Genomic DNA, 140,749 nt, shown 5'->3' on the forward strand with positions numbered 1-140,749 from the left:
ACCAGACAGTTGTTGACTTGACAATTTTTTCTTTGGAAAGTGAATAGTTTTATCACTTTTTGATTGGCTTAAGTCTTGTATTTTAGTAAGAAATGCCAGCCCATCTGTTTTACTGGAATGCACGTTGTTTTGGATTAGCGGGCCATTTTCAATAGCACTAATTATTTTAAGAGCAGATCAAGGGACATTGAAACTATGTGTCTTGAAATGTAATATCCTAGGAAGAATATTTGGTCTTGCTAAATAGTTCTGCTCATCTTACTCTCTGTTTCTTTAGGTCGGATAAGAATTGGAGAGTCTAAATCCTTCTCCTCATCTAAGAGTGTATCACAGTGTAGAAAATGTTAAAAACAAACACTGTGGACAAATGCAGTTGATATGAGTACAGAAGAAAATAAATCAGGTGTGTAAACCACTTGTTATGATAATTTTGTTCTTTTTAAAAAGGGGTGATGTAGAAAGCCTGACTTCTGACCCGAACTGGTAGATGCAGTCAACAGGTGGTACATTGCTGTTAGCTGCTTTCTTCATATTGTACTTGAGCTTTGGTTGCACCAAGTGTAAAAGATGAGAAACAAGAGGGAAGTTCCTCTGAGCTTTTGACTTGCTAAGCATCGGCTGCAGCAGCAAGTGATTACAGGCTGTAACCTTAGCCATGTGAAACTCCGGTTACCTTCTGAACGCAACCTTCATTACAAGTAAACAGCACCTTAGGGCAGGCTCTAAGTGAGAAGCAAGAGATAAGTGTGATAAAATTCCTGGTTGGTCCCAGTTCTGTTCATTCTGCATAGCAGTGAAAAAGTCAGTACGTGTGCCTTTACTGTTTTGACCATCTTCTAATTTTGTATAATTTGTAAAAATGAAAGAAGTGTGAGAAGACCTGGCAGCACTGGGACTAGAGGGAGAGGCTCAGCCTGGTGGATATGGAAGTGCATGGTCACATAGCACTGGAACTAGTAAAACCAGATTTCTGTTTTCTGTTTGCTTCTGGATTTTTCTGTTATCTAGTAATGTACAAGTGACAACTGAAGCTTTTCTCACAATTAGGGCATTAATATTTCTCTACCATTCCCATGTGAATCCTGTAATGTCAAAAAAAAAAAGTTTTAAACTTATGTTGCACCCTCTTTTCACAGAGGCTGCTAGTGGTAAAACATCATGAAGCTTGTGGGAATTTAGTTTCTTTGCAGTTATTTCTGTTAAATTAGGTTGGCAGTGGTTGGTGGGCTCAAAACGAATGAAGGGAAGAAGGATGGACATATACCTTGGAAACCAGACTAAATGCATCAAATTAAATTTGGTATGAGGACTGTGCCTCCCACTTCTTGCATTAAGCGTTTCTGCTCCTTTTAGAATTGATTTCCACATTCCACCGGTATGCCTGTCATCCCGCTTTCACATGGGGTACCAAGGAGCTGCAGGGACATAACAGCTTTTGGCTCCAGTCTCATCTGTTACCCTCATTAGCAAGGTCTGTGTTCGCGCGAGGAGGCTCTGTACTGAGTGTGGGCTGATCCTGTAAGCCTTCAGCGTCAGGGCTTTGGTCACTGCCACCCCCAGGCCTGATCTGAAATGGATTTTAAAAGGTAAAGCCTTCTATGTGTAGAACATAAAAATCCTTCAGAATCCTATGGATCTCTTCTCAAATAGTACTAGGAGTACTCTTTGACATGTCCTCTGTTAGAGTTCCAAAAAGGTAGTTCTGGTACTACCAAAAGAGCCAAAGGAAAACCAAGCTGATAACTTTTTAATTTTTCCAAAGTTAAAATGTGAAGAGATACAGCAGCCATTACCCTGAAAAGCAGAAATGCTTTTGTATTAATTTGTGAAATGATATAAGGAAAAAAGTTATAAGTAGGCTCTGTACCTGTCAAAAATTTAATAGATGCGCTCATAGGAATATGTTGTTGACTGTTCTGGAAAAATTATTGGGCATGTTACCAAATATATGAAGTGTTGTAGTCTAGCACTTACAATTTTAAAATAAATCTAAATTATTTTGTATTTCCCTTAAATAAGTTATTAACCTAAACTTCATAGATAGGTTTATATGGAATTAACTGTGTGTGATTATAGTTCAGGGCTCAAATTTAATGCTTAGGATGTGAATTATGTTTCTCATAGAGAATAAACTTGAAGCGCTTGAAGCTGTCAGGGTCGTAGGAAGGAAGCTGAATGCACAGCACACGCTGTGCTCAGGCTCCTTCTCCCGGACATCTCTGACCCCTGCTCCCTGGTTAGACAGCCTGTGTTACTCTGTCCCAGGCCACTCTTTTAGTGCCACCTTCCCAACAACTGTTAATTTGTGGTGGCACAACAAAGCGTGCAACAGAGCATATATACTAAATACCTCTCGTTCTGTTTACCTTTCCAAGTGCCTTTCAGTTGTTTGATGGAGTATGTAGGCAGCACGTATGACAGGGAAATTAAGGCTAAATGTCAGGAAATAGTGCTTTAATTTATCCTGTCAGCAAATCTGTAAAAGCTAAATTTTCACTAATGCTAGTGTTAGCATTAGTGCTGTAGTGTGGGGCGAGCTGCATTTTCAAAATTATCTTGCTTGATGTCATTTGACATCTCAAATTGTTGCAGTACTTCTTTGTAGAAGAGGTGATCAGGACTCTCATCTGAAAAAACAAAGGCAGGACATTCTGATTGACATGTCTTGGGTATGTCCGCGGTACTTGAAAGCATCTCCTCGCATGCGGTAGAGAGATAATCCTTGATATTAATTCCTTTGACAAGCTCTTCGAAATACTGTCGCACTGAAATTTTGTGCTTTGCTGGGTCCTGATGTGAGGCTTTTCCTTCTAGCGCTTCTTCTATCTTTTCCTTCAGTTTTCTGTCCTCCTGTAGAAATTGTACAGAATTCTCGTGCTGTTCCAGGAGGGTTTCCATTTGCTGGTAAAGCTGTCCAGAAGCTTCAGCCTTGTCTGAGATTACCTGCAGTTTCTCCAGTTTTGTAGAATACTCAAGGTGTAACTTGGATTGCAGTTCAGCCATTCGGTACCATATGCCCTTCAGCAAACCCATTCCAACTGTGTCAATCATCACCTTGGTGTCTGTAGCGCCAGCTGTTAGCTCATTAATCAGCTTTTCAGCTTCCTGTGTGGAGTACATTAACAAAAAGTTATGTATTGCATCATAGTCATGTCTCCGAGTAGTGCTCAGAATGGGGAAGTGCACTTTTCACTTTGAAAAAACATGATATGTAGATTGTCCTGGTTCTGGCAAGGACAGAGTTAATTTCACAAAGAGCCAGGACAGGTGAGCCAAGCTGGCCGGGGGCTATTCCATACCGTGTGACCTCATGCTCACCATAAAAGGGGGCCAGTCGGGCAGGGGCGGGTGCGGTGTGGCTCCGGGACAGGCTGAGCGTCCGGTTGGTCGGTCGTCGGATCGGTAAATTGTTCTTTGTTATCACCCATTGTGAATATCTGTTATCAGTACTGTTGTTGATTGTTTCCCTCTCTAAGTGTTTTTCTTCTTAAATATGTTATCACAGAGGCGCTGATTGGCTTGGCCTTGGCCAGGGGCGGATCCATCGTGGAGCCGGCTGGCATTGGCTCTGTCAGACACAGGGGGAGCTTCTAGCAGCTTCTCACAGAAGCCACCCCTGTAGCCCCCCCGCCATCAAAACCCTGCCACGCAAACCCAACACAAGATATACATTGTAGGCTCTGTACTCTTTACAGTTTTGGCAGTCGTTGGCGCTCAACGCCAAATGAAAATCTCAATAATTATAAATGCATTTTGAGACGTTTTGCTCTTTTATCTCTAAGTTAGCAAGTGACCTGAACTGCAGGCTGCTTTTCAAAATGGGTCTCTCAAAATGTCTTTCCTTGGGAATGTGATGTGTTTTCTGTAGGAAGCTGTGGAAACTGTCTGCCATGCTCAAGCCTTCGTTGCGAAGGTAGCCTCGAGGCGAGCAGAATGCCTCCTTGCAAGCCTGCTTACCTAGGAACGACATTGGCTGTGAGGTATTCTGCAGGAATAGCTGTGCTCTGCACATCTTACTATGAGCATTTGGGATGGCAGGTTGCATGTACTGCGTGTTCTTTGCAGAGACCGGCGGTTAGAATTGGCAAGCCCGCATCCAGTAATATCTTTCTTCATCTACTTAATGAACTTACTTAACAAACTTTGAAGATGATGTGGGAAAAGCTTTGGTATTCAAAACTCATACCTAGGTGAACAAGAACCAAAGAGCCAGTTTGGCTGGGGCTGTAATACAGTCTAAGTAAGGATTAAAATATGTTCTTATCCTCTTCCTGCTAAGCCATTTTGTCTTGTATATCCTAACCCTTGTTTGAAAAATCTACAAATTGACTGCCTCCTATCGGAATCAAACCACAGCATGCTCATGTTCTGTCCAACATCCAGGAATCATGCGATTTTTGTTTGTACCATCTTGAATGAGTCACTTGTACCTTCCTAGCTTCTTCAGATTTCGTATGAACTAAGTGTAATTTTTTTATAAATGCTTTTTTCCTTGCACTGTAAGCTTCTGAGACTTTTGCAACATTGTGGTCCTCGTGTTTTCCAAAGAGTTTACAGACAGCACATATTGGCTCATCGTCAGTCAGGCACATCTGAGAGAGAAGAAACACACCAGGAGAGTTAATATCTATGTATAAGCAAAATAATCTAAAAGTGACTTGTTGGTCTGTCTGTTATTAGAAGTGCCAAAATGGAGTATTGCTGGTGACTAGTGCAGTAGCGTTTGTCTTCCAAACCCAGATTGCTGTTACGCCGTGGTTGGTCTGTTGGCATTTGCAGTACGCGATACAAATTTTTGCCGAACCACGTGCCTTTTAGTTGCTGAGTAAAAAAAAAAAAAGCGTACTCCCTTCCTGTATGTCATGTGAATTTTGGTATCGGGTGGTATAGGGAAGTTTCACATTCGGTCAGCCGCATTACTGGGGCTTACAGCACACACGGTATTAGGTATTTTGCATCTCGGTGATGGGGGATAGTGGAAACTGATGCATAACTGCAGGTGAAGATCCAGCCCTTCCTGAGAAACTTAAGAATGATGGAGATAAGTGATATCTGCAGGAAAAATAAATACATATTTTCTGCTATATTTTTAATTTTGTTTCCGTGTGATTAGTCACACACAAACCGAGGTGTTTTATAGGAGGGAGAGAGCTCTGATTTATGGCTTAGTTCAGGAAGTGCTTTTCATGCCTGAGTGATGAAAGCACGCATCTGTGTGGGACGCAGTGAGCAATGGCTTCACTGGTGGAACGGGAGGAGATACCGCAGTGGCATTGTGAGACTGAAAAGCAGACCAGAAGGCAGATGAAGTTTTGTTAAAAAAAAAAAAGAAAAAAGAAAAAGAAAAAAAACTTTCGGAGTGTGTGACTGAGGGGCTTGAGTGAGGTGCAGGGAAGTCAGTGGGAGACTACAAAGAGGAGATGCAGTTTCTAAAGACAAAAGGACAATCTGCACCCACGATGTATCTAAAAAGTGATGACTAATCACCATCTGTGGTGCTGAGTCTTCCAGGCCATGGAGTGAATGAAGGGTTTTTGTGTCTTTGAGCTATTTATGATTATGGTGTGGCTTTCTCTCGTAAGTGCTGGGGTGGTAGGAATGGCAGTAGAATGATTGAACTCCTTGAGGACTGAGAGCTTGGACCTCTCGGAGGACTGATTTCAATGGGGCTGCTCATGTGCTTACCTCTAGCCAGGCTGCTTTGGCTTTTGCAGCTGACTTCGTCAGTGGGTTATTGGGAAATGGAGTATTTGGGATGAATAAGGGAAGGACACGCTGGTCCTTTCTAGTCATGATAGCGCGGTGCTTAGAAAAGGCCAAGATGGTAACTGATCTGACACCACTTGGTCAGGTTCAATAAGAATAGTTTCAGTTCTGCTGTTACTATGTCTAAAAGGTTGTGCTTGACTTTTAAAAACATTACAGTGCTTTGGAAGTTTATGAAGCTGCTTGCCAGTGGCTGCAATAATTTCCCTGTTTGTTAGTGGGATGGATAAAAATATTCTGGGTAAGAAGTCCTTATCAATAGTCAGTATTATCTCTTTTTTTCTGTTATAATTTTGGAAGAAATTTCTGTATCTTAATATAATATAATTTGTTAGTATCATAACTTTGCTGTATGTAAGGACTTTATGAAGTATTGATCATCCACTAGGACTTCCAATAGATAAATTCTGGACTTAGTAGGGACTTAGCACTCGTAGGACAGAAAGCGTGCAAATTACTAAAATGAAAAGGGATAGATTAAAATTCATACCAAATTCATGTTTTCTCCATGTTCTTCACAGATTTGGGACAACTGTCTTTTCTCCTGAGTACAGATTTTTTCAAGCTCATATTTATATTTTTCCAGTATGCTTTCAACTAGACTATTTCATAGCAGGTTGACAATTCCTCTGCCCCTCAAATAAATGATCTACAAAGGAAAAAAAATAGTAAAAGAGTTTGAGTGATGGAGGAACACTTTGTTTTTCTGATAATTCAGTATAATGTAGAAAAAAATACATCCTTTTTATTTTGTTGCTATTTACATTAATAGGATTTGAACTGTGGTGAAATATTGCAGAAGTACCTAGACAGCCAGTTCGTTCAAACATATGTTTTGTACCTTGAAGGCTCATGAGTATCACTTGCCCATACTCTGCCTCCGAGTATAGGGATTTTACTCTAAACCAACGGGAATTGCATTGTTTAGTCTGAAATATGGAATTTAGCAAATCAAGCAGAGAAATCTTAGAGTTTCTGTTAACAGGGAAAAGGTATTTATTAAGTATTCCGAGGCATGTCCTGAAGGCATCGTGAGAGTCCAGTCCTGAACCTTTTACTCCCTGGAGTCAGTAGATTTACTTGCGTGCTAGACGGAGAATAGAGATGTCTTCAGTTCTTACTGAATTAAGGGTTTGCCTCCCTAAAGACTATGAGAAGGCTTTAAAATGCATTTGCTGGCAGAGTCTGTACCTAAGAAAAGCCTTCACAGTGGTCTTAGCACTGACAGAAGTCCATAAAATAGGGATATTAAAATAAGTATGTTCCAAATTTCAAGAAAACCTTCTGATTCTCTTATGTAATAAATCTGCAACCTGTGGAACTGGGAAACAGTGGTAAGCAAATAGCTTGTTTAGTCAGAATCCCAGAAAATGCCTAATTTAAAGAAGATAGCTTTTGGCACTTGCACATTTTCCCTCCGGTAGGAGCGCAAGGATCGTGAGGCTAGGCTCCGGTGCGGCAGCAGTGAGTTCAGGGACCAGAAATGCAGGTGCCACACTATTAAAAACGTGGGAGCGATTGCAAAGACCCTGTGCCGTTCGTTACAAATACGACATGGCGTGTTCCTCCTTGTGAGAACTGTTGTCCTCCAGCGAAGAGAAGGGAAGTACCTGCCACTTCAAACTAAAACGAAGGTCTCCTGACGCTGAGACAGGGCATCTGCCCAGCTTCCCCAGAGAACGTAGGATCACCCCTCCTTACCTGCCTGCACAGGGGGCAGTGGAAAAACCCGTTGACATGGTGACGGTTTTGGTGTAGCAGGATCTTCTCCAGGCATTGCTTGCAGAAGTTGTGTGTGCAGGACAGGACCAGGATGGGGAGTGTGAACAGCTCCAGGCACAGGGGACAGAAGAGCGTCTGTCTCAAGGTTTCCATGGTGGCTCAGCACACGAGGAAGACCCTTTTCTGACAGCTGCCAGAGCAGCCCCTCTCCCTGGCACCGGGCTTCTAGAACCGGCCCCAGTCTCTGTCATAACATCTCCACGGCAGCGGCAGTTCCCTGCTCTGAGATGCCGACAGTTTAATTGGATCTCTTGCATCTCGGAGCCCACCCAGCAGGTGTGAGAAATCCCTGTATTGCACCGGGACGTTCTCCCTTCTGCTGGAATACCTCGGGCTCGATTTAAGTACGCTTTTAGGTGGTTCATGCTCAGAGATGTTCAAGCAATCCAGCGTCTGTTACTCTAATTAGAAGAGTTTTGCATCTCAATGTAAGGGAAGTTCCTTGTGGTGGTTAATGATTTTATTACCTGTAGTTTTTCATTGAGAATTGCATCTTTTGGGTTTGTCCACTCATTTCAATTCATGTTTTCACTCCCTTGTGCTGAAAGCTGCTTCAAAAAGTCAGACTGCACCTTGTTAGCAATATTCCTTTTGTTATCATTAACATCTTTAAAATGCATTTTTTAGAGAATGGAATAACTCAATGACATCGAAAGCTAACGTGGCAGCTGTTTGAGGAACCTGCTTTCTGCCAGGTACTGAAATACATTCAAGGCTTCTGTGTCCAGTGTTGAAAGTCAGTAAGGCTTGCGTATTTATCAAGACAGTAGCATTTGGCTTGCTGCTTGTAGACAGGGATACAGAAACCACGCAGGGCATACCTCAGCTACTGTTAAATATATCGTGTGTTATACAGGAGCTAGGGAATTAGAGTTAATATAGATTAATGACTGAAAGAAAGCCAGGAAACTGGACAAGTATACTCCTGAACAGGTGGATAAGGGTGCATGTGCACACACACTGATCGGTCGTTGCCCTTTGGGAATGTTAATAGTGGTTGTCATAGCAATTACATTCCGTCTTTTGTTATCTCCAGCTCACCACAGCTCTCCGTGGACACGATTGCAAGTTTGGTTGGGGCAGAGCTGGTTGGTTCTGTGCTCTGCTTACTTGGAATATTCCTACTCCATGGGAATGAAGATTTGGCCTTCAGGTCTCAGACATACATACATTTTCTTACATGTAGCAAACCTCTGTCAATGAGCTAGAAATGAGGAGCAAAGCCTGCAGGCTTCAGACCAGTAGTTAAGGAGAGTTGTTTCTCCCCCATCTTTCTGATTCAAGAGCTTTCCCAGAGAAAGCAAGAGGAATAAATGGGCGACACTACGCTGGGAATTGAAGCCAAACGTCTGCTTGAACGTTGAGTCTGATTGTGGCGTAGGAAGAGTTTTCTAGTCACTGGTACCTTCAGAAAACAATTTGTAATCCCTATTGTTTCACCAGCAGCCTCTCCTTCTCCTTTTTCCGTAACTTTTGGGTCCTGCGAGTTGTGCTGTGTGCTGCAGAGTAGCAGAGGACGCTGGAAGGAGGTGTGCTCTGTAACTGAGATAGGATGTGCAGGTGTGAAAATAGGAGTATCTATAGGAGCACGTGGAAACCCTGCGTGGGAAGTACGGTGTTATTTTCAGCGTGTGTTGCAGTCAGCCAGTGTCACTGCCAGCGCGGAATGCTTTTGGAGTTTCGTGTTAGTGTAGAACATTCCCTTTGAATTCTTTGCACGCTACATTGGTATCTCGATACAGAGGAAGTTTGTTTCCTCTCAGCAGAGCCCTTTTCTTGGTGCTCGGTGGGGCTGCAGCGCAGCCAGGGTCGAAGGAGGATCTCCGGCTGCGTAGGCCACAGGGACAGGACACCTCGGTCCATCCTCCTTTTGTTGTGATTTGCTGTGGTTGTCATACGGACATCTTACATTAACTGGCCTCAGCTCGAGAGCAAATGTGATAATGTACTGAAAAGTGGGTTTCGTAGTACTTCAACTGTTGTAGTATTTGAGGTATTTGGATACGCGTCGTAATCCAACTATTTTGATCAAAAGATGTCTGAAGTCAGCAAAAAGATAGTGAATGTCGTTCGGATCCAAAGTGCAGAGACTACAGAAATAGAAGGTGCACCCAGAAGTAAAAAGTTATGTAGTCACTGTTTTGGATTTAGTACATTATCTTTCTGGAAGCAGAGCTATTTATCTGTTTCCAAGCATGGTATTTCTTCATTTATTGTCTTTACCATGTCACTCGTTGGAAGCCAGTTCCTACCTGCATGCGAATGCTATTACAATTATCAGTGAAACTGGTAGCATGAATTGCAATATAAGGACACCCACCATTTTCTTCTTTAATCTTACGGAAGCCCAGTATGCAATTTATTAATTCTCAGGTGGCATTGGCTAACCTTTACGGTGGTACAAAGGTCACATCGCTTGGATGGAGCAGGCAGGGACGGATAACGCTCCCATGGATTTTGAGTAACATGGGTCAAATTCTCCTTAGTGGATGTATAAGAGAAAATTTTATTTATTTATTTATTTTTGCAAATTAAGTAAAGCCCTGGAAAAAATCTTTATATGCTGTGACAAAATATCCATTGAAATACTTAAACTGAGACTTTGGCTTTCAAGACATATATATATATATACACACACACACACATATATATACACACATATATATATATGTATGCCAGTCAAGTGAGTATTATTTTCACATCCGCTCATTTTTAATAGCTTGCCACCTACTAATTTCTGAGACGTGAAACCCTTCCTAGCAATGGAATATTTCAACCCAGCTTATTTGCCAGCAGGGTGGATTTTTCCTTTGGAGACTCCGGAGTCAGGCTGTTTAGATCCGTATCTGTCTCTGCCTGACCATTGAAGTAGGCACAATCAGAGCATCTCTTTGAGAACTCGAGGACGAGGTCAGCAAAGGTGCTTTGAGACCTCAGGGCAATACTCTGTATGTTATTTGGCTTTCTGGTGTGTAAGGTACATCAAATAAAAGCTTTGGCCAAAACCACGTTCTGGCTGACAAAGGAGTAGTTCGATGTGGCTTTTTATTTCAAGTCTGTTAACAGTTGGGGAATATGAGGATATGGGGAGATGCAGGATCTCGGCTCTCCTGGTAAATGTTCGTATGTCATCTTAAGAGACAGCACTGACTTTATCGAGGCAGGGGAGGAAAATGGACGAACGGTCGTTTGGCTGAGAAATGTGGCCATATTAGTGCCCACCCTCATAGAGCAAGTCCAGAAGTACCGGATGGGGTCCTGCTAGTGATGTTCATATTCTTCTCTTTTTTGGTTTGGGTTTGGGTTTTTTTGGTTGGGTTTTTTGGCGGTGGCTTGTTTGGTTTTTAGATTGTCATTCTGAGCCAGTTTAAAGGGTAAATGGGCAAAGTTCACATGCATTTTCTGGAGCCTGACTTACTGGAAGCAAATAGATCCCCTGCAAGTCAGATACAGACATTGGATTTCTCAGTTTCGGTTCAACGTGGAATACTTTTATTACTAAAAGTGTACTTGTAAAATAGCTATGTTGGTGTAGACCCTTTCAAGGATTAGCCCAGAGCCCGAGGCTACATTGGAAACTGGTTTTCATAATTCAGCAGTGCGCTGCTGCTGGCACGTGTCCCTAACTGGCAGAGAGAGCATAGAAGCTGTGGGTTTAAGGTAAGAAAAAAAGAAACAAATGGGTTGGTTTATTGCCTCCCATGAAGAAATCTGTTCCTACCGCTGTTTGCAGTAGGTCAGTCCCAATTTATTCTCCTCTAGAAGATGCTGGGAAAGAGGGTTGGTGTCTTCCCCGCTCTCTCCTGCATCACCAGCATGTTGCCCGTGACAGTTCAGAGGATCTTCTGTGCTCTTGTAGTAAAGCTCTAGGAAATGCAGAAGTGGGGGTAGGAACTCCTCCAAGGCAACAAACCGGGAGTAGGGTGGACTCCCCTCCCCACTGTCATCCTCTGCTGTACTTCGTCAGGCCTGGGATGCTTCCAGTGCCCTGGTGTTGTGTCCTGACAGTACGAACTGCTGATGCTCGGCAGCATTCAGCGCGTTCCAACCTGCCGTGGCAGCCTGTCCCTGGTTCGCTGCAGGGTTTTAGGAGGATGGTGTTTGCCGCGGTGTGCATGGTGCGGTATTTCCAGCGGAGGCCGGAGGCTGCCATGAAGGTTTGCAGTGATACCCTTTCTCACGTTTCTAAGTCCTAGCGGCACAGAAAGAGACACCTGTAGTATTGCGTCTGTCTTAGATGCAAAACTGCTGTCATGGTGAATTTCCTCACTGGTAGGTGCAGTGACTAAGAAAAACTCTGGATGATTTTTTGTTTTACCAGTTCACAGGTAAAGAAATACCTGTTTTATGAAATTCCCTCTCAACCCGTGCCCAACTGTTGGGTCTATCTTCTACCTAAGCTTTCAGCTTCACATACCCAACTAGTCTCACGTGTCTCCTTCAGAATGGTAGGGTCTTTTTTTCTTTTTTTTTTTTTTTTTGGTACTTTCATATTTTAGTATCTTGTGCTGTGGCTGAGAGAATGACTCTTTACAGGCACTCACTGAAGATCATGAAGCCTGAAGCAGGGAACTTAGATGGCTTTCTAAAGTTCTGCGTTGGCTTAGAAGGGAATATTCATCCGACTGAAAACAAGCGTCTCAGGACATCAGATCTCCAGTCCCCTCTCTGGGGAGCAACTTGTCATTTGGCCAACATGGGAAACACCTCTTGCTAGCTTATTTGGTTGACAGCATGTCCTACAAAATTTTTGGTAACTTGCTACCCCACCACCTGACATAGCTCCCAAGTAAATGGACTGTACAATCATCTGTGGAAAATAGATACGCAGAGCAGGGAGTGCTGCTGAACCTCTTACCCCGTGTCACTAAACCAAAAAGCATTCCTCATTTTAACTCATTTCGTTAGTGAGACCGTGCCATGCTTCGTGTTCATATGGGAGCTGCTGTCTCTCGTTGCCCATTGTCTCCCTTCTGCACTGTGTAGCATTGCAGGAGAGCAGCACAAGTTGAAACAGCACTAAATCTTAATTTGTTTTTTTTCTAGGTGGGCTTTTACCGATTGAGCGGCGGCCCTAAAGAACGAGAACAAAGCAAATACTGCACCATAAAGTCATTGGCCATCAGAGAATTAAGATCATGTTCTCTTCTCGGAATGCTTTAGAAGGTAACTAGATGTGTGTCAGTTATTTACTCATCGAAATGCACAGAATAACAGAGGAGAATTCGTTATCAGCAGAATCAGCTATGCACAGATGACATGCTGACAGGCCCAGGCCTCAAATAAATCAGTTTTGATCCAAGAGGCACAGGAAAATCTCAGCTCCTTTTTCCTGCACTATTCTGTGTGGGTGGAGAGAGAAAAATGCAAGCATTTGCCTGAGAGCAGCACTCTGTTCTCAAGAGACAAGGGGAGCTGAGTAAAAGAAGGGGCAAGAGGAATTAAAGAATTTTTTTTTTCTTCATCCAGGAGTCAAAATGAAGGACAGAGCTCTCTGTTTTTCACAGGAGAGGACTATTGAGTGTTTAGGCCAAGATGTAGTGTGAATATTTAGAAATGAAAATACTTCCTGAAATGTACATCTTACCCAAAGTAAACGAATGCTGTTTCTCTGTGGAAGACTCAGAGCTAAAAATAAAACTTTTTGTTGCGTGTTCCATACTGGCTTAGCATGTAACGCTTAAAAACGGTCTGTAGTTAAGAGGACGCCAGTGTCTGTTCAGGACCTTGTGATGAATTTCCAGGGTTGCTTGCTTGGGGCGGGACACTCCAGCCCTCACTGGCAACTGGCACGCTGTTTTTCAGATGATTTCCATTCTCCCTGTGGATGGCTGAAGAACAGAGAAAAAACCAAACCTCCCCAGCAGGCCAGGACTCAACCAAAGCCTGTGCAGAAGGTAGCACCACCACTCAGCCAGCTTCCTGCAAGGAGAATATGACGAGTGGGGGCGTAACCAGGCAAACCCTGCATTTTGATATAATTTGTGGTAGCGGAGGCACCAGGCTCTCTCAGACCCTAAAGTGAACGTAACTTCTGCTCCACTCCAACCAAAGCCGCTCAGACCAATTCTTCCTCTGCCACCTGCTTTCAGGGGCAAAGGCCATTTGACTTCCCCTAACATGTTTCATGTTCAGATTGACTCGCTGAGGGTGCACGCGATCCCCCGGTCTGTGTCCCTGGTGAAATATTAAACAGGCCTGGTCCCAGGACGGAGCCCTGAGGGACACCACTTGTCACTGATCTCCACCTGGACATTGAGCTGTTGACCGCTACCCCCCGGATGCCACCATCCCGCCCGTTCCTTATCCACCAAACAGTCCGTCCATCAGACCCGCCTCTCTCCAATTTAGAGAGAAGGATGTCACGGGGGGACCGCGTCAAAGGCCTTACGGAAGACCAGAGAGCTGCGATCCGTCGCTCTCCCCTTGCGTGCTGATGCAGGCACTCCGTCATCGAAGGCCACGAGGTTGGTCAGGCAGCGTCTACCCACCGCGGGCTCTCTCGAGGTGTCCTTTTGCATGTCAACTAACATGAGAGACGATTATTTCTTCTGTTTTATTGATTGACTTTGCTCTCTGAGGTTCCTGACCAAAAGTATCGCCTTCAATTTCAGACGGAGAAGACGCGGAAAAGTGAAGGCTTCATCTTGCCCGTAAAGCCAAAGTGACTCGTTAGCCCGGGGGTCCCCCAAGGCCCCAAACTGGGCTCCAGCCAGGAAGCTGCCTACAGGACGGGATCTTGGCCTTGTCTCAAGACTGAGGTCACTGGCTTCTCAGCCCCACGAGCTGTTGGTAACAGCACCCGGGGAGCCAGAAATCCCGTGGCTGTGGCTCCCTGTTGTTCTGGGGCACTGTGAGCTCCTCGCTGCCCCTGTGTCAGCGCCCGGAAAACAGGGCAGAGCTGCGGGCTCGGCCCCGTGTGGGACTGTGTCCCAGCCCTCGGACGGAGCTGCCCCGACAGGACGTGCTCCCCTCCCCGCGAGGGCAGCTCCCCCAGCTGTGCTCCAGCGGCTCTCCACGAGCGCCCTGAGACCCGTCCCCACGCAGCCTCGCCCCGCCTGTGAGGTCACAGCAGGGCTGTGAGGTCACAGATCCCCACGCTGCCGCATCAGCCATAAAGACCGACCCCTCAGACCCCGGCTCTGACTGCACCAGCAGCAGCAGCGGCGATAGCAGCAGCAGCAGCAGCAGAATGGTGCAAGTGCAGAGAGCCATGGCTCTTGTCTGCCGTCTCCTCCTCCTCCTCCTCTTCCTCCTGGTGGCCCTGCATGCCAGGGCTGCCCGGGCTGCTCCGTATCGAGCACGGGGAGCAGGTAAGCAGGTGGAGCTGGTGCAGCCTTTCACGGGCCAGCGGGCCCTTCTCCCCAAGAAGCGTGGAGGATGGTTTTTCCCTCCAGTGCTTTAGCGAGGGCTTCCTCTGGGTGCGCGAGAGCTCTCCCGGCAAGAAAGCCCCGCGGGGCTGTGTGTTGGTCCGTCCGCTCCTCGAGGGGTGTTGCACGTGGCCTGGAAAGCGTTTGGGGAGCTGCAAGGAGCCAGCCAAGAGGTCCCCAGGCCCCTCGGCAGCTGCGGCCATCTCCACCCGCGCCTGGCTGCCACGTTGCTAGCTGACCCCCTTCCAGGGCCCGCAGGTCACTGAGGCACAAGTGGATCCCAACATGCAATGGAAACGCTTCTCCTCTGTGCTTGCTTCTAGACGAGGACGGTGGCGACGGTTATCCAGCTTCTGAGCTGGATGTTGGCTTGGAGCCCTCGGGGCATCCTGGAGGTAAGTTCTCCACGTCCCTTTCCTTGACAGAACCCACACCAGCCATGTGGCAGGAGCTTACTCGCGTGCAATTTTCCCTAAGATCCTCTCGTGGTTGGCGGCTTCCCGACTTCTTGGCCTGTTCCCGTCCTGGAGCCCGAGCGCAGTCCCACAGGTAAGTCGGTGGCAGGAAGGAGCATTTACCTTTGCATCTCCTTTCCGAGTGAAATGCAAGTTGCTCCTTCCCTGGCCGATGCGCAGGGATGCAGAAGAGCAGAGAGGGAGCGGGTCGGCCTCAGCGATGTGCCCTGGGGCGCTTTGCCTCGCGGAGCTCTTTGCTGGCCCCTCGGAGCCTGAGCTGCTCCCGGTGCCGGCTGCCAAGCCGGCGCGCTTGCTGGGCTTGAGTTTAGAGCCGCTGTGGGCTCCAGGGGTCCTTTCGCTGCCACTCCGATCTGAAGAAGCACCACCTTGAACTGTGTCACGGCAGCTTTCTGTCCTGCGCTTCTTTGCAGCCCTGCCTGTAGGCGAAGGTGATCCAGTGTCCCGGCTGGGTTCCAGGACCGAGCCTCCGGCAGTTCGCGTGGGTACGTCCTGGCGCTTTCCTGCCTTTGCGAGCTGCCAGCTCAAAGCCCAGAGGTCAGCCAGCCGGGCGCCTCCGCGGCCGTGAGGACAGAGACCGGCACGTGTGTGCGCTCTCCTCGCGCGATCCCCTCGGCGCTGCTGCGGTTCGGTTCTGCCAATGTCGATGGCAGGAGATGACGGAGGCTTCTCTGGGTCTTTAGTTAGGGGGGTGCCCGCAGGGAGGGCTCTGCCAGCTCCTCGGCTGGATGCTGGGCTACAGCCCGGCTGGCATCACAGGGATGAGTGGTCTGTCTCTGCTGACCTCACAGGCTGTGCGGGGGCTTTCCGTAATTTAGTCCTGTCAAATTGAACCCAATACTTTCTGTTAAGGTCGTCCAAGGGCAAAGAACCATGCTGAAGGAGGAAAAAAGTCCCTGGAGTCGTTGGAAGTGCTAAAGCAAGCGCTGGAGGAACTGGAGAAAAGGCACGGTGGGTGTATTTCACTCCGCATCAGCCGTGAGACTCGACAGCCAGAGGTTTCAGCTGCGCGTCTGGACAGGCTGTAGCCCGCACAGCGGGAGGGGGTCGATCAGAGCCTCGCCGCAGCAGCGCCGGGTTTCAGGCCTCGCAGGTGCTGGCGAGCCCCAGAGATGGTGGAGAGACTCTGCTGCCGGTTGTGGCTCAGGCCGAGCGCCAGGGGCAGCCGCTGCCCCAGTTTTACCATTGCGGCTCAGAGCTGGGTCGTGCAGACGTCAGGTGTGAGGCCTGGCGTGTGCTGAGCTCCTGTTGAAGGAGGAGGAGCCCTTCTCAGCAGGGCTGTTTCCCCGGCTGGCCTGGCTGCAGCTTCTCCCCGTCCTCTCGGCAGGAAGGCATTTAGCGTTATCTTGCAGTTTGCCGAAAACGCGCCACGGGCAATGCAACCCAGGAGATGGCTGGTCTCCCGGCAGGTCAGGCGTGGCTGCTGTTTGGAGTAGGGACTGGGCGCAGCCCCGAAGCCCAGGCGTTTGCTCTCAACTTGTCCGGGTCTTTGAGCAGTATTGCCTCCTGAGGAAGCCATCTCCCTGACGGGGAACGGTTCCATCTGAGCCAACTGTCCCGCTTCCTTTCTCCAGAGACAGACCAAGAGGCTGGGCAGGAGCAGGCGTTTCCAGAAGGAAGCAGTGGCTTGCTGCCACCCTTTGTCAAAGAGACGGAGGCGATGCAAGGCACCGGCATGCCAGGTAACCGCTGTCCCGTGGTCAGCTGGGGTCACCCATCAGGATCGCTGTGTGGCGGCAGGCTCTCGCCCCGGTGCCCGCTCTTGCACTTCACGTCAGCCACCAAAGCTGAAGGAGTTTGGGGACCACATTGCGCAGCTGATGGGAAACGTGACTCTTGCACGACTGTACCTCCCGCTGTAGCTGCGTCCCAGAGCTTGCCGGGAGGCCCGGGAGGCCTGAGGCGCAAGAGCAGCACAGAGCGGGATCCCTGCCGCCAGCTGAGGTCCAGATCGGGCAGGGGCTTAGGGGGAACCTCCCCGTCCTCCTGCATCCCCTGTCGCTGAGCCACGCTGAGGCTTTACCTGTCGTCTCTGCTTCTTGGCAGCGCTGCCAAAGCCCCCAGGAGACTCCCACGACGGTGCGCATGAATTCTTCCAGGTGGACTCAGGTACTGAGCCGTCTTGCTGGGGTCCCTACGTGGGAGACGCGTCCCGAGACCGGGCAGTGGCCGCAAGCAGTGCCCACGCTGGGGAAGAGGCAGAAGGGGAGGGCAAGGCGCAAGTGTCTTGAGAAGGCCTGACTCCGTCCCCTGGGGCTGTGGGCGCTGGCCCGTGGGGAGGGAGGGTTGGGGGTGGCAGTCCCCGCCGCAGGGACGGTTTCTCTCCGTGGCCCTCAAAGGAGCGACTGGTCCAGCAGCTGCGCTCCCCCCGTGCTCTGCTTCGGGCCCCCCGAGTTTTGGTTGGAGGAACAACCTGTCCCAAAGGGTGGGAGCATGCCCCCAGGCACCCGCGCTGGCGGGAAACAGAGAACTTCCTGGCCACATCAAACGTGCCACAAGCTCACCAGTGGTGCGCAGGACGGACTGACGTCCCGAATTGCTCCTCCAGGTGTGGTCGGCGAGAGAACCACAACTGCCTACAGTCCCCAGAGCACCAGGAGTTTTCCGCGTCTGCAAGACATTGGCTGGCACTGGGTGACAGACACGACAGCAGGCGTGGTTTCCCTGGTGCTGGCCGTACTGGTGTGCTGTCTCCTGATCCGGTGGCGGAGGAAGAGAAAAGAGTGAGTCGTTGACTTCCCCCCCTGCTGCTGCCTGCGATGGCTGCTCCTGGCCACGAAGCATTTCTAGTTGGGCCGCTGCGGAGCGGGGAGGTAGCGGTTGGCCAGAAAGCTCTGCCGAGTTTGCTGCTGCTGTCAGAGGCTTGAACTGGCCTCTTCGCTCCGGGGCCTGCCCGGAGGAACATCCCTGCGCCTGGTGCCGCGGGTGCAGGTGTCCACCTCGGCCAAGGCGTGCCAGCAGCTCAGCCCGCGGGGGTGAGCCTCGCCGGCTCTGGGCCGTGCCGCGGAGGAGAGTCCCTCTGTGCCAGCTCAGCCGAGGGCCTCAGCAGCCTCCTCTCTCCACAGGCGCATCGCCACAGCTTTACAAAACCAAGCGGAAGCCGGTGACCACCCCTCGCGCCTGCACAGCCAGACCAGGCCCGAAAGCCTGCCGCGCCTGCCCTCCACATGGACCCTAAACTCGCGCCCCTCGAGTCCGCTGCTCTGGCCCTATTCCACGGGCTGAAGGCGGGCACCAGGGTAGGGGTGCGCTGACAGAACCCCCACCAACAGCTTTGGGGATCAGCCCTGTCTCTCCAAATAAAGCGAGAGCTGTCGCACAAGTGTCCGTGTGGTACCAACAGCAAACCCCACCAGGCACCGGCCCTGCCCAAGGTTGCTCACGACGTGGTTAGAGAAGGGGCTCTCTCCGAGGCCTTTAAAGGGGCTGCCAGCTCCCGTTTTATGGCAGTTGGCCGGGAACGTTGATTGCAGCGGGATCTTCTGGCTGTGGATCTGATCAAGTGGGATACCCTGGAAAAGGGGGAAGCCATTGAGCACCTCCCGAGACATGAGCCTAACAAGCAAACGTACCAGAGGCAAAACAAAGCTCCTTGTTAATTAATGGGCCCGAACTGATGAGCCGTTACCGACTAGGGGTGCTGCAAACTACCTCCCCATCCAAGGGCAGGATGAACATTACCATTAACATCACTGTGATGCAGTAACTATGGCAAAAGGCGTGACACCCAGTGTCGCTGCGGCAAGTCTCTGATCCGTCCCTTCCTGCTGTGCAGGCTACAGCGTGTCTGGACGTGCACCTAAAACATCCGGTTACCTAGTCTCACAACGAAGGTGGAGTGAAATATAGAATCATAGAATGGGTTGGAAGGGACCTCTGAAGGCCATCTAGTCCAACCCCCTGCCATAGGCAGGGACTTCTGCAACTCAATCACGTTGCTCAGAGCCCCGTCCAACCTGACCTTGAACGTTTCCAGGGATGGGGCATCTACCACCTCTCTGGGCAACCTGTGCCAGTGTTTCAGCACCCTCAGCATAAATAACGTCTTCCTTGTATCTACTCTGAATCTCCCCTCTGTGAGGTTAAAACCGTTACCCTTATCCTATCGCTACAGGCCCTACTAAAAACTCAGTCCCCACCTTTCTTAAAAGCCCCCTCTAAGTACTGAAAGGCCGCAATGAGATCTCCCCAAAGCCGCCTCTTCTCCAGGCTGAACAACCCCAGCTCTCAGCCTGTCTCCATAGCAGAGGTGCTCCAGCCCTCGGATCATCTCTGTGGCCTCCTCTGGACTCGCTCCAACAGCTCCACTTCTGTTTTGGATGGGGGACCCCCGAGCTGGATGCAGTATTGCAGGGGGGTCTCACCACAGCAGAGGGGCAGAATCCCCTACCTTGACCTGCTGGTCACGCTGCGGGTGATGCAGCCCAGCACACGGTTGGCTTTCTGGGCTGCCAGTGCACATCGATGGGTCGTGTTGAGCTCCTCATCCACCAGTACCCCAAGTCCTCCTGGGCAGGGCTGCTCTCAATCCCTTCATCCCCCAGCCTGCATTGACACTGGGGGCTGTCCCAACCCCGGTGCAGGACCTTACACTTGGCCTTGTTGAACCTCCTAGGGTTCACATGGGCCCACTTCGCCAGCTTGTCCAGGTCCCTCTGGGGGACATCCCATCCCTCGGGAGGGTCAACCGCACCGCTCAGCTTGGTGTTGCCTGCCAACTCGCTGAGGGTGCACGCGATCATAGAATCCTTAAGGTTGGAAAAGACCTCTAAGATCGAGTCCAACCGTCAACCCAACACCATCATGTCTACTAAACCATGCCCCAAAGTGCCACGTCTACATGTTTTTTGAACACCTCCAGGGATGGTGACTGCACCGCCTCTCTGGGCAGCCTGGTCCAATGCTTGACCACTCTTTTGGTGAAGAAATTCTCTCTCATATCCAATCTAAACCTCCCCTGACGCAACTTGAAGCGATCCCCCGGTCTGTGTCCCTGGTGAAATATTAAACAGGCCTGGTCCCAGGACGGAGCCCTGAGGGACACCACTTGTCACTGATCTCCACCTGGACATTGAGCTGTTGACCACTACCCCCCGGATGCCACCATCCCGCCCGTTCCTTATCCACCAAACAGTCCGTCCATCAGACCCGCCTCTCTCCAATTTAGAGAGAAGGATGTCACGGGGGGACCGCGTCAAAGGCCTTACGGAAGACCAGAGAGCTGCGATCCGTCGCTCTCCCCTTGCGTGCTGATGCAGGCACTTCGTCATCGAAGGCCACGAGGTTGGTCAGGCAGCGTCTACCCACCGCGGGCTCTCTCGAGGTGTCCTTTTGCATGTCAACTAACATGAGAGACGATTATTTCTTCTGTTTTATTGATTGACTTTGCTCTCTGAGGTTCCTGACCAAAAGTATCGCCTTCAATTTCAGACGGAGAAGACGCGGAAAAGTGAAGGCTTCATCTTGCCCGTAAAGCCAAAGTGACTCGTTAGCCCGGGGGTCCCCCAAGGCCCCAAACTGGGCTCCAGCCAGGAAGCTGCCTACAGGACGGGATCTTGGCCTTGTCTCAAGACTGAGGTCACTGGCTTCTCAGCCCCACGAGCTGTTGGTAACAGCACCCGGGGAGCCAGAAATCCCGTGGCTGTGGCTCCCTGTTGTTCTGGGGCACTGTGAGCTCCTCGCTGCCCCTGTGTCAGCGCCCGGAAAACAGGGCAGAGCTGCGGGCTCGGCCCCGTGTGGGACTGTGTCCCAGCCCTCGGACGGAGCTGCCCCGACAGGACGTGCTCCCCTCCCCGCGAGGGCAGCTCCCCCAGCTGTGCTCCAGCGGCTCTCCACGAGCGCCCTGAGACCCGTCCCCACGCAGCCTCGCCCCGCCTGTGAGGTCACAGCAGGGCTGTGAGGTCACAGATCCCCACGCTGCCGCATCAGCCATAAAGACCGACCCCTCAGACCCCGGCTCTGACTGCACCAGCAGCAGCAGCGGCGATAGCAGCAGCAGCAGCAGCAGAATGGTGCAAGTGCAGAGAGCCATGGCTCTTGTCTGCCGTCTCCTCCTCCTCCTCCTCTTCCTCCTGGTGGCCCTGCATGCCAGGGCTGCCCGGGCTGCTCCGTATCGAGCACGGGGAGCAGGTAAGCAGGTGGAGCTGGTGCAGCCTTTCACGGGCCAGCGGGCCCTTCTCCCCAAGAAGCGTGGAGGATGGTTTTTCCCTCCAGTGCTTTAGCGAGGGCTTCCTCTGGGTGCGCGAGAGCTCTCCCGGCAAGAAAGCCCCGCGGGGCTGTGTGTTGGTCCGTCCGCTCCTCGAGGGGTGTTGCACGTGGCCTGGAAAGCGTTTGGGGAGCTGCAAGGAGCCAGCCAAGAGGTCCCCAGGCCCCTCGGCAGCTGCGGCCATCTCCACCCGCGCCTGGCTGCCACGTTGCTAGCTGACCCCCTTCCAGGGCCCGCAGGTCACTGAGGCACAAGTGGATCCCAACATGCAATGGAAACGCTTCTCCTCTGTGCTTGCTTCTAGACGAGGACGGTGGCGACGGTTATCCAGCTTCTGAGCTGGATGTTGGCTTGGAGCCCTCGGGGCATCCTGGAGGTAAGTTCTCCACGTCCCTTTCCTTGACAGAACCCACACCAGCCATGTGGCAGGAGCTTACTCGCGTGCAATTTTCCCTAAGATCCTCTCGTGGTTGGCGGCTTCCCGACTTCTTGGCCTGTTCCCGTCCTGGAGCCCGAGCGCAGTCCCACAGGTAAGTCGGTGGCAGGAAGGAGCATTTACCTTTGCATCTCCTTTCCGAGTGAAATGCAAGTTGCTCCTTCCCTGGCCGATGCGCAGGGATGCAGAAGAGCAGAGAGGGAGCGGGTCGGCCTCAGCGATGTGCCCTGGGGCGCTTTGCCTCGCGGAGCTCTTTGCTGGCCCCTCGGAGCCTGAGCTGCTCCCGGTGCCGGCTGCCAAGCCGGCGCGCTTGCTGGGCTTGAGTTTAGAGCCGCTGTGGGCTCCAGGGGTCCTTTCGCTGCCACTCCGATCTGAAGAAGCACCACCTTGAACTGTGTCACGGCAGCTTTCTGTCCTGCGCTTCTTTGCAGCCCTGCCTGTAGGCGAAGGTGATCCAGTGTCCCGGCTGGGTTCCAGGACCGAGCCTCCGGCAGTTCGCGTGGGTACGTCCTGGCGCTTTCCTGCCTTTGCGAGCTGCCAGCTCAAAGCCCAGAGGTCAGCCAGCCGGGCGCCTCCGCGGCCGTGAGGACAGAGACCGGCACGTGTGTGCGCTCTCCTCGCGCGATCCCCTCGGCGCTGCTGCGGTTCGGTTCTGCCAATGTCGATGGCAGGAGATGACGGAGGCTTCTCTGGGTCTTTAGTTAGGGGGGTGCCCGCAGGGAGGGCTCTGCCAGCTCCTCGGCTGGATGCTGGGCTACAGCCCGGCTGGCATCACAGGGATGAGTGGTCTGTCTCTGCTGACCTCACAGGCTGTGCGGGGGCTTTCCGTAATTTAGTCCTGTCAAATTGAACCCAATACTTTCTGTTAAGGTCGTCCAAGGGCAAAGAACCATGCTGAAGGAGGAAAAAAGTCCCTGGAGTCGTTGGAAGTGCTAAAGCAAGCGCTGGAGGAACTGGAGAAAAGGCACGGTGGGTGTATTTCACTCCGCATCAGCCGTGAGACTCGACAGCCAGAGGTTTCAGCTGCGCGTCTGGACAGGCTGTAGCCCGCACAGCGGGAGGGGGTCGATCAGAGCCTCGCCGCAGCAGCGCCGGGTTTCAGGCCTCGCAGGTGCTGGCGAGCCCCAGAGATGGTGGAGAGACTCTGCTGCCGGTTGTGGCTCAGGCCGAGCGCCAGGGGCAGCCGCTGCCCCAGTTTTACCATTGCGGCTCAGAGCTGGGTCGTGCAGACGTCAGGTGTGAGGCCTGGCGTGTGCTGAGCTCCTGTTGAAGGAGGAGGAGCCCTTCTCAGCAGGGCTGTTTCCCCGGCTGGCCTGGCTGCAGCTTCTCCCCGTCCTCTCGGCAGGAAGGCATTTAGCGTTATCTTGCAGTTTGCCGAAAACGCGCCACGGGCAATGCAACCCAGGAGATGGCTGGTCTCCCGGCAGGTCAGGCGTGGCTGCTGTTTGGAGTAGGGACTGGGCGCAGCCCCGAAGCCCAGGCGTTTGCTCTCAACTTGTCCGGGTCTTTGAGCAGTATTGCCTCCTGAGGAAGCCATCTCCCTGACGGGGAACGGTTCCATCTGAGCCAACTGTCCCGCTTCCTTTCTCCAGAGACAGACCAAGAGGCTGGGCAGGAGCAGGCGTTTCCGGAAGGAAGCAGTGGCTTGCTGCCACCCTTTGTCAAAGAGACGGAGGCGATGCAAGGCACCGGCATGCCAGGTAACCGCTGTCCCGTGGTCAGCTGGGGTCACCCATCAGGATCGCTGTGTGGCGGCAGGCTCTCGCCCCGGTGCCCGCTCTTGCACTTCACGTCAGCCGCCAAAGCTGAAGGAGTTTGGGGACCACGTTGCGCAGCTGATGGGAAACGTGACTCTTGCACGACTGTACCTCCCGCTGTAGCTGCGTCCCAGAGCTTGCCGGGAGGCCCGGGAGGCCTGAGGCGCAAGAGCAGCACAGAGCGGGATCCCTGCCGCCAGCTGAGGTCCAGATCGGGCAGGGGCTTAGGGGGAACCTCCCCGTCCTCCTGCATCCCCTGTCGCTGAGCCACGCTGAGGCTTTACCTGTCGTCTCTGCTTCTTGGCAGCGCTGCCAAAGCCCCCAGGAGACTCCCACGACGGTGCGCATGAATTCTTCCAGGTGGACTCAGGTACTGAGCCGTCTTGCTGGGGTCCCTACGTGGGAGACGCGTCCCGAGACCGGGCAGTGGCCGCAAGCAGTGCCCACGCTGGGGAAGAGGCAGAAGGGGAGGGCAAGGCGCAAGTGTCTTGAGAAGGCCTGACTCCGTCCCCTGGGGCTGTGGGCGCTGGCCCGTGGGGAGGGAGGGTTGGGGGTGGCAGTCCCCGCCGCAGGGACGGTTTCTCTCCGTGGCCCTCAAAGGAGCGACTGGTCCAGCAGCTGCGCTCCCCCCGTGCTCTGCTTCGGGCCCCCCGAGTTTTGGTTGGAGGAACAACCTGTCCCAAAGGGTGGGAGCATGCCCCCAGGCACCCGCGCTGGCGGGAAACAGAGAACTTCCTGGCCACATCAAACGTGCCACAAGCTCACCAGTGGTGCGCAGGACGGACTGACGTCCCGAATTGCTCCTCCAGGTGTGGTCGGCGAGAGAACCACAACTGCCTACAGTCCCCAGAGCACCAGGAGTTTTCCGCGTCTGCAAGACATTGGCTGGCACTGGGTGACAGACACGACAGCAGGCGTGGTTTCCCTGGTGCTGGCCGTACTGGTGTGCTGTCTCCTGATCCGGTGGCGGAGGAAGAGAAAAGAGTGAGTCGTTGACTTCCCCCCCTGCTGCTGCCTGCGATGGCTGCTCCTGGCCACGAAGCATTTCTAGTTGGGCCGCTGCGGAGCGGGGAGGTAGCGGTTGGCCAGAAAGCTCTGCCGAGTTTGCTGCTGCTGTCAGAGGCTTGAACTGGCCTCTTCGCTCCGGGGCCTGCCCGGAGGAACATCCCTGCGCCTGGTGCCGCGGGTGCAGGTGTCCACCTCGGCCAAGGCGTGCCAGCAGCTCAGCCCGCGGGGGTGAGCCTCGCCGGCTCTGGGCCGTGCCGCGGAGGAGAGTCCCTCTGTGCCAGCTCAGCCGAGGGCCTCAGCAGCCTCCTCTCTCCACAGGCGCATCGCCACAGCTTTACAAAACCAAGCGGAAGCCGGTGACCACCCCTCGCGCCTGCACAGCCAGACCAGGCCCGAAAGCCTGCCGCGCCTGCCCTCCGCATGGACCCTAAACTCGCGCCCCTCGAGTCCGCTGCTCTGGCCCTATTCCACGGGCTGAAGGCGGGCACCAGGGTAGGGGTGCGCTGACAGAACCCCCACCAACAGCTTTGGGGATCAGCCCTGTCTCTCCAAATAAAGCGAGAGCTGTCGCACGAGTGTCCGTGTGGTACCAACAGCAAACCCCACCAGGCACCGGCCCTGCCCAAGGTTGCTCACGACGTGGTTAGAGAAGGGGCTCTCTCCGAGGCCTTTAAAGGGGCTGCCAGCTCCCGTTTTATGGCAGTTGGCCGGGAACGTTGATTGCAGCGGGATCTTCTGGCTGTGGATCTGATCAAGTGGGATACCCTGGAAAAGGGGGAAGCCATTGAGCACCTCCCGAGACATGAGCCTAACAAGCAAACGTACCAGAGGCAAAACAAAGCTCCTTGTTAATTAATGGGCCCGAACTGATGAGCCGTTACCGACTAGGGGTGCTGCAAACTACCTCCCCATCCAAGGGCAGGATGAACATTACCATTAACATCACTGTGATGCAGTAACTATGGCAAAAGGCGTGACACCCAGTGTCGCTGCGGCAAGTCTCTGATCCGTCCCTTCCTGCTGTGCAGGCTACAGCGTGTCTGGACGTGCACCTAAAACATCCGGTTACCTAGTCTCACAACGAAGGTGGAGTGAAATATAGAATCATAGAATGGGTTGGAAGGGACCTCTGAAGGCCATCTAGTCCAACCCCCTGCCATAGGCAGGGACTTCTGCAACTCAATCACGTTGCTCAGAGCCCCGTCCAACCTGACCTTGAACGTTTCCAGGGATGGGGCATCTACCACCTCTCTGGGCAACCTGTGCCAGTGTTTCAGCACCCTCAGCATAAATAACGTCTTCCTTGTATCTACTCTGAATCTCCCCTCTGTGAGGTTAAAACCGTTACCCTTATCCTATCGCTACAGGCCCTACTAAAAACTCAGTCCCCACCTTTCTTAAAAGCCCCCTCTAAGTACTGAAAGGCCGCAATGAGATCTCCCCAAAGCCGCCTCTTCTCCAGGCTGAACAACCCCAGCTCTCAGCCTGTCTCCATAGCAGAGGTGCTCCAGCCCTCGGATCATCTCTGTGGCCTCCTCTGGACTCGCTCCAACAGCTCCACTTCTGTTTTGGATGGGGGACCCCCGAGCTGGATGCAGTATTGCAGGGGGGTCTCACCACAGCAGAGGGGCAGAATCCCCTACCTTGACCTGCTGGTCACGCTGCGGGTGATGCAGCCCAGCACACGGTTGGCTTTCTGGGCTGCCAGTGCACATCGATGGGTCGTGTTGAGCTCCTCATCCACCAGTACCCCAAGTCCTCCTGGGCAGGGCTGCTCTCAATCCCTTCATCCCCCAGCCTGCATTGACACTGGGGGCTGTCCCAACCCCGGTGCAGGACCTTACACTTGGCCTTGTTGAACCTCCTAGGGTTCACATGGGCCCACTTCGCCAGCTTGTCCAGGTCCCTCTGGGGGACATCCCATCCCTCGGGAGGGTCAACCGCACCGCTCAGCTTGGTGTTGCCTGCCAACTCGCTGAGGGTGCACGCGATCATAGAATCCTTAAGGTTGGAAAAGACCTCTAAGATCGAGTCCAACCGTCAACCCAACACCATCATGTCTACTAAACCATGCCCCAAAGTGCCACGTCTACATGTTTTTTGAACACCTCCAGGGATGGTGACTGCACCGCCTCTCTGGGCAGCCTGGTCCAATGCTTGACCACTCTTTTGGTGAAGAAATTCTCTCTCATATCCAATCTAAACCTCCCCTGACGCAACTTGAAGCGATCCCCCGGTCTGTGTCCCTGGTGAAATATTAAACAGGCCTGGTCCCAGGACGGAGCCCTGAGGGACACCACTTGTCACTGATCTCCACCTGGACATTGAGCTGTTGACCGCTACCCCCCGGATGCCACCATCCCGCCCGTTCCTTATCCACCAAACAGTCCGTCCATCAGACCCGCCTCTCTCCAATTTAGAGAGAAGGATGTCACGGGGGGACCGCGTCAAAGGCCTTACGGAAGACCAGAGAGCTGCGATCCGTCGCTCTCCCCTTGCGTGCTGATGCAGGCACTTCGTCATCGAAGGCCACGAGGTTGGTCAGGCAGCGTCTACCCACCGCGGGCTCTCTCGAGGTGTCCTTTTGCATGTCAACTAACATGAGAGACGATTATTTCTTCTGTTTTATTGATTGACTTTGCTCTCTGAGGTTCCTGACCAAAAGTATCGCCTTCAATTTCAGACGGAGAAGACGCGGAAAAGTGAAGGCTTCATCTTGCCCGTAAAGCCAAAGTGACTCGTTAGCCCGGGGGTCCCCCAAGGCCCCAAACTGGGCTCCAGCCAGGAAGCTGCCTACAGGACGGGATCTTGGCCTTGTCTCAAGACTGAGGTCACTGGCTTCTCAGCCCCACGAGCTGTTGGTAACAGCACCCGGGGAGCCAGAAATCCCGTGGCTGTGGCTCCCTGTTGTTCTGGGGCACTGTGAGCTCCTCGCTGCCCCTGTGTCAGCGCCCGGAAAACAGGGCAGAGCTGCGGGCTCGGCCCCGTGTGGGACTGTGTCCCAGCCCTCGGACGGAGCTGCCCGACAGGACGTGCTCCCCTCCCCGCGAGGGCAGCTCCCCCAGCTGTGCTCCAGCGGCTCTCCACGAGCGCCCTGAGACCCGTCCCCACGCAGCCTCGCCCCGCCTGTGAGGTCACAGCAGGGCTGTGAGGTCACAGATCCCCACGCTGCCGCATCAGCCATAAAGACCGACCCCTCAGACCCCGGCTCTGACTGCACCAGCAGCAGCAGCGGCGATAGCAGCAGCAGCAGCAGCAGAATGGTGCAAGTGCAGAGAGCCATGGCTCTTGTCTGCCGTCTCCTCCTCCTCCTCTTCCTCCTGGTGGCCCTGCATGCCAGGGCTGCCCGGGCTGCTCCGTATCGAGCACGGGGAGCAGGTAAGCAGGTGGAGCTGGTGCAGCCTTTCACGGGCCAGCGGGCCCTTCTCCCCAAGAAGCGTGGAGGATGGTTTTTCCCTCCAGTGCTTTAGCGAGGGCTTCCTCTGGGTGCGCGAGAGCTCTCCCGGCAAGAAAGCCCCGCGGGGCTGTGTGTTGGTCCGTCCGCTCCTCGAGGGGTGTTGCACGTGGCCTGGAAAGCGTTTGGGGAGCTGCAAGGAGCCAGCCAAGAGGTCCCCAGGCCCCTCGGCAGCTGCGGCCATCTCCACCCGCGCCTGGCTGCCACGTTGCTAGCTGACCCCCTTCCAGGGCCCGCAGGTCACTGAGGCACAAGTGGATCCCAACATGCAATGGAAACGCTTCTCCTCTGTGCTTGCTTCTAGACGAGGACGGTGGCGACGGTTATCCAGCTTCTGAGCTGGATGTTGGCTTGGAGCCCTCGGGGCATCCTGGAGGTAAGTTCTCCACGTCCCTTTCCTTGACAGAACCCACACCAGCCATGTGGCAGGAGCTTACTCGCGTGCAATTTTCCCTAAGATCCTCTCGTGGTTGGCGGCTTCCCGACTTCTTGGCCTGTTCCCGTCCTGGAGCCCGAGCGCAGTCCCACAGGTAAGTCGGTGGCAGGAAGGAGCATTTACCTTTGCATCTCCTTTCCGAGTGAAATGCAAGTTGCTCCTTCCCTGGCCGATGCGCAGGGATGCAGAAGAGCAGAGAGGGAGCGGGTCGGCCTCAGCGATGTGCCCTGGGGCGCTTTGCCTCGCGGAGCTCTTTGCTGGCCCCTCGGAGCCTGAGCTGCTCCCGGTGCCGGCTGCCAAGCCGGCGCGCTTGCTGGGCTTGAGTTTAGAGCCGCTGTGGGCTCCAGGGGTCCTTTCGCTGCCACTCCGATCTGAAGAAGCACCACCTTGAACTGTGTCACGGCAGCTTTCTGTCCTGCGCTTCTTTGCAGCCCTGCCTGTAGGCGAAGGTGATCCAGTGTCCCGGCTGGGTTCCAGGACCGAGCCTCCGGCAGTTCGCGTGGGTACGTCCTGGCGCTTTCCTGCCTTTGCGAGCTGCCAGCTCAAAGCCCAGAGGTCAGCCAGCGGGGCGCCTCCGCGGCCGTGAGGACAGAGACCGGCACGTGTGTGCGCTCTCCTCGCGCGATCCCCTCGGCGCTGCTGCGGTTCGGTTCTGCCAATGTCGATGGCAGGAGATGACGGAGGCTTCTCTGGGTCTTTAGTTAGAGGGGTGCCCGCAGGAAGGGCTCTGCCAGCTCCTCGGCTGGATGCTGGGCTACAGCCCGGCTGGCATCACAGGGATGAGTGGTCTGTCTCTGCTGACCTCACAGGCTGTGCGGGGGCTTTCCGTAATTTAGTCCTGTCAAATTGAACCCAATACTTTCTGTTAAGGTCGTCCAAGGGCAAAGAACCATGCTGAAGGAGGAAAAAAGTCCCTGGAGTCGTTGGAAGTGCTAAAGCAAGCGCTGGAGGAACTGGAGAAAAGGCACGGTGGGTGTATTTCACTCCGCATCAGCCGTGAGACTCGACAGCCAGAGGTTTCAGCTGCGCGTCTGGACAGGCTGTAGCCCGCACAGCGGGAGGGGGTCGATCAGAGCCTCGCCGCAGCAGCGCCGGGTTTCAGGCCTCGCCGGTGCTGGCGAGCCCCAGAGATGGTGCAGAGCCTCTGCTGCCGGTTGTGGCTCAGGCCGAGCGCCAGGGGCAGCCGCTGCCCCAGTTTTACCATTGCGGCTCAGAGCTGGGTCGTGCAGACGTCAGGTGTGAGGCCTGGCGTGTGCTGAGCTCCTGTTGAAGGAGGAGGAGCCCTTCTCAGCAGGGCTGTTTCCCCGGCTGGCCTGGCTGCAGCTTCTCCCCGTCCTCTCGGCAGGAAGGCATTTAGCGTTATCTTGCAGTTTGCCGAAAACGCGCCACGGGCAATGCAACCCAGGAGATGGCTGGTCTCCCGGCAGGTCAGGCGTGGCTGCTGTTTGGAGTAGGGACTGGGCGCAGCCCCGAAGCCCAGGCGTTTGCTCTCAACTTGTCCGGGTCTTTGAGCAGTATTGCCTCCTGAGGAAGCCATCTCCCTGACGGGGAACGGTTCCATCTGAGCCAACTGTCCCGCTTCCTTTCTCCAGAGACAGACCAAGAGGCTGGGCAGGAGCAGGCGTTTCCGGAAGGAAGCAGTGGCTTGCTGCCACCCTTTGTCAAAGAGACGGAGGCGATGCAAGGCACCGGCATGCCAGGTAACCGCTGTCCCGTGGTCAGCTGGGGTCACCCATCAGGATCGCTGTGTGGCGGCAGGCTCTCGCCCCGGTGCCCGCTCTTGCACTTCACGTCAGCCGCCAAAGCTGAAGGAGTTTGGGGACCACGTTGCGCAGCTGATGGGAAACGTGACTCTTGCACGACTGTACCTCCCGCTGTAGCTGCGTCCCAGAGCTTGCCGGGAGGCCCGGGAGGCCTGAGGCGCAAGAGCAGCACAGAGCGGGATCCCTGCCGCCAGCTGAGGTCCAGATCGGGCAGGGGCTTAGGGGGAACCTCCCCGTCCTCCTGCATCCCCTGTCGCTGAGCCACGCTGAGGCTTTACCTGTCGTCTCTGCTTCTTGGCAGCGCTGCCAAAGCCCCCAGGAGACTCCCACGACGGTGCGCATGAATTCTTCCAGGTGGACTCAGGTACTGAGCCGTCTTGCTGGGGTCCCTACGTGGGAGACGCGTCCCGAGACCGGGCAGTGGCCGCAAGCAGTGCCCACGCTGGGGAAGAGGCAGAAGGGGAGGGCAAGGCGCAAGTGTCTTGAGAAGGCCTGACTCCGTCCCCTGGGGCTGTGGGCGCTGGCCCGTGGGGAGGGAGGGTTGGGGGTGGCAGTCCCCGCCGCAGGGACGGTTTCTCTCCGTGGCCCTCAAAGGAGCGACTGGTCCAGCAGCTGCGCTCCCCCCGTGCTCTGCTTCGGGCCCCCCGAGTTTTGGTTGGAGGAACAACCTGTCCCAAAGGGTGGGAGCATGCCCCCAGGCACCCGCGCTGGCGGGAAACAGAGAACTTCCTGGCCACATCAAACGTGCCACAAGCTCACCAGTGGTGCGCAGGACGGACTGACGTCCCGAATTGCTCCTCCAGGTGTGGTCGGCGAGAGAACCACAACTGCCTACAGTCCCCAGAGCACCAGGAGTTTTCCGCGTCTGCAAGACATTGGCTGGCACTGGGTGACAGACACGACAGCAGGCGTGGTTTCCCTGGTGCTGGCCGTACTGGTGTGCTGTCTCCTGATCCGGTGGCGGAGGAAGAGAAAAGAGTGAGTCGTTGACTTCCCCCCCTGCTGCTGCCTGCGATGGCTGCTCCTGGCCACGAAGCATTTCTAGTTGGGCCGCTGCGGAGCGGGGAGGTAGCGGTTGGCCAGAAAGCTCTGCCGAGTTTGCTGCTGCTGTCAGAGGCTTGAACTGGCCTCTTCGCTCCGGGGCCTGCCCGGAGGAACATCCCTGCGCCTGGTGCCGCGGGTGCAGGTGTCCACCTCGGCCAAGGCGTGCCAGCAGCTCAGCCCGCGGGGGTGAGCCTCGCCGGCTCTGGGCCGTGCCGCGGAGGAGAGTCCCTCTGTGCCAGCTCAGCCGAGGGCCTCAGCAGCCTCCTCTCTCCACAGGCGCATCGCCACAGCTTTACAAAACCAAGCGGAAGCCGGTGACCACCCCTCGCGCCTGCACAGCCAGACCAGGCCCGAAAGCCTGCCGCGCCTGCCCTCCGCATGGACCCTAAACTCGCGCCCCTCGAGTCCGCTGCTCTGGCCCTATTCCACGGGCTGAAGGCGGGCACCAGGGTAGGGGTGCGCTGACAGAACCCCCACCAACAGCTTTGGGGATCAGCCCTGTCTCTCCAAATAAAGCGAGAGCTGTCGCACGAGTGTCCGTGTGGTACCAACAGCAAACCCCACCAGGCACCGGCCCTGCCCAAGGTTGCTCACGACGTGGTTAGAGAAGGGGCTCTCTCCGAGGCCTTTAAAGGGGCTGCCAGCTCCCGTTTTATGGCAGTTGGCCGGGAACGTTGATTGCAGCGGGATCTTCTGGCTGTGGATCTGATCAAGTGGGATACCCTGGAAAAGGGGGAAGCCATTGAGCACCTCCCGAGACATGAGCCTAACAAGCAAACGTACCAGAGGCAAAACAAAGCTCCTTGTTAATTAATGGGCCCGAACTGATGAGCCGTTACCGACTAGGGGTGCTGCAAACTACCTCCCCATCCAAGGGCAGGATGAACATTACCATTAACATCACTGTGATGCAGTAACTATGGCAAAAGGCGTGACACCCAGTGTCGCTGCGGCAAGTCTCTGATCCGTCCCTTCCTGCTGTGCAGGCTACAGCGTGTCTGGACGTGCACCTAAAACATCCGGTTACCTAGTCTCACAACGAAGGTGGAGTGAAATATAGAATCATAGAATGGGTTGGAAGGGACCTCTGAAGGCCATCTAGTCCAACCCCCTGCCATAGGCAGGGACTTCTGCAACTCAATCACGTTGCTCAGAGCCCCGTCCAACCTGACCTTGAACGTTTCCAGGGATGGGGCATCTACCACCTCTCTGGGCAACCTGTGCCAGTGTTTCAGCACCCTCAGCATAAATAACGTCTTCCTTGTATCTACTCTGAATCTCCCCTCTGTGAGGTTAAAACCGTTACCCTTATCCTATCGCTACAGGCCCTACTAAAAACTCAGTCCCCACCTTTCTTAAAAGCCCCCTCTAAGTACTGAAAGGCCGCAATGAGATCTCCCCAAAGCCGCCTCTTCTCCAGGCTGAACAACCCCAGCTCTCAGCCTGTCTCCATAGCAGAGGTGCTCCAGCCCTCGGATCATCTCTGTGGCCTCCTCTGGACTCGCTCCAACAGCTCCACTTCTGTTTTGGATGGGGGACCCCCGAGCTGGATGCAGTATTGCAGGGGGGTCTCACCACAGCAGAGGGGCAGAATCCCCTACCTTGACCTGCTGGTCACGCTGCGGGTGATGCAGCCCAGCACACGGTTGGCTTTCTGGGCTGCCAGTGCACATCGATGGGTCGTGTTGAGCTCCTCATCCACCAGTACCCCAAGTCCTCCTGGGCAGGGCTGCTCTCAATCCCTTCATCCCCCAGCCTGCATTGACACTGGGGGCTGTCCCAACCCCGGTGCAGGACCTTACACTTGGCCTTGTTGAACCTCCTAGGGTTCACATGGGCCCACTTCGCCAGCTTGTCCAGGTCCCTCTGGGGGACATCCCATCCCTCGGGAGGGTCAACCGCACCGCTCAGCTTGGTGTTGCCTGCCAACTCGCTGAGGGTGCACGCGATCATAGAATCCTTAAGGTTGGAAAAGACCTCTAAGATCGAGTCCAACCGTCAACCCAACACCATCATGTCTACTAAACCATGCCCCAAAGTGCCACGTCTACATGTTTTTTGAACACCTCCAGGGATGGTGACTGCACCGCCTCTCTGGGCAGCCTGGTCCAATGCTTGACCACTCTTTTGGTGAAGAAATTCTCTCTCATATCTAATCTAAACCTCCCCTGACGCAACTTGAAGCGATCCCCCGGTCTGTGTCCCTGGTGAAATATTAAACAGGCCTGGTCCCAGGACGGAGCCCTGAGGGACACCACTTGTCACTGATCTCCACCTGGACATTGAGCTGTTGACCGCTACCCCCCGGATGCCACCATCCCGCCCGTTCCTTATCCACCAAACAGTCCGTCCATCAGACCCGCCTCTCTCCAATTTAGAGAGAAGGATGTCACGGGGGGACCGCGTCAAAGGCCTTACGGAAGACCAGAGAGCTGCGATCCGTCGCTCTCCCCTTGCGTGCTGATGCAGGCACTTCGTCATCGAAGGCCACGAGGTTGGTCAGGCAGCGTCTACCCACCGCGGGCTCTCTCGAGGTGTCCTTTTGCATGTCAACTAACATGAGAGACGATTATTTCTTCTGTTTTATTGATTGACTTTGCTCTCTGAGGTTCCTGACCAAAAGTATCGCCTTCAATTTCAGACGGAGAAGACGCGGAAAAGTGAAGGCTTCATCTTGCCCGTAAAGCCAAAGTGACTCGTTAGCCCGGGGGTCCCCCAAGGCCCCAAACTGGGCTCCAGCCAGGAAGCTGCCTACAGGACGGGATCTTGGCCTTGTCTCAAGACTGAGGTCACTGGCTTCTCAGCCCCACGAGCTGTTGGTAACAGCACCCGGGGAGCCAGAAATCCCGTGGCTGTGGCTCCCTGTTGTTCTGGGGCACTGTGAGCTCCTCGCTGCCCCTGTGTCAGCGCCCGGAAAACAGGGCAGAGCTGCGGGCTCGGCCCCGTGTGGGACTGTGTCCCAGCCCTCGGACGGAGCTGCCCGACAGGACGTGCTCCCCTCCCCGCGAGGGCAGCTCCCCCAGCTGTGCTCCAGCGGCTCTCCACGAGCGCCCTGAGACCCGTCCCCACGCAGCCTCGCCCCGCCTGTGAGGTCACAGCAGGGCTGTGAGGTCACAGATCCCCACGCTGCCGCATCAGCCATAAAGACCGACCCCTCAGACCCCGGCTCTGACTGCACCAGCAGCAGCAGCGGCGATAGCAGCAGCAGCAGCAGCAGAATGGTGCAAGTGCAGAGAGCCATGGCTCTTGTCTGCCGTCTCCTCCTCCTCCTCTTCCTCCTGGTGGCCCTGCATGCCAGGGCTGCCCGGGCTGCTCCGTATCGAGCACGGGGAGCAGGTAAGCAGGTGGAGCTGGTGCAGCCTTTCACGGGCCAGCGGGCCCTTCTCCCCAAGAAGCGTGGAGGATGGTTTTTCCCTCCAGTGCTTTAGCGAGGGCTTCCTCTGGGTGCGCGAGAGCTCTCCCGGCAAGAAAGCCCCGCGGGGCTGTGTGTTGGTCCGTCCGCTCCTCGAGGGGTGTTGCACGTGGCCTGGAAAGCGTTTGGGGAGCTGCAAGGAGCCAGCCAAGAGGTCCCCAGGCCCCTCGGCAGCTGCGGCCATCTCCACCCGCGCCTGGCTGCCACGTTGCTAGCTGACCCCCTTCCAGGGCCCGCAGGTCACTGAGGCACAAGTGGATCCCAACATGCAATGGAAACGCTTCTCCTCTGTGCTTGCTTCTAGACGAGGACGGTGGCGACGGTTATCCAGCTTCTGAGCTGGATGTTGGCTTGGAGCCCTCGGGGCATCCTGGAGGTAAGTTCTCCACGTCCCTTTCCTTGACAGAACCCACACCAGCCATGTGGCAGGAGCTTACTCGCGTGCAATTTTCCCTAAGATCCTCTCGTGGTTGGCGGCTTCCCGACTTCTTGGCCTGTTCCCGTCCTGGAGCCCGAGCGCAGTCCCACAGGTAAGTCGGTGGCAGGAAGGAGCATTTACCTTTGCATCTCCTTTCCGAGTGAAATGCAAGTTGCTCCTTCCCTGGCCGATGCGCAGGGATGCAGAAGAGCAGAGAGGGAGCGGGTCGGCCTCAGCGATGTGCCCTGGGGCGCTTTGCCTCGCGGAGCTCTTTGCTGGCCCCTCGGAGCCTGAGCTGCTCCCGGTGCCGGCTGCCAAGCCGGCGCGCTTGCTGGGCTTGAGTTTAGAGCCGCTGTGGGCTCCAGGGGTCCTTTCGCTGCCACTCCGATCTGAAGAAGCACCACCTTGAACTGTGTCACGGCAGCTTTCTGTCCTGCGCTTCTTTGCAGCCCTGCCTGTAGGCGAAGGTGATCCAGTGTCCCGGCTGGGTTCCAGGACCGAGCCTCCGGCAGTTCGCGTGGGTACGTCCTGGCGCTTTCCTGCCTTTGCGAGCTGCCAGCTCAAAGCCCAGAGGTCAGCCAGCCGGGCGCCTCCGCGGCCGTGAGGACAGAGACCGGCACGTGTGTGCGCTCTCCTCGCGCGATCCCCTCGGCGCTGCTGCGGTTCGGTTCTGCCAATGTCGATGGCAGGAGATGACGGAGGCTTCTCTGGGTCTTTAGTTAGGGGGGTGCCCGCAGGGAGGGCTCTGCCAGCTCCTCGGCTGGATGCTGGGCTACAGCCCGGCTGGCATCACAGGGATGAGTGGTCTGTCTCTGCTGACCTCACAGGCTGTGCGGGGGCTTTCCGTAATTTAGTCCTGTCAAATTGAACCCAATACTTTCTGTTAAGGTCGTCCAAGGGCAAAGAACCATGCTGAAGGAGGAAAAAAGTCCCTGGAGTCGTTGGAAGTGCTAAAGCAAGCGCTGGAGGAACTGGAGAAAAGGCACGGTGGGTGTATTTCACTCCGCATCAGCCGTGAGACTCGACAGCCAGAGGTTTCAGCTGCGCGTCTGGACAGGCTGTAGCCCGCACAGCGGGAGGGGGTCGATCAGAGCCTCGCCGCAGCAGCGCCGGGTTTCAGGCCTCGCAGGTGCTGGCGAGCCCCAGAGATGGTGGAGAGACTCTGCTGCCGGTTGTGGCTCAGGCCGAGCGCCAGGGGCAGCCGCTGCCCCAGTTTTACCATTGCGGCTCAGAGCTGGGTCGTGCAGACGTCAGGTGTGAGGCCTGGCGTGTGCTGAGCTCCTGTTGAAGGAGGAGGAGCCCTTCTCAGCAGGGCTGTTTCCCCGGCTGGCCCGGCTGCAGCTTCTCCCCGTCCTCTCGGCAGGAAGGCATTTAGCGTTATCTTGCAGTTTGCCGAAAACGCGCCACGGGCAATGCAACCCAGGAGATGGCTGGTCTCCCGGCAGGTCAGGCGTGGCTGCTGTTTGGAGTAGGGACTGGGCGCAGCCCCGAAGCCCAGGCGTTTGCTCTCAACTTGTCCGGGTCTTTGAGCAGTATTGCCTCCTGAGGAAGCCATCTCCCTGACGGGGAACGGTTCCATCTGAGCCAACTGTCCCGCTTCCTTTCTCCAGAGACAGACCAAGAGGCTGGGCAGGAGCAGGCGTTTCCGGAAGGAAGCAGTGGCTTGCTGCCACCCTTTGTCAAAGAGACGGAGGCGATGCAAGGCACCGGCATGCCAGGTAACCGCTGTCCCGTGGTCAGCTGGGGTCACCCATCAGGATCGCTGTGTGGCGGCAGGCTCTTGCCCCGGTGCCCGCTCTTGCGCTTCACGTCAGCCGCCAAAGCTGAAGGAGTTTGGGGACCACGTTGCGCAGCTGATGGGAAACGTGACTCTTGCACGACTGTACCTCCCGCTGTAGCTGCGTCCCAGAGCTTGCCGGGAGGCCCGGGAGGCCTGAGGCGCAAGAGCAGCACAGAGCGGGATCCCTGCCGCCAGCTGAGGTCCAGATCGGGCAGGGGCTTAGGGGGAACCTCCCCGTCCTCCTGCATCCCCTGTCGCTGAGCCACGCTGAGGCTTTACCTGTCGTCTCTGCTTCTTGGCAGCGCTGCCAAAGCCCCCAGGAGACTCCCACGACGGTGCGCATGAATTCTTCCAGGTGGACTCAGGTACTGAGCCGTCTTGCTGGGGTCCCTACGTGGGAGACGCGTCCCGAGACCGGGCAGTGGCCGCAAGCAGTGCCCACGCTGGGGAAGAGGCAGAAGGGGAGGGCAAGGCGCAAGTGTCTTGAGAAGGCCTGACTCCGTCCCCTGGGGCTGTGGGCGCTGGCCCGTGGGGAGGGAGGGTTGGGGGTGGCAGTCCCCGCCGCAGGGACGGTTTCTCTCCGTGGCCCTCAAAGGAGCGACTGGTCCAGCAGCTGCGCTCCCCCCGTGCTCTGCTTCGGGCCCCCCGAGTTTTGGTTGGAGGAACAACCTGTCCCAAAGGGTGGGAGCATGCCCCCAGGCACCCGCGCTGGCGGGAAACAGAGAACTTCCTGGCCACATCAAACGTGCCACAAGCTCACCAGTGGTGCGCAGGACGGACTGACGTCCCGAATTGCTCCTCCAGGTGTGGTCGGCGAGAGAACCACAACTGCCTACAGTCCCCAGAGCACCAGGAGTTTTCCGCGTCTGCAAGACATTGGCTGGCACTGGGTGACAGACACGACAGCAGGCGTGGTTTCCCTGGTGCTGGCCGTACTGGTGTGCTGTCTCCTGATCCGGTGGCGGAGGAAGAGAAAAGAGTGAGTCGTTGACTTCCCCCCCTGCTGCTGCCTGCGATGGCTGCTCCTGGCCACGAAGCATTTCTAGTTGGGCCGCTGCGGAGCGGGGAGGTAGCGGTTGGCCAGAAAGCTCTGCCGAGTTTGCTGCTGCTGTCAGAGGCTTGAACTGGCCTCTTCGCTCCGGGGCCTGCCCGGAGGAACATCCCTGCGCCTGGTGCCGCGGGTGCAGGTGTCCACCTCGGCCAAGGCGTGCCAGCAGCTCAGCCCGCGGGGGTGAGCCTCGCCGGCTCTGGGCCGTGCCGCGGAGGAGAGTCCCTCTGTGCCAGCTCAGCCGAGGGCCTCAGCAGCCTCCTCTCTCCACAGGCGCATCGCCACAGCTTTACAAAACCAAGCGGAAGCCGGTGACCACCCCTCGCGCCTGCACAGCCAGACCAGGCCCGAAAGCCTGCCGCGCCTGCCCTCCGCATGGACCCTAAACTCGCGCCCCTCGAGTCCGCTGCTCTGGCCCTATTCCACGGGCTGAAGGCGGGCACCAGGGTAGGGGTGCGCTGACAGAACCCCCACCAACAGCTTTGGGGATCAGCCCTGTCTCTCCAAATAAAGCGAGAGCTGTCGCACAAGTGTCCGTGTGGTACCAACAGCAAACCCCACCAGGCACCGGCCCTGCCCAAGGTTGCTCACAACGTGGTTAGAGAAGGGGCTCTCTCTGAGGCCTTTAAAGGGGCTGCCAGCTCCTGGTTTAGGGCACTTGGCCGTGCTTCCCTCATGAATTCCTCAGGATTGTTCTCCAGGGTCTGTGTTAGGAGATGACTGACACTGTATGCCATGGGAGTCTGTTAGGGGTGTGAGCTGGGCAACATGCTCGAATCCATCAGTGCTGAACCCAGACTGGCAATGTGCAGGTACCTGGCGTTAGAGAGTGATCCTTGGGGTCCCTACCCTTACTGCATCCCAAGATGATGATGGCTGCAATGAGCGATTGCTATGTTGCAGCATTCCTTACTGACACAGGACCCAAATCTCAGTGGTAGGACTCTTAGAGAAGACAGCCTCCAATTTGCAAGCGAATTGCTGCTCTTGAAGGTGGCAATGGCAAATCACTACCCACCCATGGGCCAGGGCTCAGGTAATTCCATCTAAGGGGTAGTTCAAGGTCCCTGGCGTGGGTGAGGTAGGGATGGGTTAAAGGGTCAGTTGTGGAACTCCTGGGGAAAAAGGGAACAGGAGCACCCTGCGCTCTGCCCTACAGTTTACCTCCCATCAACACATCCCTGACTGCCAACCTCTTGCAAACAGGTCAGTAGCACGAGGTCCCACTCCTGCCCCTTTATCCCACACCACCAGTCACCTTCTGATGTCACCTGGGCTGTGCCTGAAGTGATAAAAGAACCTGAAGAATGGGGAAGTGTCATCAAGTCTCCGTCCTGCTACAATTCTCCTGCATGGCTGGTAGAGAAACCTCATGGCAAGTGGTGATTAGTGGTGTATTACAGAGCCCCGAACACCGCCACTGAGCTGCTCCCTGTGGCTGCTGCCAGTCTGATGGATACAGTCCACTGTCTCCACGAACAAGCTGTGCCATGAACGCCAACAGTAGATGGGATGGACACTGCCGGAGCCATCAGAAGTCCTAAGGCTGGAGGAACTGGAGAGAGGACACAGTGGGTGTAGTTGACCTACATCTCATCTCAATCTCCCCTCCTTCTGCTTAAGGCCACCCTCCCCCCGCCCTTGTCCTGTCACTCCCTGCCCTCGTCACCAGTCCCTCTCCAGCTTTCCTGTAGCCCCTTCAGGGACTGGAAGGTGCTCTAAGGTCTCCCCGGAGCCTTCTCTTCTCCAGGCTGAACCACCCCAACTCTCTCAGCCTGTCTCCATAGCAGAGGTGCTCCAGCCCTCGGACCATCTTCATGGCCTCCTCTGGACTCGCTCCAACAGCTCCATTCAAGTCCCCTTTGTGCACCACAAAGCTTAGCATTATCTGGTCCAGTTACGCACATTCCTTTTCCCCATGTCCCTGCACCTAGCAGCTCCGTACCCCAAATCTGTTGGCCTCCATGTGTCTGCCACTAACACCTGGCCACCGTCACGTTAGAAAGCCAGCATTTTCAAGGCCAGCCTCTTCGTGTTGTCCATTGGTGCCTGGAGACAGCAGAGTGTGTTTGTATTCACATGCACAGCACAGCCAGGACAGACACTGAACTGCACCTTGTGGTGCCTCTTTAGAAAGCTGCTTTCGTGTATGTGATTCATACACAGTATTTTACTTTCAAGTGTGCTTACTTCAGGATGATTCTGCCCAAGTACTTGTTTGGATCTGAATGTGATATATAATCATCTAACAGTTGAAGCACGTATAATTTATATATATTTTAAACTGGTCTATTTTTGACTCTAAATATTAGTCATTTATAGTGATGAATAAAAATATTTTGGAAAAGGACAGATTCTTGTTTAACTACTTCAATATATCAAACTGGATAAACTGTTAATCCTGCAAACTGGCACTCCTGTCTGAATCCTAAGGCTGTAATCAAAAACTGCAGTTATGATGATAGCCTGGTTGTTTCTGTCATATTAAATAAAAATACCTCTATAAAGTGTATTGCTGATACGATTTTCATTGATTATTTTTTAGTATTATGTTATGCTTAGTTATGCAAGTTTTTGCTGAACATAAGTACAGACAGAATTACATCCTTATTAACGTTTGATAATTGTTTTCTCACTTAACATAAGATAAAAGTTTAACAAATAAAGTAAAATTTTACTCTTATGCAAAGCACTTAAAATGCCACAACCAATTTTCTGTTAAAAACACTTTAAAGCTTTCTTAGCAAAAAACCCTCTAAATTAAGGTCCTGACAATGTAATACACTTAACATATTTCTCTACTGCAGCACTGTTTAGAAACACATTGGTGACAATTATTAAAGGGATCTAAAGGAAAAAAATTACCTGCTACCAACAGGAGACCTCAAGATCTGGTCATTATTACTCTTAGTCTTATTTTTAAATTTCTAAAAGGAAAAGGAGTTTAATAAGTTCAGTCAATATTTATTTTCTGCAAAGTAAAATCAAGTAACATTAATGTAAACATACTTAATAATACATAAATATTAACTCTAATCCATTAAACCTTTGTGTACCATGGCACTGAAATTATGGCAATCGTGTAACTTGAAAATAATGTTGCTGGCCAATGACAGAGGTTTTTAAAGCAATAAATACATTTGAAAATAAGAGAACAGTTCACAATATAAACGAATAGCACCTGAAACCAAATGCTACAGTACGGTCACACAGGAGCTGTTCTTTAGAGCTGTGTAGATAGAACAGTTGTCACTAAAACTCCCTCTAAAAAAATAAAATGCTTTGTTAATAACTACTATTACCTCAAGTTAGATAAATCATGCTAGATAGCACAAAATACAGTAGCTGGAAAATGCAAAATAATTTGGTAGGCCCATCTAATTCTTCGGCATAGCTGTGCAGAAATCAAGAGGGATTCTCTGGTCCTTCCTTAAGCCTTTTTCTTCTTTCTTCCAGTGTTTGTTTAAATACTTTTTTCAAGGTATTGTAAACATACGGTCCATTTTCAGAATCAAAGCTGGTCTAATAAAAGGGAGAAACATAAGTTCAGTTGTTAAAATAGATGTCACACATCAAAACGCAAAGTCGATGACCAACATTTAAAAAAAATAAAGGTTTATCAAAGAAAGTATGTGTGTCATGATGGAGTACTTATTGCTAAACAGTTTCAATTTTAAGCTGACTACACATTAAAATGAACTAGTAGAAAGAGAAATGTCACAATTGTTTTAACAGGTGACATGCCTGTAGAGTTACAAGAGATGAGGAAACAGCACAATGAACTTTCTGCTCAAATAATTTCACCTGGTGAACCTGAGAAGAAAGCGGCTCTGAGCTGAGCTTAACGTGTCACTGTTACTAAATTACTCCAAAAGCAGAGGTTATTTATACACAACCTATGCTAAGGGCCCGAAACATAACTGAATTGCAAAGTCATTTTGGAAAATGATTTAATCTGATGGAAAGACTCCAAGTAGTATAGAATCTACCAAAGCCTTTGGTAGGCTACTCCCAGTGACTAATTATTCTCACCACTTGGAAATTATCTTTTCCCTAATTTGAAGAAGTGCATGAATTGACAGTGATCCAGAAATAGAAAAAAAAGAGACTAAAAGATTAAGGCTGTAGTGACAGAATTTAATTTTGTTGATAATATTTCCTATCTTATTATAAAATGTAAACTCTGAAATACATAAGCCCAAGTACACTAAGTGTGAAGGAATTACCGTAACTTTCTTCACACAGGCCTGCTCTGTTGATTTACCCTTCATGATTTAAACCAAATAAATATGATGTCATGGACAAATGGTTACTTGCCTTAGTGAAAGCTTTAATAGCACGAGCAAGTAAGGCCTCCTCCACATCAGCTGGTAGCATTTGCAAGTTCACCACACAGTGTAAAATACAAAGGATAGTCTGACACTGTTCCTGGGGGGGGGTGGGGGTAAAAGGAACAGCAGCTCATTAGAAGAAGTATTTTCAAGACAAACATTTAACTTTGGGGTTTTGTTAATTGCTGTTTAAATATCAGACTGTGCCTTCCTGTATTGAAACCTTCAAGTGCAGCAGTTGGGGAGGGAATTTTCACAAGCCTGAAGAGCCTCTACATAATTATTTCAGGCATAAGGGCAGAAACTCTTCTCTTGCAGTGTACCACAAACTGCTCTGCAAATTTCTAGGTCAGGCATAAATCTGGAGACTTATTTTTCAAGGTCCCCTACGCGAACAGTAGCAGTCATGTGAATTGGCAAAGAAAAAGTGAAATTTGATCTTTTCAGCCCCAAACGCTGTGCATGTTTAGGGCTCTTTCCCCAGCTAACGCAGGATGATCTGCATCTCTCTCTGTCCTACCAAGTCTCCTTCATCATTACAGGAAGCTTGCAGAAAGCCACCTGGGCACTGCTAGCAAGGATTCATAAAGAGAACAACAGCATCTTTGTCACTTCTGGTCCCCATCCCTTTTACAAGGGAGACAGATCTCCACGCTGGCAGTCACTTAGTGAAAATTATATTAAAACTCGTGGCATTTCTGGGAAGAGCAGCTAAACAGGCACCAGTACATATAGGGGGCTGACCGGCTGGAGAGCAGGTGAGCAGAAATGAAGCTGGGTGTCCCAGCACAAAGTTGAACGTGAGCCGGCAAGGGGCCCTTGCAGGTGAAGGCACCTGAAGAGCATCCTGGGCTGCACTAGACAGAGTTGCCAGCAGGTCAATGGAGGTGACACATCTGGAGTGCCAGGTCCAGCTCTGGGCTCTGTGGTACGAGAAGGACATTGACATACTAGAACAACTCCAGCGAGGGGCCACAGAGATGATTAAGGGATGACTAAGGGACTGGAGTGTCTGTCATACAAGCAACCTGCTCTAGCTGACTCTGTTTTGAGCAGGGCGGTTGGACTAGAAGATATCCAGAAGTCCCTGCCAACTCAACTATTCTGTGATTCTGAAATAATATAGGATAAGGTAAGATAAAATGAGTATTTTTAAATTAAAAAAAATAAAAATTATTCCTTTCCCATTCATTTATAACAGGTGTCAAGCAGTTATTTTTTTATTTAATACAAATAGAAAGTTAAAACGCTGATAGAGTGGAAGAAATGCTTCAGGAAGAAACAGGACATTTTTAGGCGAACCTGGGAATTCTGAATGCCATGTCATTGAGATGGTGACTGTAGAGAAAGTTCTGACCACCTACTGATTAGCAGCTGTATTCTTGGATATCTGGAGGCTGTTAAATGGGGCCCTATTTTCTTCATAAATATTTTGGAAACAAAGAATTCCCAAAGAATTAGGAAATGAATTTGTGTAATGAAGAGATCAAAAATAGAGATTTTTTTTTATTATTATTTATTTACCTCGCATCTAGCCCTTTGGGGAAAGCATAATTAAACAGTTTGGATCAGAAGTACCTGTTTTTCATGAGGATTTCAGAATACAGATGGCCACAGTTCTGACTTATGTCAAGGAATTTGGCCTGGCCTCCGATTCCTTGAATTGGCAAATTCTTCCTATTCCTTGCCTCAGCTCTTCCACAGCTGATGGATGAAGACGTTTGCACAGCAAATATGACAACCATTAAGCCCGGCTGCCAGATGTGACTAATGAAAGCCATACATCGAGTCACAGAGGAAAAGTTTCTCCTTTTTGCCTCTGGATCTCAAACTGCAGAATTTGCAGGGAAATACGCTGAAGTTGAGCTACTGCTGAATAGTGCTCAAAGCTGGTATCTGGTATTTTTCTTATAATATTCCTCATCATAATATTGATTACAACTCATACTATTCAATATCAAAATAATCCTCATTTTGATTTTTAAAGAGATTGCAGTTGCCTTTTAAAAGTGCAATTCCCTTGCTTAAAGGCAGTAACAAAATATAACAAAATATACTTGGCAGTTAAAGAATGAATTGACGTATATAATATCTACCTTTCTCAGTAAGTAAAGTGCATCCTGTGATTCTGTGCAATTTTTTGCCAGCAAGTCAATATCATCTTTGGATATAATAGGTTCTTTCAGCTGCTCTATCCAGGACCACATCAAGTTACAGAGGATAAAAGGATCTCTCTCAGTACAGATTTTATCCCAAGCTCCATCTCGAGAATTCAGTTCTTTCTTAAAAAAAAAACAAAACAAAACAAAACAAAAAAAACCCTGAAAATGCATCATCTATTTACTTTTGCGAACGTTCTCTTTGAATGCAGCAGTACGTGGTTACGTTCCAACAACAAAAAGAAGACATAAGAGTTACGAAAAAAATATTTCTAGTTTTTCCAAAGCATCAACATTAATCAGCAGTAATACAAGTGATTCTTTAAAACAGAAGGATGACCTCAACAGTGCAGCTCAGAACCTCCCAATTTTCTACTGGAATACATAAACCAGCTTTGGATTCCAACTTCAAAGCAAATGTTGCTAGGAGGGTTTGGTTTTGAGGATAAGCAGTTAAGTTTCTACTAAATTCTTTTACTTCTACACACAGAATCCTCTGATTAGTTCTGAGAAAGCACTGATTAAAAACAACACAGCTCTACCTTAAAATCCGTAGTACCTGCAGCCAAGTTACAACCACAGATAACTGCATCAATTTTCATTCGTTAGTAAAATGAATGAACACAACCAGAAACAATGTTCTAGTCTCCTGGTAGAGACCAAAATTTGTAGGTGCATTTTGCTTGCTTCGGAAAGAACTGGCCCATAACTGACACATACAACCATTTAGCGAACCACAGCATAAACTGGTGTCTCAACGTGCCATTTCAAAGCACATGGTGGCAATTTTGCCACTCTAGGAATTAACCTAGGTGAAATACACAGAATGAATCAAGTTAAAAATTACCTGCCACATTTCTACCTTCTGCTTCACTTCATCCTCTCCCAGAAATTCATTTATATCTGCAAGTGCTTTTGCTGCCAAAACTCTTCGGGCTTCCAAACTTAATTCTGACTGCAGAACAATGTGTGGAATTGCTTCTGACACATCTCTGCTACCTTGGCTTTCACATCCAATGGAAAAGTTCACTTTAGAAGAAGACGAAGAATCAGAGTCCTCGGAGATGTAAACTCTTCTGCTATACATATTAGTCTTGCAGTCTTTTCTATGACCAATCTCATCGGTAAAATTATGCCTTGGCGTTCCAGGTTCTCCGGTATTGTGGATAGATGCTAGGCCTGAAGAAAAGGTTCTGCTGCGTTGTACTTCTTTGGTAGAGTTCCTTCTGTGACAAAGTGAGGATCCATGTTTTCGTCCATCCAGATTAAATTTACCTTGACTCCAGAACATGCACGTATTACGCACTAATGCTTCTTTGTTTAAATCCAACTGTGGCTTTTCTTGGCCTGTGGCAGAACATTCCTCACCACTGTTCTGCTTCAGCTTGTTGCACAGTAATATCTGAGCGGGTACTGTCCATGCGGTTTCTCCTTGTTCTAAGAGAAACTCAGTCCTCCTTAAATCTGACTCGCTATAGCTTAGACGCCTTTTTAGATGAGTGAGAGGCTGAAGGCATTCGACATTCCTTCTTTTCCAAAGAGGATCACATTCATGTCCCAGGGAGAAAAGAGAATCCTGGGTCTCAAATGTGGACGAGTGGGTGTGGGAGGAGTCCGACGTGTCACTGTCCTGCCTCGCGAGTTCTCTGTCTAGCTGTGTGGACTCCAGCTGAGAAACAGTCTTTTCGATTTCAGCAGAGAGATCTGGTATATCTAACAATTCTGCCTCTATCACTTGCCTGTTTTCAGCCAAGTCTAGCAACAGTTTGCAAACTAGATGAATAAGTTTTGGAACGTGTTTGAGATGCCTGCTCTCATAACCATGGAGCAGATGTCTCTGACGGGTCAGGTACTGGGACAGTGTCACTGTGTGTGCCTTGGGCTCACAGCACGCAAATACGTTTCTCAGGGGAACCAAAAACTGAGTGAATTCTCTGATGCATAGTAACTGCCCTCTAGTCTGAATAGAATTAGGCCTTTTTGCTCTAACAAAAAGAATTGCTTGATCAGCGCTCATTCTTGTTGCAAAAACTAAGTAGCAAGCTATGAGAACACCTGGAAAATATAAAAACAAGCATTAGTTGAAGAACTACCAAACTAAAGCAAATACTCAGTGGAACTATAGGGTAAAAATTAATATGGGTAAAGATACAGGCTTTATGCCCTCTACTACATGAGGCTGTTAGCTACGTATAGTTGCATTAGTTGGACCACAAGACAGTAAACCCATTCTCACTGTACTTTCAGTGAGAGCCTGTTTCTCACCACAGCATCTCCATGGAGTTCCATCATTTCTGACCACAGAAGCCATGGTGGCTCCTCCAGGTCTTGAAAGGGAAGGAAGTGAAATTTTAGCTGCTCCACCAAATCTACCTGATCTAACAATGAGTGGGAGGTTTGTCAACATGTAATAAATACTAGAAAACAGAAGTATACTAGGTGAATTTTCCCCATCATAAAGAAGCTGTCCCATTTGAATGTAACAGGGAATTATTATACAGATTCCAAAATGTTCTAACCTTACAGGTTACTGGTTTAATATACTAAAACTGATCTCCTCCGGCCATTCCGATAATTTTCACAAATTTGTTCAGTGTTTTTAACTATTCTACAGACATGCATCTTGCAATGATGTAGAACCTAAACAAATGAATAAAAATGTATAACCAGAGACTGACTTCCATTTTTAGAAAACCAATTCTGTTGACCTTTCAGTAGAGCACGTACCTGTCCGACCAAGTCCTGCGTGACAATGAACAGCTACCCTCCCTTCCTGTAACGCGAAAGCCATGACTTTTACCATATCAAGTATGGTGGTGAGAGATGCCACTCCGTAATCCTTCCATCCAAAATTATAAAAATAAACTAAAATAAAAAGAGAGTGAGTTATTTTCTGTGGTACCAAACGTGAAATTTTCAGTACTATATGCAGAGATGACTAATAATAAATGATAGTACTAAAACTGTATAATGGATCTTAGAATCTGACTACATATTGTTTGCAAGAGACTATTTTCCCATTTCAGATTACACTTGCTATTGAAATTTGACAAATACATGAAGCTAGCAAAGATTTGTCAACCTGAAGTTCAGCTAGAATGGAAAAGGTGTAACAAAACTTGAGTGATTCATACAAAAATTACTGAGCTATATATAGGTAGAGGGTAATTTTTTCTTTTTAGAAATAACAGCACTTCTGTCAAAAGCTGTTTCATACAGTGAGGCACTTTTTCTCATCTCACCATAATATGAAAATACAAAAAAACTGTCAATACAAATGGCCTCAAATTAAATAAACTTTTATAGTCTAGATAAGAAAACATGAATTGTACCAGAATTTGAAACCCCATTAATGTTTTATATACTTGGGAACTCAGAAGAAAAAGAAAAATTTCACTAGCTGTTGTCCTTCCTTCATTCTAAATAGCTGAATAAAACCCTCCATCTCACTCTACATATATACGATTTTCAATAACGTGTTACTCACTCTTGATTGCATTTGCCAAGTTTCATGTTTACATCCCATTTTGTGCAACATTTTTTATAGAGCTGCTTTTAACACACAAGAATTCAAGCAGAAATACCTTTAAGTGCCAAAATCAATAATTAATGAGGAACAGCAGCAGGAGTGAACTTACTTCCAGCCTCCATGAAAGCTTCAGGAAGGTAGGTGAAGCCGCTTTCTTGTTCCAGCGGATTCCCACAGCTCGCATGCTCCCCAGGACGCTGAAGGTTAATTATGGTTTTTATGCCACATCTTAAGGAAGGAATAGATAAGTCAAAGTATTATATGCAGCCAAAATCTCATTATCCCATATTTTCTGAAACACACATTTATTCTTAGTGGAGAATAAATCTTTACCTGTATACTGTTAAAATGTAAGGATCTTTATCAACAATCCAAATCTATGTTGAAAAAGAAAATGGATCAGGAATTACGTTAGTAAAACATAAAAGAAATAATGACTACATTTGTTACCTTTCAAACTGTTCGATAATGTTGTACTTCTCAATTAATTCTGTTGAGGGTCGAGCCGTAGCCAGTATGTTATCTGTTATCCTGAGAAATTAGAAAAGTAGACAATAATGTTGTATTAATAATTTTCTGAGTATGAATCTACCAAAAGAAGGATACTATGTTATTTTCAAGACAGAAATACCTTGCTGATTAACTAGAAATGATTTTTCAAAAAATTCTACTATCATTTAGTGATAAATCCTGTTAAGCTGATACAGATATGGTATCTCAAAAGACCACTATTGGAACTGTTCAAATGCCAGGCATATTACATATTTCAAACAACATATTACAAATTTCCTTTGAACAGAAATCTGGACTCAGATCTCTGTTTGGCCCTTTAAGGTTTGTATGCTTCTGAATAGCATTTGCTGTAACGAAAAAACCAGTGAGAGTGTAAAGACACATTTCATGTGAATATTACTGCATACAACATACATTATTTCATCTTCAGTAAATATTTTTACTTTTAAATTCTGTTATGAACACATTTTAATTCATATGCATTTTAACCTTAGCAAGAACTGTCTATAACCCAAAACAGGTTTTTTGTAATTCATGAGAGATAGGTATTTATTCTTTTGGATCTGAACCAAAGTTATTGTAAGTAAACAGAAGTCTTTCATCATCTTTACTGGGCTGTGTACAACGGACACTATGGTTTACTTTTAAGTAGTTGTTCTGAATCAAGCTATCATTATGTTTTATACTTAACAGTAGCTGATTTAAAAAAAAACCCACTAATTATTTTACTTTGAATTCTCTCTTAATAAATGCAAAAGATGCAGTTAAATTTAGTGAGAGTAAATGCTGTTTATTACCAAGAAGAGTAGAGCCCTTTAATGGCTTGCTCTCGGTCACTCCATCGAGCTGGATTTTCATACTTGCAAGCACGTCCACCACATGCCATTGAGCACTGCATGTGGCCAGGAATGACATGGCGAAGGTGCTCCCCTACTTTAGTGTATTTTGCTGTCGGACGCCTCGAACTTCCTAGAACACGGGCAAAAGTAGCTTTAGCAGAGAAGCTTAGAAATTCATCTCCACCTTAAAACTACTGTTCAACCTTAAATTGATGAAGTTACAAACAGCAGAAATACAGGGAATGTATATTTAAGACTCATTTTTCAACACAGATTTAAAGTAAGGATTCTGGGGGGGGGGAATCACTTGATTTCCTGCAGTTGTTTTTTCACACAGTAACTTTTTTTTCTGATGAAGTCGAAGGTGTGTGATATCCTTTGCAACAGAACAAAATGTCACGCTCCTCTTCCACCTGAAATTTAAAATACTTAGCCATATATGTTGTGTACATGTGAACGTGTGCTTCTGTTCTATCTGTTAGAGTGAAAAGCATATATTAATCCTGGAATAAGGAATCAGTGAACAAAATATAAAATACAGGAAAAAAATTTAAAGCCCAGTATTTTACGCATACATATAAAATATAGTTAACAGAACAAAAGTATATTAATTTAATACCAAGAAAATACCCAGAACTGCCAACAGTCATAATGAAAAGTACTTTACTTTTTTTTTCAGGAAAAGTTGCATCCAGCTCCTCAGGGCTCAGAGACGATACCGCCACCATAACCCGGTGAGTCGACGATGAGAGTACCTCTACAACTGAGCTCCGGCGCCTCTGGATTATGCGAAGAAGGGGATCAGAGGAAGAATGCCTCCGACCCTGGAAAAAGTTGCTAAAAATACTCACTGCTGAACGCCTTCTGGGTGAACCCTGCATGACTGACCAGCCCCAGCTACTGTCTAGAAAGGCTGCTGGGGACGCACTGGTAGGAAATCCAAGTTGCTCAGCGCTGAAGTTGCGGAGAGCTGTGCATCCTTCTGTACGCTCCAGCAGCTAGTCAGCATGGGCTGAGCTGTCTCCATAGGAACTAACAATGAAGGCGCTGCTGCCAGCTATCCTTGGGGCTGCTCTATTCTATAGGAATTGAGTCTGTTCAGTACAAATTGTTCCACTGCTTGATGAAAATAGTTGCATTTCAAGTAGATAATTTTGAAAACCGACTGGGAACAACCAAAACATTTTCCATAAACAATGTGAGTATTTAGTTAGTTGTAAATAACACGCATTCAGAACTCGCTAAGATACAAAATACTAGATTCAAAAGAACAATCAAAATGTAGCTGGAGGCTCCGCTTCCTGAGAAATCTGCAAGTACATTATACTCCCCCACCTCTTGGTTTAACATTCCACAACCACCTCTCCTCCTCCACTTAGTTGCTCCAAAATGCATCATTAGCTCTGTAATGATTGGGATTAGTGTGTTCCTACTGAAATGGTTCAGAACATGATGAATTGTAGACTGTTCACTCTGGACCATTCATATCTTCTAACAAAACACAATTTGTTATTCAAAACAAAAGGCTGCTTTTTTTTCAGGGCACAGCTTTTTTATTAAGCAAAGCTGTTAGCCCTACAGACTGAGATAAAGCAGATTACAGGGAGGAGAAGATGTATCATTTGAGTGCTTTAGGCTTTTGAAGGTAGATATTACGTGGTAAATTGCCTCCCACCTTGCTTCCAGTGTGCTAAGAAGGAGAATGAGCTGGCCAAAAAGACTGCAACACTCTCAAAAGCACAAAACTCTCATGCAACTATGTGGAGAACAGACTATAGCAATGCTAAAAACTTTGTCATCCCATTGTCTGTGAATTAGACTGCATGCTAAAGAGAGAGAAACTGGGGAAATCAAGAAAACTCACCAAAATTTGTTCAATAAGCAAATCAATCCTATTGCATTTTCCTAAGAACATATACTATCTTCAGTCTGTGACACTTCTTTTTGTACTACGAAAACACTAACTCTTACAGAGGAATTTGCGTAAGAGAAAGCACTCTTCTGATAAAAATTCATGAGGCAACAATCTACTGCTTCTTCTAGGCACTGAACAGGAATTGAGTGCTGCTTTTATTTGAGGGGCTGGGTGGAAGAGAAAGGAGATGAAAAAGGCTATTGCAAATGCTACCTATATTCAGCAGACATGAAAAAAAATTTCTAATTCATTCTATTGCTTTCTTATATTTAATTCTTTTTCTCTTCCCAGAAACTTTTCTTCAGTATGTATCAAATTACAGTAGAGCCAGAAATGAGCAAAATAAAATGCTGCACATCATTATTTTCCTACTGAATCTAGCAGGATTTGCAAGTACTCACCCAAAATAGTAAGAAAGAATTACATCTCAGAAGAGCTTAAATACTTTATTAGAAAGAGGCATTTTGTTGAAGATGTGTTTGTATTTTCATAGAGCTAGGCAGTTTCTGAACACAAAAATCACATAGTTCTTCAATTAAGAGACCTGACAATATCAAGGTTAGAAAAGCTCAACGTATTAACACATCATGACGATGGAAAGTAATGCCATTTGGTTTTGTTATAGGCATTTTATGTTTATAATTGGGGATACTATTTCTAGGATTTTTTTAATTTTCTGTAGAATTTTTTTTTTTTCCCCAGAATTTCTCTAAGCACTTTTTAGGAATGGCGTATCAGAGAAAAATTATTACCTGAACTCATATTTGCAAGATATAGACTGCTCTCTAGCAGCGAAGAATACGGTAGTTCATTTTGCAGCAAAACTCCTGCAGTCATTGCAGTACCTGTTGAAACAGTAATATGTTCACTCAAAACCTACAACAGAAGCTCAAAAATGCAAAATAAAGCTGAGTACCTGGCACCTGGTTATAGAGTTGTCCAACGCTTAAGATTTGGGCAGTCAGACATGGACTGTACTTTCTTTTTGGTGTGCAGTCACCTTAAAATTCAACAGCTTCACCATCTGTCCTAGCAATTAAAAAGGTTAATCGATTGTGTGTTTCTAGCTCTAGAGTTTGGCTGGTTATGTACTTTCCAACTGCGTGTTTTACATGGACAGGAATCACTCAACTGAAAGCATTCAATGTAAGTAAACATATGACCAGAGATCTTGAATTGAAATCATTCAAGGGGCAGTTTCAGTGAAGTTAATGAGATCCTAACGGCAGCACAATTCCTAGATCACATCATTTATAACATTGGCTGATACTTGCCAAACCGAGTATCCACAAGTTATACACTCTGCTCTCTTCCCTCTGCTCCTTGCTTTTAATCTGTTGGCAAGTTCAAAGTCACATATGTGAAGATTCTCCTGTAACACGAAAACTGAACACAAGACTCTGTCTAAGCAGAAAACACGTTTTTTTCAGGCTTTAATATAATTTCTAATATAAGGGAAGTCCTGCTCTCAAGACCTTCTATCTGGCAAAAAGCAAGCTGTAAATGCAAACATATTAATCAGTCACTGTGATGTTCAAATAAACTATTTACATGGATCTTGAGTGGAAATTCTTACCCAGTATAAGATTACCATTCTGTTTCTCTTATCTCTATAGGAAAATAGTTGCAAGTGTAACAAAAAGCATTTTTTTAATACCAAACTAAGTACATCTCTGCTGTATGTATAACTATTTAAGCTTTTCTAAAGAGACAAACCCTGGCTCCTAAATTCTGCAAAACCAGTATTAGGATTCAGTAGCATAAATAGTGTTTTAAAAGACAGATTTTATAAAATAAAATAAAATAAAATAAAATAAAACAAAACAAAATAAAATAAAATAAAATAAAATAAAATAAAATAAAATAAAATAAAATAAAATAGTATTGTGGGGATTAGGTGGTATAACAGTCCTGTGCTGTGTTAAGGGTGGTATTAACTGCTTGCTGTTCATTGTCCACCTTTTATCTGTAATTCTGCATAACTGTTTTTAAGGTAAATATTTAAATAGATTAAGGTAGGAACAGAATACACATACACATTAATAACTCTTTAATGCTGCTCAAAAAGATGAGAATTATATTTGCTGTGAAAGCCAAAAGGCCTTTTGAAACTTCAGTGATGCTCAGAAATGCATTTCTAATGTAAATATAAGAATACGAATTAAGATGTATCTTAATAAAGATTAAAGCATATCTGGAACATTTTCTACTCAGCTACTTGACCATCTGACTCTGCACTTTTAAAAGCCAATCCCTTAATAAACTGACAGGAATACTTGCATATAATTGCATTCTCTTTGGACAAGCCCCAAAACCTCTAATTCTTTTTTTTTTTCCCAGTGGACTTTGAAATCAGTAAGGGATGGCTTTCATGATTAGAGGAAACTTTTTAACTAAAGAAATAAGTTTATTTTATTCCCAGAAATTCTTTTTACAGTTTATTAATAGAGTTGAATTAACAAAAAGTGTTGGTTTCCATTTCTCAGAAAGTTCCCTTAAAAATTCTTAATAGCTTGTCCAGATAACACACAAACATTTGCAAAAGACATGTCTCATCAGATGGGCAGCAGAATCACCACCAGTATGACTATTTAGTTTTCCTATTTCCTTGTACTCAAGTGTTAGGAAAAAAGAGATGAAATATCAGAGATACGTCTATCATCCAAAACTATTCTTTTTTTTTAAGCCAGAATTCAGGCTGACAAAGACTCTTAACTGAAAAGGGAAGAGATGGAGATTATTGCAGAATATACCTACAGTATTACAAAATACTAGCAGGACTGCAAACAGTGGAGGTAAACAATGTGTATATTTGCTGGGTAACAAATTAGACCTCCCTTAATTTTGTTTCAGAAGATATACCAAATCCCTATTTCCTGTTCTGTACAACCAGGCAGTTCCAACTGACTTAAATACTTTGTCTGTGTGACTTTCAGTTTGCTAAATTTACTTCCTGACAGGTGTTTTAAATTCCACAGTGTGATCAATGTGAGCAATTCCCTTATATTTATTTCTGAAAATAAATTAAGTAAGATTGTGATAAATTACTTTACAGAGTTATATAGCACTCCCTCCAACAGATGCAAATTGTTGTAATTTGGGACAGGAAGTACTATTTTAGTGTTGATGTTACTAGTGAGGGGTATTACATTCCTGTGCAGATAAAAAGAGTGTTTAAAGTAAGAATAGTGCTTGGGTAAAAGAAACAACTCTCTCCTGATTCTTCCATGTACCAGGTATTCTTAGTTTTTAAAAGGTCCCCGTCAGCATTTTGTTCATCGCATGAACACTTGATAGATGCTAGGGAAAAACCAAGCCTGGAGCGTTATTCCAGGTCACGGTCCTCATTAGCTGTCTGAGGGAACTGGGTCATGTGCCTTGTGGCAATCACAATACCACCTTAATCAGATCCACTCCGTTATCTCTGACACTCATTTCTATTGCCATGACAGCAAAGAAGCTGGTCTGCTAATCCCTGTTTCCCAATTCAAGAAATGGAACGGTGTCTCAGGTGATGTTCCATCTCTTTATGGAAGCAATGTCATTAAGCGTGCATAAACACGACAGCTAATGAAACCAAAACATAGTAAAAATAACGTCCGTGTTGTTGGCTGACTGAAGTAAATAGCAGCACCGCATTGCCCAAGGAAACAAGGGTCTCTTGAAATCATCATACACCGTCAGATGTCAAGCGCTAAGGGGGATATTTCAGGAGGTCCCCCCCAGGTGTGGATTTTATACTTGTTTGGATGTCTGTATGTATTTTTGGGGGTGGGGGGGTGTTTCACTTTTGAGCAGACCAATTCCTAACAGAAAGATGTAACATTTTTTGTTTCCTGTTGGTTGCACCATTGAGTCACTTGTTGCATTTGGTAACATGACAGCTGTCCTACTCACTGCTTCGTACATGCAGAGAGGTGACTTTCCTGCAGAGGAAATGGTACAGGCACGCTGTGCTGTCATAGGTGAGATCACTCTGTGCTTCCACTTCTTTTAAGGAGTAAAGCAGCCTCTTGTCCACATCCATTTCCTCTGGAATAAAAGCACTTCTCCTTGTAAAGTTACAAGTTGAGTGGTAAAGGACGACTGGGAGATCAGGGATCCCCAACGGAGCAGGTTCTGCACCTAACTGGTGTGCAGACTTACAAAGGCAGAGCACGAAGGAGGAATAAAACCTCACTGGTTCAGAGCAGCAGGCTGCAGGATGGACTCAGCAAACTAGCAATGGGGTTAGCAAATGAGCAACTGGCTTAGGTGTCACTCTGCCTTGCAACAAGGGAGATTCCTGTTTGGTATTTCAGGCTCTGGAAAGCAGTGGCTTCCAGTCACTGCGCTGAATTTTTGCTCCAGAATTAAATGAGAAAAAGGAACAATTTCTAATGTTTTAGCAGCCACAATTATATAGCCAAAAAGTGATGAGACAAGATGATGCTGGTCTCACTGTACCTTAGCAATTAAGATGGTTATTTAATAGATGCAATTACTATCTTTTACTTCAGAACATGTTTTCAAAACAGAGAGAAGAGCTTGCGTTCCAGACTGGAACGACTCCAGTTGGGGCAGTTCAGCTGCCAGCACGAATAGTAATCCCATTGTAAAGCTCCCCACTCATTTCTGTGGAACTGCCCACTAATAGTGAGGTCCCATCTCTCCAGATCCGTGTGGATTTTGTAACCCAGAATACAACTGCAGACCACACATTTCAAAAGATTACGTTCATGTATTAACATGAAAAAAGCTCAGGTAAGTTTTCAATTTTAAAATATCAGTGTGTAAGAAAAGTTATTTTAAACGTCAACTATATTCATACAATATAGGCAAATGCTGATGCTTATGCCGGTCCCATAAAATTTTGAGGTTATTTTTACTGTTTTTACTGTCTCCTAAAGTGATTTTGTTCTTTCCCTGTTGCAGTCACGTGTAAGTAACTACTCAGTAGCCAAATTTTTAAAGGAACATAATTGACGACAGACACAGGTAGGGGCCTTAGTACCTAAGCACTCAGGCAACACCTCTAAAATTTACTCCATGGCCTGATTCTATAGGTCTTTATCTTCCTGAGAAGCTTTGCTTTTATGAGCAGTCCCACAGAAGTGAACACGGTATTTGCCTAAACATAAGATCATATGGGATAAAGTTTCATTGCCAAAATGCAAAGTTCTGCAAACTGCACGAATTAAGATGTTTTAGATAGATAAGTAAAGATAATTTAGGTAACTAAGCAAAAATATGGTAGTGTAAGGAGGACTGTTTATATTTAATGAAGTGGTTAAGAGCTACTAAATTATAACTTGGTCTCTAAATCTGATCTTTTAAGTTAGGGAGATCATGAGAGTTTCTAACAGAAAAATCCTCTAAATCTGCTGAAACATAGTCGCTTCTACAGGAAGCATTGGTAAATGAAATAATGTTTTAAACTACAACAGACTATCTCATTTCAACACTGCCAGAAATAACAAAGCATTTCTTTCTACAGTTTTATAAAAATTGTAGATGGTTGGTTTTTGTTGAACTTGATTATTATGAATAATGAAAAAAATATGCAAAGGCTGTTGCTGTAATGTATACATCAGTAAAAAAGCTCACTGACAGTGTGTATTTCACAAATACTTCAGCTACAATTAACAAAAGGCTTGAAGGCAGTTTTAGTACTGAGAGCACTTACTTCGATAGGGACACACCTCAATTCCCTAGGCTTATCCGAAATGTGAAAAGTTTACTACCTATCAGCAAACACCAAAACACTGGAAAAAGAAAATAAACACACAGATCTAGCACAGAGAAAAGATAAGGTAATAATTTAAACAATTTTTTCATATAGTTGTTATATGTCATTTACACAGCAGAAGGATACTATAGCTGCTGTAAAACTCCAGTGATTTCACTGGGACAGTAACTGATTTGTTATTTCTATATGTGGTTTTTCCCCTTGGGGAAAAAATATTCACCATCTGGTTTAGTAGAAGGTGAATGTCATTTAATCATTAAGTTTGATATTTACAAAGGACTATAACTACTTTCACGTACAAAAGAGACAAAAGAATATAATTCACTAGAAGATTCTGTAGGTGTTGGTCTAGTGATTCAGTATTTGCTATTCATAGATTTTTCGACATAAATAGCAAGAAACTGCAAGCTAAATTGATGGACAGGTCTCCCAATTGACTTGATTCATGTTATTTAAGTCACGTCAGCTTTCTGTGGTAGTGTTAACGCAATAGTTAACAGAAGTTATTTTAAACTACCTTGAACAGGCTGGCAGCCAGTAATTACTATTGAGGATTATAAAGGTGATGGTGTAAAATGAATATATTAACTGTTCTACAAACAAAACTGGTGACTCAGATACTTTTGATCATGAATAGACCAGACTTATAAGATTGACTACATACAGAAGAACGAAATATTGTCAGTAATGCATTTTAACAGCATTCAGAAGTAGAAAAGTTTAAAAATGAACTCTACGAGTTAGAGGAATTATTTTTAAATCTCATACAGTCAAAACCATAGTAAACTTACATGAGTTTTAATAGAGTTTCAATAATTTCATTTTAACACCTTACCTGTTACCCTCCAAAAAGAATGAGTGATTGTTGATCCCTTCATTGTTGCAGTATCAACCACAAGAAATACGGTGTAGGGAATTCACATTTTATAGAAGCAAAGCTGAATGATGTTGCCACTGTATTTCCTGTAGTTAATTGGATTCGTGATGGTAATCTGGAAGGAGCCAGTAACTATCTTTTCTTAAGACTGCATGAGGAGTGCCTTACGGACCATGCAGATAATCATCCCATAAACTGCTTTCTGTATCTGCCTAGATTTTAAAGGGATTGAGGCAAACAGGCCACACGAACTCGATGTTTTAATAACTGAATCTTCCACCTCTTTTTTTCTGTTCACTTCATTTTCCTATTATCAACCACAAGTAAATATATGTATGTGTGTGTCTAGATGCATCAGACAACTAAGCACATAGATACAGAGATAATTTTGTGAAATTACATTAATCACACTTAAACTGATACATTACTTTTGAAAGGCCATGAAAAGAAAATCAGAGATAAATGTTTTGTTGTTATCTGTGCTTACACCCTGAACAAAACATTTTTTCTCACCCAATAAAGCACGGAATATCATTGAAGTATTTACATTCAGTATAAATTAACTGTATTAGAAGTAATACCCCAGAACCATAACAAAAATAAGTTCATCTGAATGTAAAGGATGTAGTCTACTAAAAAACAAAGAAAGACTTTGCTGATTTAACTAAATACTAGATAAAGTAATAAAACAAGCTAAACAAAAAAGGATACAATATCTTATTCTATGTTACTAAATCAATTTCAAGCACTAAACATTAGCTGACAAAAAAAAAGGCTTTCATCTATTTCCATCTCTTCCCTGCATATCTTGTTAAAAAATCCCTAGCATTAATTAGGCACTACTCACTGCTCATCATTAAAAATGCCTCCCAGTTATTTAGAGACAAAACATTTGTGCAAGCTTCTGTGGACAGGATATGTGTATTATTTAAACACGCAAGGAGAGCAAGCTGCAGGACACAACTCACGGATGATGCCAACCAGCCTGTTAATTCCAAAAACATCATCCCAGCTAAACACCTGCCTTAATTTGGCAAATAGAGAGATGGAGCATTTAACAGGACTAAATTGTTCCGTTCATTTTCAGAAATAATTTTGTAGTCAGACTTCACTGGTGCTTTTTGCTGTATACTGCTAATAAAAATCAGATTGAAGAATCCAACTAATTTTCTATAGAAAAATTAATTTACTGAGATTAGAGACAAATTAACAAAGTAGTCCTTAAAATTACACATCTAGTTTCTTACTAATCTTGCAGGGACAAAAAAACCCTACATGCATGAACTAACTGCATCCAGTCATTTTAGTAAACAGCAAACATCATTTAAATATATATGGATGGATGTTTGTGCAAAAAAAAAACCCCCACACATAAATAAAAATGGGGTTTCAAAAGATTTGTACACAATTTTGGAAATCACGTTCAGGTACCTTAGGTACTTAAAAGCCTGAACAGATTGTGGAGCCTAAAATCCTGCGTTGCACATCTCTCTTTAATATGTTAGAAGAAGTTTCAGTTCCAAAGGTGCAGAGTGCCCGCAGCTTCCCCAGCCTGCACGTGGAACTGGAGGGCCGTAAGCCCACGGAATGACGTGTTCACTTAGGTATTCGTGAGAGTGGACCCCTAGCAGTAACCAAAGCACGTCACTACTTTAGAGGCCCTGCAGAATGAGGTGTTGACTTCCTGGGAATTAAAGACCTTCAGTAGGAACCTGTATTTAGCATCATGGAAATGTAGGGCAGAAAGAACTGGAGGTCAGCTAGTCCAACATCCTGCCCAAGGCAGGGCTGACTCCCAGGTTTGATCAGCACTGACAGATTCCCTGTCCGAAGACCCCTGCACAAGTAACACTCCCTGATGACAGCATCACTTCTGGGGTTCATCATGCATTGTTCATACTAATTACAGAAGTAAAAAAAGAAATCAGAATCTAAGAATTATGAGTAAAGGGACACATGTATTTTTCAAGTGTCAGCACATAAAAAATGTGTTAAACAAATGGAGTATCTGGTGAAACGTTTTGTAGGAGGAAATGGAGGAAGTTAGCATTTTTTTTTTAGTTGACTAAAGAACAAAGAGCAGCTTCGTATAATTAAGAAATATTAATTAAATTAGATTCTTAATATAAGCATACTCTTTTGGGGTAAGTTCTAAATGCTTACATTTGAGAAGCTGTCACTGACATACTTAGTGATTATTTTCATATGGATAATATAATAACACTATTTACGTATTTGATTCCGGAGGGGGGGGTTAATTCTTGGATGATTTGGATTCTCAGTGCAACAGCCCGCTGCTTTGCTGTATCAATTTGTAGGTGTTAGAGGTTTGCTGCGTCGCCCTTCCTACATTTGTACTCTTCGATATTAATGCCAGTTTATTCAGCTGAAGAACTAATTTTTTCTAGCGATCTGCAAAGTTTAGCTAGTTCCAGGAATCAGTGCCAAACATGTTTATTCAAATAGGCTATGTCATCATATTTTTGTGAAGACAAAGCTTTGTGCTGAGGATGACTTTTTGGGGGAGTTAACCATTAGGTTGAAATAATTTGCCATTTCCAAGGAAAGAATACACAGAGTAGGTGGGATGCTAGTGACTAAACTAATAATCTTTCTCTCTCTAGGCTTGGCATTTTCCTCTTTAAACAAAATGAAGAATCCCAAATCCTCTGGAAAATTCTATTGAACTATGATTGCCATTTAAAGATATTAACAAGCTTTTTAGGTAAGTAGAACAGGATCACTGGGCTTCTGGCAGCTTATTTCTCTTGCGCTGCATGGGCTGCCTCACTGCTACCTTAAAGCGGACTTAGCAAATTCAGCTGCCCAGTGACCTTAGCTACGAATTTATCAGATTAGGCAGGTAGAAAACTGTCTAAATTGGCTCATAATGAGCTGGATGCAATTAAAATGTTTTACTATTGCTTAGACAGCATTATTTTCATTGGTACATGGACAGAATCCAAACATCAAATTATCCTAAAACTTAAAGTTTACTAAAACCTAATTTACTTTAATTTAGTACAAACTATGTATTTAGATTCCTAGCTAGCTTTGGACATTGCCAGCTTCACCTTTTGCTTTTTGCTCTTCTCTTAGTATGGATAATAGAAATCAATTCATGTTGCTTTATTTTCAGCTTGTATTGAAACACTGCAGGGAATGCTTTAGTTTTGTGTAATTTTAAAACTGTATGAAATGTTATTAAAGACTTTTTTTTTAAGTGTTGCTTTTAGGTTTTTGGTTTATATACATTTCTGTCCCTTAGGCATAATGCAGTACCACTGCAAATCAATCATAAAAGCAGGGTCAAAGCCTATCTTCCGCAGACCTCAACTACACCGGCAGTGTTACAGTTGTGAGATAAATACATGTGTTTAGCTGCTTAATGAGATCCCAGAGCAGCTGGATCCCTGTCCTCTTCATCATCTGTACTTCTGACAGTTCCTCTTTCCCTGTTTGTTCCACTGTTAGCTAAAATTGCCAATAAATTATAAAATGGAAATGTAGCGAAATGCTAGGTAAAGGCAACATAGCACTTGCAATGCAACAGGTGACCACAGGCTAGGAAAATAGTCTAGAACCTCTTCTTAGCCACAGGCTTTAAAATGAAAGAAAAATTGCAACTTAAACTAGATAGAGGTATAAAGAGATGTCACAGAGCTATAGCAACCCCGTCTAGCTCTGCTCTGTGAGATACCTCATTTTCTCAGTGTATGACACAGCGGTATCCATGTGGCTGCAAAGCCCTCATCCAGTAACGGTCTACATGGAGTTAGTAGCTCTGTCTTTGAAGTAGTTGGCACATGTCAGGTTGTTGGAAAACAGAGAACTAAGGAAGAAATTCTTTCCTAATTTTTAGAACTACTCAAGAGCTACCATATATTAAGCCAATTTGTGATGACCGTTGCAAAAGCACTGTTTCATGTACGCACAATTTCTAGGAAACATTGGCCCTGCTGTGGATATGCAGAACAGTGGTTGAGTTCATGCACGATAAAACTTATCTCTTAGAAAACGGCAGACTAGGTAAAGAGGAAATGTTAAGAAAATTAAGTAGCTCTAAGGTAGCCAATCTTTTTAGACATTTTATCATGTGCTTTTTGCTAAGGAACAAAATGGTCAAGCTCTGTAACAGAGGGAACTGTTTGAGTGAAGAACCAAAGAGGTCAAAGGAATTTAATATAAGTGGCCACAGATGAAGAATTGCAGGTGGCCGTATACTCCCTCATGTTCCTGTGATAGGAGTAAGTCTAGGAAATACTCCAGAGTGGAAAGAAAACTGAGGAAATAAGTGTATTTTTACATGTTTTTTTCTAATTAACAAGCTACCCAAAATCAGGAGTAAAAATGTTTACAAATTTCTGTGGTTTTTTTTCTTAAATAACGGCTAGCTGCAATGCGGGGGCACATGGGGGTTCCCTACCACAGATGGAGGGAAATTCAATGAACTGCTTCACACCAGGCAGGCAGTCTTTAACTGGACATGGCAGTAGCAGGAAAGGCCTGATTTTGTTTTGAAATGTACGTGTTTAAAGGAGTTACAGGTATTCGTTACCCTGTACAGGTGAACTGGCTGAGCACTTTGAGGCCGGCAGTCAGCAAGAGCCATCCAGCTCTGGGAGTCGTCAGCTGAGCAACTTCTGCAGCATGGTTAGGAAAATACCCAATCTGGGACTCTTCTGAGTCACCTGGTGAAGTAAATGAGAAACTCGCCTTGCCTAGTTGAACTGAGCCTCTTTAATACATACATTGTATATACTAGCAGGAAGAAAAATTAAAGTAAGCCAGCAAACTGTATTCTCCATTCAGAAAAGTGGCAATATATTTGCCAACTAGTACTATAAGATACAAGCAATCTTGTAGCTTAGCTGAGTGCCTGCAATCCATTTTTTTATAGTATTTGTAGCACATTCCTTCCCAGCAACCAGCTTCAGCCATGTCAGGTTTCACAATTTCTCCTCATGACTCCTCTCCAATTTTACTACTACTACTATAAAAAAATACTCATAATGGTATCATTGGATTTAAGATGAAGTAAAATATTTACTCAAACATGTGGAAAACACACTCTTCAGATCAGTTTATGCTGCCACCCAAGCAATCACATAATGAGAGAGGATTACATTGCTAATTATATCTCTGAGGTGATATTCTTACAGCATCTGGCCCTGAAGACTGTCTCCCTAACTTATTTTGTCTTTCTTACACATGGCTCCAAGTATGTTTCACATAAACTACTGATGCAAACAAAGAGATGGAAAAATGTTTCCAAGCAATACATAATTGCAAATACTTGCATTGATTTTGTGCATATTCTTTTGGGATTAATTACTCCACAGATGTGGTGCTCAGTTTCACTAATTGAGGTGCAGGCCTCCTGAAAACACAGCTCTTTCTAAGAAAAGCAAAGCAAGGGATCTGTGCAAAGGGAAAACACGTAGGTCTAGATTACTAATAGATCAGGTAATCTTTTCTCTTTTTGTTAATCTACTCAAGAGTATAGGTGCAGCTAGCAAAAGCACTAACAGCGACACCTAAAAATTACTATCCTGTGTTTGGATTGAAAAACATGCCATATGCACGTCTGCCTTTTCAACTCCAAAGGGGACTGACCAAGCTGTGTTTTTCGAGGGTAAGTGGTGATTAGAGGTAAGGTGCAACTACTACCAACCATGGAAGCGCTGCTGCGAAGGGAAAAGTCTCTTCGAATCGCACGTACGGCCTCCAGAACCCGCGCTCCCTGCTCTCATTCCCGGTCCTCTCACTCCCTGTCAGGGGAGTGAAATCCCGCCGGATTCCCCGGCAGGAAGGGCCGGGTGGCCTCACAGCCCGATCCCCGGGCGGTACGGGCCGTTACTCGGCAAACCGTTAGTGCCGCTGGTCGCCCGGAGAGCTCGGGGCGCTGAGGGGAGGGGGGTGTTTGCCGGTCTTAATGGGGGGCCTCCACTCTGGGTGTCACCGAGGCAGTGAACGTGGAACTGCAGAACTTCCAGTCACTACCTAAGGAAGTGTATTTTAAGGCTTTTTTTTTTTTTTTTTTTTTTTGTCCGTGCTGAGCACACTGCAGTCGCTTACCTCAGCCGGAGGGCGCGAAGAGGCAGCCCCCCCCGCGGCTGGGGCCACCGCTCTCCCTCACCCGCTCGGGCGAGGCCTGTGGCCGAGAGTCTCCTCCAGGCAGCGGGAGAAGAGCCCTCGGGGCGCCGGGGGAGGGAAATGGCGGCTGCCCCGCGGAGGGGCCGCCACGGGCGTGCCGCGCTGCCATGGCGACGGGGGCGGGCCCCGAGGGACGGCGGGAGCAGGGGCGACCGTGACGGGCCCGGGGGAGAAAGGGGTGAGCGGGGCCGTGCTCCCCGCTGCAGGCAGGGGTGCGGGGAGGGCGCCGGACCCACCTGGCTCCCGCTGCCTCAGGCCGCCGCTCCGACATGGGGAAAGGCTGTGCAGGCGGCGGGCGCATGCGCCGCTGTGAGGGAGCGGGGTGATGGGAGGGCGGCGAGGCCCGGGCCGGCGGAGGGAACGGGTGACGGGAGGGCGGTCCCGCCGCCCTCCCGTCACCCGTTCCCTCCGCCGGCCCGGGCTCCGCCGCGTCCTCAGAGGCGCAGTGGCGGGAGGCGTCGTGACACAAAGCCGCTTGGTGCGAGCACAGGGCTCCTCTCGCTGAGGTGAAACGCCGGAGAGAGAACTTGCCCCCTCCCGAAAGCTGCAGCGTGACACCCGCATTGTCAAAGATCATCATTATTCGTGGGGTTTTGTTTTTGGGAGTTTTTTTTCCAGATCGGAGATGCGTAAAGGGGTCGGTGTCCCCCTCAGCCAGGCCTTGGCCTCCTGGAGCTGCCGCACACCGAGAAGTCCACAAAACAATAGTGAATAAATTTACTGGCCCGGTTTAATGTTTTTAGCATCATCGTGAGTCATTGGTTCTCCTTAGCTGTTAAAGTTTGGGGACTTAATGGGAAATTTTCAATAGACCGTATCTTTCAGGTAAATTGTGTGTACAGCTGGTGAGCGGCTGTCACGGTTACACCCCGAAATGCCTCAGCTTGAGCCGGCTGTTCTGCTGGTGGTGGCACATCGTCCTTGTTATAGTTGAATTGAGACAAATAAGAGTCCAAAGTAAATTCAATCTGTATTTATTAAGGTAGGAAAGCAAAAGCAGCGCTGGGCGGCCGGGGAGCCGCAAATTCAAACAAGCTAAGCAGCCCCCTTTATAGGTTGATCTTCGCGCCTTTCTGCTTCTTCGGTTATTGTGGCTCCTCCAAGTCTGGGTAGTTTGTTACAGAGATACAAGTTGTCAAAGTAACATAGCACTGCAATTTGCAACATTTTGGTTAAGCCTCGCCAAACAGGATGTTCTCTGGTGCAGAATGGTGCAGAAAGATTGCTTTTTCTCATCTAACCCATTTTGATCACCAAATTACCTCCAATTGCTTATTACAGTCCTCATCGAGGGGTGTTGTGTCGGCAATGAAGAGATGCCAAGCAGACATCGGTTAGGGGTTTGAGAGGCTTGGTTAAAGGGGTTTTTTAGCATTTTTAACAGGCATAAAAGGTACTTGGGTCTTGGACACAGAGTAGGATAGGCTTGTAATGGTTTATTTTAATACTCGAGTTGAATACACAGTTCCTGATTAAAGGAGTAATAAGAGCTGTAAACCTGTGCAGCACATTAGTGCACTGGGCTGAAACATCTGTCTGCCGGGTAATACGGATATTTGTGGAGTGAGTGTCCTTGTAACACACCTGTGAAGTTAAGTTGTGGTTTTCAAAATACTGGCAGAATTTTGACAGTATTATCTGTCTGTCTCATTAGCCACATTAGTACGTTAGCTCATAGAATTAGTGTCTCTAGTACATTGTAACACTGCTGGTGTTTATGTATTTTTAACTTACATTTTTAAAGATTAAAACAGATCTGGGAACTTGGAAATGCCAAAGAGATCTCTGTTGCTCCTTTTCTTTCTACGAAGCTAAAGGAGCTGTCGGCATAGGAGAGCTGGAGCTGGCTTCTTAAAACATGTCAGTCCTTTTAGTACTGAAGTGTCTTAAACATGTCTTGGTTTCTGATAGCATTAGCATACCGCATTTCCTACAATAGGTGTGATTTCTAAACAATCAAAAACACGGCTGTGTCACCCTTACCTCTGTCTCCCTCTAAAAGACTCAAATGCAGTTTCCTTCCCTGTGCCTATCTGTCAGAAACCGTTGCTAAAGTTTACAAGTTTCATTTTTTTAAATTAACTGCAGGACACACGTTTAGTGTTCAGTTCTGCTGAGTGTGATTTGTGCCTTTGCCATCAATTATAATTCTCATGTGTTCAGGGGTTTGCTGGCTCAGGGCTGGAATGCCGAGCACAGCCGTGAGCACACCGTGTGATATCTGTTCCCAAAATTTGTGTTTATCATTACGTAATTACATGAATAAACAAACTTCCTGCGTGCCTCAGAAAGAATCTATAAAGTTCACAAAATTCATAAAGTTTTCTTTTGTTTTGGTGTGAAGATACAACCCCAGAGGCATACTGCACTTTTTGAAAATAAATGCTGGCTTTGCTTCTGTCTGTCTGAAATAAGGGAAAAGACGAGGTTTTCACCGCTCCGTGTCCTTGGTCCAGCTCGTGGTGCAGCTGCACGAACGCTTGTGCCAGTGCGATGGGGCGGAGGGGGCCAGGTCTGCCCCCGGCAGCTGCCTTTCCGCAGGCTGAACCGTGGCACGGAGAAATCCATGTCACAGGAATGCTCAGGAATGTCGTAATTTGAGAGAGATGGGGGTTTCGGTTCAGAGAATGAACCCGGACCAGCAGAAAACTCACCGAGATTGAACACAAGGTACAGGCTCCCAGGTAGAGCCAGGAAAAGGTTGTTTTGCCTAGTCAATAGAATATAAGGGGTGAAATAAGGAAAAGGAAACTTTTTTCTTTTCCAGGAAGAAGTGTGAATTCAGGCTCGGCACTAATGCTGGGAACACGATTCTCTAATACTGTAGGGCCGAGTTCAAACCCGATGCAAATGGAATAACTCCAGCGAAGGTGAACCTGCCTACCCCAGATCTGAGTTTTGCTGTTCAGGTCTTACAAATCCTACCTGACTGGAACTTATTTTAGATCAGCACATGCCACCTTGTGGCAAATTAACATGATGCAGCTGGTTTTTTTCCAACTCTGTAAAACACCTTTTTTCTTTATTAAGGTTCTGCCCTCTTTTTGTATTCCTTGGATTGCCGTGGGGGCAAGATGGGTTTCATCTCTGAAGTTCCTGCACTTCATCTCAGTAGTTGCTGCGTAGCTTGGAAATCCCACCTTATTCAGCGTGCTGGTATTTTGCACCTGGACGTTAGGCCAACATAAAGCGTGCTTTCCAGCACGGTGTTCCGAGCGCTTTCCGATTCAAAGCTAGCTGAAGAGTAACTGTAAAGGTATTGTAAAGAACATGGAAAATTTACCTTTAACCGTTTACCTTCATTCCTGCATCCAAATTGTTTGTGGTCCTTACCTCTCTTGCACGAGCACTGGATTTAAATGCTTTATTCCTGGTTTTGTTTCCTGACATTGCTCACTGGGGATAGCAGTGTTCTTTTCCAGCGTAAACACAGCCTTCACAAAGATGATTTTGGGTTTCACTGCGAGCCTTTCATTTGCACTGCTTACTCAGGCACATCACGCATCATACAATATCTGCCTTGTTTGTGATGAACATTAGTGTGATGGGAAGGGAACAAAAGACTGCGAGGGATAATCAGCAGATGTAATGAAACAATGCCAATAGCACGAGAAAATAGCTGGCGGGGCTGCTTCTGGGGTTAGAAAAGTCCCCAGTGGAATGCGATAATGCCACTGTGAGTTTGGAGAGTGGGTCCTCAGTACAAGTAAGATTGTTACGCAGATTCGCTGGACCCTGTGGATCTTCTAGATACTGTCTGAGTATTGTGCTGGAACTCCTTCACCTTTTTAACCTTCCACCTTTTCTCGGAAAAGACGAATTTTGCCTGCTGCCACAGGTTGTCCAAGACGTTTTGCCTGGCAGTGTGTTGGGAACACCTCCCGCTCATCCCTCCTCTCTGGCATACACAGCATGAGGATGGAAACCCCTCACTGCCAGCTGGGTTTCGTTTCAGAGCAGGACAAGTGCAGCAGATACAGTTCTGCTTCCTGTCCTGCCCGTTTCACATCCTGTCATTTCATTTTGTGTGGATTTGGTTCCTATTTCTCCTAAAAAGGTGCGAGTATTTCTCTGCCATATCACCGGTCCACTCCCTGTTCTGTAAAGGTTTCTTATTCTCACTGCTGTTGGGTTGGGTTTTTTAATTGGCTTTTTTTATGGGACTTTATATTGAATTTCCTTCTACTCATCTTTTCAGTTTTTACATGCTTTTGTTAGCTTCAAGACCTTAAAACTCTGCTTTGGCCTTTTTAGTTCTGATAGCCTGGTAAGTCAGGTGAGAAGTTGTTCGAAGTAAATTGGTTGTTCACAAAAGGGTAGATGTTTCTGTAGTTTACCTTACACACACTTTTCATTAAAGGAATTTTTTTAATAATAACTATACCTCAGCAGAGAGCTAATAATCACCCCCATTTTACAACAGCACAGGTAAACTAACGGGGAAAGGTCTGAGTGTCCTGGGCTTGGAGCGGCTTTAAAATAATGATTAAGAAATTTGGTAGCCAAAGTCTACAGCTTTGACTATGGTGAATTCTTTCCCAGATCAGGGTAGGGAATACAGGGGCTCTGAGACCCTCCTCTCCCCTCTCGTGTGGTGTGTGTTCTCCTTCCAGAAAGGTGTTAAAGAAATAACTGCGCAGTAGGTGAAGGTGTAACCTGCTGCATTTATTTCAGTAGTCTGCTTTCTTCATTCATCTGCGAGTAACATTTTTACTTTCTAAAACAAATGCTTACATATTTTTCGGTTTATAAAGCCTGTAACGGTTGAAGTTACGTGCAGCTCTGTAGCTGCAAATTCATATGAGCCACAATGGAGGAAAATAAATTTTAATAGGATAACAAAGCAGCTGTGAGTTTGCAGGGAGCTAATTTAAACCGTGCACTCTTACGAGTCTGCCTTGAGCATTAGTAAGAAATATCTTAAGTGAGATGTAGTTCATTCTGGTCATAATTCTAGTGGTAAATTTTTTTATGGTTAAAGCTTATCAGTCTACAGCTTTGCTTTTTTTTTCATGTCATAAGAGTTCAATTGACGGGAATTTTCAGTGACTTCTGTATTAGTTTAGATCAATGTTTCTGATGCTCAGTGAAAATTCGGAATCATACGTGTACAAAATTTGATCAGTTTCTTAAACTCAACGGCTGCTAAGGGCCACTGTGTGCATTAAAACGGCTAATTTGCTGCCAGAACGGGTATTATCTGTATCTCAGATTAGAAACAATTATTGACTAAATAATAGTTTTCTTTTCTATCAAACAAGAACATGTTGCCTGCTTCCTGAGGGAGATGCTGAAAGAGGAGAGATTGAAGCAGTGAGTTGTTTTTTTGGGGGGATGGTGCGTTTTTTGCTTGGAAAAGAAAGAACAAGGACAAAGAAGATGAATTACTTTTTAACAAAACATCTGGAACGGCCAAGGAGCAGAGTCAGGCGATGAGCCAGTGTGAATCTTTTGGTTGCCAAAACAGAATGACCTGCCACAAGACTGCTGTAGGAAGAAGGCAAAAAATGTAGATCAGGAAGACTGAGCTGCAGAAGCGAAGTCTTGTTGTTTCTGACCATTTAGTCACTGAAGAAAACCCAGAGAGACCTCAGGATGAGTCAGACTTTGACAAAGAGAATTGCGGGTATTCGTAGGAATTTATTGCTACACCTGCAGCTGGGTGTCCAGAGGGAAGGGGGCGGCTCTCGGTAGGTGTGGAAATATTGCTAGAGACCTCTGTCGCAAGGTGTCTAGGAAGCAGGGTCGTTGCGGCTACAGCTGCCTGGTAATTTGCACGGAGTGTTTAGTTAGGAGTTTCATTAAGTCCCGACCGAGTCCCTGAATAAACCCATCCCTAGAAGAGGAGATCGAATGTTTGTGGAGGGGTTAGCCAGAGTCTTCCTCCTTCTTACGTTGTTCACTGTGCAGGAACAGGAGTAAAATCTGACGTGGTCTAGCTCAGTGCCATCAGTACTGCCAGCAGACCTTTAAAGCTTGTCTTGCCTTCAGCTGCGCTCGTTTCCAGAAGGGCGTTCTACAAATCACAGTCAAACGTACGTACCATAATTCTGCCCTTCTTGACAAAATAGTGAGAAACAGGGAGGGATTTTATGAGCTCGGTGCCACTCAGAAAAACAACCAACCGAAAACCTTTAGGTAAGGAATCAGTTTGCTTCAAGCTCTTAGCGCCGGCAGGGCGCTGGAAGAGTTCGTATGGACTGTCAGAGACAAGGAGGATCAGGCACTGCATGATTACCGAACTAACAGAGCGCCAGGTCGTGCATGAACGCAGGGCGTTCGGAAAGGTGTATCTGAAATACATCTTCACCATTCGAAGGGAAAGTAAGTGCATCTATCAGAAATCAGTATATATTGCAAAAGCGGGCTGTTCAGATTTTAAAACAAGTTTGTTTTGACTGTGGTCTTGTCTATCATCCATGAACATTCGTGCCAGTAAAAACAGATTTGGAAGCTGTCTGTCTTGAGTTTCAATCGACAAGCAGGCGGATTCCCGCTGGAATGACACGGCCGCTTGTTTCCTTGGGGATGTAAGCAACGCGGTGTGATGGACCTGTTTTGTCACAGCTAACCGTTCAGCAGGCAGCTTTTCTGGTTCCAGGGAGTTGAGATATTTTGGCTTTAATAAAAAAATAGGGTGCTTTAAAATTGTAATTGAACTCAGGGAAACTGCATTTGATTTGGGAATATTATGGGAGCAATGAAAAGGGTTCTAAAAAAAATCAGACGTTTTCTGGGCATTATTTGCTCAGCTCTACTATTAATATTGTTTTGTTTGCCAGACTATGATCAAAAACATTTGGCAGGCAAGGCTCAGTGAGGAAAGTGAGCCAATAAAGTTGAGCTGTCATCTAAGTACATACAGAAAAACTGTTCTCTTGGCACGGAAAACAGACTGTTTACAGAAATAATAAACATGCCCTCTAAAATTATGTTCCTTCTCTCTAAAATCATGGAAGGTCACAAGACTCTGACCCTACAGAAGGAGGGTAGCACTTTATGAGACTTCTGTCAAAGTACATGATAAAAAATAAATACACTGTAATAAAGAAGTGTCAGTCTGATGGCTCAACTGTGCCTTCCTAACGTATCCTGTCTCCTTTAAGATGTGGTATGCGCGCTGCCACGCAAAGGAAGCCCATCTGGAGGGGATATCAAATCAATCCATTTTCTTGACGCATCAGTTGATGTGATTAACTTTTGTTTCATCTCCCAAGTAAACCTTGTAAACAATAAAACGTGTCAAAGTAAAATAGAATTTATTGAAAAGTGTAATTTGCAAAAGGCCTTATGGTGATTCAGCTGCTGGATAGAGCCCCAGATGCTGCGTATCCATGAGGAGTACAAGCCTCATCTGGCCAAGACTACTTGTTTTTTCGGAGCCCTGACGACGGATGAGCGAGCCGTAAGCAAGGGCGACGGTAGTGGCTGGCTACCTCAGCAGCTGCCGCAGCCGGAGGAGGAGCGTGTCCACCACCACTGCCAACGTACCCGGAGGGCGGCAGTCTCACCTTCTCTTAGCTCTTCAGGGTTTCCAGATTGACTCTATTTGGGTTCCTCCTTCCTCCCCCCGTAAAGCTGTTTGTTTAAATCCTGCTGTGTAAACTCCAGGCGTGGGAGCGAGAAATATCACTCGATCTTGAGAGCCCAAGCGAAACAACGCAGCTTTCCCGTATCATTTGAACATCCTCAGTGGGGACCCTCAGCCAGCTGTTCCAGGCGCCCTTTGTTGCGAAGTGGTGACTGACAGCAAGGTTCTGCTTATACTGGCCATCAACTAGAATAACTGCAGGTGTTTCCCTGCAAAACTTTGTCTGGGGCAGTCTAGCATCAGGTAGTATTTACATATGAGAACTCACATGAGGGAACCACAAGGCTTTTTCACTTGATAAATATTACTCTTCAGCTAAGCGCTGCCTGCAGGTGAAAGTCTGTTCCTAAACCTCACCGTACCGCAGCATCTCTGACTGGGACCTGCTTGTCGCAACAGGCTGCCGCCACTAAGGGAGAGAGCCCAGGGCTCGCCAAAGACAGTGTTGGAGTTGTAGGAGGACAGTTTCTTTGAGTTACAGGTTGCACATGAGAACCTCCACTGACTACACAGGGAACCAAGGAAAACCGTCTTTAGTGGGTTAATCTTTGTTAATAGATCCCTTCTTCCCTCCCCTAATTACTTTCACACCTATTTCCTTCCAGCTGCCGCTGCTAGCGTTCGCTTGCACGTTGCCTGCTATGTATGCAGCCACGCAAAGGGCCTTGGGGCTCGCGGCTCAGGGACAGCAGCGGCGGCTGCGCTTACCTGCGGCAGCGTGGAGTTCAGCATGGGCTGCAAACCCAGGAGAGGAGCGGGGTAAGCATCGCGCCTAGCCTGCCCTCAGCTCCATGCTGCCACAAGTCTATTGGTGTCTACGGGTTTTTTAAACTGTTTTGGCTATAGACGTGATTTTTCACCCCTCTAGCCTCATATGGTATTCATTCAATTGTTTTAAATGTCATACGTGCATGAGAATGAGAAGGGATTTCCTTAAACAACAAACATTGAGGATAAAAAGGTTGGTGTTTGTTTATAAAAATGTCAAACTCAAAGGCTCTTCCATAACTGGTTAGAGGATTGCTATCATTCAAGAGGTCCTCCAGAGAGAAAAGCAAATCCTGAGTTTCCCCTCACAAGTTACTACTCTGATCCCTCAGAAGAGCATCGGCAGCAAGCGTGCTGAAGGAAGACCAGAGAAATTTGGACGTAACTAAAATGATCCGAAAGGGCTGTAGGACGATTCCGTTCTACGGCACGTAGCTCTCGATCACTCTCGTGTTTGGTTTGTGCTTTAAGCTCGGTATGAAGCAGCTCTGACTACGGTGCAGCTGACATTCAAGCGAGGGTCTGTTGCTGCAAGGTGTTGAAAAGCAGCCTGTCGCTCTTCCATAGGCAGGCTGGCAGGGTCGCAAATGAGGAGTCATCCAAAGACATAGGGTTGCCTTACGTCTCTGCCCTTTATCCGCAGCTCTAGGTATGTGCAGGAAGGCAATGCTCGATCACAGGATGAGATGGGAGACCTTTCAAAGTCTGGTGCACTCCCAGGGGTGACTGAGTGGCTTCTTCCCGTGTAAGCAAATAAAACATCAGCAGCCGGCATAGCCGGAGCGTATGGCATGGCTTTAGGAGAAAGGAGGTTCGTGCAGGAGCTTCCAAACAACGCACGACTTGGGAAACTGTGGTCTCGGTTAAAAATGTGATCTCCTTGGGAATGCCTGTTGTACAGAGGTCTCAAAGAGCCCTCTGAGGCCGAAGATTTCGGTAGGGGTTAGGAGGACCACAATGACTTGTCATGGTTGATGAGGGGTGGGGACTGAGAAGGGTGTGCTGTGGTAATACTATCTGGAGCTTCAGAGAGGTGGGGTGGTGTGCAGTTCTGATGTAAGAAAGAGGGAGTAGAAGCAGGGTCTGGCATGGGGTTGAGGAGAAGCTCCCGTCTACTTCTCTGCGGCCTCTTTTCTGCGCAGTTGAAATGTCGACTCTTAGCCCCGGAGTACACCGAGGTCTGTGGAGCCAGGCGGGAGTTTCGTTGCTGAGAGGGCGTGCGGGTACTTACACGCTGTTGCGCGAAGGCTGTTGATGATCTGCAAGAGCCAATGTCTGAACTGTCGGATGTGCCGATGTATCGGTATTGCCAGTTACATCCAAAAACTGCTCCGAAACAATGCTTCTTATGATTTACTGTCATTGCTAAAATCACAGGGTTTGTGTGCTCATGTTGCCATTCATTGAAATATGTAAAGTAGAACTTTCCCTTTTTGAACCAAAATCTTGTGATATTAATGACTTAAAAAAAGCCTTTTGCTGGAACTTTATTTGGAATGTGAGGGAATTAACATGATCTGCAGCTGATTTCTCTAAGCTAAGGGCCTAATTCTCATTAAAGCTAGTGGAAAGATTTGCATTAATAGTGTTGTACTGCTGAATCTGTCTTTAATATTAAAGTGTTGGCACTTTTTTCCTGTTTCGTGTTCAGCGCTATTGTACAAGTACAAACACCGGGCACTTGGGAGGCTTCAGGCTGATCTGGCTCTCAATAAGAAACGTACCAAATCTCTAAAACCGGCTGTAAAATGGAGACAAAACCATCTGTCCCCACCTAGCAGTGCCCTGCTGTGTGGCTTTGGGGCCCGATCATTGCCCGCCGGCATTTCTGCGCTTGCCTTACCGGCAGCACGGTGTTGCCGTACATTTGCTCTCCCGTGAATCTCCCCGTTACACAGGCTAATATTTAGTAATTAAAGGCTGAGCTATTCCCTCAGTCTCCTTTCCTCTGTAGTAATACTTTTTCTATTCTACAGTTTCCTTTTTTTGGGGGGGTGGGGGGGACGGACACATTTTAATTGCAGTCTGAGTAATCGTTCTCAACTCGTATTTGCCATGAAGAGACCCAGAGCGGTGCCCGGACATCTGCCCGGCTCCCCGTTTGCGTGGCTGTCGGGGCGAGGATGCGGGGGGGGGGGGGGGGGGGAGCAGGGACTCCCCCGCCCGCCCCGGACAAACCCGGAGCTCGGAGCCTCCCCGGAGCCGGCGGCCGGGGCCCGGTGCCGGCAGAGGGCACCCGCCCCCCGGGCTGCCGCGCAGGGCCCGCGCCGCGGGGAACCAGCTCGCAGGGTTCCCAGGGGAGCTCGTGGGTCAGGCGGGGAGGCTGCGGAGCCGCAGGAAACCAACCCGGCTGCAGCTGGGCTGCAACTCTCAGCGGGTGCTCCGAATTTCGCCTCCGACTCCAAACATTTGCAAGTGTGGTGTGTACGGAAAGGAGAATTGGGTTTGCGAGGGTCCTAGTGTACGTGTGGAAAGGAGAATTGGGTTTGCGAGGGTCCTAGTGTACGTGTGGAAAGCAGAATTGTTTAAACCCCTTAAGCAGTCGCGGCCATATATGGGTTTGAAATTTGGAATTCTGCCTGTGTGGGAAAACCTTGCTCACGCTTGAGTCACCAGAAGGAGATTTGCTATCCACTTCAGGCGAAACGAGAACTGATTTTTACATCGCTTACACCGCAATTCTTACATCTGATACAGCAAATTTCTATTTACTGTGCCCAGAACTGAATACCTGCTGCAGCTTCAGGGGTCTTAAATCCTTCTGAGAATCCCAGTCCAATTGTGCAAGGAGAATAAAAGACCTAAAGCGTGGTCCGAGTTTTGCCTGAGAAGGGCCTGTAGGGTCCGACTGGAAGTCAGAAACCATTACGCTTTCTTTAATGTTGTAAGAACATCGGTCTTTCTTAAGGCAAATTTTAGAAAGCCCTATAACTCTTGTTACTCATCTCTTAGAAAGGAGAGGAAGTCTGTTCCTGCAATATTGTAGGTTCATTATAACTTTCAGGCTGGTAGTAAAGCCTGTGTATGGGCCCAGGGTATACCCTGAGAGCGATTAATTTCTTCATACAGATAGTTCCCTTTGTGTAGGGAATGATGAAGGAATTAATCTCTCAAAAACCTCATACTTTCAACAGGAATTTTCTGTATACAGATTGACCTCTATTAGCATTGATTCTTTTAAAGTATTTCATTAAAATATGACCTTCCTAATTCCCTATTCCATTCTAAATTAGACTGGTCCATGAATGGCAGTAAGAAAAAAAATATTTATTCCAACTGAAGTGGGATACGGGAGGAGGAAGTTGACAATTTACCCTTTCCCTCTTCCATCCCAACCTAAGGGAATCGATGGGATGGATTTTCCACGGATATAAGTATCACAACGTGGTGGGTTTATTAGCGTCCAAAGACAGCAACGTGAGCCGGGGAGGGTCGCTGCAAGGTGCAGGATCAAGGTGGAGTGGGCAGAGCTGGCAAGGGGGGAGGCCGTAATCCCCACCTGCCCGGCTCCTCCACCAAAGTTAACAGAGAAAATTAGGCTTGATTTTACTTGCCCATCCTCTGCGACCGGGGTTGGTTTCAGAGAAGGATGCACTAAGCGAAGCCTTGGCGTGAGGAGTCCTACAGAGAATCTTCACACAGGTTGGCTTACAGCATCAGGGGGTGATTTTGGCCAGGACACGTGTAGTCCTGGAAGTTAGGGAGCTCCCTGCGATAGGAAACGGCGTAAAAACCACCCCATGAGCCCACGTACGTACAGCTGTGATCCGGTGCCACCGGCTTCCTGCCATCTCTCATGAAAATCAGGTTCCCTTAAACCCAGATCCCGCTCCCATTGAACCGGGGACACGACCGCCGCCCATGTCAGCTGGTTCAGGACCAAACCTTGGTTTCAGTTTGGTTACATTTAGCACGTCAGCACGAGGCACCCGGCTGTCATCACGGGCCAGGGCTCCCCGCTCAGGTGAAGACGAGGAGAGCGAGCCCCTGCCCGGTCGCCTGCGTCCCTCCCGCACGTGGCCTGAGCACAGCTTCCTCTGTTAAATATTTTAACTTTGTCTATGGATTTACGGGCATGACTCCTACAAGAAGTTATGTTTTTAAGGATCCGTTGAATCTCAGGCAAGCTATGGAGATTAAATGGATAAAGACTCCTAGGAACGTAAACAGCATACAGAAATCCTAATCCGCATAGCACATTTTTATTAAAAAAATATATTCTAGCCTGCGGTGGTAAATCATACTCAGTTTCTGAGTGTCTGATGTCTGGGAACCCATGTCTCTTTAATTGCCGTCTGTTATTAACGCTCCCGGCAGCAGGTAACGCTTGCCTGCTTTGCCTCGGTCCATAGGAGTTGATGTTTCCATGATGGCAGATTTCAGCCGCACCAGATCACTTGGCCTGTCAGGTGGAATATCTGCAGCAGTCTGCGTTGCAAAGGGAAACTTCTAAAAATAGGAGCCATTTAGGAGATTTCAGACACCTGGTTGTTCATTTTTAGAACATGTTTCTTAAGTATTTTTGATTGCTGTGATTTTCTTTTTGGTGAGCCCAGGCTGCAGACCCTTCTCCTGTGCCAGGGCTGTTAATTTCTAGGGGAAAGAGAAGAGATTCTGTTCCTAATCCCGATTGTAGGGGCACTTTAATGTTTTTGTGCCCATATTTTAAAACAAGATACACGTACAAATCAAAAGCGCGTTCAAGAAATAAACCAACAGAAAGGAACCTTTCATCGCTTAATTGTTTTACATTGTTTGGCATTTAGCAAAAGCTATTTTATGTAGTTGGCTCTCTGACTTAGGGGGTTTTAACTAGCTGCAGTGGTCCTTGTGAGAGACTGGGAAGTCAGCTTTAATATGATTTTAATATGTATAAAACGTCTTGTTATTTTTTAAATAAAATGTTTCAATTAGCCATTATTGTGTTAAACATCTCCCTGCTGATCTATAAACCCAAACCATCCAGATCTGACGTAGCACTCGAGAACTAGGAACCAAAACTGACTGGAGGCTAACCGTAAAATCGAAGAATGTAGGGATTTTATTCTGTTTCTTCACTTCGCTTTTAAAAACTGAAGGCCCCAGCCCTGCGCAGATGTAGTCATTAACTTAATTTTATGAACTATAAACAGTCCCATTCCAGTCAGTCGATTGCGCACACAGTGAATAACCTAAGCACACATTTAAGTGCTTACAGCACAGGGGCTAATGTGATATCATTAAGGGCATCCTTAATTTTGTAACAGATGCAGGGGTTGCTTGAATTTCAGCTAATGCGGGACTGATAAGGACAATTCATTGTTTTCCATCTGAAACTTGTTTAGCGTCTAGAAATGGATAGTGCAGCCATAGGTGCTGTTTCAGGTCGAGCGTCATTATTTTCTGAACCTACTTAATTTACCCTTTTACGTGTCTCCTAACTGTCATTTGCAAACCACATTTGTTACGTGCGGTTCTGCGTGCACAGCTCCGCATCCATAACTCCGGCGGCAGCCGTGCTGTGCAAGATCAGTTTTTGTACGAAACCCCGGACCGGGGGATTTATGCTGACCAAGGCCTGCGCGCACCATCGCACCCTTTTTTGATAGTGGCTCTGGGTGGAGAAAGATGGTTGTGTATGGTGTCAGCAAGGGCAAATATAACTGCACTCACCTGTTAGCTGGGATACTGTTTTCAGGAGCTGCAGCCACCGCGCTTTTGGCAGCGCTGGTAAAGGAGCCTCTGGACCTATAGATCTAGAAATCAGTTCAGAGGAGAGGCTGTCGCAAGAAATACTGTCCAGCCTGAAATCTAATCACGTTTGTGGATAGCTACTGCTTTGCATTTCCACGTATTGCATCCCCTGGCTGTGAACTAGGGAAAAATTAAAACTAATCAATAAATAAATTTTTAAGATACTATACGTAAAAAAAAAGAGAGAGAGAGAGGCTTACCGTCTTTCACAGTGTGTGTCTTACTCTGGTTTTTTTGGTGTTCTACAAAATAAAAGGATGCCAGGGAAAAGGTGTCACAGTGGAACGGGTGGGTACGCGGTTGCAGGTGGCGGAGCGTGACCCTCGGACATGTGCTGTCCCCAGGCTGGCGCTGCCGAGGGACGTGGCACGGGCGAGGAGCTGCCAGTTTTGCAGGCTGTTCTGTTGGATATAAATTAAACGTATTGGGACAACAGCAGTTTTAGGGATGGTTTCCTCACGCTTGTAAAGCTCTGGAAGCAGTGGGGGACACCTAGTTTGCGAGAGCTGTTGGGGTGCGTGTAGCAGGGTGATGTGCCTCCTCTGGCAGGGAAATCAAGGGGCTGGAGCGCAGCTCCCTGCAGCTCTCGCTCAAACCTAATTGCATCCTCTAAACGTGACTTTCAAAGATAATTAAATAGTCAAAGTGTCTGATGAGGCCAGGTGTTTGCAGAAAATCATTTCGAGAGGGATACGTGTGTAAATGCTGATGAAGCTTTACTCAGCCATTAAACATAATGTATTACTCAGGACTGAGCTATTCCCTCAGCACTAATGCTCCTTCCCAATTAGCCTGTGATGTCACGTTTTCCACTCTCTTCGTACCACTTTGTGGATTTCCTGAATATTAAGTGCCACGAGAAGTGAGCGAGCCGGAGATGACTGTGACTAATTCCCCTCCTCGGACACCCTGCAGCCGTGGGAAGGGCAGGGGCTGCGGGGATGATGTTCCCGCAATGGCATGAGGGTCACCCCCACTTTCCTGCAGCTGCAGAGCCCTGCGGCCCGGGTAACCCTGCCCGGGGCGGGCTTCGGGGACCGGGGGTCCCCCCCCCTCGGCTGCAGCGGGCACGGGGCGGGAAGGGGGGGGGCGGGAAGCATTTTCTCAGATTTTTTAAAAAGGTGATGTTGGAAAAACAGAGAAGCGTTTGGGTTTAAAAAGCCTCGAGAGCTGTGATACAAAAAGCACTTAATTAACGCACAGATCGCTCAGGGTGGGGGGCGCGGCTGCTGGGAGCAGCGCGGCGGGACGGCACCGCCGGGCCCCCCCGTCCCCCGCAGGGACCCTCCTGCTCCTGGGCAAGGCGCGACTCCGGCGGGACACCTCGTAGCTGCGCTCTCCTCCTGCCCGGAGCCCCGTCCGAGGGGTTAACGGGAGCGGTGCGCGCCTTAACGGCGGCGGCGCTCGGCTTTGGGATCGCACCGGCGAGGCTTGCGAGCCCGGGGGCCGTTTGCTCCCCTTTCGGGGGGGGGGGGGGAAGAAAAAAAAAAAAAATGTTTTCCCGCTCGGGATGTTTCCTGAGGGACGCAGGGAGCAAAGAGGTTGAATCGCATTATTTTTCGCGTTACAGTTGCTCGAGCTTGGAGAACGCCGGGAACTTGAGCGAGGGGCCGGTAACGTGCAAAAATTCGGTAAAACTCTTCTTCCCGTCAAAATGGTAATTAATCAGCGAAGCAAAAGTACTCCTACCCCGGGGAAGAATTTTAAATTACCGGGTGAACTTGTTTCTTTCTTCACAGCAAAATTTGTACCAGCTGAACTGTCATCCTTTTCTGAGTCGCCCGACCAAAACAGAGACATCTATCGAGATAGCCGAAGTGTAAAAATAAGCCTTTAAAAATGCGCTCCACTTTTATATGAAAGGAAGATTAGAAGAGCCTCTGAATGGGGTAGATGTATTGATAGTTTCCGAAACTAGTTACGTACAATTGTATAAAATTCTTTTAAAATAAGTATCTCTAGAAACAGTCTATGTTTCTAACAGTTATATAAAGTCCGTCCCTGGTGCAAGCGAAAAAACCCCACTCGTTAAATGAGGAGCATTTTCGCGGAGAAAGGTGATTCCCTTCCAGCGGCCGGGAAAATCCGTGTATCAAATTTGGGGCCTGCAGCTTGTCCCTCCCGTCCCTCCCCAAACCCCGCGCCTTTTGCAGAACTTCCCCTCTGCAGTGATGCGGTTCATAAGCGCGCGGGTGTGCGAACCGCTCAGGACTGGATCTGCCGGGCGGATCGATGCAAAATAAGAGCGCGGGTCTAGGTGCTCTGTAAGAACGCGGGAAATTCAGACAATTTCAGGCAACGTAAGGGTCACAATTTAAAAAAAAAAATATATCGACTGATGTGCTTTTAGCTGTAGGATTTGCTTTGCAACGATTTTAGATTGGTGAGTGGGAGCGCAGCTGGATGGTGAAGCTCGCCCTTCCTTTCTTACAGCGCAGCATCAAAATCTCACAATAGAAGCGTTTTCCATAAACGTTAAATTTTTTATTTATTTATTTATTATTTTTTTAAATGAACCTGGGGGCTGTAGGCCTGCTCCGGGGATGTTTCCCGGGTGTGATCCTGAGGCCTGGCTGCGGCTGCTCACATAAGCGGCCTCGGGGCAGATATTTGACAAGGTATATAAAACCTTAAATTATCAAAGGTAATTCCGTATGCTGAGAAATGATACCAGCTCTGCACTGCACCGAACCTAACCTCTTCAGAGATGGGGATAAATATTTACAATTAGTCGTGCGGTTTATTTTATTTTAAAGAATCATAATAATAATTAAAAAAAAAAAGTCAAGGTGTGTGCTTTGAGGGAGGGAGCTGGAAATTTATTTTACGCGTACTGTTTGTTTATGAGTGTGCTAGTCTCGGAGGTGAGGTTGTTTAAACAACCCGATGTGGATTTGTCTGCTCGCTTGAACGTGGCCCAAATTCTTCTCACTTTACTCATAATTATTCTTCTCGTTATTTGTTACAATAGCTCCGGAGGCCTCCTTTGCCTCGGCGGTTAGAAATCAGTACCTTGTCATGAAAATACCTTGTGATCTAAATAGAGAAGATGGACAAAAGATGGGCGGACAAAAAGCCACGTAAGGAAACTGGGAGGGGTTTTATCCCGATTTTCGGGGCCCCCTTCACCTCTGTTAGGGCTCCCCGGGCAGGTGTGCATAGGGATGCTGCCGCCCAGAGATTTCCGGGCGGGGGGGAATGGGAGGCCCCGGGGCCGCGCAGCATCTCCGTGGGCTCAGCGCTGCCGGTCCCTGCCGCTGCCCCACGCCCGTGTCCGCTCAGGGCGGGAGGGGACCGCTCCCACCCGAACCGGGCCACCGCTTCGTCGTGTTTCGCTAACTCGTTGGCGGTGGGAACACTGAGGGTGACGTTCGGATAAATGACAGCAGCCAGGGCAGCAGGAGGAGCGGGGCGAGCTACCGAGGTGCTTTTCGGCTCCTTAGGGTTTCACCGAGCGAGGGGCACGGAGAAACGTGGAGAAACCAGAACAGCCCGTGCGGCTCTGCTCCGTACAAGTGGCAGTAAACATATGGAACAGGTTATCTGGGAAGGCAGTGGAAGTACAGAGCATAAATTAATTCAAGAAACACCTCGGGTTCGTCGAATGCAGTGGTAGAGTAGCCCGGTGGAACGTCGGGACAGCAGGATTTAAATAGCGCTGGCGAGAGCAGGCAGCTCGGCCTCGTGTCCGCGACAGTTCCTTAAACGCCTCCACGTATCCCTTCCGTCGCGATTTAATTAAAAATACGGGCCCGGGCGTCCCGATCCTCCGAGGGTCCCAGCAGCCCGGACCTGTGCATCTCCCTCCGGGTGCAAAGGACACCCGCGAGGTTGGTCGCTGGCTGCGGGTCCCCCCACGCGTGTTGCCGGACGGGGACCGCGGCGAGGGGCCCGGCGAGAAGCGCTGGAGCCGGGACAGCGCGGGGAGCCCGGGGTCGGGACAGCGGGGGGAGCCGCCGGACCCCCGGCCCCCTACGGCCGCGGAGTGCCGCTTGCGCCGCGGCTGGGACACGTCTCCCCGTGAGAAGAAGGCATCCGCGGGTGACCGCCGTGGCGGGCCCGTCCTGCCTCGCTGCTCGCCGTGCGGGGCCGGGCAAGATCCCGCCGGGGGCTCCGCACGCCCCCGCGCATCCTCCGCAGACCCCTCGCCAGCCCCGAGAAGACGCGCCGAAATCCCTTTTTTTTTTTTTTTTTTGGCCGAAAACCATAAAGACGGAGGCTGAGCTCCCCTGCCCCCGGGGATGAACCCGACGCCCGTGCCTCTTGCGTGGGCCACCAGCTCCGTCGCAAGGCCAGCCGCTGTGCTGAGTCCGTGGTATACCTCCCGTGGAAATGATCGACGCGCGGTCCCGCGTGTCCGGTGCCGCTCCCGCCGTGGGGAGGGGTCCGAGCCCAGCTGAAAACCACCCCGCGGCCGCGGCCGGGCTCTCCGGGCCGCGGGCACCCCGCCGGCCGGGCTGCCGGGGCTTCGCCAAAATCACCTCCCCGCTCATCCGCGGGTGCCCACGTCTCTGAGCGGGAGTACGAGCGTTGGGACTCGCGCGCGTAAATCCTGCACGAAGTACGTCAGTAATGAGTAGAAATCGCTGATTAATTATCTGCTGTCTTGCGTGACACGGGCTAAAGGGGAATTAAACGAATCCCGTTGTACCGAGCAAAATATTCGTGAAAAGGCTACGAAAGGCAAGAGAAGTGCTGCGCTTCGCGGTGTGTGTCGTTGCCTGACCAGCTCGGTTTAGCTTTTGGCTGAGGCCCGGAGGGAGCCCGGAGCCCAGGGCGTAGGGCCGGGCCCCCTCGACGGGCAGCCCCGAGCCCAGACCGGCAGCGCGGCTCCCCCCGGCCCCGGCTCCCCCCGGCCACCGCCCCGGGGCTGCCCCGAGGGCTCCGAGCCGACGGCGGTGCCGCGGGCGGCAGCTTTTCCCTGCCGGGGGGGGACGTGCGGGTCCGCGGCCGGGGCTGCGGGGCTGGTCCCCCGAGGGGAGCCGGCCCTGGGGGCGGGCGGCCCGGGCAGGTGGCGGGGCGGTCCCCGGGGGTGGCTCCGTGTCCTCTCCGGCCGGGCGCGCCCCAGAGCCGCGGCTCCCCCACCAGCCCCGGGGACGGGGACGGGGATGGGGACGGGGATGGGGACGGGGATGGAGATGGGGATGGGGATGGGGATGGGGACGGGGATGGGGACGGGGACGGGGACGAGGACGAGGATGAGGATGAGGATGAGGATGAGGATGAGAATGAGGATGAGGATGAGGACGGGGACGGGGATGGGGATGGGAATAGGAATGGGAATGGGAATGGGAATGGGGATGGGGATGGGGACAGGGCCGGAGATGGGAATGGGGATGGGAATGGGAATGGGGACGGGGAGGGGGATGGCGACGGGGACGGGGACGAGGATGGGGATGGCGACGGTGCCAAGGCCGCGCTCCGAAGGGGCCCGCTCTTGTTTGGGTGTCTGCTCTCCCGCGGCGGGCAGAACGGCTAATTTGCTTTATATGGCAGGGGATCAAATGCTCTGCTGTAACCTCTCGCTTCCAGGTACTCGCCCGCCCCGGCCCCTTCCTTCCTCCGCAGCCCCTCCCGCGCCCTCCCCCGCAGCGCTGACAGCCCCGCCGGGGCCGGCGGTATAATAGGCCGCTGCCCGCCGTCCCGGGGCGGAGAGACGCTCCCCGGTGCCGCGCCCCATGTGCATGCGGCGGTAACGGCTCCGGCCCGCCGCGCTGCTCAGGGCGCTCCCGGGCCACTCGCGCTGGGGGGGCCGCGCCGGGCCCGGCCCGTAGGGGCAGGGGCAGGGTAGGGGGCGGCGGGGCGATGGGCAGAGCCCCCGCGGGGCGCCCCGCTGCCCGGCTGCCAGCAGCACCGGCCGGGGGGCTGCGCTAGGGCGGCCCGGCGGCCCCGGCGGCCGGGGCTTCCCCCCCCCCCCCCCCCCCCCCCCGCCCCGGACGGCGGCGAGGATGCAGCACCCGCTGGAGCTGGGGGCCGCGCACTACTTCCCGGCCGAAGCCTTCCCCGACCACCGCTCGCACCGCTACCGCAGCTTCATGATCGAGGAGATCCTCACCGACCCCCCGGACGCCAAGGGGGCCGCGCCGGCCGGGGAGCTGCTCAAGTTCGGGGTGCAGGCGCTGCTCTCCGCCCGGCCCTACCACAACCACCTCGGTACGTCCCGGGGGGGGGGGGGGGGGCGGCGGGGGAAACCCCCGTGTTCGCCCCGAGTGGTCCCGCGGGTGTGTGGGGGAGCGGGCTGCGGGAGCGGGGCGGCATTTCCCTCTGATGTACTCGAGCGCGTTTTAGAGCCGATCCCCTTGAAGAAAACCTCGCGAATTTTGCCGAAAAAAGTAGCCGCCGGGCTGTGCCGGCCGTGCGCATCCCCTCGCCGTGCCGCGGGAGGCTCCCAGCCCGGAGCCTGGCGAGTATTTGGGGCCTAAAATGAAGAAAGCGGCTTTACGGCTCCCAGGCCGCCAGCACAGAACGGCCATTGAATTTCACGGGGAGACCGTTGTTGTTTGAGCGGGGTTTTTGGGGGGGGTTTGGTTTTTTTTCGTGTTTTTGGATGAGGTGTGAATTGCTGGAGCCTACGCAGTGGGGTATATGTCTGTACGGCTGCAAGAGGCGGCACGGTGCTCTGCGGACACGGATTTAGCTGGAAGCCCGACATATAGATAGTATACATATTATTATACATAACATTTTCATATATATTTACTTAAAGAGGGAGCCAGCGTGCGCTATACAATCTGATATAGTATCTAGGATAAATGCAGTGTATTAACAACATAGTTGTTGGTTGCTTTTTTTTTTTTTAAACGCCAATATTTAATACATTTTAAACGCCAGAATTCAATATGTGATTGCGAAAGCTTTCATTTCCTAAGCCATCTTAGTCTGCGGAGACGTCGCTCTTTATCCGTGGAAACGAACGGAATAGGACGATCCCAAATTCTTGTTCTCCTTTTAAAAGAGAAAGAGGAAAGCGCCAAACCCCATACCAAGGGAGCAGTATATATCAGAATATCTGGAAATTAGTATTATTTTCTAGATGGGCAGAACTATTTCAAATAGCGGACCGGATAAAGGGCTCTTTATAGCCCTCACGGCCCAGCTCCCGCCGGGTTCAGCGGGAGCAGGATCGGGCCCTGCAAGGCAGCGAGGCGTGTATTTGCTTCAACAACACAACTTCGGCTTAGGCCGAGGAGTGAGTGGGAGCCCGCAGAGACTCCTCTACAAGTCCTTTTCACGCCACCGGCCGTGCTCCCGGCGGGGAGGGCAGGCAGGACCGCAGCCCCTCTCGCCCGGCCCGGCGGGAGCAGAGCACCGGCCGCCCTGATTTTTGCCGGGTCTGGGACCACCGCGGGGCCCGGAGCGGTGGCGCCGGGAAGCGACGGCCGGGCCGGGCCGGAGGAACCGAGCCGAGCCGGGGCGGGCAGCAGCTCCAGCCCGCCGGGGAGCGGAGAGGCTGCGCGGCCGCGGCTGGGGCCGGGAGCGGCCCGAGCGTGTCTGCAGCGGCATCCTCCGGGATGGGCCCGCTCCCTTTGGAAAGTCTCCCTGTCCTATCTCTGGGGCGTCTTCCTAGGGAAATCGTGGGGCTCCGGTTCACCGGGAGGGATACAAACTGTTCCCCGGTCGAAAATGTCCTGAAAACTGCTCGGGAGAGAGACCCGGGACGGTGCCCGACCCGCCGGGGCTGCAGCGGCCCCGGTAGCTGTTGGGTGGCACTGGAGGGGAACGCTTCTCGGTGGATTGAAACTATTTCCACTTGCAAACCCCCCAAAGTCGTTCCGTAATTAGCAGCTGCCGGTTGAAGGGTAAAACGTGACCCTGTGCCGCGGAGGCGGCGGAGCCGGAGGGACCCGGGCAGGGCCGGCCCCGACCCCCGCCCCGGGGGTCCCGCACCCCGCCGGCCCCGGGGGCCTCCGCTCCGCCTCGCTGCGTCGTTGCCGAGAAAGAAGGAAGGAGAAGGGCCCGGGGTTCCTCGCAGGGTCTGATCCCCGGGGAAACCGAGGCACCCTACAGCCCCGGGGGTCCCCGCGGGCCGGGCCGGGGTCTGCCCGGCGCTGACGGCCCCTCTCTCCCGCAGCGGTGCTGAAGGCGGAGCCGGCCGCCGTGTTCAAGTTCCCGCTGGCTCCCTTGGGCTGCTCGGGGCTGGGCTCGGCGCTGCTGGCCGCCGGCTCGGGGCTGCAGGGCGGCTCCGCCTCGCCCCATCTCCCGCTGGAGCTGCACCTCCGCGGCAAGCTGGAGCCGGGCCCCCCGGAGCCGGGCAGCAAGGCCAAGAAGGGCCGCCGCAGCCGCACCGTCTTCACCGAGCTGCAGCTCATGGGGCTGGAGAAGCGCTTCGAGAAGCAGAAATACCTCTCTACGCCCGACAGGTAGGCGATGCCTGACCCTCCGGAGCGGGGCCGGGCCGGGCCGGATGGGATGGGGGCTTGTTTTTCCTGAAAAAGGAGGAAAGATGCCAGCCGAGACGAAAGCTGCCGGGGCTCACCGCCTCTCTCTCTCTCGCCCGCAGAATAGACCTGGCCGAATCGCTGGGGCTCAGCCAGCTCCAGGTGAAAACCTGGTACCAGAACAGGCGCATGAAATGGAAGAAAATAGTAAGTGCCCGAGTCCGCCCCTTCTGCGCGCCGGGTCCGCGCCCCGCCGGGGTACCGAGCGCTGCCCCGCGGCTCGTCCTTCTGCATGCTGGCCCTGGCCAAAAAATATTAATAATGAAAAAAACCCCCAAAACCCCAATATACATGCTCCCGGTCTTTAAGGCCAGCATCGCCTGGGCCCACACCGGACCTCCCCTCGGTCCGAGCCCGCCCGGCTTTGCAGCTCGGCCCCCGGGTGCGGGGGGCGATCGGCGGCAGGTCGGTACGAGCCGCACCGGCAGCCGCGGCTGCTCCCCCGACTGCTCCCCCGGCTGCGGCCCGGGCGCGGTGCTTTGCTCCGGTGGACGGAGGAGATGGAGGTTCCTCCTGCCCCGGGCTGCTGATGGCAGCACGGTTTTACCGAGGTGCCCCCCTCCTCTGCCCCCTCCCCGCCTCGCAGGTGTTGCAGGGAGGCGGCCTGGAGTCCCCCACCAAGCCCAAGGGCCGCCCCAAGAAGAACTCCATCCCCAGCAGCGAGCAGCTCTCGGAGCAGGAGCGAGCCCGCGACGCCGAGAAGCCCCCCGAGAGCCTGGGCTCGCCGGCCGAGGTCAGCCAGGAGGAGTGAGGGTGAGCGCCCGGCCCCGCCGCCGCCGGCCCCGGTCGCCCCCTCCGGGCGCTGCCCGCCGAGCCCGCTGCCGGCCCCGCACTGGGATGATGGGGGACAGCACGGTTAGTGGTCACGGTCGCCTTCGGTCTCCGGTGAATTGGGCATCTTGGTCGGTCGCGTCCCCGTCTTCCTCCCCTCCCCTCCCCTCCCCCCCCCCCCCGCTCCTCTCCGCGCCCGCGGAGCGCTGCGCCACGGACGCCTGTGTTGTGCGACGGCCCGGAGGGGCCAGGAGGACACTGGATCCCATCTTCCACATCTACTCGCTCTCTAAAACCCTGTGGTGCCCCTAGTTATTCGAAAACTGCATTTTATGATCAGTTTTATTAATGCGAAGATATTTACTTTATTTCAATAAAGTATTTTATGAACTATTGCTCTGAGTAATGTAATGCTTTTTCATTTTTTTCCCCCCACCGAGGCAGGTTAGACATGCAAATCCAAGCTCGCAGGCAGAACCGAGCGCGGTACCGGGGCGGATTCTCCTCTCGCTTTCCCTTGACGGCTCGGCCTGCCGGCGGCCGGGAGAAGCAAAAACCTTAGCTCGGGCAAATTTGGATGCTTTCGCATTTAAAAGATACGTTGATTGCTGTCAAATAAGTTAATTCCATTCCGACTGCGCATCCTAAATGGTGCTTTTGTTTTGTTTTGTTTTAAGCGCGGTTGGGGCAGGCTGCAGCAGGTCTGACAGCACAGGGCAGCGAGCGGCCCGAGCAAATCGTTTCCAACCCGCAGCACCGGAACTTCCACCGCCGGGTGCCGGCCGGTCCCGCACCGGGCCGCCCGCCGCTGCAGGGCCCGGCAGAGGGGAAGGCCCGGCCGCTCCGTGCCCGGCGCCCCGCCGGGGCTCTGTGTGAAGCGCTGCGACGTAGCACGAAATCGTGTCGCTTTGCTTTTTTTTTTTTTTTTCTTACTTTTGTTGTTGTTTGTTTTCCCCGAGTCCCTGCTGTACATTTTCCATCGAGATATCAAATTATAGAGCATCTACCGAGACATGCAATTACCGCCGTCCTGCTAAAAAACAGAAGCACCGCAGGAAACGGCGAGAGGCAGCGAGCGAGCGAAGGGGAGCGGGCCCGGAGGCAGCGCGGGCGCGTTGCTTGCGCGGCTGGGAGCGGAGCGGCGGAGCAGCTCTTGGCAGGGCCGCAGGCCTGGGCTCAGCCCCTGCTGCGCGGGCGCTAATTACGCGGGCCTCCCAATTAAAGGTGGTAATTAGCATCATCTTCCCACCCGTCGGTCGTTCCCCGGGCGCTCTCCCGGCGGTAGCGGCAGCCCCCGGGGGTGCCGGGACGCGGGTCCGTCTCCAAGCCGGCAGAGCCCCGCAGAGAAGCCGGCTTTCGGTAACGCCTCCGTCCCTCGCTAGTGGCAGGTCCCCGGCGGGAAGGGAGCCGCGCTGACAGCATTTACGGGCTTTAATTAAACCCAGCCCCCAGCCTCCCCGCTCCGAGCCTGCCGCCGGTGAAGAGATCAATCTGCGCTGCAGTCGGTCAACCGTTCCTGACACGGCGTTCCCTAGTTTTCCCAGTATTTCTCGTTTGCCGGCACTCCGAGGGGTCCGGACCTGCTGCAGGGAGGCGCCGGGGTGCGGAGGTGAGCGGGGGGCCGGCGGGTTCCCCGCTGCCCCGGCCCGGCGGATGCCCGGGGGATGCCCGGGGGTGGGTTCCTCCATCCCAGGTTAAATAAACTCCCGGGATGAGCGATGGAGTGTTTGTAAGCACAGGATACGGCCATTGCTGAGTAAACAGGAAGCAAAGCTCATATTGTTACACTAAAATGACATATATATTCAAACAAATAATTGGTTTGAAATGTTTTATTTAACCTGGGGACAAGATTACCGTCGGGAAGGGGGAAGGCGGTGGTGTCGCGGGTGGAGGGGCCGGGCAGAGCCCGGGTGGGCTGCGGGGTCCCTCGGCGCGGGCCGGGCACGGTGGGTGTTTGACTTCGTCACTCCTTTGTTTCATCTTCTGGCTATTGTTTCTGGTTAGGTTGCAGGCTAACAACTTCAGCGCACGTGAAAACAGCAGCCGTTTATAATTAAAAGGTGGATTCGCTGGTGCATTAACCTAAATTAACAGAATGACAAGCTGTGTCCATCACCAGTGTTAAACAGAGATTTGGACATAGCTAGGCTTCGGTTATTACTATCGCGCTCAGGATATAATGTTAATATTTTCTTTTCACGTTTGAGTAAGTGGCGGACAAGTGATTATTTTTCGCAGACCGTAAAGTGATTATTTTTCACAGACCATAAAGGCATTAAATAAGGAAAGTTATTTTATTGTATTTTTTTTTTTCTCCCGGACAGCGAGAGAGAAAAGCAGGACGGGTTTAGGCGGACTCGGGGAGAGTGTTTTCCGCCGAGCCGGGGCCTGGGCTGGGGCTCCCCGCGGCTCGCCGGGCTGAACGCGCAGCGCGTCCCCGGGCCGGTCCCGCTCGCTCACCGCACCTCGCACCGCATCGCCCCGGTTCCCGGGAGCGCCGGGCGGGATTGCGCTCCGGCCGCGGGCCGGGCAGCGCAGGGGCGTCTACTGCGGGGGTCGTGCATCGGCCCCTTCGCGCTTCCCCGCAGCATCCGCAGGAATTATTATTATTTTTTGTCCTCTGCTGGCCCACGGCAGCAAAAGCCCCGGCGGGCGCTCGGGGGAGCCTTCCCACGCTCGTTAGCAGCCGCCCGAGAGCCAGCTCCTGCGTGGGGCTGACCGTGGGGATCTCAGCGGAGCGGAGTGTCCCTGGGCTCTTCGGCCCCGTTCTGCCATCTGCCACTCGGCGTTTCCCTCCAGCGGAATAAATCCAGGTGGGAGACGGCTGTCCGGCCCCGAGCAGGCGGGAGCAGGCGCCGGGCACCCCGCTCCCCCCCCCGGGGTACGCGGACGAGCCAGCCCGGGGTGCGCTCCCGCCGCGTGTGAGCAAGCGGCAAGAAGTGTATTTTGGACGTGTAAACACGCTGGGAATGAAAAGCCTGTACCTCCAGCAGCGTACCCTGACCTCGACATTAACGGGCTCCATGTTTGGAGCCGCTTGCCTCGAAACAGTTTTTAGTAGTAACGACTTTAATGACAAACTTTCGCTTCGGAAGAAGCTGTTTACAGCAGGAGCTCCCCCCCGCTTTGTCACCGGTGCTAATAAAACCCAAAGTCCTCTCAGTCGGATGCGAAATCTGCTAGAAGTCATTGACTTCATATACCTGACAAGTGTTTTGTTTGAGTGTTGGGTTTTTTTCCTTGTAAAAGACTTTTTTTTTAATGTAAGCTATTTTCTCTTTTAATGAGTTTCTATGTTATTTTCTGTTAAATTTCCCCGTGCCACAGGGTAGGCTGCCCACTGGGCTGGCTGGTGTGGCATCGTACCTCAGTGAGAGCAGCTCGGAGCCAGGGGCAGAGGGATCCTTCTGCCTGAGAAGCAAAGGCGAGTGCGGCCAGCTGTTAGTGCCAGCCCTCCCAAACACATAATAACCCAGTAACATCCAAGTGCGTTTACAAACAGGGCTTCAAGGGCTCATCTCAACCAGCATCAATAACCTTCGCTGGTCGGTGAGCCACCATGAGGAAATGACAACAGGCCTCAGCACGCATGGGTTTGGTGCCGATGGTTAATATGTTAATGCAGTATAATTGTTACATTTTCTAATGACCGTTTACAGCTATATAATGAAACGGTATCGATGCTGTTAGGCTACGGTGGGCGATACCCATATCCACAATGCTTCAGCTGTAGAGCTGTGGCAGCCCAGGCGGTCAGAGATGCCTGACAGGAGCCCTGGAGAAGATACGGATGACTTTGTTCAGCGCCGTGATTTCTCCTCGGAGCTCTGTTCTGCCTGCGGGGATGATCACTCTCCGCAGCACCCCAAAGCACGGCTGCCAGAAACGCTGCCCCCTGCCCCAGGGGCTGTTTGCCAGTGCTGCATAATTCCGGGGCCAGTAAAGTATACATGTAGCTCATATAGCTGATGTTTCTTCTCTCTGCTGTACATAAATAAGCTGTATTGGTACAACACATTTATTCTGGCAGAAATGCATCCACGCTGGGGAAATCTACCATTTTAATTACACCAGTACAGGTAAAACAGCATATGTTTTCTCTGTAAATAAAGTAGAAGGGCGTAGATTGAAAGCTGGAAAAGCGGCTCCGAAAGTGGGTTCTTCCCATGTTTGAATGCTAATCGGGTCACAGTTAATCGGCAAACGTTATGACGGTTTTCTTAACAAAAATCCATTTAGGTGAGTTTCCAATTCAAACATCCTAAATTCCCTTTTTATGAAGCATTTCAGGGAAACGTGAGAAAGGTTCTGCTTTTACATCAATGTCAATTTAAAAATAGCTCCATGGAGCCAGAGGATTTTAAGATTAATGACACTGGGTTTATTCTGAGGTAAAAGCACAGGAGCACTTGCTCTGGCGGGAGAGGACTGGACACTGTGCCGGTGCTTGTGAGGGGGTGCCCCGCTGCTCGGGGGCAGCGGCCTTGCCCTGATTCCCTGATCCGCACCTGTGAGGCAAGCGGAGGTCTGCTGTGCCCTTCTGAAAGCAAAAATTGGTCCTTGTAGGCACCCCCCACTTAAAACCCCAAAGCACGGTCTTGGTGCTGCTCTTCCTCCTCCAGGGGTTTTGGGGGGAGGGAGGATGTGGGGGTTGGATGGGGGAGTATGGAGGGATGCGGAGGCTTGTGATGGGAGGATGGAGGGGGATGTGGAAGAATGCAAGAGGGTGGGGGGGTTGTGGGGAGGATGGAGGGATGAGGGGAGGATGGAGGAGTGGGGATGTGAGAGGATGCAAGGGTATGTGGGGGGATGCGGGGTGGAGGGGGGTGAATATTGAGGGGTGTGAGGGGGCATGCGGGGAGGTCAGGTGGGGGATGCAGGGAGGATGGGGTGGGATGTGGGGGTTTTGAGGGGACACGGGAAGGATGGAGGGGGATGCAGGGTCGATGGGGGAAAGTATTGAGAGATGTCGAGGGTTGTGAGGGGAAGATGCAGGGGAGGCGTGTGTGTGGGGATGGAGGGACGATGGGGGCAGGCAGAGGGCGATGTGGGGAAGGTGGAGGAGTTGGGGGGTGGGATGAGAGGGGGGTGTGAGGGGCCACAGGGAGGAGAGAGGGGGATGTGGAGTGGATGGGGGAATATGGAAGGATGCAGGGAGGATGGAGGAGTGGGGATGTGGGGATGATGGGTGGGGAGGCTGGAGGGGGATGTGGGAAGGATGGAGGAGCGGGACGTGGGATGCAGGGCATTGTGAGGGTATGCAGGGCGGTTGGAGGGGGTTGCCTCACGTGGCTGCAGCCTGTACCCCTTGAGTACTGATAAAATACACCACCTAGCACCATGTGTGCGTGCTGAGCTGAAGCTGGGGTGGGTTAGGCCTTCTTGGATGTGGGGAAAAGAAAGTTAACATCTATCTGGGACTTTTTATCACCATTTTGGATAAAAATATAATGAAGGGATCAATATGACCGATTGAGTTCAGTCAAATTCTCTAAAAATCATTAACCAGCATGTGAGGTAGTTATTAGATGTTTGTCTTAACCCAAAATGTTGGATTGAGGTCATTACGCATTTGGTTGTTTCAGCTGACTTGCATGGTAGATAAAAATCTAAATATTGAGTGCCTTACTCTATGAAATTTGGCCAAGTAATAAGTAAATGAAGTTCAGGGCAAGTTCGCATTAAACATGCTAGCACAGCTCTTGATAATATAATCTCTGCTTGGCTAAACTTTTCCATGAAATCTATAGGAAATTTGCCAGAATCAAGGCTCCAGGATATAGATGGTTACCTTTAATGAAATTGGTGATGACCGTTGTGTCAGTAGGCAGCGGTTTTTGTAGCATACTTTAAAAATACATGCTCTTATCCATGCAGCTCTGTGTTGATGGAAAAAGTCACAGTTGCAGTCTTGTACGGGTTCATCAGTTTACAAACAGAGTCCATTAAAACATGATTATGTATAAAATGGGTTCTTCCTCTGCAAGATCCTCAAATCCATTGTTTATACTGTACCTATATTAACAAACCGCAAAATAAGCTTGTGGCGTTTCTAAAACATATTTTTTTAGGATGGGAATGTGGAAACTTTCCGAAATTGAAATGGCATATCAGGCGAATGAATAAAAGAAGATTGATTTGTGTCTAAGGTTAGAGTATTAGCTGCAATGACAAGATTTCATTTTTCAACACATTCTTTTCCCCCAGCCAGTTAATTTAAAGACTGTTAGGCAGTGTACATTCACTCTCTGAATAGATATTGAAGTTAGCGGATTATATTTAAATGGAGGGTACCATTCAAGGAGGAAACCCTTGAGTTAATGTTAAAGAGATTGCCTGCTGAGTTCAAGCACAGATATGCCTAAAGCACGATGTCTTTTTCATTCATACTCAAAAGTTACTCAGGCATGACTTGCAGTGAAAAACTAAGCAAAACCCATTAATTTATGACAACTGTTTCCAGCCTGATATTTCGTAACTGCTAGCCTGACAACTTGCTCGTGCAGGATCCCCGGACCTCAGCGACATTCCATGAGGATAAAGAAAATAAAGGGTAAACAGAGCCCTGAAGAGAATAGGCAGATGTGCTAGTAGTTATTCACACACTGCAAACTGCATGTCCTAGGAACTCTGACGTCGTTCTGAAGACCCAACGTTACCGTAACTAGGAGAAGAGACCCCCAAGCACTATGCTGGGCAGTCTTACGTGAATTACAGTCCTCAACCTCCCAAACTCGCACTTTGCATAGTGTGAATATTGTGTCAGGGAAGTGTTCTGGGCATAAATCTACATATGGCAGAAGATCTCGGCAAAATGTAAGTCTGACTTTGGCTGGCAAGGAAGGTACTCCCAAAATATGAGTTTATTTTCACCACGGGAAGGTCTGTGGGGGAGAAGCTGGCTGTTCAGCTTGAGCTAACAGGCTTTTTCCTTCTCTGACTACAAGGCCTTAGAGGGATTCCACCCAATTAATGCTGCTAGGTATACTTTCTGAGGTATTTACTAAAGATTAACACAAGTATTTAAGAATTTCATATAAACCCCAAATAATTTTAAAGATGTTCTCTCTTATTCATATTATTTGCTGAAGTATGGAAGTGAATAACATCTTGTGTAAAATACCTTTTAATAGACGTTTTAAAAAAAGAATCGTTTGCGTATCTTGTCCTCTTCTCCGTTCTGTAAAAGTGAGAGTTGGTTTGCTGAATGTTCCTGTTTCTTAACCAGAAATTCTCACAGGGCCCGTTCAGTCAATGCAAAATGCTGGATTTTTGTGCCAGTCCTTGCAGATGTTCAGACCCTCCTCTCATTTTAGCCCTTTGAGGCTTATTACTGCCATAGGTAAGGTTTAAAGGGCACCGTAAGGTGTTTTTTTTTAAATTCTGTGGTGTGCCGTGAAATTTCCACGTTAATGAGTGTGGAAGTATTTCATATTCAGATTTTGTACTGTTAACTGTAGAAGTCACAGAGTACTGCTTGTTTCCTGGTCGGATGGCGTTTCTCACTGGGTAAGTGTTAGTGTACGGACCACGCATGTAATAACCGAACATACCATGGTAAGCTCAGTGGTTATTTGAAATTAAAATTCCGTATTCACTAGTATTTGTACTAGTAAAGTACAAGTGCTCAAATATTTGCAGAAAGCAAATGTGAAGCAGCTGTAAATATGGCTGAATTTGCTTCTGAATTTTAATGAATATTTGCAGATTTTTGGCTAAGCTGTAATGTATGTGTGTATGGGACAGAAGGCTTGTAAATGCCAGTGCTTTACACTTACCAGTGTGTAAATTGCAGCTAAGCCCACCGGATTTAACTTTTATATCCTTAAAGGGAAAAACACAGACTAGTTTGAAAAAAAACAAAAACAAAACCCTTCAAAAAATACAAAGAACATCAGAAGCTTTAGATAAACACATAAATTAGTGGTCTGTAGCCTTCACTGGCTTGTGGGTAGAAAGTAAGTAGTGTGTACTTTAACTCTTTCATTTCCAGCAAGCACAAGCAATACCCAAAGGTTGAAGAAGTGTGTTCCACCGCTCAGGGATGAGCTCTGCAAGTCAAGATCTCTCCCCGTGGTCCCAAAGAACTCATTCTCTTGGGGGAGGTTAAGGAATTTGCAACAGTTTTCACAAAGTGTGATTTTAACCAAAGTTTGTATTTTCAGTGTGAGAACAGGCTCCGTGTGAGCAGGACTCAGGAAAGAGTATTGGGTTTCAAAAGGATGTAGTTTGTTAAAATTTGGAAAGCTCGGTAAGGCAAGCGCTGTTGGGCGATGTGCTCCAGAGACAGCGCATGGCATCGATCAGCCACGTTTCAGCTGCCTTGATACAGATAATTTCCAGTTAGTTTTGCTGCTCTCTTACCCCTAATGGAACAGGAAATACCTGGCAAAACTTCCATAGGTTTTTCTACGAGGATCTCGTGCCTGTATTCCTAATGCTTAAAATTCAATAAAAGAGTGGCTGCTATAATTCCTGCTCTGGATTTCCAGAATTGCCTTGTGCTTTCACCGTGTTTACAGTGCAAACACAGCCCGAGGGATCCAGGAGGTGCGGACCCACTGAGTGTGCATTGTACGAGTAGTCTTGCGCGCTTCCGCTGAGCTTCTGGGTGTCCAGAAATGCTGAACGTATGGCCAAAGAAGCTGCAGATGCAGTGTAAGAGTGATGGTCTGCCGCCAAAAGCTGTAGTATTGGCAAGTGTGTTTGTGGCATTTGCGCGGTCAGAAAGTCATACCGACTGTCTCCTCCACAGACTCGCAAATTCCTCCTCTCAAAAAGGGTGATGTTTTCTGTTTTCCAGGCCTCTGAACACATAAAAGGCATTTGCTTGTTTCCTTGCTTTGCGTGATTATGCAAGCAGAGTTTTATATATACCTAGTTTTGAAATTACTGTGCTTTCCTTCTACCCATTGATCTTTATTTTTCCAGGAGAGCCTTTTAGTATGTTGTATGACATAGTTTTTAGGTCTTGAAATGATGCTTAATTATTAGTTCAGAAGAGGATGTTTTTCAGAATGAAAAGCAGATTGTCATTCAGGTAAGGGAGAGATTTTTGTGATCTCTTCGCTGTGAGCCTCTTGTAGCCTCCAGTCGATAAAAGCATGTAGCCTATTGGATTGCACTTAACAAGGATGCACATGGAAATGCTGCTCAGAAACATCTACAGGGGGGAAAAAAAAGAGCCTCTGTATTGTCTTGAACTCTCTAAACCAGTCCTAGTGTATTTTTAGGGTATATTTATACTATGTTAGTACTTAGGAGGTCCAGTCATAGACCAGCATCCACATTTCTGAGTGTTGCAATGTCGGATGGGTATGGTCATCCCATTGTGTTCTTTCTCTTGCGTTGCAATCCTTATTTTTTATGAAGGGATTTATAAAAGCAGACGACATCCTGACAGGGCTTTTTGTAACCATATTGTGATGTGATCTGTTGGTTGGGTCTGGAAAAAAGAAATTAGGAAGAAAAGATATTTCTCTGTAACTAAAGTTTTTGATTCTGCGCATTCCCTCACAGTGTCTTCTCTGAGATGAGACAAACTCCAGTGGAGATGCTATCCCTATATGAATTTGGAATAGTCATGTTTGGGTTGGATAAGAAAATACTACCTTCATAACCAGAGAGCCCATAATTGGTGGTACCCAAAACTGGGTCAAAGACTGGCACATATTTGTGTTTTCTGCCCTACTAAAATGAAAAACCCACCCTGTTTTCTTAGGCTTGGATATATGCACTCTACAAGAATTCACTTCTTTGACCTTACGTTTACATATCTCACATTTTCCAGGTGTGTTTTCCTGATGATATTTTTATTAGTGTATTCGTGGTAAATGTGTCCTTGAGTGTCCACAAATTCTGTCCAATATACATTCTGTTACTGCATTCAATGTAGATGAAAGCTTCAAGGCAAAGCGTAATTTCCAGAGTCAAAGATTTTATAAATAGAGCTGCTGTACCTGGGAGATGGGACTTCTCTTCCCAGGAAAGGGCTGTGGGTTTCATCCTGGATCCTTCTATCCACTGATTTTGTAAAGAAAAACGAGGGTCAGAAATAATAACTGGTCTAGAATGGCATGAATACAGGTTTCACCCTGTTCATTCCTATTCAGAAGTAATTTTCCCTCCCAAGTTCTTGATCTGGGTCTGGCAGAATCTTATTTGTTATATTCTGATCCCTCTAGTTTCACGCTGCACCCTTAAGAGTTGCCATGTGATGAAGAACCACTTGAATAATCAGAAGATGCGTAACGAGATAACTCCAGGGAATTTACACTCTCCCGCCTTCACTTCAATCCTTAATGATGTCAGCGTGCACTGAAGGAACCAGGTTTTGGTGCCCCCACCCTCACCACATCTCTGTGAAGAACAATATTTACTCACAGAGGAGGATGACAGTGAGAAAGCTGAATTTCCTAAGACTGTGAGGATTGCAGTACTGGTTCAGCTTTAACCATGACCTACATTTGATAGAGGTCAGCAGTAAGCCTAGAGAAAGGTATAAAAAGGGGTAAGCAAATAGGGATGCTCTTCTCTCTAGCAGTTGCACTTTACAGTCATTTGTTGCTCAAGGATTTCCTGAGGCAGAAGCGGGTATGTGTATTAGCCTCTGGTAGGCATTTCTTACATTTAATTTTCAGCCAAGTTGTCCTTGGTATATGCCAGCTTGTCTGGCAACAAGTTCTGTTATCTGTGCAATACGTGAAGAACTACTTCCTGTTGTTTGCTTTTTTAACTTGCCACCTGATAATTTCATTTGATATACTTAGGTGGTATGCTTTCACAAAGATAACGGCCTCTTTTCTTTTTCCCCATTCAACTCTTTGCTTTATGGAGCGCTCTCATTGTTTCCCTCAGCCTTTTTCTGCCTTCCCTGCATCTCAGTCGTAGCCATTGGGCTGTACTGAGGTTCATCACACTCTTTGGTTTAAGATGTGGTGGGTTTAATTTCTAAGTGAAGAGCATCAGTGACTACATAGACATGTACGGTGCTTTTTAGAGCAAGAACTGCTAGCATGGACGTTCTAGCTTGTGTTCTTCCATATATTTTATGAGAGCCTTTTCAGAGTTCTGGCTGTAAATCCATGTCCGTCCCTGGTATCTTAAATCCCTTGTATCAGGGGTTTTGGAGTGAAACCCAGTCCTTGTGCTAGAATAACCCTTGCTCATGTAATCAGGTTGCCCTCTAATGGTTAGCTTTGATTCAGAGCACTGTCAGGCTTGCTGATGACCGGAGGAATTTTCACTTTAATTCCCGTGGAAGAGACCAAAATGTTTTACTCTGCAAGACTATGGTTCATGTGCTGGCTGGGCGATGGATCTGTGCCTTGCAGAGGAAAGGGTGGAAGCCTCTTCAGAGGTTGCGGTTGCAACCCTGTTCGTTTATAAAGCTGGTTTTGATTTCTTTTAATTAACTGTACATTTTAAGAGCTGGAATTCATTGATGTCAAGGTTAGGTATTGAAAAGTTTGTATTGAACTTTTAAAAATATTGGACTGAAAACGGCTAGAATGAGAACTTTTTCCTATGTGTCTAATGTTTGTTTCTGTCCCTGTAGATTCCCAATGACTTCAGAGATGTTCTCTAAAGTCAAATGACACCAAAAAAAAAACCACAAAAGGGAGAAAAGAGGGGAGAAAAGAGTTTCTTGCATAGATGAGTATGAAAAACTCTACATCCAAATGATGGAAAAGGTTTTTATTTTAAACCTAGGTAATATGATGCATTAAAAGACTGGTGAGGAAGATGGGAGATTTTAGCAAAGCAGAATATTTTTCTTGTTGACTGATGGGCTGGCACTGTTTTGAGTGGAAGTGGACTCTGGGATCCGGCAGTATCCTGTGCTCCCTGCAAATATATTCTGACTGCATTCAGGTTACATGTTCAGGCTGATTTTTCTCAGAAGGTGTAACTGAGGATCAGTTCCAGTTGACACTGATACTTTATATAGTATCATGATTTGGATAGAGAGATTACTTGCTGGCCTGTGCCAGGAATGCATATACCGGTAATACAGCTGAATATTTGAAAATAACTAAAAAGAAAGTCCACCTATGTAAAAGAAAATAAGGAAGAACTGTAAATAATAGTAGCAAAACCTTAACCAAATTTTTAAGCTTACAAAATGAAGATGTAGTCTCATCACATGTATTTGTGAAATCCAAGTACTTTTTTTGTGTGTGTGTGTGTGTAATAAAAACAACCCTTGCAGACCTATGACACTGATTTTTTTATCGGGTAGTGTACTAGCATCCTTGAAGTTAATTCCAGTTTTGTCATGGGTTTTAATGAGCCTAAGATTTTACCTACCAGATTTTAACACAAAAATCTTAGCCCTTATCCAAAATAAATGTAATTTCTTTTCAAAGTATGAAGACAAACAAAATTCTTGGAATAAGAACTGAAGAAATAATATATAAGGACAGTTTTACTTTTCCTTATTTGTATATTATGCATGCTTTTCCTACGTTTCCCTACCCCCTCCATGGACACTCAGGCACACACACAAAAAATGGTTTTCTTGCAGCAGCAGGGGTAATGTAACAACGGCAACTGAGTACACTGAAAACTAATTCCTAAATTCCTTTTCACAGTATTTATTAGAAGTTAAAATCAAGGTGGAAACAGTGGACTTACCTCAGCAATCTGAGAGGCAAACTAAAGATGTTTTATTTAGCAATATGTGGATATTTGTGCTTGATAAGAACACATTTCTGTTTGTTTACGTGTGGTGTAAGAGTTTTTCAGAATTCCATCTACGGGTCTCTGGATCACTTGCCAGGTATGAAGCTGCTTGGAGACTATTTCTGTAGCAGAGGCAGCACTGAGCCTGTTCAAACAAGCATACCTCCTGTCCTTGGTAAGCCACACTACCTCAGCAGATACTTGGAAAAGCTGAAGTTAGCTTCCTTCATATTAGAAAGAGGAAAGACATCTGGTTTTCTATTGCTCTTCACATGTCCCATTTTATTAATGCCTAATACAGGAGTGGCCAAAAATCAGAGTTTACTTGATTAATGCAGATGCTAAACCCAGAAGAGTTCCTGTGTTGCACCTGGAGATTTCAATCTGGGGTTAGGTCTGGGTGGAGGTACAGAGACTTTTTAACCACGTGCAATAGCATTACACACAGTGAAGTGGAGACCATGTGTATTAAAACTGCAGGGAGAATTTTTGATAGCACAAACCGGCCTAGAAGCTGAAATGTATGACAGGGCCAAGTAATGCCACCACAGAAGGTGGCAGAAAGGTGGTCTTGTTCCACCGTCTGTTTGCAATTTATACATGAAGACCTCACCTGCAGAGGGTTTGCGCCCACATGTCTCGGAGCACAGACTGCCATTGACCCTTGCAGAGATTTCCCACGGGGAGGGCTGGGTTTGGGACATTGGCCAACAAGGCTGAGGCTGCTCAACAGCGAAGCAATGGTAGAAGCTGGATTTAGGAGCCATGCTGCTGCACTGAGATTGTGTTTGCATCCTGTAGTGAAATTTTTCACAGCAATACAGTGTACTCTGGGAGCAGGCACAAAGACCTCAGCATTTAATGGAAATACTGGTGATCTGGAGAAACGTTTGCAAGTGCTTGGCCTTGTCTAGAGAAATAATACTGTTGCCTCAAGCTGGTAAGCTCAACCGAAACCATGGATGTGAATGTTGTTTGGAGGTTAAAAGAAGCAGATGGAAGGAGTGAAGATGACAGTGCAGTGCCTATTTTTATTTAATGGCCTGTATACATTTCTAATCTGCTATGAACCTCACAATCAGACTGAAATTTTGCAGTGCAGAGACACCCCAAAGTGGTGCTGGATAGTAGCGTATTAGAAAAGAAGGAAAGAGAGAAGAAAAAAAAAAAGGAGGAAAAAGAAAAAAGTGGCTCCCAGAGAGTTTCAAGTGGAATTCTGGTTTGTGTTGGATCCCTGTCCTGTGAGCTTAGAGCACTTCCATCCACCTGAAGGATCAAAAGTGTCCTCAAGCCCTTAAATAGATGACTCGGAAATACTTGAAATGTGTTTCATTTTATGGTAAGTTTAATGTTTCTAATCTCAGTGCAATTTACAATTACAATAAATATCACAAAAAAATTAATGTGGCCACTTCAAATACAAAGGAACGACAAAGTGTAATCTGAGAAAATTTTATCAACATGCAATTTCCTTAACAAAAACATCAATGTATCATTTTAGCATGCTGAGAAATATTTATCTTTTGGGACAGCAAAATCATTTGCAGAACGTTTTAACTGCTAAATAAATATTTTACTGGCAACTTCTGAGGCATCATAAATGCAGTCAATATAAACAAAGCAATGTGGAAACCAGCTCCAGCCTCAGTTCAAATGACGGTTGGCTAGTTCATGGCAACACAGGACTCTGGGATGCATTTGGCTGAGCCTCAACGTTTGGAAAGATCTGATTTCTTCCTGCTATTATAAGCAGGTTTGCTTAGTTTATTTGGAAGTTCTGGCAGGGGAAGCCACAGCGAGCTTTTAGTACTAGTGATGCAACTAGTTAGCATTTAACCGAAGCCTGTCTTTTAATAGTTAAATTTGATTTTTTTTTTAGTTGAGTCCAGTGCTTATGAAAAACATGGGATTCGCAGGCTTGAAGGCAGAGGTTGTCTGCTTGGCTACGAACAAGAACATCAAGGCCATGGTGGCTTGAACTTCCACGTGGGCCCCAGCCAACATGCTTCCTCTCCGACACTGTCATTTTGATGTCCATGTTGTGCATACTCTCTTCTCTGACGGCCCAACTGAAACGGTACGTTTAAGGATGGTTTCAGAAAGCTGCATCTGTCCACTGGAAATAGAGCAGAGACTTGTTCCACAAGGCGGATGAAGAATTAGTTATTCCTTACCAGGACTCTTGTTGCTGTCCTTATTCCCAAGGATAAGGCCAAATCTGTGATTTAGCTTTTTATTTTGTATTGTTATTACTTAGCACTTGCCATCTTTAAAGCAGTAATTTTTACCTAAGCTGGATGATAATTGAAGTTTGTAACAATCAAGTGTTCAAGGCAAGGTTGGATGGGGCTTTGGGCAACCTGGTCTAGTGGAGGGTGTCCCTGCCCATAGCAGGGGGGTGGAACTAGATGAGTTTTGAGGTCCCTTCCAACCCAAACCATTCTAGGATCCTATGATAACTGTCTATTTGCCAGTGTAGCTGCTTATTTTGATTTGTGAGCTATTATTAGTGTCTAATATCAAACAGTATCATACTTTACTGAATATTAAAAAGTGTTTCAAATATTTCAAGGGTTATAAACATGTAAATATTTATATATATTACATACAAATGTAACGTCTTAAGAGATTTCTGCTGACAGTCATTAGCTTCAGTGCTTTATTGGTTTCTTGTCTGTTTTGGTGGATTTTTCCACCACTTCATTCAAATGTCTCTGTTAAGCAAGTAAGTTTTCAGGTGGTAACAACCGGATGTCCTTCTTCTGAGCTTAGAATTTACTTGCTAAGACTGTTGCCTTTGTCTTTATTAATTCAGTTTCTCAGATTTGTTATATCTGATTGTAAAAGATTCGCAGCTCCCAGAGGTTAATTTAAAAATTTTGGTTTTAAATAACAAGGTGTTTTAGAAAATGTGAATAAATAAACATTAGGTAGTCTGATGTGTCCTCAACCCATGTAGACACAAAAAATTTATTACTGCAATTTGACTTCTGAGAACGCTTCAAGAGTTTTGTTATCTTAATGATTCTTAACACATTCACCTCCTACTTTTGGGGCTGTCTTTTAGTGCATGAAGCAGGAATAGAGCAAAAAGAACAGGATTTTCAAGAACGAGCTAGTCATTTCACTGTGAAGTACAGCCTTTGTTGCATATCAAGGTAGCGTTCTTTAAAAACGTTATCAGTAAAAAATCAGAGAGGAGATGGTGTAAAAATTTGACAAAGAGGTGCTTCCAGACCATTGGTGTAGCTCTTGCATGGATTATTAGTGACCGGTTGAAAATTGTTGCAAAATGAGTGTTTTCTACCTAAGGATCTTAATGCACACATCTAATGAAAGTCCATGCAGGTCTAGCTGGAAATTTGTCAGCATCTCTTGGATGAGGGTGGTGTGTCTTCTCCTGCTCAGTGGGTTGTGAGGGAGGTGAAGCTTTCTATCCCCCAAAGGTGCGAGTCCCGCCCAGCAGAGCCACAGGAATGACTCAGAGGAACAACATAACACAGTTTTAACAATCTACGGTCTAAGTGTCAACAACTGGCAACTGTGCAGATAACAGGTAAAAGGCTTGCCACAAACAACTGGTACAACCAACAACTAGGTGAATTTGTCTGGTAAAGGCAACAAGCGGTTTTATAACGCATAAACTTCTTAAGAGGAAAAGAAAAAAAAAAAAAGGATAGCTATCACCACCCTCGGATCCCACAATACCGCCTTAGTCCGCAGGCAGCGGGCTAAGCGCGCCGTGACACACGGACTCACCTCCATCGCGTTCTGCCCTCAGGGCCCACCCTCGGGGCGGTAACATGCAGATGAGGTTTGCGCCTGCGCAGTCCATTGTTCTGGAAGGTTCAGGGTCTGCGCAGTTTGGCGTTCCAGAGTTCTGGAATCGGGTGGGGGGGTTTCTCCGGGTCCCGGGTGTGCGGCGCATGCCCAGAGCAGCTGCTGGAGAGTTACAGCGGGGGGCAGCTCACCGTCCGCCTCCACAGCGCCTGCGGCAACCGCGGGTTGTTTGAGAGGCAAAGCAGGGTGCTTGTGGCTTTTCAGCAGTCTCTGATAGGGTGGAAGCTGCTCTGTCAGCTGGAGCTGGGAACTGAAGATGTAGTTAGGGCACGTTGGCTGAGAGGTGTCAAGAAAGTTGTACTGCTGCTGCCTGCATTTCATCAGTAAGTAGAGGGCTTAAGTCTGCGCCACACGTTCATCTCTTCTGCAGTCTGTCGTGGTGTTTGGTGCATCCTCCATCCAAGGACATGGAATGTCTCTGCATTAGCCATCTATCTGCTCTGTATTACATTTCAGAGTTCATTGTTTAATCTTGCTTTTTTAAAAAGGTAAAGTTGTAGCCTTTCCTACTAAGGAAACAGAAATGAAGAGGATTACTAAATCCCTCTTGCCCTTCAAGAATGAATACAGACCTCAGCTCCCAGAAGATAAGGGTTTTGTGCTGGTTAGCTGACAAATGGAAAATGAAACACCCATGTGGGAAAGATGTGATGCTAGCTATGTGTGTTGCTGTCTGCATCCCACCTATTAATTGCTTTATTTGGGATGAGTTTGGGAATACAGCACCTTAGAGTGAGCTGATAGCCATCAGGAAGGGAGGTGAAGACCAAGATACAGGATGTAATTGAACCAAACTCTAATTATCCCAAGAGAAGTCACTGGCTGTAACTGTTCTGAATATATTTCTCTGTAAATAGAGAAGCTTCTTCTTTCCCATTCTCATTGACTGGAATATCATGGAGTCAGAGAGAACTGGTTGGTGATATCTAGGAACAGCTTATGAGCGACTGTGGTGAAGACCATCCAGTTGAACACCAAGATGTGGAAATCGGGTAGATGGCATTGCGAGTGTTCAGCAGGCTAGGCGTGGGGGTTGTGCCTGCTTTGCCTCTGTGGCTCCACCGTACGTCTCTGTACGTGTGGATGTATATTATAGTAGCGGATAACATTCGTCTGCCATTTGAGCAAATACTTAGAGTTTTGAGAGCTATGAGTGAGTTGGGGTAACTTTACCTTGTGTAAGGGACATAATCTAATACGAGGCGTTAAATGTCTACCACAGACTGTTGTGATTTTGATTTTTTATTTTTAGTAGTATATTTAAAGGATAAAAAACTCCCTCTTTTTTAGCAGCACGCTTACTTTATGGAGTGAGCAGTTTCCCCCAGCGTTTGAAGCATGATTAAAAACATCAGAAGAATGCTGCATCATACAGGCAAAGATGAACATACATTTATTTCACTTACAATGAATCTTTCAGATGTGACTGGGAAATACATTCTTGCGTTCATAATTGGGTATAAAAACAGAGGCAAGAGTTTATTCAGTCCAAAAATCCATTTAAATAGCGTATGTTGCTACGGTTTCTTGGTAGTAACTGCAATTTAATCCTTGCTTAAAAGGATTTTTTTGATTAATTGAACACACAGGAAGAAGCCGACAATGCTGTTCCTCACAGAAGAAACAGCTATTTTTAGGCATTTGCTTAAATTTTAGGTTGCTTTGTTCCTGTTAAATCTCAGTCTTTACTTTGGCGAAAATCCCATTTTAAAAGCACGCTCTAAAGTTCTGGGACTTCAGCAGAACTAAGGATTATGCACGTGCTGAAGGGCTTGGCTGAATAAGTTTTAAGAACAGTTTTTACAGAATTGGGGCCATCAGTGGCTGGTAGATGATGATCGAACTTTTTGCCGTTACAGGATTTAGGATGAGATTTAGAGCTAGCTCGGCTTTATTAAAGAACTGTAGAGTAATATGTGTGACTCAGGCTTAAAGAAAACTGCCATATAGGAAATTCTGATAATTGTACCTAACCGAATGCTCGTCTTATTGTTTCAGATCATTTGAGTGTTAAAGAAAATAAATGTCTCTTTCCCAGTAGTTCAATAAACATTAAGAAATGGTATTTGCATGTCTTAATAGCTTGAGTTTCAACTGTTCTTTTCATTTCATACTATCTTTGTTCAGTAGGACGATAAAATAGGTACAGAAAATGAGATATACATGTGCACAAAGGTTTGCCGATGTATTATTATTACCACCTGGACATCTGACTGCAGCTTCTGGGAATTAGACTGACAGAACTCCACATATTTTTCCCTTGAAATGAACTATTTGCAAAGTTGGAGAGAATGGTGAATAATTTGCATCATTTAAAAATGATGGGTCTATCTGCTATTGCTATTCCTGCTGAGGAATTTAAATAAGATTTTGGAGGGATGGATATTGTGTTGATCTTCTGATATAGCTGGGATTTTTTTTTTAATCCTTCAGTTTTTCGTAATGTATAGGTCGATACCTATTGACTGCAGCTCCCCACAAATGAAGTGGTGTTTGTATTATTTTTTTACTGAGCAGGATTCATAGTTTTTATGTAGTAGGAAAAGAGCAGTGTCAGCATCAGTTAGGGAAGTGTGCTTACGTAAATATAGCTTAGCTGAGTTTCAGCTAGATCTAAGGTTAATTAGCAGTATAGGCTGAAGTGTAATGTGGACTCATGGGAGGTAGTTTTAAATGAGGTCTTGTCTAGCTACTGGAGTGGACTAATTTAAGTAGTAACGGATTAAATACTAAATGGTGCAGAACTGTGCTGCTGTGGATAGGTTGCTTCTAGTAGTCAAGGAACCTTGCCGTCTTCCGTAGAGATCAGTTAGGAAGCTTGTTAGAGATTGTGTAAATGGTGCTGCTGGGTGTTTTAGAGACTTACTGAAATGTTGGCCCAACTCTGGACTGTTTTCTTTATTGAGATCAATTTTTCTGAAATGAACCAGGGGAATAGCGGAGCTGAAGGTAAAAGCCATGGAGCTGCAAGGACCTAGCATCGCGTAGACAGCTGCATCAGGGGCCTGGGTACAGCAAGGTCTCCCTTGTTTGCTAACCGGAGCAAAAAGGATGCAGAATTTGGGTGCATCCTTTCTTTCAAGCTCTGTGTTCATGCAGAAGAAATGGGCCTTTATCTTCTTAATAAAGTTTTATGTTGCTGTTAATATTTTAAGGGCGACCACTCTGAAAACAAAGAATTAAGGAAGTGAAAGTATGGGGCAGTTGTCTTTGAAGTTGTTATTTAGTCTGTACGTGGGACTGGTTTTGGGATATTACAACAAGTAATTTGACAATAGTTTGAATTTCTTACAAAATCCCTGTTTATGGCAATGCAAATTTCTGATTTCTGATTTTTTGACATGTTTTCTGATGAAACGACCTACAGAAAAGCAGGTTTCATTAGGTTGTTGACCAACTTGAGGGGATTTGGGTATATGTGTATGGTAGAATTAAGGAGAAAGGGAAATTTTTTTCCCTCCTGTTTCCTCAGTCCCCCACTATATCTCTCCATTTCTAGCCAGATATCATGTTCAAGAAAACATCTTTATGCATCAAGGACTGAATTTCCAAATGTCATGACTTGGTAAATGGTACCCAATAAATGGTGAATCCCAGCTTCAAAGCAGGAGTCAAGCCTGCAGGAATCATGAGACTGGCTTGAAAAGAATCACAAAGCTTAATGAAACAGTAGTTGTTTTGCTTGTGATTTTCAAGTCATTCGGGCTGTGCTTTTTAAAGCTTCTCTTAACTATTCACTCTGTACCACTGAGGGTTAGAAACTTAGAGGCTCATTTTATACATAACTAAGAGAAAAACCCACAGCCTAATTACCATGAGACTCAAGGTAAAAGATAACAGGTAATATGGTGACAGTCCCTGGAGACGAGAGGTTCCTAATTCATCTGTGATCATATTAGAAATTAAGATATGCAAAAGTGTGATTATCAAACTTACAAAGCTTTCTGTGGTTGTATAGGATGATAGGAAAAAAAAAAACTTGATTTCACTTTTAAAATATGTCCATTTTTACTCTGGTGCTGTATTTATTTTTGAAGTTTCAACCCCCTGCCAGTTTCAGATACAGCCTACAGTTTTATCTGTGCCAAGAGGGAGCATTGGAGAATTCTTTTGTGTCCAAGTTCATGAATCCTTCTTTTCTGAAATCTGCTTAATAAAGAGTAATGTGTAACCTGTGGGACTATTACATGGCTTTCTCTGATTAGCAGGTGTAGAATGATCTGGGATTCGTAGGTAGGATGCACTTTATAGATTTATGGTGAGTTTTAAAGTGGTGCTTGGTATTGGCGTTGCAGGTGGTGTCAAAAGTAAAGCTTCCCTTAGTACTTCTGAAATTCTTATCATAAATTGCCCAGTCAGTTACGGTTGAATCTATGGTAGAGGTCTAACGTAGTTGTCACCTCAATAAGTTTGCAGAATAGAGTAGGATTAGTTCATGGTACATTTTGTTACAGAAATAATCCATTTTTATTAAAGAAATGATGTTACCTGCACCTGTATCACACTAGTAAAGGGGGAAGGAATCGGCTTACGGGTCAGTTTGTGCAAGTATTAATTTAAACCATCTTTTCTGCCTTGACATGTTGGTTAACACCTAGTGTTTTCTGGCTGATATATTCCAAACCTTACACTTTAAACATTGTATTTATCAGCCCTTTATTAAATATACAAAACAAGACCGCACTTGCCAAAGCCTGTCACAGCCCATTTTGTTGTCACAGTGCATTTTGCTCTGCGCTGAGGAATGAGAGTCCAAGCCGCAAAGTCGGTTCATTTTAGCCTCAATGGCTTTTTAAAAAGCTTGCAGCTTAAAATAATACATTATTAAGGTATTCAGACTTGTCAAAATTAATAATTAATATCCCATTTATGCTCCCCACACATACACAGAGTCTTTCATTGGCTGCAGTTGTTTGTATTCCAGCCAAGTGAGTTGTAACCTTCTCCTGTGGCAGAAGTGCATCTGGGAGGCTGGCGTGGCAGCGCGGGGCTGCTGCCTTCTGGCTCCCTGGCATGCGTGTGTTAGCTAACATTACGTTTCAGTTACTCGGTAAGTTACGAGTTTGTCTACAGTCTGGTGTTCTATTAATAATATCTTAAGAATACAAATTTTAAGAGGGAGGGGGGAAAAAAATATGTTTATTTTTAAGATCCTGGAAGAACTTGCTTCTTGGCATAAGGGAGTCACTTAACAGGTGATTATGAATGTTATTCAGGCTTGTTTTAAGAATAAGTAGGACTAATTAATCAAATATCAGGTGAAGTATGAAAATTTCATGTCTGTTGAAAGTAAAGATTACAGAGAACGTGTCCTACTTACAGAAGAACTGCATTTCTGCAGCCAGTGCTCAGAGAGAGCAAAGCATGAAATGTACAGTTCATCCAATCATTTTTTTTTCTTCACAGCATAGGGATAACAAAATCCTCAGCAGGAATAAATACAAAAATTTCAGCAGGAATAAACACAAAATTTTCAGTGAAGATTACCAAAGACAGCAGAAGAATTGCTCTAAATTACACACACCAAAGCAAAAAAAAAAAATCCCAAGAAAAATGAAGAGTTAAGTTTTTGTATCAGTATGGTATTTAACACCAAACTGGTAGGATTAACAGTTGATGAAATATTCACAATGTTTTTTGTGTAGCAATACTTAGTGTGCAACAGTACTCCCTGCTTGGTTCTTATGCTCATAAGGTGGTACATTTTTTGCTGTGGGACATGGCTTTCTTGAAATTTGGAAAGCATCTGAAACGGAAATCTTTTTGCTCAAAGGAGTCCGTATTACTTTAGAATTTAATTTAGTTGATGGGTATGTCAGTGTGTCCCGTTGCAGGAAAAGCAATGTACCAGCAAAATTATGCAACTCTCAATTTAGCTAGATTGAGCAAAGCAGAGAGAAACTTGGGTGCCTCAAAATGATTTCTATGAAATACCAGTAACAAAATTTCTCTGAAAGGCCAGAACTACTTAGTGGAGCTCTTGAATGCTTTGGCAGTCAGTCAGGAGCTGATTGTTTCCAATGTTGCAATACACAGATTTAGTCTAGGCCCATCTCTACTTTAGCTTGGTATGCAGACTTATCTGAGGTGTTATGTGCAGGGAAGAGCGAACAAACTCATAAAAAAGATCCGTTTGCAGGTCCATCTACTGAACTATTCAGGTGAAATGTTTGTTCACCTTTTGGATGTAAGCTTTGCTGCAGTAGTAAATATCATGGTGTTCTCACCTGTTAATCATGTGCTACAGTCCTCCTTGGGACATACCATGGTGGTAACTTCTGGCTTCTTCCCCCCACTGCATTTTAACCAGTGACCGGCTGCTCTGTTTCTTCTGTGCTCCCAGGGTGGTGTGCGTGGGAGTTCAGTGGGACCAGCACTATGCGGGGGGTGTTGTGCACCCAGAAAGAAACAGAGAGGCAGAAACGTGAAACCAAACCACCACAGAACGTTTTGAGTTTGCAGCCTGAAATCTTTTACAGAGGTTCTTGCTCTGAGATGGCATTTGCACTTGCCCTTGGAGTGGTCAGTGTTGGTGTATTAATTTACATAAGTACAGTATTTCTGTCACCTTATAGAATAACATCTTCATCTGAACAAGGAAACACCTCTGAATCCTAGAAGTGTCTGCTATATTAAGTTACTCAAGTGTGAGCTCCCCATCCTACTTCTGTCGTGATATACGGGGGGGCTAGCACTGTGTGCGTGTGGTGCACGAACCACCCTCGTGGAAAAGACTTTGCAGAGAGGGTAACACATGGATGCTCTCTAGTTTGTGGTGAGCTGCCTTGTGCTGCCATTGTCGTGGAGCTGTACCCCAGGACGGAACGTTTCTGGCCCAGTCACACAGTGACCTGGAGGAGTTTCAGATCAGCCTCTTATTTTTGGAAGCATTTCCCAACCGAGCTGGTATTTCAAAGCCTTGGAAGTCTGCCCAGGTCTGTAAGGTTGTACTACTGTGAGAAGATCTCGCTTCACCACGCTAATGTTTCTGATTGTTCTTCTCGGTATAGCTATGTGCAAAAACCTGATGTGAAGATGCACCTGACACTGAATGGGAGTCCAGTAAAATGCTCCAAAGTTTTGCAATTGGGGCCGCAGGTCTTGCAGAACATTACTTACGTTTTGGTTTTCACATTGTGGAGGGGAAGAGATCCAACAGTTCCTGGCTTGTCATCTTGTTTTGTCCCCAAATTGGACAAAGATTGGCAAGCCTGACTACAATTCCCTGTTTTGAGCTTCCTCAAAGGCAGAACTCCTTGCGTGCCAACCTGAGGGAAGCGCTCTGACACGTGTCTATACATGCAGCATTGGCTGGTCTACTGAGAACCTGGCCCAAGGATGTATATAAAATAAATAAGAGAGCAAGTAAATCCAGTAACAGGGTTCTCTTTCAGCATCGCGCTTTCATACGTAAGTAGTCTTCGTTGGGGATTTTAGCAGCTGCTGCCATCTTTATTGCTAATTATGCATTATTCATCGTCAAGTCTGATGTTTCTCCCAATTTGTGTCTTTAAAAGTTCTTCAGATAAAAAATGCAGCTTATCACAGAAGTCCATTGGTAATTTTACTATAGAATTACTATGCATAGTATATATTTACTATACACACACACGCTATATTTTATACCTATCTACACTGTACATTATTTCTTATAATCATATTAGTATCAGAAAAGCAAACTGATGAATTTGGCATTAAAAATATGCAATATCAGGAAAAAAAAAGGAATGGGAAAGACATTTTCTAACTTACTGTATATTCTTGGTTTTGATTGCTCTAGAGCCTGTGAGATCAGTGTTGGATGTTAAAATAGCTGTACGTGTTCCAGGTGAACTCTTGTTTAGCTAGTGATAAAATGGAAACCTGGAAGACTGTAGTTTTAGATAGATGTTCGTTCTCCAAATTAATCTGCCCTGCATTTACCACTTGAAAGAGATGTTTAAGAAAAGATGTATAATTTCTGTCAGTTTTGTAAATTTATTTAAATCAAGTGTTTTTAGAAGCTTTTTTCTTCTTTTTTTTTGACATGAAAGCTACAGCTGGTTAGAAGCAAATACAGCACATTAGTCAGGATATCTCTGCTGCTTGATAGCATGCCATAGAGCCACGATGATGACATAACTTGAAAAATAAGGATTAGGACTCTTTTTTTAAGATGCTAAGATACAGTGCAGTTGTGGTTATTTAATATAGTGGGAAATGAGACTAGTAGGAGATTATTTTTGAAAATGACCACTAATTCTGCAGAGGTGTTAACAGTTGTATTTAAATTATACCACATGCTCTGCACCTTGATCTGTAAGGAGTAATGTCTTCATTTGTTTCAAATGCATAAACTGAAATAAGGCAGTGGTAACGTGCCGTTCCTATCACTGGTTTTGACCATTACGGTGATTTGGAACTGACTCTTTTCAAGTCAGTTGGAGTTTGAGAGTTTTTGTGGTCCCTTGAAACAGTAATAGCATTGTGGTTATGTGCACGCATGTCCATTTACAGAAGCAGAATTTTAAGCAGCAGATAATGCTTTTTATCAGTTACAATCTATAGGTGCCACTTCATATTTTGTTTCTCCTGGTGTTTGTTTGAAAACAGATGATACATATATGTATCTATTTTTAAGGTCAAATTTACTTTCCTAACTCTGCAGTTCTCTTCCAAAAAGGCCTGATTGATGTCTTACAGAGATACACGCACTATTTTTAGGAGGGAGTTAATAAAGGTGGAGTTGGAAAAATCCTAAAGGAAGATCAAATTTAAATGTAAACATTTTTGCTGCTTTTTTAAAGAGAATTGAGGAAAAAGGGATATATAAAATTACAGGCTTGGTAAAATTGTGTCTCAGAGCAATGTTTTCTTTCCAAAGCCTTGCATAATGTGCCAGTATATTTTAAAAAGACACATCCCCAAAAACTAGAAAATAATCAAGTCTTTATTAAGCAAAAAGTTACTACTTTATCAAATAATGGAAGTGTGGTAGGAAAATAAATTGGCCTTAACTGGATTGCTGCGTTGCATATTAGAAGAAACAATAAATAGTGGTAAGGAAGATGTGATTTCTGATGCTCTGTCAAAACATGTTCCCACACATTGAGCCATTTCATAGAAAGGAGAAAATGTGAAATGCAGCTAGTCCTCACACACTATAAAGTGATGCAGCACAATTCTTTGCTATTTTAATTCCTAATCCTCGCTTAATGTCAATATTGGAAACACAATACATTGGACTGAAAATTAGAGCTCTGTATGAAAAAAAAGTGAAGTAGGTCTGCGTATGTAATAACAGCTTTATTTCCACACGTAACTCAAAACGTGAGTTGGATTTTAAATGCAACAAAATAGACCTCTGCTTTTCAATAGTGTACTTTTGAGCTGAAAACTTTCAGCACTCTTCCAAAAAAAAGATGTACTGACAAAAGCACGCTTTAATTCAAGAAGCTGGCACTTGGATGAGCATTGTGCAGCTACTGTGCTGAATATTTTGGTGATAATCATCAGTAACCCACAAAGATCTGTTTTCTCTTCAGGCTGCTTTAACCCAGTGACTTTCAGGCAGTCAAGACTGCAAAGCGTCACTGCCATCAACACAAAAATGGTTCCTATAGTCTCGGCAGCACTCTGCCTGTGTTGGGAATCATGCGGGCTTTTTGGGGATACGGGTAAACAAGCTCCTGGGTGAATGGGATGTGAAAAGAAGAGCAAACAAGGAGCAGAAGTCAAGGGGCACGTGAGCTTTCTCCCACCCAGGACTTGCATGGAGCTTCTGTTGTTATCTGCTGCCAGGAGCTGGCCAGGATTTGTGCCGTAAAAATCTAGTCTGTAGCTGTGATTTGAGCGGGATTTGCAATCCTCGCTGGTAACTGCAGTTGGCTCATACTGTCTGTAGTAGAGTTATTGTGCAAGAGTTGTAATGCATTAGCTGTTAGATTGTGTGTTTCAGCTGATTGGCAAACGTGCTCTGATTTTTGGATCCAGTGCTTAAGAAGATATGTTATGCCCTTCAGCAGACTGTGAGAGAGGGCTCAAGGTATCAGGTACTGGCCTCAAAATGGGAGGTCAATTCAGTGCATTCAGCTTTGCTGTTTCTTACAGATGTTTGTAGCTCAGACAAAAGGTGAGTGACATACTGTTAATACTTGGGTTTGGTTTACATCTAGTCAACAACAAACACACCAAAATTCCTGACAAGGATATTGAGTACAAGAAGATGTGAGGAAAATGACTATAAAATTGTTATTTTGTACCACCCAGAACAGTGGAGCTGAAATCTTGAATCCAGTGGAAGAGCCAATGCCCCAACTTCAGTAGAGGTGGGCTTTTGTTATTTAGACACATAATCGGTTTAGGCTTTGGTTGTTACTCACTGGGAAAAAATTGAAATCCATGATCTGTATGTGTAAGAAGCAGTTCTTTGAAGCTGTTCAGTTTTGTAACAGATCTGGCTTTCTGTTTCCTTGTACATGACAAAGCATTGATTCAGCATGAACTTTCTTTGGTTCAAATATTTTTTTTGATGGGTCATGTTCATATCAGCGGAGTTTTTGCTAGATGAGGTATCATCTGCCCATGGAGCTTGAAGTTTTAGTGGTATCATGTCATCTGCCCTCCCAGGGCTTGCTTAAAAACAAAGTTGGAGTAAATCTCTTGTACCCCAACAAATTCAGCAGAAATATGATGATGCCTGTGTTAAAGGAGAGACTGATTACTACACATGCGATCTGTATCCTTTAAAGATGTTAACATCGTTCTAGCGATTAGGACTGTCCTGTCAGTTGTTTCTAAAACAATGTGGTACCGGGTCACTGCTTTAGACTTTGGAGGTTGGAGTTTGGCCAGCAAGGGACGAGCAAGACCATCACCCTGGCATCTCTGGCTCTTATACAAATGAGAGCTGCTAGTAGTAGCTGAGCCCAGACTTTGTTTTCATATTGTATTTAATCAATCCAAATTAAATTACTCTCTTTAAAAATAAGCGGTAATTCTCTTCTACTTGCTCTGGCATTTATTTATTTTTTCCTGTTAAGAAACAAGTTTCTAATGAAATATGACGTGAGTAGAACGTGGTAACTTGGTGTCTCAACAGAGAGAAATGTTTTCCTAATAAAATGAGAAAGTTAATTTTAGGAAGTTAGTCTGAATCATGAATGTGTCAATGGGTGCAAAGATCATGTAAACTGGAACACAAGCAGCTTTGTACTAAGTATATTGTGCTCCATTAAACAAAAAGGATTGTTATGTAGGGAACACTGTTTTAAAAAAGGGGAAAATGGGGGACCAAAGAACAGGTTTTCCCCTAAATAATTTTGCCGGTCATATAGATTTAAGATTTAACACCCTTTCTGGGTTTTGTCTATGTCAACTGAAAGGCGTAATGGCTATTTGATGAGATAACTGCTGGGTTGACTCAGATCTTATTTAATGTTCAGAATCAATGGGAAGCTGTTTGGCAAGCTAGGTTTATATGTGCATGGCATACTGTTTCTTCTGTATTTGAAAGTCTTGTATGAGCAAGGTTAGTGGGCTTTAATTTTTGTTCAGGGAGTTACAAAATGATGTGTGTGTATGAATACAAATGTGAGTGGCTTTGGTATGGCGCTACTATTAAGTTTTTATAAAAACAACCGTATTTCTATTCAGTGTATTCTGTAAAACTCAGAGTAACTACTGGAATTATTTAACTGCAGCTTAATACAATCTTACATATGATATCTTTTATAAGCAACTGAGTTATACTCAAATGAGATTCTTAGGAAACCAGGATGCTCTGAACTGGCGTCTCAGTGCTTTTTTTTCCCCCTTACTGTATGGAAATCCTCATTGTTTGTTTACCTGAGGATTAAGGGATTTACGTTATGGGTACAGTTAAACTTACTTTCCAGTGTCTAGCTTGTCATGAGAATTTTGCATTCAACTACAGCTCCTGGAAATTTCCTGCAAGTCTGCATCTGTAGGACCACAGCAAATGGGGCCTCTTTACTGCCACCTCCCTTGAAATAACCTGTTAAATATAATTTCATAATGAATTACTTACTTTGAAGACAATTTGTAGTCAGAATTTAAGGAGAAAAAGGGAAAACACATTTTTAAATCATAAGTCTCAATTTCTTTGTGCTACTTCTGTGAATAATCGTATCATTGGTTGATATATATGAATCAGAATTGATAATTTAGGATATAGTTGTCCCCTAATGGAGAATCAAATTACTAATGAATCCATACTTTACTAAAAATTGCCTAAGTATCCCTGTTTCCCATTCTGTTCACTGCAGTGGTGTTAAACCCGGGTGAAAAAAGTCCAGGTACGTAGCTGCTCCTTGCTTTCTCCACAGTTACAACAGACTGGGAGATTGTAAAGGTTTGTGTGTGGCTCAGCTTTGCCACGTGCACCCACACCCCCATGTAAAACGTGTATGTTTTGCAGAGCCTGTAAAATTCCCCTGTACACTGGAAAGAAAAAGGTTAACTGTGGCCTGAGGAAGGTTGGATGGAGGAAGCCAAGAAAACTCAAAAAAAGCCAATTTGCACTCCAGAAAAGTCCTGTAGTTTGTGTTAGGGAAACACATTTGCTTTTTCTCTCACCTTATAATGGATGCTAGTATTAAGGTGACTGCATTGTAAGTCCCCTCCAGGTAATCTGGTCAAGGATCACGCTAACTCTAGTGAACACTAGTTTGGGCCCAGAGTCATACGAAACATTTACAAAGAGTTTTTTGGATAAGTTCCTCCAATTTGGAGACTATAGAACACAAGCATTTGAGGTGGAATCTAAGAAGCATGCCTTTTAAATACAGATTATATTTCCTAAACGTTGGAATACTCTTATTGGAAAATGCAGCTTTAATTTGGCCTGCTTTAGTATTTTACGCTTAGACAGCACAAGCTTTGAAAATCTGTAGATGTGTGTCAGAAAATACAAAAAATTGTGGTTGTGGTTTGTGGCCGAGCATAAACCAGAATGATAGGCACTTTAGCCGGTGTAAATTTATGGCTGGAACAATTTACATTGAGAATAAACAGTTTAATGGATAGCTGGAAGGATTAAAGGATGCTCGATCCATCAGATTAAACATGTCATTCTTGCTGGTGAATGGTGCCATTATCTGACTTGGAAGCTAACATTCTTTCAGAGGAGACATTTTTACTAGTTTACATCTATTGACAGAGGCTTCCCTAATTCCGTCAGCAATACCTTGGCCCTGCTGAAATCAGGGGCAAAAAGTTCCATTGACTTCAGCAAGTCAGAGATTTCACCCTTTATCTTTTTGGTGTATTACATGTTGAGAAATCCCTAATGAGCACAGCTGTCTGCAGCCAGTTTCTCTTTGAATCTGAATGATGAGCTTTGAAACACGACTCTGAAGTTCGATGGCTGATAATTAGCGTGCTGTTCTGCTTTGGAGGTTTACATTATCATATTTGCTAAGTGTTACTAAAAGAAATAGTAAGATAACTAGTGCTGACATGCAGCCAATTTTCCCATAAATCAGTGATGTTATACACTTTTCTATTAGACCTAAGATAGACAGATAAGGAAAAGCGATGCTAGTTTGGAAGGAGGACACGAAGAGCAGATTTTCCATGGATTGTATCTGGTGAGGTGGCCCTTAGTTTCCTCCTTTGTGGTTCCCATTTCCCCAGTTTAAAACTAAAAAGGCAGTTTAGTGTACCCTTTTTCATTAGCTGATGCAATGCAAGATGACCCTTTTTTTCCTAGATAAGAAATAATTTATGGACTGAGTTTTGTAGTTTGCACTCAAATCTCTTAAAGTTTGGAAAAAGTATAATGTTTACACTAGATTTTAATAAGGCACAGTGTCTAAAACTATTATGTGGAATAAATGAGGTATAAAGCTTGTACATGAAGAAAAAAATACAGAAACTTTGAGTTTGTAAATATGCAAAATAGATGACAACAATCATAACATCAGCTTGTACTGTAAAGCAGTTCGGAGCAGTTACAGGTTGTCCATTCATAACCAGATACTTCCCTAAGCCCTTCCCAAGCATTTTAATCTAGCCTGAACTTCATTAAAGCATAAAGTTGGACTGAGCTTTGGGGGCTTGAGGCTGTTTTATTAATGGTACTGGTTAAAGCCTTACCTGATCCATAGCCTGACTTAAAAATTGAACTCGGCATCTGTCAAAGGTGAAGAGGATCTGTTTTCCTGGCTTTAGGAAAAAAAGTAAAGTACGATGATTTTATTTTTATTAATATTTATTAATTTTCTTAACCATCAGTCTGTACGTTCTTGGCCCATAGCAAAACATGATGCAATTCAGATAACTTTAATTCAGATTTTGCATTTAGTTGCATTACTTACCTTTTTTGCAAGCCAAGAGATTATGTATAGGCAGACACCATGACTTGGCTGACAAGCCATAACTTACCAAGCTGAGGTAATTGGGTTGTGATTTTTGAGTCCTGACTTAGCTTTTAAGAATAACTGAATATATTCGTTAATTGATCACCTCTGGTCCGTACGCCATGGTATCACCAGGCAGCAGCTACCCATGGGACATCTTCTTGCTGTTGGCAGCTGGAACAGGGCCCGAGGTATGCAGGAGGTGATGCACACTTTCCAAGTCGCCTGGGTGAGCAGCATCTGTTGAGGTTCTCTCCTCCGACATTTTTAAGGGGCTTTTTAACATTCTCATTCCTTTCACGTTTCCTCATGGAAACATTTGAATTGACTGTCTGGAACAACAGACATGCTTGTTATTTCCAGTTGGAGGCTCCTGCCATCAAGAAAAGCTTTAGGAGAGCATGAAAACCTGTGCTCTTTCCTCAGAATGTGTTGCATTCCAAACGAGGACCACAAAAGCCTTTGGTAGCTGCTTCCCAGCCTGTCTTCCACTGAAAGACCGCGATATTCCCAGGTGTTTAAGAGCACTTTTTTCTTTTTTTTTTTGATAGCCTCATTAATATGTAGGATTTCTTCTAATTCTCTTTGTGTCTCATGGTGCTCACAAGAGTTTAATTTTGCTGCTTTTCTTTTAAAGCAATGCACTGTGAATTATTGAGAGAGAGATGTCATCATTGGAAATGCTTGTAAGATGAAATGCATTCTATTTGGAGTTTTCATAAGTCGTCACGCTTAAAGTTTGATTGTTTACTTTGAAGAGTATGTATTTTTATAAATGTATACCATTGGTCTGTGTCTGCTATAGAAAGGCATGGTACACCTGGCAAGGAGCAGTATTATGCCTGTGCTAAATGCTTGTGGAAGTAGCTTGAAAATGATACCTAATAAATTGAAATAACCCAGAAGAGACAGGGGATCCTCTCTTTCCTGAAAAGCATCCAAAACATCCAAACAGACTTTATGGGAGATGAGGCTCTCAGTGTTCTCAGGTCTTCTGCCCTACTATGAGCAGCTTGCAGCTCCTGATTTTGCAATGGAGATCACGCAGAACTTCAGTTCCTCCTTCAGAAGCAGAACCCAGCTGTAATAAACCCAGTTTGAGAGGGGAAAGGAAGGAAATTACAGTTTCTGTGGGCAAAGGAGGAAAGTATAAACTTTGGCAGATGAGAAAAATTCCTTGACTTAATTAGGTGAAGAGATAATATTTAGAACAGCCTTCTCACATGAAATGCAGAGGGGGAAGTGGATAATAATGTGTAAAGAGAGAAAGAGGAGGCAAAATTTTGCTATAGAGAAGTGGGAGAGTAGAGAGACACAAGGTGCACAAGGCAGGCTGGAGCTAGTTAATACAAAGTTGTAGAAAAGAGGAGGGGTGTCTGAAGCTGGAAATTTTATAATGGAAAGTCTAGCAGTCACCACTAAAATAAATTATGGACATGAGCGCAGTGTGTGTGATGTTTCATGGAAGCAGTACGCTTGAGTAAAGAGGGTTCCCTTAATTTTTTCTTTTTTTTTTTTTTTAAGGTTTATATATTATGCTGCAGTTGGTTTTGCTTTATTACTTTAAAATACATACAAGGGTAATTCTGTAGTAGTAATTTTATCTTTCATGGGTGTCATGCTGTTGAATAGCTTGAACATCAAATGGAACACTGGGGCTCATTTTGAACCTACAGGTGCAGAAATTTATAGAAAGATACATTATAAAAGGCTGCTTGTGCATTATGACAAATCTAAGCTAGGTTTTATGGATCTATGTATGCACTATGGATGTTAAAATTTTAAGTATACCAACAATCTAATAAAAGGTGCACGAATGATGTGAGTGCTGATATGTTTTGGTAGGAGGAGTGCAGCTAATGTTCTACGTCCTGCAAATGTAGCCAAACTTTTGGAATGATGCTGCCGACTCCCTTGAAGTCATGGCGGCTCAAAATACATACTCTAATTTGGCAGGAACCGGGTTTCATCTGTGTACGTGGGGCATTTCACTGTCTGCTTTGGTAGTTCTGTCTTCATCCCTACGTCAAAGGGATGAAAATCCAGTCAATACGGGCATACTGTTAGTTACTCACCCTCCCCATTCAATCTTGAATGCAAGAAACATTTTTGTGTCCTGTTTACTCTTTCTGGACTTGGATCTCGTCAGTAGTATAATAACAGTAGATTAAACGATGCTCAGTGCAGTCATCAAGTTTCATACTGCGGCTATTGGATCATCTTCCCTGGTTTTCATCTGTTGTGTACTTCATAGAACGGCGGGCTCAAGTGAGGGCTACTTCCAACACAAATTGTAATCACTCAAAATAGTCACTCCTTTGGAATCTGCACATTTTTATTTCCATATGAGATGCAATTTAATCATTAAGGGAATTTTTTTAGCGCCAGCATAGCATACCTTCATAGGAGGAAGTTGACCCCAATTTTGTAAGCGGGTGTTTATGAAGTCAAAGGTGGCCTCTTAAACAGACTTAGAAGCTGGGCCAGCAGCAGAATGCCCAATCTGGCACACACAGGAGAAATTATCCACGATTAAAGAGTTTCTGATTAATATGGCTTATGTGCCAAAACTGCACATGCAGCGTATGATCTCAATTAGAGTGAAACCTAATTCTTCAAGGCTAAGCTCCAGATTCATTCTGTAATTTCTTCTTTGTTTAACTTGGACATTTTTTGACAACAGGATCTAAAAGAAATGTGGGGGGAGGGGGTAGAACCCTCCCTGCCATTATAAATTGCAGTTCTGTAGAAAATATCTTTCTCATGGTACTGCTCCGAATACCTTGACTATTTAATTTTTAGAGGGGTTGTTGTGCATTCCTCTAAGGCACTGCCATTTAGTGTTGCTAATGGAGCTGTAACAGTTTTTGGGAAAGAATGAATACTCGTGTGCAGGTTTTCTGCTTAAAAAGTAACTCTTGCCAAAGAAAACTGCTTGAAGGTGGAAAGGAATAAGTATATAATCACGCCACTGTCATTACCTCTGATATTAAGAAAGTAGGAAATGTCAAAGGCCTGTAAGAAAAATAAGTTCAGGTTTAATGAGTCTGCTGGAGAGGAATTATCAACATTAATCATTTAGCTAGTGGACTAACATAGCTGGCATCAATAGAATAACTTTTTCCATCCTGTTTTAATACGCAACAGTTGCTCTAGCTTGTTTCTGAGACTTTTTTTTTTTACCGCTAATCCCAAAACATCCTGGAAACACAAACTGTAATGAACTAGTATCGTCGCATTTTAAGTGCTCTTCCAAACCAATATTAGTACTACTTAGAGAGAATTCAGCAGTTAGGCTCCTCGTGTGTGGGAAACGAGGGGTTCCAGGCCCGAGGGAATCTGTGCATGGAGGATTTTGAGAGCTGCACAGTGGAGCAGGGCACACAGTCCTGGTTTGCTGCATGCATCAGTGATGCAGGGTGTTGGTAAATCTCTGGAGCATTTTTCAGGAGTGGGGCCAAATACAGAACTGATGCTGTAGTCTGGTGTGAAGTGGCCCTAGGGCCTTCCCCTCCCCCAGATAAAATGCTAAACTTTGGTCTAGAAATCTTGAGAAAAGGGCCTTTTTTGAAGGAAAAGGGACATGACCATCATAGCGCTGGCCAAATCCTTATTCCATTTTAAATGTCAAATCAGATTTTGCTTGATGTATCTTTGTCTTCTCCATAAGCACGACCCTCGGCTGGGTTGGCCCCGGAGCGGTGGTCCTCACAGATCCCCTGGTTCCAAGCAGCTCCCTGCACAGTGCCCGCTGTGGGGCCGGGCTGAGGCCATGGGGATTGGGACAGGGACTGGGGCTGCCCCACTCCACTGGCTGCCGAGCGCTGGAGGGCTCTTCTGGGACAAAACCTTTGGTCTTGGAGGGCAGTTGTTGGGGGGGAATTTAATTGCAATCTTAGAAAAATAACAGAGCTAGAATTGCTTCGTATGGAGATGCCAGGGGAATACATCTCTACTTTTTTTAAAAATTATTTTTATTATTATTATCATTATTATTATAATTATCATTATTATTTTACTGATTATTCTGTGTTAAAAGTGGTGTTTGTAACTATAGCAAGGCAAATTCCAAAGAGGTGGTAGCTTCAGTGTAGAAAAGTTGATTTTTGGGGGTCTATATCCTTTTTTTTTTTTAAAAGAGGTATTAGTTGATATATAAAGAAGCCACGCATAGAGCAACATTTTATAGCTTCCCTGCTCCTGGTTTTTATTTAAATAATGAAAAAAACCCCCTCAAAACCAAACTTGTGCCTGCAGACATGTGGGAAATCCTTCAGAAAGGGAATTTTGAAAATGTCATAGGCTCATATATTTTTTGAGGTCCAAAGGGACCATTGCACTTGAGTGTAATCTGACTCCAGTTTTCATTTTCTTGATGCATTTTTACATTTAAAGAAATCTGATGAAATTTCAGGTGGGTACTATCATGAGGTCCCTAACAGCAAACAAATCACCATTTTGCCATGACATGTAGTATGGGGCTTGAGAACAGCATGAGTTCTCTCTCAGTAACAGAGGTGAAGGAAAAATGTGTTTTAACCCTGTAAATGTGGTACTGACCCATGTTGCTGGCACCACTGCTGTATAGCCAGGCAACAGATGATGCACGATCCTGCTTTGCATAACCAGGAATCGGTTGCTGCTTCTGAAATAATTTTATGTCTTGAAATGCCTCCTTTCCTTACGCCGATGTGCGGTGGCTTCAGTGGACAGCTTTCCATTGACATCAGAGAGCAAGTATTTACACACGCTCCTTCTCCCGTAGTACTGTAAGATCAGATGCACTCGTATTCCGTGGTAACAGAATAACCCTTGTGGCTTCTGCGTGGCTTTGGCAGATATTTTCTGTGAAATGGAATCCATATGCTGGGGTGACCCTTAATGAAACCCTTTCTCTAATTGCTGTATTAAGCTCGCTATTTCCTTGTCATTGTTTACGCTTTTAAATCTATAATATATTCCAAATTAAGTATGTTTGAATGACAGCATTCTGATTTAATTATAGACTTTATCATTGATTAGGCCAGACAATCTAAACAGTGCATAAGCTCTGCTGGAATAGCTTCATGAATAAAAGCAGGCAAATAAGAGGTTCTTATTCTAATAAAGTAAAGCTAAATGAAAGTATACCATTAAGTAAATTAGAACTTCTGATTCTGTAATTTTGCAAAATAGTAGCAGTGCTTTCTAGACCAGCTCCAGCTAAATAATTTTCTGACTAGCTATTTTTTCTTAAAATGTTTGATTCCTTATGTAACTTAATTTTTAATATCCTTTCTTTATCCTGTGCTTCCAATTATTCAGCATGCTCAGAATAAACATGAACTCAGTAATGCTAGCTATATTTACAATACTAGTGCTGGGTTTTGTTTAGAAATTAAGGTTTGGTCTGTATTCAATTCATAAAGTTAGCACAGTCAAGAAAAACAATTAGCAAATTAAGTTGCGGGGAGGGTGGAGCAAGAACCAGAGCAGAGAAAGCAAAGTCGTAAGAAACTTTCAGTGTCCACTGTTCGGCAGTGCCAGTGATGTCGGGATCGGAACAAGGGAGGCTTTAGAAAGAGGAGGAAAGGTGATGCAGACATAGAGGATGATTGTATAAGGCGCACAACTGTGAAAATGGAGAGAAAACAAAAGATGCAGGTAAGGGACTTGTGCAGGGAAGATGAACGGAGAAGCTGGACAAGCGTGCTGGATAAGTTCGACCAGGAGAAACTTCAAAGGCAAACTGAAAGAATCCTAGGATTGGAGAGGCAGGGGCAGAAACCAGCAGCCTGTAGTTAGGAATGGAGGTAGTTATGCACAAGGGAGCCTTGGCTGAGGAGGGGAGGTCAAAGTCCGAGAGGTGGGAAATGAGGAAGCTGTGGCGATCTGGGGACAGCATGCCAATAAACATTTGATAATGATGACAAAGAAGAAGAGTTGGGCTTTGGAGGTGCTGCAGAAGAGCTGACTGTCTGCCGTGACAGACCAAGTGGCATTGAGGATGTCACCTCAGCTGGGGTGGAGGAAGATGATGAAGAGTGTGAAAAATTACCAGTTCAGTCATTTCCTTGCTGGTGGTGAACTGGAAGCAGCAGCAGAGTGAGATGTGGGAGAGGACATTATGTTCTTTTCAGAAAAATGCTGACAAAGGAGAGATTATTGAATGAGAAGTTAGTTCAGAGATGCTAGCAGATGAGCATAATGGAAATGTGGAATGAAGTAGTGTTGGTATGTTGCTACAAAGAAGACATGACGCTTAAGTAGATTAGGAAATGATAAAATATAAAGAACTGAGGAACAGGAAGATGCTGATGGTCATGCACAACGGACAGTCTGAGGAGTGGAGCATAAGGAAGAGAGTGAGCACACGCATGGCTGTGAGTCTTCCAGTGGGAAGAGGGTTGGAACTGGATTGTGCATGACTCAGAAGGAGATCTTGCCAGCCAGCAGAACATGTCAGTGCTAAACTTCAGAGTAACAAAAGACAGAGGCAGTCGGAGCAGCAGTCAGCCAAGAGAAGGGTTTAGTCCACGTTGTATCCAATGAAAACAGAAAAGGAGATCAAGTGGGGTGGGTGACACAGACACCATGTACAGTTGGGTGACTTTCAGAGATGTTTCCACAGAGGAGGTCATTTTCTCGTGTTCGCTTTAGCCACGTCCACACCCTTACATTTATTTGACAATAATATTACAGCAAGTTTAATTTTATAGGCAACAGTGAATTCAGGGCTTTTCTTGGCCATGTTAGCCTCTGGGAGACTGGAAGCTTACATCTATGTCGATCAGCTCTGACTTCTGCCCTGTGTTGACATAGTTGATTCCATAAAGAGTTTATAGTGCCACAACAAAATCATTAGATTAGTGTGTATGAGGCACGCGAATGTTTCTGATGACTCAGGGGCCGTGTTGGGCACTTCAAGATGACAAAAATTTTCCTACTGGCCTCCAGGCTTGCCAACGGAGGGACCTGCCAGAGAGTTTGAACCTCACCTATTGTATGGGAAAGGAGGAGGTAGGACAGAAGAGTGGGAGTAGCTGGGAGTCTCACCACGGAGCTCAAATTCATTGCCAGAAACCTGGGTAATGGTCTCTGAATTTCTTTACGCTGGTGCAGATTAGAGGTAATTGATTGGAGATGTGTGCCGCTTGTGCAGAACTGCAGTTATAGTTAGTGCTGCTAACGCACGCTTCATTTTGTAGCAGCTGCAATCTCTAAAGTAGCCCAATGCAAAACGTGTCACCCTATTTTATAAGCCTGATACTGCCATACTCTCACTTACTGTAGAACTCTGTACAGCAATTAGAGCACAGTTTAATTTACAAATCATTGTAGTGTTTAGCCATTACCAGTACAAAGTAGTTACTTTGTGCAATTGAAGCCTAATTTTCATGCCATCTGAAACTTTCAGGCATCAGGTAACACTTTATTTTATAAGGAAAAAATAACCATTTATTTAAATTGTAAAATCTGTGTATTTACAGAGGGGCTGTTTTTGCTCTTCAGGTTTCACAGCAATTACATTGGAAGCTATTTCTGAAAAACTAGGGTCTTATTTCTGAAAAAATAAGTTATCAACAATCGCTTCCCATGCTTGCATAATTGCTTGAATAATTATGCTCTACAAAATGAAGGAAATTACCCTTTAATGCTGCCTAATAATTGTGATAGTTTGTTAATCCGCAAAGAGCACAGGGGCTCTAAAAGTTGTGTGACTCAGACATTAAGGCTGTAATCCGGAGCGCATTTCTTGTGCAATTAGTATGAAATGTGTTTACACGTCAGTGAGACAAAGTGGATTTATAGTTAATTTTGCTTTTAAGTAAAAAAGAAAAAGTGGTCATAAGCATGCACAAGGTAGTTGATCAGAGTAAATTTGAAGAGCTTCTTGCGTAGATAAAATCTATATCCCTTTAGCAGGGCATTTAAATACTTTGCTGTTGAAGTAGTTGCATTCATGCAGAGCGTTGCATGTGGTTTTCCAGCCGTCCTGTTGCCACTGATGATTCCATTGCCATTTCTCATGTGTGGACTCTTGCATGTAAGCGGCAGTATTTTCACTGGATATATTGGCATCTCCTTTTGACTTCTTCCTTAAAGCCCTCGGGGAAAAAAATGATAGAAGTTTTGCAGAATTGAGCTTGAGATGCCTATTGCAAATCCATCTCCACATAACAGTGGTGGAAGCTAGAGTGAAGGGTCAGGACATGACAACAGTGATAGCAATACTTTCCTGTGACTAGGAGGTTTCAGATAGAATTGTCAAATGATTTTTCTCTTAAAACTGTTTCCTGTTTTATGTAAGGCATAGTTTTATATGTAATACTGTCAGCATGCTTCATGTTAGATATGTTTTATTGCTGAAGTGACTTGTGTTCTTTGTGGTATGGCTTAGTTCGTAGGTTCTTACATGAACTATTAATAAAAAAGTTAAAGCTGCCTTTTATTGAAACCTGGACATGATATGAGTAAGCTTCCTGAAAAGGAAGGTTTCTGAATATCCATTATTTTTTCTTATAGGTATAATATATTCTCTTGAGTTAAGCATGCTTTTCTTACCCATATGTAAAAGTCTGCAGCAGGAGCTCTGAACTCCTTTATTTCTTCATGAATTTTCTACCTTTGTGATTTTTTTTGTTCCCAGTATGTGCGCTGAGTGCAGTCTGTGTGCACCCTTGGGCTTCAGAGACTAACAAAATTTAACTCAGTTTTATACAAATAGTTCTGGTCAGAGAAGCTCAGTCTTGCTGAATTAAGTCCACAGATTGTAAAAGGTGTTTAATTACAGCATGTCATTAATTAGCCCCAATATTTCTGTCAAAAATACTCCCTTTCTAAGTACCTTAGAGCAAAAAAACTTAACTCACTGGTGCTTGTTCTGTCTTTTCATTCTTTCCTGGTACCTTAATTTGGTGTTCATCTGGCAGTGCCATCCACTGCAGGTTTTGAACTTTTTCGACGGTTTCTTCTTTTCCCCCAGCTACTACCTTTTTAATGGTGTTTGAAGGTCACTTCTCCCTTTATCTTGTATTCTTTCCCATAATAGCATGTTCTGATTGTTTTATTTTGTCTTATTCTTCTCGTGCACATCTCTTTCTCACCTGGGATTCTTTTGTTTTCTGATTCCACATGCTTCAGTTGCTTATGCAGGAGCAAAGGCTGCTGGGGTAAGGATGCTGTTTTAGAGGATATGTGTATTTTAAGAGACCACAACAGCAGAGAGCAATTAAGTATCAGTGTCTGTAGCCTTTATAAAACAATAACAGATATGGTACAAAAATTTCTGTTGTTTTTTTATATCAGCTCGCAAGACATAGGATCCACAAATTAATTTGTTCAGGCATGTCTAACAGTTGCTTTTTTCAATTAACTCTTTTTTTTGTGAATATATTGTTGGATAGGAGAGATTTAAGCAACAGTTCTAAAAAACCCTGTCGTGTTTGTCTGTTGTCTGTCTCTGGACCTCTCTGACTTCCCTAGTTTACACTCTTTCCGTCCTATTGGATATCCTTCAAAGACAAGACTCGTCTAGAAAGGTGCATGCATGGCATGGCAGGTCAGAAGAAAGAATAGACCTGCACAGCATGGTAATCAAACATCTTGTCAAAATATTTCCTAATTGTATAAGCTTTCTGCTAGAGATAGGATGCTTTGATAAAAAAAAAGTCTATGCCTCTTGCAACTTGGATTTTTTTGGTTGGTTTTCATGGTGGTTGGGTTTCATCTGTTGTCCAGGCTGTATATCCTGGATCATTAATAACTCTATTTAGTAGGAATCACAGTCTACCGTATTTTTGTGGATAGAGGTAAGTGCTCTGTTGTGTTTAGTAAGTACGACTGCAAACGTACTGCCAATTAACTGTGGAGGTACAATAGCCCTTGGTCTTGGATTGTCGTTCTCTTCACCAGCAGATGGAGACCCAGATCATGAGACCTGGTTTTGCAGGCATAGTTCGTGGTTAACACATAATAATTGGTTGCCAGTGGATTTCGGTGAAATTTCCATGTCCCAGTACCTTTGAGGTCTAGTTCCAAATCTGTGGACATCTGGAGGCCTCTAATTCTCTCCTGGATGTTGGCTGAAAACTGATAGCAGAAGTAAGCAAAAGGTAGGTGGACACTGCTCTCTAACAAGAAGAACCGAACAACCTGAGCGTTTCAGTACCACCATACAGAATTTTAATAAAACACAGCATTTTATTATCCTGGCATGACATGGATCTTGCAGAAAGAAAAATAACAGTATAGGAAATGTCTTCTTTTAGCATTTGATTTATACCATCCCAGATGCTTGAGCTTTCTTAAAGCAGCTACAGTACTTTCCTACAGGACTGCTTGCTGTCTGCAGGACATCTCTGCCAATGACCCGAGCATTTATCCGTGTTGTCTGGCAAAGATGAAGGCTGGGATGGGGGTGGTTGCTTCACAAATGCCTTGTAGAGGTCCTCCCCTCCTTCTGTCCATCGAGTTCCTGTTTGCTGGGCAATGGTAGTCAGAAAGGACTGTAGTACTTCTTTCGCCGCTGTAAATGTAATACACTCCATGTAGATGGCAATTTACTGGCTGGCTGTGCAGGAGCTCTGCTCTCTGATCACTTGAACTCCACTTACCCTGCTTTGTAAGTCTTCAGTATGTGCTGGATGTTCTTGCTTATTTCAGATTCTTGGGATTGGGACAGAATGTGCGTAGGTTGCTGGTTTAAAAAAAGGAAAAAGGAAAAAATACTTCAATTTTGTCTTAATTTTGCCTGTTCAAGATACCTGACTTTTGGGAAAATCATACATCTTTTGCAAGAACTGGCTTAATCTCCAGCAATTTTATGACAGAACATGCTGTTTTGTGGAACATTGTTCTTACTGATGGAAATTAGAGCTAACCCCTGTCAAGAGAGCTGAAAATGATGATGGCTCTGAAAATACCCAAAGCCCAGGTCAAGTCCTGTTGGGGACCTGAGGATTGCAATCTATCTTCAGGTGCTCCTTTGTCTTTAGGAACCTGAAACTGGTGTCAGTTGTGTCCAAATAACACTAAAATTGTTGCTGAAGCCAATGCTCTTGATCTTGAGCATGGTACTTGCAGCAGTAGTCAGCATGGAAAAATGCATGGGAGAGAAATGTGATCACATGTTTTCAGAAATTCTTCTTTCTTTAAGGGTATTGAAGTAAATTGTGATATTGCTGTTTACTTGAAAGAAAAGGCTGAATGATGCTAGAAGGGGTTGAATGCTCATGTTTTCCAAAAGGATGACCATGCTTTAAACCAAGTTTCAATTTAGTTGCAACTTACCTTTCTGCATGCACTTTACTTGAGCCGAGGCTGTTTACAAGCACAGGCAGGCCAAAAAGCTTAAACAAAAATATTTTAAATGTTTAAGTACAATGTTTTTAAAAAGGTTGTAAAGCCTACTAAACATTCGGCTTTATGTGTATATATACAAAACTGTTGAAAATGTTGTGAAGAGCAAGATGTGCTAGGAGTGTAGCTAAACCTAGTCTGTGAAGTGCGTTTTTAATAATTAAATGTTAATGATCTAGTCCATGCTATAAATAATGTGTACATGTGGAAACTGAGGATATTCCAGGCCTGTTTTCAAATAACATATATTTGAGAATGAAGCTATTTTTTATGGCGCTCTGTGGGAACAGTGGAAAAAGAACATAAGAAAATACATCTTCTGAAAATGATGGGGCATTTTTTTGACATCTACAGGAGATTATAATTAAAGATTTTTATACTTAAAATGTAAAATACCAATTTCTGTAAGAGTTAAATGACAAATATATTGCAAGTGACCAGGTATTATCTGCATTTTTTAAGGGACAGGTTTAGCCTTTCATAACCCCAAGCTCCAAGTACAATGTTTGTAATTTTTGGCCTTTGACATTGCAGACATCGTCTGACTTTCTTGTAATTTCCCTTAGAGATACACGACACGAGAATTGTGACCAGTTTGCCAAACTGAAGGTTTTGAAATCCTTTTCTGTTCTTGAACATTAAATCTCATTTTCCATTAATTTCTTTGGTAAATATAATTTCAGCTTTTAAGGTGGATTTTGTTTTGGTTTTGATTGACCGATCTGGAAGGCTATTTACATGGCACCTGTATTTACACACTGTCCACACTCACATCTACAAGCTTCAGAGCTGATCTGGTAAGATTTATATGGTTGAATGATTCTGAATTTCCTGATTCTTAGTATATGAAAGGAGAGAGAAGGCAGCAATATGTAAATACAGGATCCGGAAACCAACCGTAAGAGGTACGGCAGAGAGCAGTGTTTCCTAGGCTCGCAGACAGAGGATGCGTTGATGAGACTATTGGTTTTCAGACTTCTTGGATTGTTGGGCCACCTTCACCTTCCACAGTTTCTTATGGTAAACCCTTAGTAAGTCAGGAAGTTGGGAGCCAGTTAGCACAGCCTTACAGATCTTTGTTGGATGATCTTGGGGTGGGAGAGCAAAGCAGGAGAGGGACTGGTGTTATTCCACGGATCCAGCAGGATCCGTGTGCTTTGGTAGTCAGTGTTGGGCTAGAGCCTAACAACTTCAGAGGTGTGGTGGGCTGGTGATTTTTTTTTTTTTTCTAGATAATGAAAACATTTCTATTTACAGTATTCAATGCACTGAATCATTTTTCCCCGTGATTTTACAGTTGTCGGCAACAACAGCGCTTACCCTCATTCTGCCCTGTGTGCATGACCTAAATGCCAGCGCAACTGAAATCCAACTGCAAATTGTCTGGGGCAAAAGCAAGCTAGTGTATGTAAAGGAAAGCCATAAACAGAGTACCAGCGGTCAGTGCGTTCCATCCAGCGCGTAACTTCATACTTGTGCACATATAAGAACTGACAAAAACAAAATCCTGTTTTGGTATGTGTAGAAAATGTTCACCGTAAGAGGAAATGAAAATTATTTAGATTAAAGTCAAAACAACAATTTAACATCCCTTTGTGTACACAAACACTCTTCTGAAAGTCACAAATCATAGATGCTTGATGTTCAGAGTCGTTTTAAATGCTACTTACCTAAAGCCAGGAGATGAGAAACATGTGGCAGACCTTTTTTGTAAAAGTTCAGGGCGGGGGGGGGGAACAAGAGGATGTTTGCATCTGCAGGAGGAGGGCCTAAAAATACTCTAAAAGCCGACAGTTCACTTAAATCATTAATCCTACATTGAAGACATTTCCACATTTTAATGGACTGCAATTAAACCCAATATTTCTTAATACAAGTGTCAGGTGTTTTCAGCAGTGATGCAAATGACTGCTTAGTGCTATAATTCTGAAGGGGAAGGCATTTAGACCAGGCTCATTTGAACAGCCAAATATAAACAAGCGCACATAATTCCATCTGCTTTTTGGCAATTTGTTGTTCCTTTTAGGTTCTCTTTCCCCGTTTGTCTTGTGGACACAGTTTGCAGGAAATGTCAGCCAGCATGATTGATAGCATGAGATTGGATGTACTGACTTCATGCTTTCATAAAGCAAGACAGCTGTTGGGAGAAACTTTCCTTCAGGAGCTGGAAAGGTTTAAATTTTCCATCTCTTTGACTATTTGGCCTGATGAAGGATTGGGTTTTACCAGACAAGTAAATAAAAAGATGGCTAAGATGTACTAGAAGGTCATTCAAATGATCTTTAAATAGCAATTACTGGAGGGAGGTGGAGGGAAAGCCCTCTGCGTTCTGAGTCTGCTTAAGCGAGCCCAAAAAATTATGCTTGTGTTCTCTCGATTTTTTTTTTTTTTTAACCACTCTGTAAAACAGACAATTTCTAGTAACGTGATTTTACAGTGGGAGTTTGTCACGAGGCAGTAGGCGATGGAAGTGATTCAGTTGAATTCCCTGGTTGTCAGCTGAGTTTCTGTGGCTGTGAGACTTTGGCTTGCTTCCAGAGTCACTATGTACTGCAGCACACCAGTTTGCAGTTCTTCTTGCTAAAATTAGATACCTTGGTTTAATTTTAATTAATTAGGTTTTTGGATAACAAGTATGCTTTCCTTCCAAGGCAGAAAGGGGAAGAAAAAAAAAAGTTCATTTTTACAGTTATACCTGGATCTGAAAGATGTTATTTTATTTTGGGGAACATGTATTTTGCAGATGTTATGAGCATACTCTTGAAGATCAGTTTATTTGGAAATGCATTATGTGATGCTTTTATCTCTTTTCCCATGCTGTCTGTCTGTTTGGAGGGGTTGGGTGTTAGCCAATACTTTGAAAGACTAATAACTGGGTTCCTGGCTACGCTAATTCTGAAAATCTTAGCCAGATATCTATGGTCCTGCTGGAGATGGGCCAGAACCAAAACTCAGGAACTGAAACCCTCTTGACCCAAAACTTTGGTGGAGGCTACATTTAGATGATAGTTTGAGTCAGACTCCAAATTCTTCTTCAGTCTAGGTTTTTTTATAGTCAGACCCATCAACATAATACGTGGCAGTTGCTACTCAAGACCCGTTAGCAAGGTCTTCCGGGCTAGATTTGGTCTTACTGGATTTTTTACTTCTATGAAACGCTGCAAAAAAAGTTTCATAAATCACTGGCAACTATCGTAGCATGCTTTATTTAAAACAGAAAACAATGTGTAGATCTAATTGCCAGGGAACCCTGAGCAGCTGAACAGCTTTCTGCCCAGAAGTGTATTGCCAAGATCCTCAAGAGCCTGTTCATTTGCTGTCACCCTTTAATCTAGACTTTTCAAGAGTAAGGCTTGTCCCATAGAGCATCTTCAAGATGTACCACAAAGGTAAGGAGAGGGCTGGTTTAGATGGGGACTTTGTCACCAGTCCTGATTTAAGTAGGAGAGGTTGAACTGGAGAGTACACAGAATTTCTCAGTGCTGTTGTGTACGCTGGGCTGTGCCATTTGTGTCTGAAGTTTTAAGTTCGTTTGTCTCTGAAGTTTTAAGTTCAGGACAAAATGCTCAGGGAACAGGAAAATGTGCTTACAGAAGCAGTCATGATTGTAAGAAAATTTGATATTACAGCAAATCCTAAAAAGAACCTCAAAAAAAAGTTCAGAAATGCTTTAGGAACTAGATTGAAAGAGCAGCAGTTACTCTGGGCAGCCGAAGGGTGACATTAGCTGCTGTGTGGATACGTTTTGCAATGCTCTGGTAAGAGGATACCAAGGAACTATGTGGGTCACTTCATTTAGATCCCATAAACATTTCTGTAATCAGTAATCATCTGCACAGTTTCTTAACTCTGTATGGATCACTGTAACAATCTAATCACTTACACAAATACACAGTTTCAACACCGCTAATTAGGATTCTGTAGAACTGGAAACAAGCCAGTCTATATTCTACATGTACAATCAATTTATTGTTAAACATTCAAAGAGCTAACTATTTATTTATATCTAAATGAGAATATTTTTTTTCTTTTTTCTTTATATGTTTACAAATTAATCCTGAGTATCTTTATATGCAGGTTGCTGTATTCACTCTTCCAGTAACCCCATTTAAACAGGTAGTCTTTCATCAGAGAGGAATTTAATGCTTTGCATTGCTTTGGCAGATTGTGGCTGCACTATGATAAATAAGGTTCTGGCAGGTCACTACTTATTTTTGAACCATTGCTCCACTAAGTTCTCAAAATTCAGTGCGATCAAAGAACTGCTTTACTGTTGTTAGTAATACTTTTATAGCGTTAGTGCCTCAAGGTCCCAGTTGAGATGAGGCCCTACAACTCTAGACATTGTACAGACATAAAGTAAGAGACAATCCACACCCTAAGAAATTCATAATCTAACTAGCAAGAGCAGACAGGAGTATGATGCACAAAAGGATGACTAAATACCCGTGGCAGAGTCTCTAAACCATCTTTTAATATTCTTTGCCTTAAATGTTGGGATATGCTGCCTCCGGAGAAGTTACTTCCATTCCTTTTACTGCCTCAACAGAATATTTTTTTTAAAGTGTAAACAATTAAACATACTTTACATTAGAAACGAAAGTGCTGATAACTTACACAGCGTCCAGAAACAATTACACATGCTTAGAACTGTGATGTGTGTTTCCTAATGATCCTTTGATGTTGTAGTTCATACCCTTCATCTGAGAAATCTGAAAGTTTAAATTATCTAACTAAGTATTTATACTGCTTTGCCATGCTACTGAACGCTTGCAGAGGATGGATGTTGTTTAGAGCAATAATCAGTGAAACTAAGGTTCTTATCAATACATGTGAATGAAGATATTTGTTTATCCATGTGGAGTACCATTGCAGTGCTCGGGTTGTGGAAGAAGTCTCCAGGAAAAAAAAGTCCAGCATTTTAGTGCCTCCTGAGTGTTTTTTTCTTGGTTCCCCTGCAAGGTAGCTACCTGCCTTGCAGCACACAGGGAAGCTTTGGTAGCAGCCACATCTCCCTCATTCCAGCAAAGCAATAATTTTTTACATCCTGTAGGACAAATCCTTGTCTCTCTCGATAGGTTCTGCCTATTACTGTACTGAAACTTGTAAAGAGGTGTTATTAAACTGTTTGCAATTACACGTGTGTCATTGGTCTGTTCCTTCATTCTGCTACAGTAAAACAAATTCTTAGTCAAGTTTGTAGGCCTCTCAATTAAGAGGAGGAGATGTCAATGCAAGTTTAACTAAACACTGTTACTGTGTCATGCATATAGCGAGCAGCCATGGTTAAGGATATGGTTGTGCAAGTAGAGGCTCGATGTATCCCCTGCTTTGGATTTGTTGAGAACTCACTGAAACTGAGCTATGAGACCTTGAGCTCTCATTACACTAATGGCAATAAATTTGGACTAAAAAGAGGATGTTGGCTGGTGACTGTTTTGTTAGAGTAGAGAGTATGATGAAAGAGATGATGGTTCTGTTGTGACTCATGATAACTGCTGCTTACTCTTCATAGAGTGAATTTGGGAAAGGCTGACTGTTACAGGTGATAAAATATTGTGGCTTATTCTTCAAAGTAATTGAAAAGTTCAGAGAGGAAGATCAAACATAAAATTGACTGAAATTATTTTAGGTACAGAACAACTGTCATTTGTCACTACTGAGCAGTAGTTTAGCATTACAGAAAATGCTAAAATGTGTCTTTTTTGTGATATACTTACAGTCTGCTTTTCAAGAAAGAAAATACTTTCTTTTGGATTGCTTCATCATACTATTTAGTTATATTGTTATTTTCCCAGCTGACCCTGAGCTCGTTGTCTAACCATGAAGGACTCATAAGATTGTTCAAAAATGTTGTGGTTTTCACCTGAAGCAGCATACCATTTGGAAAAATCTTCAAGAACCTTCGCTGTGCCTTGACCCTCTGAAGGGCAGGAAATACATTTTAAATTGATAGTATATTTAAGCTGATTGTGAGCTTTGTTGTAGTGTTCTCAGCACTGGGCTGAGAAATTTGTCTAAACTGTTCATATTAGTTAATTCTATTAAAACAATGGAAAAAATGTTGTTCATGCAGAAGGCTTTGCCTCCCATCGCTGCCAAAACCTTTGTAGGCAGCTATATAACAGAATATATGGCTTGACAGAAAACTCCGCCTCGGTAGTGTTTGGAGGAGTAGACATGCCCTCGGTTTATTTGGACTTACTGAAGATCACTCCCCTCCCCTCTGTTTAAGCACAGTTTGACTGAAACACTGATTTCTTTAGTCAAAACTTCTCTTGACTTCAGTTGCAGCTTTGCCTCTGCAAGGACTACCAGATCAGTTGAGTCCTGTGTTGAATTCAACTTCCTACTAAGGGATAGCTTTTCATATTCAATTTTCTTTAATTCTGAGCATTTAAGGAGACCAAGGTTCTCAGGTTATTCCAGAACAGCTTTGCATGAACTTCATTCGGGACTGGTCATCTGAAGAAACTTCACACACTGTCCACCAACAATTGCCTTCCATAGCATTGCATCATAATTAGCTATATTTAATTACCAGAGAGTATCACTGTGCTCCTCTAAGATGTCATCTGCTTTACAGCTGACTAATGTTATTACCACTAAATAAATTGCAAGGGTCGTGAACTATGTAACAGATAAATCTTCAAATCTTACTAATAGCCTTACTGTTGTAGAAGGATGTTGTAGGAAACATTTCCTAGGACTCCAGATTTTTTTTTTTTTATTTGGTGTGGAGCTTGTTAATATTGATTATTAGAAAATTATAATCAGGACTTACATATTGTATTGAGGTAATATGAAAATAATTCAAGATCTTGCTAGTTGAAAAAAACTAATTTGTGTCAGGGTAGCCTAATGTATTTGTCTTTATTTGCATGCAGCATCATGTAAACAAACACAGCTATCAAAATATTTGTGTAAACACATTTGCAAATGGGTACATAATTGAGAAGAAAGTGGTAGAGCAAGCATAATCAGAAAGAATTTTGCAAGACTCTGTAGCCAAAAATGAGGTGCAGATCTCTGTTAAAATGGTATCTGAGAAGAAATTGAGTCTATCTGTAGCAATAGTGCTGCTTTCTCATCAGGGATTTTAGAAGTCTTTGGGCATTTCCCCAGGAAGTCACCGAAGATGAACACAAGAGGAATCATAGAGACCCATTGCTTGAAGCACAGGATTCACAGCGCGTGCAAGCTTTCCAGCTTTTCCAGGTCTCTACCTGCTAGGGCGCCGAAAGGCCAGTCCTTCCTCGCTTTTGTGTGGTTGTCCTATTGACCGGCGCTTGTGCAAAGGAATAAAACAAGTAGCATTGGGTCTTCCTTGTATGTTTGTAGAGCCTTTGCTGATCAGGACTGGAGCCTGCGGTACCTTTTGGCTGTAAGTAAATAGTAGCATTGATAGCAATTCCTTGTCACGAGCAGAAGAAGGTGGAGAATAGGGTTTGGGGTACTCTGCAGCCTTTTCACTGGAACCAAAATAGTTGTATAATAGTTGGAGACTTTGAAAACTCACTAGTGTTATTTTCTTGTGTTTAGATGGTCAGAGGCAAAAGCAATCTAACACATTGGTGAAACTTAGTATTTATTAAAAATCTTTGCAAATTCTACTAACAAAAGCAGTCCACAAATCCCATATTCATACTGTCTTAACCATACAGAGTCATTAGTTGACACTGAAATGTTTCTTGTTGTATAAGAATAAATAGGCTGGGCAGAGGCTCAACCAGGATCGTGTATTTCCGTACAAACCCAGTTCCTCCATTTTCTTTGGAGGGCTAGATAATATCTTCCATTCTTTTCCTTGTGTGCATCCACTATTTTTTGTTTATGGTTTGACATGATACTCCAGCAAATATGAACTGCAAGAAAAGCAATGAATTCAGGTATATTGTACCTTTGTGTGATTAAACAAGAAATTGAAAGCTCAGTAGCATAAGCAATTTGATTTTTTTCTTTTTTCCCAAATAAATCAATACCACAAAAATAATCTTATTTATTTTCAGTAATGCTGTCCTACTTCCTTCTCTGAAGAGTCACCTGTGACATTTTTAGCTGTAAAATTACTTTCCTGTGATAACAAGAGTATAGTTTAGAATTTTAAGATGGGCAAGTGATACTTAAAACTTCTCATACAACATTACAGGCTACTGGGGCTCAGGTTAGGTCCCAGAAACCTATGGTGATTGGATTCTGCAGCTTTTCTTAGGGCCATGCAAAGGTGTAAGGGAACGCAACTATGTCACTAGTGTTTTATATCTTTTCAGAGTGTTGTGCAATTTTTATTGCAGTCTTAAATCAGTATAAACTGATCGCTATCCCCATAACAACTCTGACGTATCATGTAATGTATGAATTGAGACACAGAACATAAAGAACAGGTGATAAAATATTACGCCAACACTGAGAACATTAAAATGCTGACGTTTTGACCAGCTGGCTTAGCCCTTTTTTCTCAGCTGGAATAAATAGTAATATTAAAGGATTAGCATAACCAACAACTGTTGAACCACTTGATTTCATTCCAGGCAATAAGAATATTTAGAAACCAGTATTTTGAGCATTATGCAGCAGAAGAATTTATTTCTTCCAAATATATTTTTATAATATTGTCTAGATATGGATATATTTATTATGTTTATATCAATTTGATATTTAATTTGGAAACCTTTGGAGTACGAGTTCTTGAAGCTTTTTTTTTTTTTTTTAAAGTGAATGTTTTTATGTACCATTATTAAAAGAGTATATCCTGGTGGTTTTAAGAAGAAGAAGGTAGGGGACCAGCCTTTTCCTCAGGTCTTTTTCATGGATGTCCCAAAGCTGAGAGAGAAGAATGGAAGAGTTTGACTCTGTGGTATCATCTGAAGAAAGATGTGCACAGAGGATTGGAAGGAGTAGTGAGGCATTTTAAGCTTTTTCCTGTAGTTTGCTAGGGCAATTTTGGAAATTAAAATGATATTTAGGGCTTTGACACATGAGTTTGATTTCTCAGTGAAATGAGGATGCTTTATGTAATTCTTGCAGTTTGAAATTGCAAAACAACAGACAGATCTTAATGTTTACAATGTTTTTTCATTAGTAAGTCTCTGGAATTCAAGTAAAAGAATGAGGAGTACTGTTTGCCGTTTTTGGCACATCGCACCAGTTTTGTGATTTGATTTTTCTTTCCTGAAGTGTTTCAGGAGTTGAATTTTGAAGCTAGCTTAATTGTTAGGGCCTCTGAGTAGATCAGTCAGCTCTTCATTTATTTTTTAATGAATGACTCTCTGAAGTTAAATGAAGACATTCCACTTGTCAAAACATACTTCTGCTTTTTCTTTCTTTGAAGGGTTCAGCAGGGACCTTGCTGCTGCCAGACTCTGGACTGCGTGTGTTTTCCATGACACCAGTTCAGAATTTAGTGAGTTTGACAACTTCACTCTGCAAACAGGCAGTGGCATCATTAGGTGACTTGATGCCCCAAGTTTAAATCCGTATATTACACTGTTTTCCTTCACTCCACAGATAAAATGCAGCTGATAGACTGTGATGTAGTAGTTGCGTACAGAACCGTATGTTTAGAACTTGGTGCAAGCAGAAAGTGCTTGTCATCCTCCAGTTTTATCACTGGGGAAGTGGGTTTTGTCCAGTTCAGCTAGCCAAGATGGTGTCTCTCCCATGGCTTTAGGTGTTTAAAAGAATATACTCACTCCATCTGCAGGTTTATTGAAAATGAATACATTGAAAATAACTGCTAAACTCAGAAAAGGAGGTCGTTCTCCCCGAGACAACTCCAGGTTATCTGTGGGCACAAAGATGCAGGCAAACAACGTTTTTGGCAAATAATATTCAAAGTGCAAAGCAGGAGGAAAAGTTCTGATTTAATCATTGCTGCTACACCTGCTTGGTCCTTTTCCTTCATCCCTTTGGAGCACCGTCTCCTATGTAGTAGCAGTAATGCTGATACAGGGGTGATGGTGGAATTGCTCAGGAATTCGGTTAAGTATCTGCATAATGTTTTGCTAGCTCGCAACCAGAACGATAGACTCTAGTCTTATGACAGTATTTTCAGCCTTTCACTTTTTATTATTTCTGGGTTTTAATTTTACATGACAGACAGAAAAGAAATTATCTATAAAATGTGCCAGCCCTCCATGGTAGCTTTTCTTGCACTGCTTTAGGTACATTTATTATTAGTCTTAAGTGCTTACAAGAACAGTTACATCACTGAGACACCAAATTGTTTTCTAAGTGTTCCTTTCAATAGCAAGTTCCTTTCATCTTGGGCGCAGAGGGCAAATGGCACTTTTGTCCCATCATACTGATTTCCTTTATGGTATCTTTAACATGGCACTTGTTTTTTGTTCACCCTCCTTTTATCCAAAAGGCTGTCATAGCCCACAAACCTTGATAGTTTTCCAAACGCTGAAATGGGTTTCAAAGCAGATTTGTTTCCTTTTAATGGATCTGTATTCCACAACTTTCAGATGATCGTCATGATGACCAATGTATGACCAAAAGATCCCTGTTGCCAAATCTTGGTCTCATGAATTTTAGCTCTTTCACTTTTCATCATATTGAAAAACAACAAAACTGTTAAAATAAATTAATCAAAAAGAGGAAATTGTTTAAAAACTTAACTCAATGCCTTGGTTGCAATAATGACAGAGAAGCTCTGGAAAGGTAAGATGGTCTTTCCAGACAGTCCCATGCTTGCAGAAGTGTGAGTTAATTCTTGACAATGATTGTGGTGTATGGGAAAATTATATAGGAGACTGCCAAGTGTTTACAAATCGCTGTTAGAAAACCATATTGAATAGTAACAATTCACTGAAGTTTAGAACTCCATGGTTAATCAGAGGTATGCAAAATACTTCTTTATGTAACGTAAAACCTCCAAAATGCAAATATTTCTCATTTTCATAGAATACCAGACTGGTTTGGGTTGGAAGGGACCTCAAAGCCCATCCAGTTCCACCCCTGCCATGGGCAGGGACACCCTCCACCAGCCCAGGTTGCCCAAAGCCCCGTCCAACCTGG

The 140,749-nt window shown here is 46.4% G+C and overlaps 5 protein-coding genes across 15 annotated transcripts; 4 read left to right on the forward strand and 1 right to left on the reverse strand.

The window, feature by feature from the left end:
- Positions 1–20,686: 20,686 nt before the first annotated feature.
- On the forward strand, positions 20,687–25,366 carry LOC129211294 (uncharacterized). The gene is made up of 9 exons (XM_054838151.1): positions 20,687–21,520; positions 21,901–21,972; positions 22,055–22,126; positions 22,464–22,535; positions 22,903–23,001; positions 23,625–23,732; positions 24,097–24,159; positions 24,599–24,773; positions 25,116–25,366. The coding sequence occupies exons 1-9, from the start codon at positions 21,400–21,402 to the stop codon at positions 25,273–25,275; spliced, it is 942 nt and encodes a 313-aa protein (XP_054694126.1). The 5' UTR covers positions 20,687–21,399; the 3' UTR covers positions 25,276–25,366.
- Positions 25,367–27,344: 1,978 nt separating this feature from the next.
- On the forward strand, positions 27,345–32,021 carry LOC129211489 (uncharacterized). The gene is made up of 9 exons (XM_054838680.1): positions 27,345–28,175; positions 28,556–28,627; positions 28,710–28,781; positions 29,119–29,190; positions 29,558–29,656; positions 30,280–30,387; positions 30,752–30,814; positions 31,254–31,428; positions 31,771–32,021. The coding sequence occupies exons 1-9, from the start codon at positions 28,058–28,060 to the stop codon at positions 31,928–31,930; spliced, it is 939 nt and encodes a 312-aa protein (XP_054694655.1). The 5' UTR covers positions 27,345–28,057; the 3' UTR covers positions 31,931–32,021.
- A 1,978-nt stretch (positions 32,022–33,999) lies between these two features.
- On the forward strand, positions 34,000–38,676 carry LOC129211345 (uncharacterized). Its single transcript, XM_054838279.1, has 9 exons — positions 34,000–34,830; positions 35,211–35,282; positions 35,365–35,436; positions 35,774–35,845; positions 36,213–36,311; positions 36,935–37,042; positions 37,407–37,469; positions 37,909–38,083; positions 38,426–38,676. The coding sequence occupies exons 1-9, from the start codon at positions 34,713–34,715 to the stop codon at positions 38,583–38,585; spliced, it is 939 nt and encodes a 312-aa protein (XP_054694254.1). The 5' UTR covers positions 34,000–34,712; the 3' UTR covers positions 38,586–38,676.
- A 292-nt stretch (positions 38,677–38,968) lies between these two features.
- On the reverse strand, positions 38,969–64,525 carry PTPDC1 (protein tyrosine phosphatase domain containing 1). Of its 11 annotated transcripts, XR_008578823.1 has the most exons (12): positions 64,436–64,490; positions 50,191–52,283; positions 49,482–49,653; positions 48,622–48,702; positions 48,281–48,399; positions 47,370–47,507; positions 45,490–46,697; positions 44,580–44,765; positions 42,470–42,580; positions 41,455–41,674; positions 41,018–41,079; positions 38,969–39,707 (listed from the first exon to the last, which is right to left on the reverse strand). XR_008578823.1 is itself a non-coding variant. In XM_054838270.1 (11 exons), the coding sequence occupies exons 2-11, from the start codon at positions 50,402–50,404 to the stop codon at positions 41,558–41,560; spliced, it is 2,274 nt and encodes a 757-aa protein (XP_054694245.1). In that variant the 5' UTR covers positions 50,405–52,283; positions 64,436–64,490; the 3' UTR covers positions 41,101–41,557. The 11 variants fall into 11 exon arrangements, 10 of the variants coding, with proteins under 10 accessions (XP_054694245.1, XP_054694251.1, XP_054694247.1 ...); XM_054838270.1 differs by lacking the exons at positions 38,969–39,707; positions 41,018–41,079 and having other exon boundaries at positions 41,101–41,674; positions 50,191–50,302; positions 50,375–52,283; XM_054838276.1 differs by lacking the exons at positions 38,969–39,707; positions 41,018–41,079 and having other exon boundaries at positions 41,101–41,674; positions 50,191–50,302; positions 52,191–52,283; positions 64,436–64,472.
- Positions 64,526–84,051: 19,526 nt separating this feature from the next.
- Positions 84,052–87,807, forward strand: BARX1 (BARX homeobox 1). Its single transcript, XM_054838280.1, has 4 exons — positions 84,052–84,444; positions 86,363–86,651; positions 86,792–86,876; positions 87,316–87,807. Exons 1-4 carry the CDS (start codon positions 84,240–84,242, stop codon positions 87,478–87,480), a joined length of 744 nt encoding a protein of 247 aa, XP_054694255.1. The 5' UTR covers positions 84,052–84,239; the 3' UTR covers positions 87,481–87,807.
- The last annotated feature ends 52,942 nt before the right edge of the window (positions 87,808–140,749 follow it).

The sequence above is a fragment of the Grus americana genome, chromosome 11, assembly GCF_028858705.1.
Source record: "Grus americana isolate bGruAme1 chromosome 11, bGruAme1.mat, whole genome shotgun sequence".
In the NCBI taxonomy this organism is placed as follows: Eukaryota; Metazoa; Chordata; class Aves; order Gruiformes; family Gruidae; genus Grus; species Grus americana.

Bases quoted from the DNA above. Each gene is read 5' to 3' on its own strand.
- LOC129211294 (XM_054838151.1), top strand. From the start codon at position 21,400: ATGGTGCAAGTGCAGAGAGCCATGGCTCTTGTCTGCCGTCTCCTCCTC. The intron at 22,536-22,902 runs GTACGTCCTGGC...CTTTCTGTTAAG, and splicing joins GCCTCCGGCAGTTCGCGTGG to GTCGTCCAAGGGCAAAGAAC. The intron at 24,774-25,115 runs GTGAGTCGTTGA...CTCTCTCCACAG, and splicing joins TGGCGGAGGAAGAGAAAAGA to GCGCATCGCCACAGCTTTAC.
- LOC129211489 (XM_054838680.1), top strand. From the start codon at position 28,058: ATGGTGCAAGTGCAGAGAGCCATGGCTCTTGTCTGCCGTCTCCTCCTC. The intron at 29,191-29,557 runs GTACGTCCTGGC...CTTTCTGTTAAG, and splicing joins GCCTCCGGCAGTTCGCGTGG to GTCGTCCAAGGGCAAAGAAC. The intron at 31,429-31,770 runs GTGAGTCGTTGA...CTCTCTCCACAG, and splicing joins TGGCGGAGGAAGAGAAAAGA to GCGCATCGCCACAGCTTTAC.
- LOC129211345 (XM_054838279.1), top strand. From the start codon at position 34,713: ATGGTGCAAGTGCAGAGAGCCATGGCTCTTGTCTGCCGTCTCCTCCTC. The intron at 35,283-35,364 runs GTAAGTTCTCCA...ATTTTCCCTAAG, and splicing joins GCCCTCGGGGCATCCTGGAG to ATCCTCTCGTGGTTGGCGGC. The intron at 35,846-36,212 runs GTACGTCCTGGC...CTTTCTGTTAAG, and splicing joins GCCTCCGGCAGTTCGCGTGG to GTCGTCCAAGGGCAAAGAAC.
- PTPDC1 (XM_054838268.1), bottom strand. From the start codon at position 50,404: ATGCAGGGTTCACCCAGAAGGCGTTCAGCAGTGAGTATTTTTAGCAAC. The intron at 49,654-50,190 runs GTAAAGTACTTT...CCCGTGTTCTAG, and splicing joins AACTTTTCCTGAAAAAAAAA to GAAGTTCGAGGCGTCCGACA. The intron at 48,400-48,621 runs GTAACAAATGTA...TCCTTCCTTAAG, and splicing joins ATTATCGAACAGTTTGAAAG to ATGTGGCATAAAAACCATAA.
- BARX1 (XM_054838280.1), top strand. From the start codon at position 84,240: ATGCAGCACCCGCTGGAGCTGGGGGCCGCGCACTACTTCCCGGCCGAA. The intron at 84,445-86,362 runs GTACGTCCCGGG...TCTCTCCCGCAG, and splicing joins GCCCTACCACAACCACCTCG to CGGTGCTGAAGGCGGAGCCG. The intron at 86,877-87,315 runs GTAAGTGCCCGA...CCCGCCTCGCAG, and splicing joins GCATGAAATGGAAGAAAATA to GTGTTGCAGGGAGGCGGCCT.